At 41.0% G+C, this 144179-nt stretch overlaps 2 protein-coding genes across 6 annotated transcripts; one reads left to right on the top strand and one right to left on the bottom strand.

The window, feature by feature from the left end:
• Positions 1-47619: 47619 nt before the first annotated feature.
• LOC124144037 (protein ECT2-like) lies at positions 47620-107728 on the bottom strand. 5 transcript variants are annotated; one of them, XM_048384919.1, is made up of 25 exons: positions 107247-107728; positions 106440-106662; positions 102273-102353; positions 98327-98400; positions 95029-95211; positions 91891-91980; positions 90447-90554; positions 87218-87319; positions 73981-74080; positions 72567-72682; positions 69660-69722; positions 60264-60471; positions 59648-59787; positions 59199-59387; positions 58917-59027; positions 58440-58536; positions 57935-58016; positions 57512-57710; positions 56610-56748; positions 55558-55712; positions 54792-54874; positions 53933-54098; positions 53329-53403; positions 52670-52778; positions 47620-50186 (listed from the first exon to the last, which is right to left on the bottom strand). In XM_048384919.1, the coding sequence occupies exons 2-24, from the start codon at positions 106471-106473 to the stop codon at positions 52680-52682; spliced, it is 2694 nt and encodes an 897-aa protein (XP_048240876.1). In that variant the 5' UTR covers positions 106474-106662; positions 107247-107728; the 3' UTR covers positions 47620-50186; positions 52670-52679. The 5 variants fall into 5 exon arrangements, with proteins under 5 accessions (XP_048240876.1, XP_048240874.1, XP_048240875.1 ...); XM_048384917.1 differs by lacking the exons at positions 106440-106662; positions 107247-107728 and adding an exon at positions 104601-104697 and having other exon boundaries at positions 47620-50117; positions 50150-50186; XM_048384918.1 differs by lacking the exons at positions 106440-106662; positions 107247-107728 and adding an exon at positions 104601-104697 and having other exon boundaries at positions 47620-50086; positions 50151-50186.
• Positions 107729-116119: 8391 nt separating this feature from the next.
• Positions 116120-139897, top strand: LOC124144036 (putative lipoyltransferase 2, mitochondrial). The gene is made up of 3 exons (XM_046513251.2): positions 116120-116488; positions 118850-119319; positions 135507-139897. The coding sequence occupies exons 2-3, from the start codon at positions 118866-118868 to the stop codon at positions 135842-135844; spliced, it is 792 nt and encodes a 263-aa protein (XP_046369207.1). The 5' UTR covers positions 116120-116488; positions 118850-118865; the 3' UTR covers positions 135845-139897.
• Positions 139898-144179: the final 4282 nt, after the last annotated feature.

Below are 144179 nucleotides of genomic sequence, written 5' to 3'. Positions count from 1 at the left end.
CCAAAATGGAGTTCCTTCGAAGGTATATTGTGGTCTGTGTGAATTTGCATTTTTTCAAATCGATGTTTGAGAACCCGTGAAGTAAAGAAATGAAGTAGATTCATTTTAGAGAGTTATATGTTTCCCAGCATCCTTCAGTCAGACGGGGGTCAAAGTTCGCTTAGAGGTCACCCGACACGACCTCTTATGAATGAGTCCTCAGATCTTCATGTATCGTATCTGAATAACAGCTCTGAATTTAATGAGATTTTTAGAGTCCGATCAATAAACCTAAAAATGACAAAATTGTCGCCTCTTGTGAACAAAATACAGGAAGGACTGCGTCAAAGAGCTCCTGTCGGGCAATATGGCGGATTCCACAAGAGCTCCATGTTCACAGGAGAACATGAAACGGACTCGCTACTTCATGTAATTTGGTCAGTATTTACCGAGCACACCCAGACAGTAAGTAATTCTCGGGGTCTCTTGATCCCTGTCCGATGTTTAAATACTAACGGTTGACGCTGGTGCATGTGATGTAATAGTGAGGTGTACTTTGACTGAGTGCAATAGTACTTAATGCCCCTCTTGAGTATTATGTCTTTAAATTGTTTAGTCTGGTTTAGGGCACGGATCATGCATTACTTGTGGAATCGCCGCTTTTGTTAAAGGTCGTCATCGAGTCATGCTAAAAGGCTGGCAGACGTAATACGTAGCATGATTACATCACGACGGAATTCCATTTTGCACACGTCTGCACCGCACCTTTTTGAAAGTATCTTCCAAAACAAACGCTTCAACGTCTCAACATTTCATATTATCTAACACATGAATGTCAGATTCTGATTGGCTGAGAAGTCGATAACGTGTAATGTTCATTTCTTATGTTCCTCGGCCAATTGCCGAACTGTTGGCATTATATTTGGAACATACCATCCGCAAGTTTGTATCTCGAATTTATTATGTAAGACGCCATTTTTCGGCTATTTGCGGAATGACATAATCTAAGGGGAGTAATTCTCTGTCATCTGCTATGAATGCCTAACTGTGGTATTGTTACTTATTCGAACCCAATCATGCATGCATAAGACATACCTGCAATAAACTCATAGTGCACGCCGTTAATGAAACGACCAATCCATGGCTGCCATGGAGTGCGGCGATGTTATAAGACGTCAGTTGCTCAAAGATGACCCAAAGAATCGTACGTTAATGGAGTCGATTCTTCGGCCCAGAAACACCTCTCTGTACAGTCGGACCACAGTTCCCAAGTGTGTTAGGTGCATTGCCAGAAACAAGATCAGGAGTTCGAATCTCAGATTCGTGGTTTGTCAACACCATATCCTTGCTCGTGGCAAACCGAAGTGGTAAACATGTAAGATGTAAGATGTAAGATCGGCATCACTTTGTGATTTCCTTCCACATTAAGCTGACATATTATTATCATGTTGATATTAGGTTCAAAGTAACTTCTAGCTAAGCTCACTTACACCAAATAGGACTCTAGAAGAGGGACGGTGAGGAAAATCTAGTGGTTAAAGCGTTCGCTCGTCGCGCCAAAGACTCGGGTTCGATTCCCCAAATGGGTACAATATGTGAAGCCCATTTCTGGGCGCGCAGTAAAGGCCAGGCCCTGTTTCACAAGGCGATCGTAGCGCCACTGTCCACAAGTACGAGTTGGGTTTAAGGCCGCTTTTAACAGTATTCCAGTTATATCACGGCGTGTCAGCTTAATGCGGGAGCAAAGCCCGAAGTGATGCAGGTCTCAGACGTTTACTACTTCGGTGAAACCCACGAGCACGGGTATGGTGCTGACAAACCTAGAAACATAATCGGGGCGAACCGGGATTCGAACCCACAATCACAGGTTTCTGGCGGGTCCAAGGGACGCAACTCTGCACAGCGAATCGCGGCGGCTGAGACGACTGGGCCACCCGTGCCCCCCAAATGTACGACACCGAACACAGACTTGCAGTAGACGTAGTGCCTGGGTGTCTGGGTGAGTTAGTGGGTGAGTGAGTGAGTGGGTTTTGTGACTTTGTGAGTTAGGGGGGTGATGTTTAACGATGCGTTTGAACTGCTAACGTCGGATGTTTTTGTGTTAATGGTAGGAAATATCACAGTATCAAATATCGACTTGAGTCAGTGTAGCATGTTTCTTCATGGGAAATTATTTTAGATAACATGTTTGTTCTTCTTCTCGCCCAAACCATCTTTCAAACAAGTGAAACTATTTGTTAATATCTTACATGGGTTGATGCCAAGGGTGGCCCAGCGGTATAGGTCGCTGCAGCTTCTCGCCCAGTGTTACGTACAAAATCATGGGTTTGAATCTCAGATTCTTCCTGTTTGTTTGTTTGTTTGTTTGTTTGTTTGTTTGTTTCATGTTGTTTAACGACGCCTTCAGCAATATTCCAGGTGTATGACGGCGTTCTGTAAATAATCGAGTCTGGAACAGACAATCCAGTGATTGACATCATGAACATCGATCCATGCAATTGGGATACGATGACGTGCATCAACCAAGCAAAACTGACCACCCGATCCCGTTAGTCGCCTCTTACGACAAGCATGGGCGCCTTTTGAATATGATGGTCTGTTCGCACCATATATATCACGTGACAGACGCCAAAGACGCCATCGTGACAGTCGCCATTTTGTTATGTTCGCATTTAACTGTTCTACACTGAATTTAACTGAAGTACCATTTAGAGCGGCGTTAAACCCAATTTACTCATGTCACGAACCGCTAACTCTTCAACAGACTGCCTTGACAACTTTCAACACTTCCGGTCTCGGATTTTTAACAATTGTTCTGGCTGATCGATGTGAGATTTCTTCTGTTCGCTTCATACACTGCAAACATTTGGAATAAGCAGTACGTGTTTCCCATTCTCTTAGGAATCGTGTTTATGGCACCCACTCGCGCATATAATAGCTATCATTCCACTTACATGCTTTTCACTCTTCTGTCGAATCAGGAAATCAAGAGTCGGTTTTTTTCCAACTGAATCAATTATCTGTATGCAAGGCCTCTCCAAGCCAACAAGTTCCATTGGGTATGGGGATCGATGCGATGTGCAGAAGCGTGGGGACTGACAGGTGCTTGGGGGGAAATCCGGAGGTGTCGCTCAACACTCTATCAAGGGGACATCACGTCTTGACTTTCTCACTGTGCACACAAACTGATGACGTCATGGACGCGAAGGAGTGACAGTTTTGTCAACACTTCAACAACATGATATAACTTTCGTCGGCTTCGTTACACAACAGTTCTATGCATTCGGGTCATGTATATTCTGTCACAACTCAGTCAAGAAGGTACAGCAATTAGAGCAGGGCTTCGTCTCCAGCTTGTCGGTCTGCCATGAAGGTTAATAGCGCTCGGGATCACTGCTTCTTGTCGTCTTTAGATATTTACAATGACTAAGGTCAAGGCCGTTCTTACTAAATATAATCGTTAAGAAAGTTACACTGATTTTTTAGTTACAGATAAATATATTGACAGTGAGTTGTGAATTGATTGTGTGTGGATTTATTGCCAGTCACTCAATAGAGAGCAGCGGTTCCTTAAGCCTGCTTATTCTGACTTACTTGTCAGTTCTGTACGCCTTGGCGTCTTAATCAGACAGACAGACAGACAGACAGACAGACAGACAGATAATTTATTTAAGTCTCACCTCACAAATACAGGGTAAAAATATGCTATACAAAATACAATAAAAAGTGAGCCACCCTTTCAGGGTTACGAGAGATTATATATGAACTAAAAAAATACACAAACCATAAACCTATATACACATAAAAGTTTATCACTAAAAAACTAAGAACATAGAAAATATACCATTGAAATGTCATAAAATATACACAAAATAAAACCATTACCGATTACAATATAAAACTTGTTTCCGCTTCTGTATTAAAAGTTTGCAGGTTTTGGCGGAATAAAAAACAACATCCGGATGGGCTAAGATGAAACTAACTTTCTGTACATCTGTAAAATTATTACAACATTAGTACAACATTTATCCACCATTTACTTAAGAGGATAAAACATATCATTATAAAGGGGACAGTGTAGTAAAACATGGATTTCATCCTCAACTTCATCCTTACAGTAAAAACACGGTCTCTCCTCCACCGGTGTATTTGTGTATCGTCCAATCTCTATGTTTATTGGGACTACTCCGCTTCTGAATTTGGCTAAGGCACTTCTATTACTCCTGGGAACCGAGTTCAAAATATATGTTTCAACACAAATACCACTCTTAAAAATGTCTGTACAGTCTCAACTTGTTTCCTCCCACACTACTCCTGCTGTGAGTTCTCTGTACATCAGTTTGCCAGCTGGCTCTAAAACTCTCATGGATTTTGGCACATATTTCAGATGTGATAAAACAGGTGTGGAAATTGTTGCTAAGAGACATCACCTTGTTGTAACACTTTGTAATAAAGCCAGTACTATATTATCAATGCCGTGAGTGTGGAACTTTGGTTATACGCAATTTTACCGGGTTTATTTCAGATATTTCACAGCGTCAAAACGAATGTGGGATTCGAACCCACGATCTGCGACTGTGCAGGGGTAATGAAAACAATCATTAATCGGAAATTGGGTCAACATGCTTCCATACATTTGTATTTATTTTAAGTGAAAGACATCATGAACGATTTTGCTTCCCCAAAGGTGTTGTTGGTTTTAAGATGCCTGTCCCGTGTCCAAAAATGCCAATTTCTAAATGGGAACAATCGGCCCCACTATCTATACTTGTAGGAGTCGACTAAAAGGGTGTGTGTGTGTGTGTGTGTGTGTGTGTGTGTGTGCGTGTGCGTGCGTGCGTGCGTGCGTGCCGACTAATGCCGGGTTTATAGTGTTTGCCCACTGAGACATCATGCCGCAATTTAGCGTAGAAACACCACTTCTTTCCAAATCTTTCGGACTTTTCATTGTGCATTCATACTTTGCTTTGTCATTTTTTTGCTCAATCTACAAAGAAAAAGTATTTCCGGGACTTTTCATTGCGTATTTATACTTTTGCTTCGTCATTTTTTTCTCAATCTACAAAGAAAAAGTCTTGGTGAAATCGATATTTTACCCATAAAATATCAGGACAACATCGATTTGGTTGGGTTTTTGTTCCACATTCTACTCATCAGCCACTTCATCGCGGACATCTCATGACGTCATCAACTTATCACGACGTCATAGCATTATAGAGTGATTTCATTCATGGCTGCAATGTTAGTGTGCGAGTCGACGTAGAGAGAAAGTATTACGGGAAAATTCTCATTTTTGCAGTATTTTCAAATTATTTCGTAAAAAGACGTCGGTTCCAAAAGAGATTTCTTGGGATTAAATGGGCAGTTCGCAAACATTATGTTTATCTCTTTACTGGGTCAAGGTGACCTCTGTAGTCTGTAGACACGTAATGCACCGCAATTTACATGCGTTTTAGATAGTGTCCCTTGTTGGTAGTTAATACGTTATAACCTCGTCCCGGTAGTTAATACGTTATAACCTCGTCCCGTTAATCGGTATTTGCCTCGCCAAAGGCTCGGCAAATACCGATTAACTAAGACTCGGTTGATATTTCCCATATTAAAAAACACTCGTGATGAATCCTATATAAAACATTGTTCTATCATGACGTCATTTATCACGAGATTCGAACATACGCTCGCAACTTGATGACGTCGTAAATTGGACGACATATTTTGAGAGGGTACTGAGTTGTTCCCCAACGATGTAGCTGGGCGACGTAGATAAATACAATGGCCGAACGATCGCATCCCAAAGTGGGATAGGACAATCAGTGTAGGGAGAATAGGCACAGGTAGTCGCCGTGATAAGTGTGAAAATATTCAGGAAATACCAAACTTAACCCCCCTGTTCATAAAATGGACTTGTCCGACATTGCACACGTGTTGGTCAGTGTCCACAATCTGGATCCCCGGTCAAGAGACGTCGGTGTTCGCCAGCTGTGTGTGTCCACGACAGAGGCTGTGGAGGAGATAGGTTTTATCTGCCCCGAGGACCTGCTTAGAAACAAACAGGATGTAAACCTGAGACACACCGGTGCAAGATGAGCCTAGTGGAAGATTCTGGCGATCGGTAAACAATCTCATTACATGGATTAATTCACCTCCAGGGAATAGTACTGTTTAAAATTCTCAAGAGAACGAGGGATGAATGCGCGTCTCAAAGGGCTGACAGCCTTGAAGCGATGCATGGTGGCATCTGAACGGCCTGGTTTGTGTCTGGGCTGTTTGTTTTCTACAAATTCACCAATATTATTATCACGGTTTGAAGGCACAGTGAAAATGGCCAGACGCAGTAGTTTTAACCTTACGTCAGATCCATCTAAAAACACTACAATGCAACAAACAGACAACTTGTTCAAAACCAAACCATAACACAACAAGACCACATCTTGCACAATAAACAAAACCAAAGCCAAGAGAGCTTTAACAAAAAAACAAACCTGGGACTGCAGTTATGTCTCAGGTAATGGCTGACCAAAGTGGTACTGTTTTCACATCATTGAGGTCAACAGTTATCTACGTCGTCGAACTCAAGAACCTACCCAAATAATTCACATCGCGCTTCGTAACTCGTAAAAATATTGATAGATACAATATTATGTAAAACGTATCACGATGTAGGCCCAGATTATGCAATATATTGCAATACAAAAACACCAGACAATACATCGTTCTAAAACCTAGCCAAACCAACGTACCACGATGCAGATCCAAGTTCTAAAACCTATCCCAACCTACAACGGGTATATCAAGAGATGAGGTACCATATGCATAACATAGGTATCAGGAGTTAATTAAGTAAGTGAGTAAGGTTTTACGCCGTTTTTAGCAATATTCCAGAAATTGGCTTCAATATTGTACCTATGTTTGGAATCGAACCCGGGCCTTCTGCTTGGCAAGCGAACACTAGGCTACCCCACCGCCCCAATTAATGACGGAGTGGAATATCACTATATGTAGCTAAAATGGATAGAATTATCATTAAAAAGCCCCCCTGTTATCAGAAATTATAGCTAAAATGGATAGAATTATCATTAAACCGCCCGCACTTTATCAGAAATGAGCAGGCCACTGTAACTTGATAATGCCCTGATATTGCTTGACGACGGGCCATTATCACGCCCGTTGTTAGGTGACGTCATAGGGATAGGGATAGGTGACGTCATGTTCAATAGTGATGTCATCTGGTTTGTTCTATGACGTTTCCATATTTGTAAAAGTGGGTCAGTGACATTCGTGTTGATTGCAGTAAATGTTTCAAAATCGACATTGTTGTTTCTTTTTATTTGATAACAAATTCCATCCATTTTAGCTATAATAATGGTAACGCTATTTTTCAGGGCATTATCATTTGCAGAAGCCCCCGGTCTTTTCAACTGCCCTCCTTCGTCGGGCAGTTAATGGAAGACCTCGGGCTTCTGCAAATGATAATGCCCTGAAAAATAGCGTTACCCTTATATTATAGCTAAAATGGATAGAATTATCATTAAACCGCCCGCACTTTATCAGAAATGAGCCGGCCACTGTAACTTGATAATGCCCTCATATTGCTTGACGACGGGCCATTATCACGCCCGTTGTTAGGTGACGTCATAGGGATAGGGATAAGTGACGTCATGTTCAATAGTGACGTCATCTGGTTTGTTCTATGACGTTTCCATATTTTTTAAAATGGGTCAGTGAAATTCGTGTTGATTGCAGTAAATGTTTCAAAACCGATATTGTTGTTTATTTTTATTTTAATAACAAATTCTATCCATTTTAGCTATACCAATGGTAACGCTATTTTTCAGGGCATTATCATTATCATTTGCAGAAGCCCTCGACCTTTTCAACTGACCTCCTTTGTCGGGCAGTTAATGGAAGACCTCGGGCTTCTGCAAATGATAATGCCCTGAAAAGTAGCGTTACCCTTATATTATAGCTAAAATGGATAGAATTATCATTAAACCGCCCGCACTTTATCAGAAATGAGCCGGCCACTGTAACTTGATAATGCCCTGATATTGCTTGACGATGGGCCATTATCACGCCCGTTGTTAGGTGACGTCATAGGGATAGGGATAAGTGACGTCATGTTCAATAGTGACGTCATCTGGTTTGTTCTATGACGTTTCCATATTTTTTAAAATGGGTCAGTGAAATTCGTGTTGATTGCAGTAAATGTTTCAAAACCGATATTGTTGTTTATTTTTATTTAATAACAAATTCTATCCATTTTAGCTATACCAATGGTAACGCTACTTTTCAGGGCATTATCATTATCATTTGCAGAAGCCCTCGACCTTTTCAACTGACCTCCTTTGTCGGGCAGTTAATGGAAGACCTCGGGCTTCTGGAAATGATAATGCCCTGAAAAATAGCGTTACCCTTATAGTGTATATTACTGGATGGAAACATTGATACCTATCTCTGTTACTGTTGTGCGGTAACTGAGCGATAGGTATTCCACACAGCCTTCGTTTGGCCGTCCACACAATGGCGCGTCCGGACTGAAATGACAGTGATTATCTCTGAGACCGACATGATGGCAGATCACGACATGTCTGTACCGCATTCTGTTTAACTGATGGCAGACGACAGGCTCTGTCATCCCGGCATCGTTGGGAATAATTCCTACGCTAATCAGACGAACAGGTAAAACCGGAAATCATTACGGCGGAAAGATATTTGCTTATTGCTCATAAAGTAGTTCCCCCGTCGTCTGCGTGTAATCCAGTGTGATCAGTCTCTTCGCGACACAGTGACACTTTACAATACGCTAGTGCTGGCATGTCCAATAAGGGATGTTGGAAAGATCAACGAAATAGTGCCTCGCGGAGGTATTGGTGATATTAGGTCCGACCAAGGAAGCACGAGTCGTTATTAAATGTAATAAATCTTTTTTCACGTGTTTATTGCGTTTCGTTCATATTGAAATAGAACGAACACAACAATACTGGCACGAAAGTATCTAACCGCCCGTTCTGTTGGCAGAGATCAAAGACATTCTAAACGAGGTGTCACTTATAGTTCTGAGCACGGCGTTCGTAAACAATGTTGCCATTTGATTTTTAATCAAGAGGCACTGTGGCCAAGCGCCGCAATTCGACATGAAATGTTGCGACCCTCTTGATGTGAGGTGGTGAAATGGGGTTTAACGTCGCGTCCAAGATTATTGCACTTATAAAGCGACGTACATGCGTGCGTGCGTGCGTGCGTGCGTGCGTGAATCCTCTGATGCTAGGTTCGAATCCCAGTCTCATTAAAAACAAAATCTTTCATTTCCATACCAGATCTCTGTAGACACCTCCATAGGAGCTCGTGTCAAGTTAACTTTCTATCACCCAATCAGTGTCGCAGCTTCTGAATTATCGGTTGGGACACGGGTGGCCCAGTCGTCTAAGGCGCAGAGTTGCGTCCCTTGGGCACGCCAGAAACCTATGATTGTGGGTTCGAATCCCGGTTCGCCCCGATTATGTTTCTAGGTTTGTCAGCGCCATTCCCGTGCTCGTGGGTTTCACCGAAGTGGTAAACGTCTAAGACCTGCATCACTTCGGGCTTTCCTCCCACATTAAGCTGACACGCCGCGATATAACTGGAATACTGTTAAAAGCGACGTTAAACCCAACTCACTCACTGAATTATCGGTACAAGTAAGCGAGGCATTCAGACAATCATACGTTTTCTGGATCTCGAAATGTTTCAAAACTACAAGTTCCGAATGCTTTGTTTGTTTGTTGTTTAATGCCGCAGATAATGTAGATAAAGAAGGCCACGCTATTACAGTATTGTAACTATGTTGCACACACTGTCGTTTCTGAGCGCCATGGCATCTACACCCAAAATGGAGTTCCTTCGAAGGTATATTGTGGTCTGTGTGAATTTGCATTTTTTCAAATCGATGTTTGAGAACCCGTGAAGTAAAGAAATGAAGTAGATTCATTTTAGAGAGTTATATGTTTCCCAGCATCCTTCAGTCAGACGGGGGTCAAAGTTCGCTTAGAGGTCACCCGACACGACCTCTTATGAATGAGTCCTCAGATCTTCATGTATCGTATCTGAATAACAGCTCTGAATTTAATGAGATTTTTAGAGTCCGATCAATAAACCTAAAAATGACAAAATTGTCGCCTCTTGTGAACAAAATACAGGAAGGACTGCGTCAAAGAGCTCCTGTCGGGCAATATGGCGGATTCCACAAGAGCTCCATGTTCACAGGAGAACATGAAACGGACTCGCTACTTCATGTAATTTGGTCAGTATTTACCGAGCACACCCAGACAGTAAGTAATTCTCGGGGTCTCTTGATCCCTGTCCGATGTTTAAATACTAACGGTTGACGCTGGTGCATGTGATGTAATAGTGAGGTGTACTTTGACTGAGTGCAATAGTACTTAATGCCCCTCTTGAGTATTATGTCTTTAAATTGTTTAGTCTGGTTTAGGGCACGGATCATGCATTACTTGTGGAATCGCCGCTTTTGTTAAAGGTCGTCATCGAGTCATGCTAAAAGGCTGGCAGACGTAATACGTAGCATGATTACATCACGACGGAATTCCATTTTGCACACGTCTGCACCGCACCTTTTTGAAAGTATCTTCCAAAACAAACGCTTCAACGTCTCAACATTTCATATTATCTAACACATGAATGTCAGATTCTGATTGGCTGAGAAGTCGATAACGTGTAATGTTCATTTCTTATGTTCCTCGGCCAATTGCCGAACTGTTGGCATTATATTTGGAACATACCATCCGCAAGTTTGTATCTCGAATTTATTATGTAAGACGCCATTTTTCGGCTATTTGCGGAATGACATAATCTAAGGGGAGTAATTCTCTGTCATCTGCTATGAATGCCTAACTGTGGTATTGTTACTTATTCGAACCCAATCATGCATGCATAAGACATACCTGCAATAAACTCATAGTGCACGCCGTTAATGAAAGGACCAATCCATGGCTGCCATGGAGTGCGGCTATGTTATAAGACGTCAGTTGCTCAAAGATGACCCCAAGAATCGTACGTTAATGGAGTCGATTCTTCGGCCCAGAAACACCTCTCTGTACAGTCGGACCACAGTTCCCAAGTGTGTTAGGTGCATTGCCAGAAACAAGATCAGGAGTTCGAATCTCAGATTCGTGGTTTGTCAACACCATATCTTTGCTCGTGGCAAACCGAAGTGGTAAACATGTGAGATGTAAGATGTAAGATCGGCATCACTTTGTGATTTCCTTCCACATTAAGCTGACATGTTATTATCATGTTGATATTAGGTTCAAAGTAACTTCTAGCTAAGCTCACTTACACCAAATAGGACTCTCTAGAAGAGGGACGGTGAGGAAAATCTAGTGGTTAAAGCGTTCGCTCGTCGCGCCAAAGACTCGGGTTCGATTCCCCAAATGCGTACAATATGTGAAGCCCATTTCTGGGCGCGCAGTAAAGGCCAGGCCCTGTTTCACAAGGCGATCGTAGCGCCACTGTCCACAAGTACGAGTTGGGTTTAAGGCCGCTTTTAACAGTATTCCAGTTATATCGCGGCGTGTCAGCTTAATGTGGGAGGAAAGCTCGAAGTGATGCAGGTCTCAGACGCTTACCATTTCGGTGAAACCCACGAGCACGGGTATGGTGCTGACAAACCTAGAAACATAATCGGGGCGAACCAGGATTCGAACCCACTGTCATAGGTTTCTGGCGTGTCCAAAGGACGCAACTCTGCACAGCGAATCACGGCGGCTGAGACGACTGGGCCACCCGTGCCCCCCAAATGTACGACACCGAACACAGACTTGCAGTAGACGTAGTGCCTGGGTGTCTGGGTGAGTGAGTGAGTGAGTGAGTGAGTGAGTGAGTGAGTGAGTGGGTTTTGTGTGACTGTGTGAGTTAGTGGGTGATGTTTAACGATGCGTTCGAACTGCTAACGTCGGATGTGTTTTTCTTAATGGAAGGAAATATCGCAGTAACAATATCGAAATATCGACTTGAGTCAGTGTAGCATGTTTCTTCATGGGAAAGTATTTTAGATAACATGTTTGTTCTTCTTCTCGCCCAAACCATCTTTCAGACAAGTGAAACTATTTGTTAATATCTTACATGGGTTGATGCCAAGGGTGGCCCAGCGGTATAGGTCGCTGCATCTTCTCGCCCAGTGTTACGCACAAAATCATGGGTTTGAATCTCAGATTCTTCCTGTTTGTTTGTTTGTTTGATGTTGTTAAACGACGCCTTCTGCAATATTCCAGCTGTATGACGGCGGTATGTAAATAATCGAGTCTGGAACAGACAATCCAGTGTTTGACATCATGAACATCGATCCATGCAATTTGGATACGATGACGTGCATCAACCAAGTCAGCGAGCCTGACCACCCGATCCCGTTAGTCGCCTCTTACGACAAGCATGGTCGCTTTTTGAATATGATGGTCTGTTCGCACCATATATATCACGTGACAAACGCCAAAGACGTAAGTCATTTTGTAATGTTTGCATTTAACTGCACGACACTGAATTTAGCTGAAGTACCATTCAGAGCGGCGTTAAACCCAATTTACTCATGTCACAAACCGCTAACTCTTCAACAGACTGCCTTGACAACTTTCAACACTTCCGTTCTCGGATTTTTAACAATTGTTTCTGGCTGATCGATGTGAGATTTCTTCTGTTCGCTTCATACACTGCAAACATTTGGAATAAGCAGTACGTGTTTCCCATTCTCTTAGGAATCGTGTTTATGGCACCTGCTCGCGCATATAATAGCTATCATTCCACTTACATGCTTTTCACTCTTCTGTCGAATCAGGAAATCAAGAGTCGGTTTTTTTCCAACTGAATCAATTATCTGTATGCAAGGCCTCGTCAAACCAACAAGTTCCATTGGGTATGGGGATCGATGCGATGTGCAGAAGCGTGGGGACTGACAGGTGCTTGGGGGGAAATCCGGAGGTGTCGCTCAACACTCTATCAAGGGGACATCACGTCTTGAATTTCTCACTGTGCACACAAACTGATGACGTCATGGACGCGAAGGAGTGACAGTTTTGTCAACACTTCAACAACATGATATAACTTTCGTCGGCTTCGTTACACTACAGTTCTATGCATTCAGGTCATGCATATTCTGTCACAACTCAGTCAAGAAGGTACCGCAATTAGAGCAGGGCTTCATCTCCAGAGTGTCGGTCTGCCATGAAGGTTAATAGCGCTCGGGATCACTGCTTCTTGTCGTCTTTAGATATTTACAATGACTAAGGTCAAGGCCGTTCTTACTAAATATAATCGTTAAGAAAGTTACACTGATTTTTTAGTTACATATAAATATATTGACAGTGAGTTGTGAATTGATTGTGTGTGGATTTATTGCCAGTCACTCAATAGAGAGCAGCGGTTCCTTAAGCCTGCTTATTCTGACTTACTTGTCAGTTCTGTACGCCTTGGCGTCTTAATCAGACAGACAGACAGACAGACAGACAGACAGACAGATAATTTATTTAAGTCTCACCTCACAAATACAGGGTAAAAATATGCTATACAAAATACAATAAAAAGTGAGCCACCCTTTCAGGGTTACGAGAGATTATATATGAACTAAAAAAATACACAAACCATAAACCTATATACACATAAAAGTTTATCACTAAAAAACTAAGAACATAGAAAATATACCATTGAAATGTCATAAAATATACACAAAATAAAACCATTACCGATTACAATATAAAACTTGTTTCCGCTTCTGTATTAAAAGTTTGCAGGTTTTGGCGGAATAAAAAACAACATCCGGATGGGCTAAGATGAAACTAACTTTCTGTACATCTGTAAAATTATTACAACATTAGTACAACATTTATCCACCATTTACTTAAGAGGATAAAACATATCATTATAAAGGGGACAGTGTAGTAAAACATGGATTTCATCCTCAACTTCATCCTTACAGTAAAAACACGGTCTCTCCTCCACCGGTGTATTTGTGTATCGTCCAATCTCTATGTTTATTGGGACTACTCCGCTTCTGAATTTGGCTAAGGCACTTCTATTACTCCTGGGAACCGAGTTCAAAATATATGTTTCAACACAAATACCACTCTTAAAAATGTCTGTACAGTCTCAACTTGTTTCCTCCCACACTACTCCTGCTGTGAGTTCTCTGTACATCAGTTTGCCAGCTGGCTCTAAAACTCTCATGGATTTTGGCACATATTTCAGATGTGATAAAACAGGTGTGGAAATTGTTGCTAAGAGACATCACCTTGTTGTAACACTTTGTAATAAAGCCAGTACTATATTATCAATGCCGTGAGTGTGGAACTTTGGTTATACGCAATTTTACCGGGTTTATTTCAGATATTTCACAGCGTCAAAACGAATGTGGGATTCGAACCCACGATCTGCGACTGTGCAGGGGTAATGAAAACAATCATTAATCGGAAATTGGGTCAACATGCTTCCATACATTTGTATTTATTTTAAGTGAAAGACATCATGAACGATTTTGCTTCCCCAAAGGTGTTGTTGGTTTTAAGATGCCTGTCCCGTGTCCAAAAATGCCAATTTCTAAATGGGAACAATCGGCCCCACTATCTATACTTGTAGGAGTCGACTAAAAGTGTGTGTGTGTGTGTGTATGTGTGTGTGTGTGTGTGTGTGTGTGTGTGCGTGCGTGCGTGCGTGCGTGCGTGCCGACTAATGCCGGGTTTATAGTGTTTGCCCACTGAGATATCATGCCGCAATTTAGCGTAGAAACAGCACTAACTCTGAGATGACCAGACCTTTTTCTCCCCCCTAAATGACGAGCGCCAAGGACGATAACAAGTACCATCTTCGAACGTTTATCGATATGACACGGCCGGGCATAGAACCACCGCTCTCCAGGCAGGCGCTCTACTAGCCCGTGTTGGCCCTCTAGAACTACCGATTTTGGAGAAAAAGTTTTTGAAATAATTGTCTTGACTTGTCTGAGACCAAGAATGTCTTTCCGTGTGAGTTACAAGAATATATATCATAATTTTTTAAAGGTTTCCTTTTCTAAACTTCATCATTGGTCAATTTCAGTGACTCCAATCAATCCCTTATCACACTTCGTCCTTTCGAAATAATTACTTATGTGTTTTAATACTTTTGCATATTGTACAATGGATGGGAATGTGTGTTGCAATCTGATTGGTTGAAAAAAAGTAGTTGTGATTGGATCCCGAAAATATTTCGGACTTTTCATTGCGCATTCATACTTTGCTTCATCATTTTTTTCTCAATCTACAAAGAAAAAGTCTTGGTGAAATCGATATTTTACCAAAAAAATATCAGGACAACATTGATTTAGTTGGGTTTTTGTTCCACATTCTACTCATTCATCAGCCGCTTCATCGCGGACGTCTCATGAAGTCATCAATTTATCATGACGTCATAGCATTATAGAGTGATTTCATTCATGGCCACAATGTAAGTGTGCGAGTCGACGTAGAGAGAAAGTACTACGGGAAAATTCGCATTTTTGCAGTATTTTCAAATTATTTCGTAAATAGACGTCGGTTCCAAAATAGATTTCTTGGCATTAAATGGGCAGTTCGCAAACATTATGTTTATCTCTTTAATGGGTCAAGGTGACCTCTGTAGTCTGCAGACACGTAATGCACCGCAATTTACATGCGTTTTAGATAGTGTCCCTTGTTGGTAGTTAATACGTTATATTAAGACAGCTACACCATAAATCGCAAAGAACACTTAAGAACGAGGCGTGGTTTATTATCACGATAAAACATTGTTCTATCATGACGTCATTTATCACGAGATTCGAACATACGCTCGCAACTTGATGACGTCGTAAATTGGACGACATATTTTGAGAGGGTAGTGAGTTGTTCCCCAAAGATGTATCTGGGCAACGTAGATAAATGCAATGGCCGAACGATCGCATCCAAAAGTGGGATAGGACAATCGGTGTAGGAAGAATAGGCACAGGTAGTCGCCGTGATAAGTGTGAAAATATTCAGGAAATACCAAACTTAACCCCCCTGTTCATAAAATGGACTTGTCCGACATTGCCGACGTTGGATTGAATTCAGGGAGTAATCATTATTTAAATACGTGTAAATAATTTTCAAGCTTGTATATTTATTAACATTCTCAAAGAGGCTTATAATTACATAATGTTGATATCTCATATAAGAAATAAACGACCCGTGGTCATTGTTTATTTCACTGTATAATGCACACGTGTTGACCAGTGCTGTCCACACTCTGGATCCCCGGTCAAGAGACGTCCGTGATCGCCAGCTGTGTGTGTCCACGACAGTGGCTGTGGAGGAGATAGGTTTTATCTGCCCCGAGGACCTGCTTAGAAACAAACAGGATATAAACCGAGACACATCGGTGCAAGATGAGCCTCGTGGAAGATTCTGGCGATCGGTAAACAATCTCATTACATGGATTAATTCACCTCCAGGGAATAGTACTGTTTAAAATTCTCAAGAGAACGAGGGATGAATGCGCGTCTCAAAGGGCTGACAGCCTTGAAGCGATGCATTGTGGCATCTGAACGGCCTGGTTTGTGTCTGGGCTGTTTGTTTTCTACAAATTCACCAATATTATTATCAAGGTTTGAAGGCACAGTGAAAATGGCCAGACGCAGTAGTATTAACTCGCGTCAGATTCATCTAAAACACTACAACGCAACAAACATAACTTTTTTTAAACAAAACCATAATACTAACAAGACCACATCTTGCACAATAAACAAAACCGAAGCCAAGAGAGCTTTAACAAACAAACAAACTGGTACTGCAGTTATGTCTCAGGTAATGGCTGACCAAAGTGGTACTGTTTTCACATCATTGAGGTCAACAATTATCTACGTCGTCGAACTCAAGAACCTACCCAAATAATTCACACCGCGCTTCGTAACTCGTAAAAATATTGATAGATACAATATATTGTAAAACGTATCACGATGTAGGCCCAGATTATGCAATATATTGCAATACAAAAACACCAGACAATACATCGTTCTAAAACTTAGCCAAACCAACGTAGCACGATGCAGACCCAAGTTCTAAAACCTATCCCAACCTACAACGGGTGTATCAAGAGATGAGGTACCATATACATAACATAGGTATCAGGAGTTAATTAAGTAAGTGAGTAAGGTTTTACGCCGTTTTTAGCAATATTCCAGCAATGTCACTGCAGAGGATACGAGAAATTGGCTTCGAATATTGTACCTATGTTTGGAATCGAACCCGGGCCTTCTGCGTGGCAAGCGAACACTAGGCTACCCCACCGCCCCAGTTAATGACGGAATGGAATATCACTATATGTAGCTAAAATGGATAGAATTATCATTAAACCGCCCGCACGTTATCAGAAATGAGCAGGCCACTGTAACTTGATAATGCCCTCATATTGCTTGACGACGGGCCATTATCACGCCCGATGTTAGGTGACGTCATAGGGATAGGGATAGGTGGCGTCATGTTCAATAGTGACGTCATCTGGTTTGTTCTATGACGTTTCCATATTTGTAAAAATGGGTAGGTGAAATTCGTGTTGATTGCAGTAAATGTTTCAAAACCGATATTGTTGTTTATTTTTATTTGATATAAATTCTATCCATTTTAGCTATACTAATGGTAACGCTATTTTTCAGGGCATTATCATTATCATTTGCAGAAGCCCTCGACCTTTTCAACTGACCTCCTTTGTCGGGCAGTTAATGGAAGACCTCGGGCTTCTGGAAATGATAATGCCCTGACAAATAGTGAGTGAGTGAGTGAGTGAGTATGGTTTTACGCAGCTTTTAGCAATAATCCAGTAATATCACCCGGAGGACACCAGAAATTGGATTCACACATAGTACCCATGTCAGGAATCGAACCCGGGTCTTCAGCGTGACGAGCGAACGCTTTACCACTAGACTACCCCTCACCTAACCACCCCTGGCAAATAGCGTTACCCTTATAGTGTATATCACTGGATGGAAACATTGATACCTATCTCTGTTACTGTTGTGCGGTAACTGAGCGATAGGTATTCCACACAGCCTTCATTTGGCCGTCCACACAATGGCGCGTCCGGACTGAAATGACAGAGATTATCTCCGAGACCGACATGATGGCAGATCACGACATGTCTGTACCGCATTCTGTTTAACTGATGGCAGACGACATGCTCTGTCATCCCGGCATTGTTGGGAAGAATTCCTACGCTAATCAGACGCGCAGGTAAAACCGGAAATCATTACGGTGGAAAGATATTTGCTTAATGCTCATAAAGTAGTTCCCCGTCGTCTGCGTGTAATCCAGTGTGATCAGCCTCTTCGCGACACAGTGACACTTTACAATACGCTAGTGCTGGCATGTCCAATAAGGATGTTGGAAGATCAACGAAATGGTGCCTCGCGGAGGTATTGGTGATATTAGTCCTGACCAAGGAAGCACGAGTCGTTATTAAATGTAATAAATCTTTTTTCACGTGTTTATTGCGTTTCGTTCATATTGAAATAGAACGAACAAAACAATACTGCCACGAAAATATCTTACCGCCCGTTCTGTTGGCAGAGATCAAAGACATTCTTAAATGGGTGTCACTTTTGTTCTAAGAACGACATTCGTAAACAACGTTGCCATTTGTCTTTAAGTCTGGTGGCACAGTGTCCAATCGCCGCAATTCGACGTGAAATGTTGCGACCCTCTTGACCACACGTTTATAAATATTTGTAGTTGTGTGTACCAGAGGCGTGCGAAAATTCTCTAATGCTAGGTTCGAATCCCAATCTCATTAAAAACAAAAAGATTTATTTCCATACCAGATCTCTGAGGACACCTCCATAGGAGCTCGTGTCAAGCTACCTTTCTCATCACCCAAACAGTGTCGAAGCTTTTGAATTATCGGTACGAGTGACTGAAGCATTCCGATAAGCTTTTGTTTTCTTGATCTCGAAATCATTAAAACCACAAGTTCCGAATGTAGATAAAGAAGGCCACGCTATTACATTGTTGTAAATATTTTGCACACACTGTCGTTTCTGAGCGCCATGGCATCTACACCCAAAATGGAGTTCCATCGAAGGAATACTGTGTTCTGTGTGGATTTTCATTTGTACAAATCGAAGTTTCAGAACCCGGATGGTAAAGGATTGAAACAGATTACTTTTAGAAAGTTCGATGTTTCCCAGCATCCTTCAGTCACAAAGGGTGCTCAGGATTCACCCGACACGACATGAATGTGTCCTCAGATCGTCACGCAGAGTGGTATTGTATCAGAGTAAAGATCCGATTTTAGTGAGATTCTTAACGTCGGATCCATAAACCAAAACATATTTCAAATGTCTCGCCTAACGTGAACAAAACCCAGGATTTGAGTCCATCACAAAACACTCCTCCCTCCGAAAGGCCACCAAAACAATGTCACGACATCAATGATTGAGTGAGTGAGTGAGTGAGTGAGTGAGTTGTGTGTAACGCCGCTTTTAAAAGTATTCCAGTTATGTCACGGCGTGTCAGCTTAATGTGGGAGGAAAGCCCGAAGTGATGCAGGTCTTAGACGTTTACCACTTCGGTGAAACCCACGAGCACGGGTATGGTGCTGACAAACCTAGAAACATGATCGGGGCAAACCTCGATTCGAACCCATAATCACAAGTTTCTTGCATGCCCAAGGAACGCAACACTGCAAAGCGAATCGCGGCGCCTTAGACGACTGGGCCACCAGTGCCCCACGACATCACTGAAGTCACAGCACAGGTACCAGGTCATAACAACTTATCAAACTTGATGAAATTAATTTCAGAATGGCACAATTAAGCAAATCCTACAGGAAACACGGGCTTCACATTTCTTATACACGCGGACGTCTAATCCGTGAAATCTTGAAATTGAAAGGTCAAATCAGGTCCCTCGTGTCAAAATAGCCAATCGTCAGCAGCCTAAAAGTGGCTGCTCCAGTTCGATTGGCAATCACGTTATACCATCTGTCTCATTCCCAGTAAATGCATGTTGAACCACATCATAGACCGGGGGTGTCATCTTTTCTTCGTGTAACTTGTCTGAAGGACGAAGAATGTAAACAACAACTGTGTTTGTTTGCTTGTTTGTTGTTTAACGCCGCACTCAGCGATATGACGGCGGTACAACAACAGTGGCAGCCATTGACAGTTGTGATGTGTGAGTGACGGTGATGGAGGGGCGTTTATGTTTAATGTGTATTATTTACTTGGGGTAATGCAAACTAACTGATAAAACCTACACGTTTAAAACAAATAGTAGAATGTTAGTTCATACAGTTTGTTGGAGAAATATATTCGTTTAGCACTTTTGTAACTAATTCTACAACCTGTCACCCCTTCAATGGGAAATGGCATATTCGATTTCCAAGAAAATGACTTGACGAGTCCAAACAGTGCACAACAGGTTGCGATGAAATTAAAACATATCTATGGACTAAGTTTGGAGATTTTTTTGTCAGCTTCTTTTTGAAAATCTATGTGTTTTGAACACTTATTTTGAACTTGTCAAGGCTGTGGGTATTTCAATGTTGAACTTTAGTAATATTTGCCACATATATAACTACCTGTGACCCCTTCTTGGAATGTTCTAAGATACTTGAGCATCTTATTTGTACCCTGTGTTGTTACGCGTTGCAGAGCGCCATTTTCAAACCGTTATTACAGTCATGGTGGAATAGTGATAAACCTACTATGTTTTGAAATTTGATGTAGTGCAACTGTAGAGTAGATACATCTTATTTAAAACACGAACCCGTGAAGATCCTAGATAGAACAGGTCTTCAGCAACCCATGCTTGCCGTAAAAGGCGACTATGCTTGTCTTAAGAGGCGACTAACGGGATCGGGTGGTCAGGCTCGCTGACTTGGTTGATGCATGTCATCTTATCCAAATTGCATGGATCGATTATCATGTATCAATCACTGGATTGTCTTGTTCAGACTCGATTATATATGTAGACAGCCGTCATATAGCTGAAATATTGCTGAGAGCGGCGTTAAACAACAAAATAAAAACAAAAAAACAACAATATATTTACACACGCCAAGGTGACCTGTCAAACTGGTCATTGTTATTGAGTGTAAAATCACAATATACCTACTTTAAACATTGGTGATGAACCCATGGCTGTTATACTGGTATCCCTTGCTCAACAGGGAACTCCCAGAGCTCTTTCAGTGGCCTTGAACAAAATCCTCGACGAGGGGGAACGAGGCATGCGAGGCGAGCGATACATCACTTCCGGCTGTTTGTTTTGCTGCCACGCGGGTAAAACCTCATTTCGGTGTTTGACCTCGGGACCATGCATAAATATTAAGAGAGGTCTATTACAAGCATGACAAGTGAGGGAGGGCGAGATTTATGTGGAAAATAACTGTTTTTTGTTATGTTGAAAAACATTATGGATTTTCAGATTTTTCGGAATTTGTCGGTTCTAGACGAAATTTCCGGCATCGAATACTTAATAACACCCGCAAACACATATGTCTATCTTCTAATTGGGTCAGGGTGTCCCTTTTGATAAATAGTGTCCGATGTTGGTACTTTATACACGGGGCGGTGGGATAGCCTTGTGGTTAAAGCGTTCGCTCGTCATGTCGAATTCGATTACCCACATGGGCATAATGTATAAAGCCCATTTCTGGTGTCCCCTCTATATTATTGCTGGGATATTGCTAAAAGCGGCGTAAAACCATACTCAATCACTTAGTACACAATAAGACACGTGTTGATCAGTGTCCACACTCTGGATCCCCGGTCAAGAGACGTCCGTGTTCGCCAGCTGTGTGCGTCCACGACAGAGGCTGTGGAGGAGATAGGTTTTATCTGCCCCGAGGACCTGCTTAGAAACAAACAGGATATAAACCGAGACCCATCGGTGCAAGATGAGCCTAGTGGAAGATTCTGGCGATCGGTAAACAATCTCATTACATGGATTAATTCACCTCCAGGGAATAGTACTGTTTAAAATTCTCAAGAGAACGAGGGATTGATGCGCGTCTCAAAGCACTGACAGCCTTGAAATGATGCATGGTGGCATCTGAACGGCCTGGTTTGTATCTTGGCTGTATGTTTTCAACAATTCACGTATATTATTAGTACGAAGAGGTTGATGCGAGTCTCAAAGAATCAAGTTGAAAACTGACGTCCCTCTCTCTCCAACTTTGCACACAAATTCTCTCGCTCAGTTTGATTGGAGGCTAGCTTTAGCGACGTGGTATTCAAATAAGGTTCAGAACGAGGATATGGTAGCGGATGAATCCAAGAGAGCATCGAGATAAACTACCCTGGGTTACCGAGGGAGGGACTAAGGATATAGGTTGTCCCTTGCCCCATGTAAATGAACAATTATTGCTCACTTGGGACGTGGATAGCATTATATTTTTTTTAACAACGTTATCTTTATTGCTTAGAAGAGGCGGGAATACTATTTTGAGAAAATTTTCAACCAATTGTGAGTAGGTGAGTGAGTGAGTATGGGTTTACGCCGCTTTTAGCAATATTCCAGCAACATCACGGCGGGGGACACCAGAAATGGGCTTCACACATTGTACCCATGTCGGGAATCGAACCCGGGTCTTCGGCGTGACGAGCGAACGCATTAACCACTAGGCTACCCGACCGCCCCTCAACTAATTGTAGTTGTTGTTGTCTTCGTTCACGACAAATAATAACAATAATCAAGCACTCTCCCTTAGAAATGGGAATAAGTTCATGGCATCTTTAAAATCTGTTCACTCTAGTAAAATTACTTCAAACTGTTCCCCTACTTTTACTAACAAGCGAGCAAAGTTCAGGAGATGCCCTCAATGATCATGTTACCATTAACTCACTGATGCTCATGATATCAATCACTGGTTTGTCTGTCCCAGACTCGATTATTGACAGACCACCGTCATATAGCTGGAATATTGCTGAGTGCGGCGTTAAACAACAAACAGACAAAGATTATCGCTAAAAGCAGAGTCCAGTGTACGATTCCGACGACCTGTGTATTCATAAGTGTGCGTTCTTGCTGGTACTGGTGACCCGTGAAGATCCGGGATAGAATAGGTCTTCAGCAACCCATACTTGCCATAACAAAACGACTATGCTTGTCGTAAGAGGCGACTAACGGGATCGGGTGGTCAGGCTCGCTGACTTGGTTGATGCATGTCATCGAACCCAATCGCGTGGATTGATGCTCATGAAATCAATAAACTGGATTGTCTGGTCCAGACTCGATTATTTACAGACCGCCGTCATATAGCTGGAATATTGCTGAGTGCGGCGTTAAACAACAAACCAACCAAACAAATCTGGTACTGGTTAGGTAGGACATGGCTACTCTTTTCTCGAACAGCTGGCGTCATCACCAATTCTCAGTGATCCATTCACTTAAGTTTAACCGCTATTTCGCCTTTTACGCCCAACAGATTGATGAGAGCGCAGGTGAATTGTTGCATGATGGTGTGTGGGACAGCCCGGGGGAGGTGGTCAGTATGAAGTGGACAGAGACATTGACCAGTGATGTGGACGCAGAGCGCAGGCAGCGGAATAACGTACACGCCCAGAGTGAGACGTGGCTGGACAGGGTTGTTTGTCTCACAGTCCCTGGGCCATGTTTTTTTCTCTTCTGTCGAGCCAAAGACGTATACAGTAAACTACGTTTATAACGAACACGCTTATAACGAACTGACGGATATAACGAACTGTTTTTTGGTCCCGTCCATTTGCTGTATATATGCTGTAAATATGCTTATAACGAACTACGGTTATAACGAACTAAATTTAGTGGTCCCTTTGAGTTCGTTATAACCGTAGTTTACTGTATATACATTGGTTGAGCCCTTACTGTAATGCTATAGCCCTAAATAAAGCAAGTCTAGATTTTCCTCAGGCTCGGGTTCTGGATCTCATATATCACCGAGGCTCCTTTTCAGTTTAAAGGGAGTTGTTCGTTTCGATCAAAATCATAAACTTTCAGAGGCTAAGCGTTAGTCTGTGGACAAGGCTGCGTGTGGTTGAGGATAGAGACAGGGTGTGGGGGTCAGGGTGGGATTCAGGCGTTGCGGGGGCACTCGCCTTAAGGAGGGAAAAGGCTGGGATGCGAGGTCGGGGAGTGGGGGTTGAGTGGTATGCAGACGATAGCGGAGTATCGCCGTAGGGTGGGGTGTTTAGGTGTGGGTGGAGCGGTTAGAGACCCATTGAGGGTGAATACGCCAGATTTTGTTAGAAAGCTGTTGAGTACCAAATCAGAAACGTTTGTATATAACCATCAATCTTTTTGCGTATACATCGTTCCGGTGCATTATAGATCCAGTTAAAACAAAGTATCTAGACATCTTGTCTGACGGAGGGGTCTCGCCTTTATACTGACAGGGACACCTTTATTCGAGGGATCAACATGGCGGCAACGAAATGTCATGTATTCATTGAAATCGAAAAAAATTATAAAAAATTACGATAAAATAGTTTTTCCTAAATGTTTGATCAACACAGGCATGTTGAAAACAACATAAACAATACCGGTTTCAATTCCTTCCCTGTTGACCCGTGAAGATCCGGGGTAGAATAGGTCTTCAGCAACCCGTGCTTGCCGTAAAAGGCGACTATGCTTGTCGTAAGAGGCGACTAACGGGGTCGGGTGGTCAGGCTCGCTGTCTTGGTTGATGCATGTCATCGTATCCAAATTGCGTGGATCGATGCTCATGATGTCAATCACTGGATTGTCTGGCCCAGACTCGATTATTTACAGACCGCTGTTATATAGCTGGAATATTGCCGAGTGCGGCGTAAAACAACAAACAAACAAATCATTCCCTGTTTTACATCTTACGCCTTGTTTTGACTACTATATACGTTTACCGCCCTTACATTCTGAATTTGATCATCACGGCAATTGAGCGCAGTAATCTATTCAGGCAACATGGCCGCCGACTCAGCTGAAGTATGAAGGCTACACACAACCAAATGTTTTCCCATAGACTTTTGGAGTAACGTTTTATATATATATATTTTACATGTTACAAGTCTGCCTTTAAGGATCGATAAAAACAAACAAAAATGACAGTTTAGCCAGTCTTTTTTCCGAGTACAGGAAGCTGAACACACCAACCCCAGTTCCGCACCAAATGTCACTTGCTTTAAAATACCTGTGGTCACATTCAGCATAAGTCTTCAAGCCAGTACTAAATATAGAAAAAAAGATGATCAGTTTTAATTACTGGATAGATGTACATTTAGAAAACATAAAAATCTCATTCGTCACCACTCGCCCCTTTCCGTAACCTGCTATTCGGCTTGTTCCGGAATAACACGAGTTAAAAACCTTACACAAAATCATTCAATCACAGCATTCGTGACCAACTCGTGTTATTCCGGGACAAGCCGAATAGCGACTCGTGCCCCTCTCGTGGCCATTTTTGCGACCGGGTTCCGTCTTAGCGCAAACGGGCATACCTAAAACAATTGGCAATTCGTTGCGTAATGGTTCACATATATTTCCCCATATATCATATATATTTCAGATGCAATTTAAAGCACATCGGGACGTGCGGAATTATACAGTATGATTGAACACATTTAACTGTGTCTTGGGTATGTTTTTAGATGCAAGACATATGTAAAATCAAAAATTATTTCTGAGGGATTCTTTGACGAAGTACTTGAAATCATACGCGCATTCTGATTGGTTTGTCGTATAGGGGGATGAGTCTTCTTGCAGGTTACGGAAAGGGGCGAGTGGTGACGAATGCCAATCACAGCTGCCAGATGATTCAATTTGCACATTCGTGACCAACTCCTGTTATTCCGGGACAAGCCGAATAGCAGGTTACGGAATGGGGCGAGTGGTGACGAATGCAATTTGCACTGAAGGCTACGAAAACTGCTTGTTGAACGACTGATTCTGATTCGGTGTGTCAGAACCTGAACCAGCACGTAGCCAATGTCTTCCTCCCACTATTGCGGTTAGCTTTCTAACAAATATCATGCATTTAATGGTTAAAATGTTATATAAATATTATATAAATATATATACATTAAAATATGTTATACACTAAAACTGAACAACAAACAACAATTGACATGTTATAAACAGTTGTTTAGAAAATAGAAATGTAAGTCCTTTCTGTTCAATTACCCACAGACGTTTCAGGAAAGTAGTACAAACAGACCATGGCCGGAGTGCTTGTTTTGTAGTTTCTCAACTTTGGTTACCGTAATTAGTTCCCACCCTCGCCGCCAGGTGTAGAGGTAGAAAGCAACCCGATCCATCCTGTTTGAAACACTGTCTTCCTACCACTAACTACAGAAACGACATGTGACGAACAGGGAAGACAACCAACCGTGTGAGGTGAGGTCAATCTCATTAAAATCAGTCCTCAGTTCTCGCTACCGCTAAACAAAGGACAAACTGAGGACATCCCATTAGGGGTCACGTCAGAACGACCTTTCATCCGACCAATCAGAGCATCGCTTACCAGATTAAGAAGTGACAGTCGGAATGGGATTTCTAATCATGCAACCTCGAAAACTTTAACTCCGAACGATAGTTACGCGTTTTAACGACTGAATCCATACAATCTAGACCACCTGTTAGCCATTCCAGAATGTTCTTTTGTTCAGGTTTCATGTTTGTAATCGAGAATTTGTCAAAATATGTTTCGAAGCGTAGTCGCCAATTTGAAATAGTGCCGTAAAGCACGAGAAAGCTGCCTTCCGATTGGTTAATCCATTGGTCGGTCAAAGTTCGCGCAAGGTCGGTCTGGCGTGACCCGTAATTGGATGTCCTCAGATCTTTGTTTAGCGGTAGCGAGAACTGAGGTCTGATTTTAATGAGAATAGAGGTGAGGTGAAATTGGGTTTAACGTCGCGTCCAAGATTATTGCACTTATATAGCGACATTTCAGGGCCCCGTTCCTCAAAGCGATCTTAACGCTACGATGATCGTAAGCCTATGTTAAAGTATGGGACTTACGATCACCTTAGTGCTAAGATCGCTTTGAGGAACGGGGCCCAGGAAAGTAGTACAAACAGACCATGGCCTGAGTGCTTGTTTTGTAGTTTCTCAACTTGAAATAGTGCCGTAAAGCACGAGAAAGCTGCCTTCCGATTGGTTAATCCATTGGTCGGTCAAAGTTCGCGCAAGGTCGGTCTGGCGTGACCCGTAATGGGATGTCCTCAGATCTTTGTTTAGCGGTAGCGAGAACTGAGGTCTGATTTTAATGAGAATGGAGGTGAGGTGAGGTGAATCGGACTGATACCGATTTATAGTGCTAGCCCACTGAGATACTATGCCGCATGAATACCCCACTCAGACACAGTATACTGACTCCCAGCCGACCAGTCCTTGTTTCAGCCCCTTAATGCCGAGCGCCAGACAGACCTTCCACTCTCCGGGCGGACGCTCTACCACTAGACCACGGAGGCGGTCCCAACCGTGTGACGTTGGTTTCCTTGACTTTGAGAAAGACATTTCAGATTGTAACTGGGTTAAACACCAAAGGACTAATCTATGCTGTACTTCCACATTGTTGCCACACACGCAGACGCTGACATTTCCCACTATCGGTACAAAGTAAATATTTAAGTTATATGGGTCTAATGGCTTCCTGTTAATTGATTTGAAAGTAAAAAAAATGTCAATGACCTTCCCGCTTCGCCTTTATGTGGTTACTGTGTTCTTGTCAGTTAAAATGTCACACAATCTCATTAAAATCAGGTCTTAGTTCTCGCTACCGCTAAACAAAGATCTGAGGACACCCCATTAGGGGTCGCGTCAGACCGACCTTTCATCCGACCAATAAGAGCGTCGAAAGTGACAGTCGGAATGTGATTTCTAATCATGCAACCTCGAAAACTATATTAAATGATAATTACACCACAAGAGCCAGTAGTTGTTGAATATATCAATAAATTGCAAATGATTCCGTGCCATTTGATTGACTGACCATATTTACTACATAAACATTAGGTCTTCAACAACCCATGCTTGCCGTAAAAGGCGACTATGCTTGTCGTAAGAGGCGACTAACGGGATCGGGTCGCGAGGCTCGTTGACTTGGTTGAAGCATGTCATCGATCCCAATTCTGTGATATTAATCACTGGATTGTCTGGTCCAGACTCGATTATTTACAGACCGCCGCCATAAAGCTGGACTATTGCTGAGTGCGGCGTAAAACAACCAACCAATATAAACATTAGGCCACGCCCACTAAAGAACCACCGTTTCCTGATGCTAGAATGGGCGGGGTTTGTACTGGATTATTGCGCTGAACGATGTGACGGAGTTCGTGTTGTTCTCGACAGTTTTGTGTGTTCTAATGATTAACTAAGCAGGCTGTGAAGATATTATTTTTGAATAATTGACTTCAATATGTGCACACTTAGCGTTAATCACGTGTCAGGATATCAACCGAGTTTGACACCTAGCGGTCACTTTAACCTTGCCATGCCTAGTGTATTGACATGATGCTTTAAAAGCTCAACTTGTTGTACATATTGCGAAAGCTGTAGTGTGTTCAGTTTCAGGCGCCGTGCGCGTCATTTACAGCCGCTTCGCACAGGCGGACACAGTCCACGTTATATACTCGTATGCTGTCGGTGTTGACAGGGACGCGGTTGGACAACATAAAACGTTGTTTCCATCGGTCATGGTATGAAATGAAAACAAATAGTCGAATTTAGTGGAGTTTATTTGTGAAGTAAAAATACACTGGCTTAAGTTAACATGTTGTCTCCTCGACGGGGGCGCGTGACAGGGGCACGTGACATCGGTTGTCTGGATCCCGTCAGAGGGGCACGTGACATCTGTTGTCTGAATCCCGTCAGAGGGACACGTGACATCTGTTGTCTGGATCCCATCAGAGGTGCACGTGACATCTGTTGTCTGGATCCCATCAGAGGTGCACGTGACATCTGTTGTCTGGATCCCGTCATAGGTGCACGTGATATCTGTTGTCTGGATCCGTCAGAGGGGCACGTGACTTGTTAAATCTGAGAAATATTTACCCCTTTTAAATATTTATCCCATGTCACAAACCGATGATGACACTGGAAGGATAATAATAGGCCAGTGGAAAGTACCGTGAAAATGTGCTACGTCATGACAGTTGGGATACATTGTTCTTAGTTCTTATTCAGATACTTAACTTAATTTTTCTTCTTTAATACTGAAGAAAAATACAGAGCCTCGAGAAAAACACACGGTATGAACGCGCTACTGGATCATGACAGTTTGCGTGTGTTCGTGATGATAAATGAATTGAATAAAAAACGCAATTTGACGACATACCGCCTTTTCATCAGAGGCGTGAAGCGGACGTGTTCGGTGTCTAATCAAAGGTTGATATGTAGTGACAACCGGGCCATGAAGCACTTTATTGCGTGTAGTAACGTGCGACTAAACTAGACCAGGAGGTCAGGCTTGGTGACCTGGTACACTGCTTGTCACTATACCCCGACGGTGAGTGATGTTGCTCCAATAATAGGATGCGGCGACTCCGAGTGAGTGAGTGGATTCGACACAATCATAGGTTCCTGGCGTGCCCATGGGACGAAACTCTGCACTGTGACTTTTGGCGCCTTTGACGACCTGCCACTCTTGCCCCCTCCGATAAAGAAATAATTAAAAAAGTATTGTATTGTTTAAAATTAACAAATTATTTTCTGAGAGATGTAAACCTGATTATAATGCTACCAAAAGCAGATCAATTAATCAGTTTATACTCAATGGAGATCGGGTGGTCAGACTCACTGACTTGGTTGATGCATGTCATCGTATCCAAATTGCAGAGATCGATGCTCATGATGTCAATCACTGGATTGTCTGGTCCAGACTCGATTATTTACAGACCGCCGTAATTCAACTGGAATTGTTGAGTGCGGAAACAAACAACCAAACAAACGCCGTTCATGTAATCATGTCAAACTCCATGGTTTCTGTTAAGTAAATAAACAAAACACACACACAAGAAATGAAATGCTCTGCAATTGACTCAACTAGTGCCCTCAACATTTGAACTGGGTCAAAGCATAGTAAACAATAATATTCCAACGCCAATTAAATAGAGCAATTGTCTAATCTCACGATTGCGTGGTTTCACCTAAGAGGTCAAGGCTCCAAAGAAAAAAAATCAACCTCTACAAATGGACATTTCCGCTCCAAGAGAAATCGGCAAATTCCCCCAACGCCACAATATTTCGACGTTGCCATGGAGAGCAGCGCATCACAGAACAGGTTACCTGTAAAAAACTTCAAAGCCAAGCGGAGGTTCCTGTATTGATCTTAGCAACTTCTCTTCAACACCAATCAAAAGGATTTCGCCTCCAGCTCGAGAATCTTTCAGTTTCCAATTGTCGTCTGCTTTGCACATCTTTTGGGGTCAGACGTGAAAATGGCGGGAAAAGGCAGCCGATCAGCACGTGACCTTTATCTTGAGCGAGCAGACGAAGATTGTTCTTTGAAGTGACGGCGCCAACAAAATAGCTCTCTGGCCAGGAGATTGGAAACCGACTTGTTCTGACCACGTAATGTCAGGGATAGTTGGTTCTGTGCTTAATTTTACGTCTTTTGTTCCAAAGGATATGATTGGCGCGTGCTTACGAAGAAAGCAAGACGGAAAGCCAGTGGTTTGCGTCTCTTGAGACTCATGAAAATGTCATGTACAAATGGTGGCGGGCTCCTACCTACGGTGGCCCATAAGGGACATGGAGTCTGTTTTTCAATATTTTGATGTTTAACTTACTTTTATCTTAACCTTTTGCAAATTAACACAATCTGCCATACAAATATGCGATAAATCATGTATAAAAACATCCGAAAACATAGAAAATGTACTTTTAAGTAGCTTTTGAGTCGCTGAAATGTGAAGTGAATATGTCAAAAACTAAAATGGAAATGTCAAAAACCAAAACGAAAAGGTCAAAAACTAAAATGAAAATGTCAAAAACACAAAACGAAAATGTCAAAAACTAAAATGAATACACAGAAAACTATTTCCACCGCGGTGTAAATATTATCACGGCGGTGGAAATAGTTTTCACCTCGGTGTAAATATTATCACCGCGGTGTAAATATTATCACCGCGGTGGAAATAGTTTTCTGTATTTTCATTTTAGTTTTTGACATTTTCGTTTTGTGTTTTTGACATTTTCATTTTAGTTTTTGACATTTTCGTTTCGTTTTTCAGCGATTCAATATCTTCTTTACACATGATTTATCACATATTTGTAAGACAAATCGTGTTAATTTGCAAAAGGTTACGATAAATGTAAGTGAAATATCAAAATATGGAAAAAGAGACTCCATGTCCCTTATGGGCCACCGTACCTACCAGATATCCTTGTACGGACTAATCGTGGTAGGAGTCAATAAACTGGTTCTCTGTCGTTGTTCCGAACTCAATACAGAACCCATCGATGAAAACATATGCGTTTCAGGCTTCTTCTTTTTTTTAAACTGTCCCTTGTCTGGGTCAGTGCCATAAACTTTGGTGTCTATTCTTGCCTATACCATGACGAACGACCATGCACACTTGTATGATCATCATTTGAAGAAATGTCCGTTCCAAAATATAGATAATTTTCTTTATACCTCTATCCCCGCGTTGGTCGACTTCATATGGTGACATTATCCCCGCGTTGGTCAACTTCATATGGTGACATTTATGGCCGCCCTGACCGACTTCATATTGTGACATTTATCGCCGCCCTGGCAGACTTCATATGGTGACATTTATCGCCGCCCTGGCAGACTTCATATGGTGACATTTATCGCCGCCCTGGCCGACTTCATATGGTGACATTATCGCCGCCCTGGCAGACTTCATATGGTGACATTTATCGCCGCCCTGGCCGACTTCATATGGTGACATTTATCGCCGCCCTGGCCGACTTCATATGGTGACATTATCGCCGCCCTAGCCGACTTCATATTGTGACATTTATCGCCGCCCTGGCCGACTTCATATGGTGACATTTATCGCCGCCCTGGCCGACTTCATATTGTGACATTTATCGCCGCCTTGGCCGATTTCATATGGTGACATTTATCGCCGCGTTGGTCGACTTCATATGGTGATATGTATCGCCCGTTGGCCGACTTAATATCGGTAGCTTTACCGCCGCGCTGGTCAACTTGATATCATTAGCTTTATCGCCGCGCTGGTCAACTTGATATCTTTAGCTTTATCGCCGCGCTGGTCAACTTGATATCGTTAGCTTTAACGCCACGCTGGTCAACTTGATATCGTTACCTTTATCGCACCATCGGTCAACTTGATATCGTTAGCTTTATCGCACCATCGGTCAACTTGATATCGTTAGCTTTATCGCCGGATCGGTCAACTTGATATCGTTACCTTTATCGCACCATCGGTCAACTTGATATCGTTACCTTTATCGCACCATCGGTCAACTTGATATCGTTACCTTTATCGCACCATCGGTCAACTTGATATCGTTACCTTTATCGCACCATCGGTCAACTTGATATCGTTACCTTTACCGCCGCGCTGGTCAACTTGATATCGTTACCTTTAACGCCGCGCTGATCATCTTGCTATCGTAACCTTTATCGCACCATCGGTCAACTTGATATCGTTAGCTTTACCGCCGCGCTGGTCAACTTGATATCGTTAGCTTTACCGCCGCGCTGGTCAACTTGATATCGTTAGCTTTACCGCCGCGCTGGTCAACTTGATATCGTTAGCTTTACCGCCGCGCTGGTCAACTTGATATCGTTAGCTTTACCGCCGCGCTGGTCAACTTGATATCGTTAGCTTTACCGCCGCGTCGGTCAACTTGATATTGTTAGCTTTCCGCCGCGCTGGTCAACTTGATATCGTTAGCTTTACCGCCGCGTCGGTCAACTTGATATCGTTAGCTTTACCGCCGCGCTGGTCAACTTGATATCGTTAGCTTTATCGCCTCGCTGGTCAACTTGATATCGTTACTTTTACCGCCGCGCTGGTCAACTTGATATCTTTACTTCTATCGCACCATCGGTCAACTTGATATCGTTAGCTTTATCGCCGCGCTGGTCAACCTGATATCGTTAGCTTTATCGCCGCGCTGGTCAACTTGATATCGTTACCTTTACCGCACCATCGATCAACTTGATATCGTTAGCTTTACCGCACCATCGGTCAACCTGATATCGTTACCTTTATCGCACCATCGGTCAACTTGATATCGTTAGCTTTACCGCCGCGCTGGTCAACTTGATATCGTTAGCTTTACCGCCGCGCTGGTCAACTGGAATCCGCACTGGGAGGAAGATCACAAAGGTGTGGAAGGAAGATCATAAAGTTCTTTCATTTTGTGGAGTTGAAAGCCTCAAGATCTCTTAAGTTAGTCACGCATTAGAAGCTCCAGTAGGACCCACACATATACCTCTGGGTAAATAACAGACATGAGAGGATTTAATTATAACTCCTCGGCAGCGGTTGGGATGAAAGGCCGGGTTATTAATGGCTGCTGACAGAAGCCTCCACGTTGTCAATGTGCAAAGGTGGCATCTCAAAAACCTGTCCCTGACTTGCAAGAGTTCATTCATGGTTACCTCTGCTTTGAACGGCACCATCCGTCGTACCATGGTGTTTCTTTGTAAAAGTTTACTACTGAAGGGTGAGGTCAGGTGATTTGGTTGGTTGGTTGGTTTGTTGTTTAACGCCGCACTCAGCATTATTCCAGCTATATGACGGCGGTCTGTAAATAATCGAGCCTGGACAACTCAATCCAGTGATTGACATCATGAACATCGATCCACGCAATTGGGATACGATGACAAGCATCAACCAAGTCAGCGAGCCTGACCACCCGATCCCGTTAGTCGCCTTTTTCGACAAGCAAAGTCGCCTTTTACGGCAAGCATGGGTTCCTGAAGACCTATTCTACCCCGGATCTTAACGGGTAGAGGTCAGGTTAAATCGGGTTTGATGTCGCATCAAGAATATAAAGAATATTGCACGCTTGTGCAGACGTGCATACACGTGTGTGTATGGCTGCTTGTACTATTCCGGAATAATGCCGGTTTTAAAGTGCAAGCCTACTGAGACACAATGTCACAGTTTAACATGGATACCCTACAGAGACACAGTGTACTGACTCCGAGCCGACCAGTCCTTGTTTTATCACTGTACTATATTACTCGACCGTGAAGAGATCAAATGTGTAATACCAAAGCGCTTGTATATGTACTGCGGGAACAAGTTTCACTCACAAATGTTGGACCCGGGAAGGTCCGGGGTAGAATAGGTCTTCATCAACCCATGCTTGCCGTAAATGGCGACTATGCTTGTCGTTAGTCGCCTCTTACCACAAGCATAGTCGCCTTTTACAACAAGCATGGGTTGCTGAAGACCTACTCTACCCCGGATCTTCACGGGTCGACTGACATGGTCAATCCGGGAGACGTGCCCAGATCATCGACAGATGCGGGCGGATTGTGGGGGGAGGCGTGACGTCGGCCAAGGCCGTCGCCTCTCCAACGGCTACGTCGACGATGAAGAATCGCCGTCCGACTTCCTGCCATCCATTCGGTCCAGGTGTGCGTTCTGTGACGTTATTATCAACCTGTACCCTTTCGACTTATTTCAACCAATCAACAATAAACATGGCCGCTGTCGTTCCATCCGAAGGCAAAACGTAACCTCTTAAACAATATTTTTTACACGTTGATTTATAAAGAAACATGGCTCGTGTCGGTGGCTTGTTTTTCAGTATCCACATTTGTGTCAATATTCAATAAGGGACTTATGAAATGTTGGTGCTTGGAACAACTTTTTTTACTACTAGTGTAGACAATTAGTTTCATGGTCCTGTGTAAACGTCGCTATGTTGTTGTTGTTTGTTGTTTAACGCCGCACTCAGCAATATTCCAGCTATATGACGGCGGTCTGTAAATAACCGTGTCTGGACAACACAATCCAGTGATTGACATCATGAACATCGATCCACGCAATTGGGATACGATGACATGCATCAACCAAGTCAGCGAGCCTGACTATCGATGCCGTTAGTCGCCTACGTGTATCTGTTTAGTGTTATTTGAAACGGCAGGCTATGTGACTTTATCGCAATTCTAACGGTAAACCCGTTTTATTTACTTAAAAAAGCGAAAAGCATCAAGTACTCAATGCGTTGGACTATATGACCCACTGTGTGATATCAATTACAATCACATTAGGCTATTGAAGCAAAACCCTAACTACAACCTAACTGCCGACATTTTACTTATATCCCATTCCAAACCTTTTTTTTTGTCTACATAAAGGATAGTCCCTTTAAGAATCAAATTACAAATTTTTATGGGTCTGCCCTTTATGAAACAACAATAATGTTCTGAAACGTCTCCAATAACACTAGATTCGTTGTACAAAATGCTTAAACACCAACGCTGAAAGAAACGTTGCCATGGGATTGACAAAATCACGTTTCTGGCACGCCGGTAATAATAATGTGATTATTGATAATGCGCTAAGCAACACCCCAAAGCAGGTCCAAAAGCCTAGCATGTGACGTCAACGCATTTATTTCACTCTAATCCTTGGTACATACATAGAGGTTATCACGCGAGTGTGTTTGGGGATGGTAAATATCCTGCATTAGGAATAAACATTGTATTTAGCGAGCCTTGGCGAGCTAAATACTTAGTGTTTATTCCTAATACAGGATATTTACCATCCCCAAACACACAAGCGTGATAACCTCTTTATCATATAATGTCATTCTTTAATTCTGTGCTTTAAAATCGCTTTCCCTCTCTCACAAACATTACCGAAACATTGCGAGTTTTCCTGGAATGCGCGCATTAATATTTATTACGTCACAGGGTAAGTGATGTGTCAGTAGGACTGTGACAGTAGCCAATATAGTTCCAACTGAAATCTGTTTCATATACAGTGGCGAAGCAACTTATACGCAAAACAACAGTTGTTTTTAGTTGCCTTTCGTGGCAATCCATCGGTCTGTCCGCTAGAGTAACTGCCCTTTGTCAAAGGGAAGCTACTCTAACCCTAGTCTATGAGTCACGGCCACGGTCAGACGTTGTTGACAGTCGGTCTGTCCTTTCATAACGTTAAGAAGTGTAGTCAGATGTACACACAGCGACAAACCGAAACAAGGTAACAGTTCAAACATATTTCGGCCGAATCCAACCATTTTGATTTGTGGAGAAGGTTTCAAGCCACAGAGGTCTACAAGCACAGATATGGCTACTAATCCCGCTTGGCTAGGCCTCGTGCCCTCGCAAAATTGTTTCGAAATTTATATCTCGAAAGTTGCCAAAACTTATAAAATGCCTTAGCTACGTCACGGTTAGACACTGATTTTCAGTATATTAGACTGTTCGTTTGATAATGATAGCAATTATCCCTGTAGTTTATCCAGATTCACGATGGTTAATTCTGACTCGATCGCCGAATGACGAGGGCGACGCCATGTTTGTTTATAAACAGTGAAAGTAGTCCTACTTGACCTTTGGTATTTGCATCTCTATCCGCATATGACCCCAACGGATATCGTTTTTATCCGTTGGCTTTATCCTGCCGAGAAACCTACCCATTATATGATAAATTAAATTATTTATCCTTTAATATTTTCTTTTTGTCACTGATACAAATGGCCAACACAAGGGTTACCAGTGTCCGTCACTATTCGCCCCTTTCCGTTCATTTCCGTAGCCGTTTAGACCATTCGTCACCACTCGCCCCTTTCCGTAACCAAGAAGACTCGTCTCTCTCATTCGTCACCACTCGCCCCTTTCCGTAACCTGCATTCGGCTTGTCCCGGAATAACACGAGTTGGGTCACGAATGTCGTCTCTCTATCGACGAATGTTTTGTGCGAAAATACGACAAACCAATCAGAATGCGCGTATGACATCAGGTACTTCGATCAAAGAATCCCTCAGGAATAATTTTTGATTTTACAAATATCTTGCATCAAAAAATATACCCTAGATACAGTTAAATATGATCAGTCATACTGTTGAATGCCGTAAGTCGAGATGTGTTTTTAAACACATCTGGAATATATATGACATAGGAGAAATAAACGTGAATCATTACGCAACGAGTTCACAATTCTTTTAACTATGCCTATTTGCGCTTAGACGGAACCCAGTCGCAAAAATGGCCACGAGAGGGGCACGAGTCGCTATTCGGCTTGTCCTGGAATAATAGTTTAGACATGACTAGCAATGGGGACGTATTTTAGTCCCGAGTTCGAGTCCAATATTCTGGTTGCTCATCTCGATCGGTGCCACGTGGCATCATCGAGCGTCCCCAAGAGTAGTTGTGGTGCTCAACTCTAAGGGGCGGTCGGGTAGCCTAGTGGTTAAAGCGTTCACTCGTCACGCCGAAGACCCGGGTTTGATTCCCGACATGGGTACAATGTGTGAAGCCCATTTCTGGTGTCCCCCGCCGTGATATTGCTGGAATATTGCTAAAAGCGGCGTCAAACCATACTCACTCACTCACTCAACTCTAATGGTGCTCCCAAACATACACAAACCACAATAGTTGTGTGTTGTTGTTTGTTGTTTAACGCTGCACTCAGCAATATTCCAGCTATATGATTGCGGGCTGTAAATAATCGAGTCTGCACCAGACAATCTAGTGATTAATATCATGAGCATCGATCCACGCAATTGGGATCGATGACCGTGCATCAACCAAATCAGCGAGCCTGACCACCCGATCCCGTTAGTTTTCTCTTACGGCAAGCATAGTCGCCTTTTACGGCAAGCATGGGTTGCTGAAGACCTATTCTATCCCGCAAACTACAACAGCATGGTACTTTACATAAACAAGGTTAGACTGGCCGGTTGCCAGGACGACGTCACACGACTACGTCTTTTGCGGCTAAGATGTAAACCACCATCCTCTGAAACAGCCATGTCATGGTTGTGAAGGACATCTGACCAGACAGGATGGAACCGCGTTCGAGTTCGTGGAGGTGGCCTAGCTTTGCATGTTTACCGGTGGCCTATAGCCCGTGTTTTAAACTGTATGAATAATACTGTTATGCCCAGATATGTGTCGGGGGCACGGGTGGCCCAGTCGTCTAAGGCGCCGCGATTCGCTGTGCAGAGTTGCGTTCCTTGGGCACGCCAGAAACCTATGATTGTGGGTTGGAATTCCAGTTCGCCCCGATTATGTTTGTAGGTTTGTCAGCACCATACCCGTGCTCGTGGGTTTCACCGAAGTGGTAAACGTCTGAGACCTGCATCACTTCGGGCTTTCCTCCCACATTAAGCTGACACGCGGTGATATAACTGGAATACTGTTAAAAGCGGCGTTAAACCCAACTCACTCACTCACCCAAATATGTTTCACAAATTTGTTTTTAAATATAACTGTGTTTTCATGACTCACTTATATATATTCTCGTCGCTATATATGTCGATGCATCATTACAATTGAACTCACTCACTCTTCGGGCAGGTCTTATATATGTTGACACAACAACGTCGTCAGCTTCGATGTCAATGGCGTCAAGCACGAAGAGTACGGCCTCGGCAAGATTTATGTCGCAGTATACTCACGACATCTTTCAGCACGAGACTAACGGTATATAAATAAATTGGAAGTGATTCCGTGACATTTGATTGGCTAGCCAAGCAGTTTGTTTTACATTAATGTTTCCATAAAACCTGCAATAATTTAAGCCACGCCAACCAACGGACACCTGTTTCCTGATTGGCTGATTAATAGATTTAAAGGGCTTTGCATTATTGTGATGAACGAAACGATGTCACTGATTTTAATTGATGCTACATTTTTGTGTCAATGATGAATTATAAGTCTGAGAATTTATTATTGTTGACTTATTAATTCATAATAAATTAACTTAAATTTGCCATTGCGCTTATGGAGGTACAAATAAAAAATCCTTTGTGCACACTGCGTAAATCCGCGAAGCAAAAGGTATTGGAGTAGATTCTTAATTACATCCTGTGTTCATCACTCTGACGCGCACTTGCATCCCGGCACTTACCCGCCATCTTGTCAGCATCACACTCGCAAACTGAGGTGAGTTGGAATATGTTAATGTCTCCTTTATTCCACAATGATGAATAATAACAAACTATCAATTTTACCAGTCAAGGATCTCCATGAATAAAAGCTGAGAAAAGCCACACTTCTCTAGGGTCCGAATTTCGTGATATCTGCAACACAAATGAGTGAGTTGGGTTTAACGCTGCGTTAAACAGTATTACAGTTATATCATGGCGTGTTGATGTGGGAGGAAAGCCTGAAGTGATGTAGGTCTGAGAAATTTACTACTTTGGTGAAACCCACGAGTATGGGTATGGTGCTGACAAACCTGGAATAGAGTCGGGGCGAACAGGGATTCGAACCCACAATCATAGACCAGTGACGCGATAGCACATTAACTGTTTTTGTTAAAACTAAGAAGTGTATGCCCAGCGAACACACGACGTTGTCACAACGTTGTGGATTGGTAACTTCGTGATACAGCGTTGTCACAACGTTATTATAACGTCAACGTGCAACGTTATTTCACAACGTTATAACAGCGTTGCACATTTACGTTGTGAAAACGTTGTGCATCGGACGTCACACAACGTAAAGGGTATCTCGAATCATACACATTCACGTGACTAAAGCATATTCTAAACCATTTCCGGAACATGTTTTTTAGATGTTTTCACAACATATTTGTGGGAAATGGTCATGACGTCTTTCATCCTTGTAACACAAAGTTAGTTCACGTCGTTGTGACAACGTCCATGGTAGTACACAGAATAACGTTGTAGAGACGCAATATTATAACACTGCCAAAACGTAAAATAAAACATTACCACAACGTTAAATACAACGTTCCCACAACGTAACATACAACGTTATCACAACGTCGTGACGACGTGAATACGACGTAACACAGCGTTAGGCCATGACGTTGTGACAACATAAATAGGAGTCCACAGAATGACGTTATATGGACGTAATACCCCCAACGTTACCACAACGTAAACGCAACGTTATCACAACGTTGTCACAACGTGAAATTGTTAGCTGGGTGTTAATCTTATATTACACCTGCTGTGTACAAGTGCTGGGATTTTGTTGCTTATAAGTAAAGAAAAAACGCTTAAGAAATATTTAAACAGAAGGTAAGTTTTAATATCTGGGACCCAAAACTTCTTTTGTAGTTGACTCAGCATAAATGTCTTGAAAACCCGGATTAGAATTGGTTTTAAGCAACACGTGCTTGTCGAAAGAGGCGACTAACGGAATCAGGTCGTCAGGCTCGCTGACTTGGTTGATGCATGTCATCGTATCACAATTACATTGATCGATGCTCGTGATATCAATCAATGGATTGTCTGGTCCATACTCGATTATTTACAGACCGCCGCCATAGCTGGAATATTGATGAGTTAAACAACAAACAAAAAGACAATAAATATAAAACGCCAACGCTGGAAATATTCAGACTCGATGAAACAGATTCCTTAAATGTGATACAACGCACTGTGGCTGGCTTACTGATGTAGTTCTTAACATACCTTTCTCATATAGGGATGATGTTATCTGATTCTATTTGTTGTAACCAAACTACAAACGAGCAATTTGGGTACACATGCTTAAAATTAGCTACTAAATGAAATGGTCTCAGGTGTTAGGTGTTCACAAAAAGGTTAGCTTATCCTGCCCCACTGGTGGCGTCCGTCACAAACACATGCAAAGGCAGGTAAATTGTTCACCTGCAAAAACATGGCACAAGTGAAAATAAGAAATTGCATCGGACATCCTTTTTATCTAAAATCAAAAGTTGTGAAATGTAAACTCTGAAGCCCGGAATATTGCTCCACATAAAAGCAAAAAAGGAAACTTGATTTTGATTTTAACTTTGGAGCAAGGAGGAGATTGGTGTCTTCTTGTTAACTAAATGTCCTGTCCCATAATTTTACATCGATGCTCCCTGTGAGGATTTCACATTTCACTAATTATTTTCAGTAAACTGCAGATGTCATTTAATTTTATCTTTTACAAATGGCCCTGAACCCTTGAATATAGAGATATTACTATATATAATTGAGTGAGTGAGTGAGTGAGTTGGGTTTAACGCTGCTTTTTTAACAGTATTCCAGTTATATCACGGCGTGTCAGCTTCATGTGGGAGGAAAGCCCGAAGTGATGCGGGTCTCAGACGTTTTATCACTTCGGTGAAACCCACGAGCACGGGTATGGTACTGACAAGCCTAGAAACATAATGGGGGCGAACCGGGGTTCCAACCCACAATCCTAGGTTTCTGGCGTGCCCAAGGGACACAACTCTGCGCAGCGAATAGCGGCGCCTTAGACGACTGGGCCACCCGTGCCCCCTTACTATATATAAACTGTAACTTATATGCATTAATATTTCATATGCCACTTATACCCAGTCCTTTGGTCCAATAATTAATGTAGTGATGCTTACATATAATAGTAAAGTTATTTGTGGCCTTGTCACTGGAAAGAGAACAAGCCTTTCATGTAGAGCAGCTAGACTTTGGATTTGTTCCAATTCCTCTTTTTCAGTTTCGGCATTATATCAATGACGACATTGACACACTGAGTTAATCAACCCACTCCGAAAGACGTTGAACAGGTTTATCTTCTCTGTTTACTGATTCGACCCGTGGGGATCCGGGGTAGAATACGTCTTCAGCAACCCATGCTTGTTGTAAAAGGTGACTATGCTTGTCGTAAAAGGCGACAAACGGGATCGGGTGGTCAGGCTCGCTGACTTGGTTGATGCCTGTCATTGATCCCAAGTGCGTGGATCGATGCTCATGATGTCAATCACTGGATTGTCTGGTCCAGACAGGATTATTTACAGACCGCCGTCATATAGCTGGAGTATTGCTGAGTGTGGCGTTAAACAACAAACAAACATATACTTGTTAGAACACTTATGACTTGCTTCTTATAAACATCACAACATTTATTTTCCAAAAATATCACATGATTTCTAAGTGTGCCATACTGATTTTAACCATGATACAAGGAATTTTGTACCCTGACCTAGGGGGCCACGGGTGGCCCAGTCGTCTAAGGCGCCGCGATTCGCTGTGCAGACTTGCGTCCCTTGGGCATGCCAGAAACCTATGATTGTGGGTTCTAATCCTGGTTCGCCCCGATTATGTTTCTAGGTTTGTCAGCACCATACCCGTGCTCATAGGTTTCACCGAAGTGGTAAACATCTGAGACCTGCATCACTTCGGGCTTTCCTCCCACATATAGCTGACACCCCGTGCTATAACTGTTAAAAGCGGTGTTAAACCCAACTCACTCACTCACTCACCCTGACCAAAGCATGAGGCACTAGAGGCGTGGGGTAGCCAAGTGGTTAAAGCGTTCACTGGTTAATCCGCCCCTGTCAAACTGAATGATTGATAATGGTTTTAAATGGTATCTACGGCGTTAAACAACAAACCAACCAGCCAACCAGATGCTGATATGTTATTACGCCACAATATACGGAACAATGCCTGCTTCTATAAACACACCTTTTATATACTTTAATCATAGTACTTATCCGTGATTAAGTGTCTAGGGTGGGGTGCATGTGAATGATGGAGTGGTTGTGTGTGGGTGTCTGTGATATGGTGGGAGCAATGTATAGTAAGACGGGGGTATTTAGGGGGAGAGGGCTCTACACTACCGACTACGGTGGCCCATAAGGGACATGGAATCCGATTTTCAATATTTTGATGTTTCACTTACTTTTATCGTAACCTTTTGCAAATTAACACAATTTGTCATACAAATATGTGATAAATCATGCATTAAAACAACCGAAAATGTACTTTCAAGTAACTATTGAGTCGCTGAAATGTGAAGCGAAAATGTCAAAAAACTAAAATGGAATTGTCAAAAACCAAGACGAAAATGTAAAAAACTAAAATGAAAATGTCAAAAACAAAAACGAAAATGTCAAAAATAAAAGCGAAAATGTCAAAAACTAAAATAAAACCACAGAAAACATTATCACCGCGGCGGAAATAGTTTTCTGTATTTTCATTTTAGTTTTTAACATTTTCGTTTCACTTTTCAGCGATTCAATATCTTCTTTACACATGCTTTATCACATATTTGTAAGACAAATCGTGTTAATTTGCAAAAGGTTACGATAAAAGTAAGTGAAACATCAAAATGTGGAAAAACAGACTCCATGTCCCTTATGGGCAACCGTAACTGACGCCTCTGATTAAAATGACGTGCAGTAAGTTGTTGGATGACACGTGGACGTCGTGCAAGCAAATGTCATCTGTGCAGACGATTTCGCATCGACTATGCATGTACCCTTACTCGAGTTGCCTGCTGCAACCGGTCCCACATCTGAGTGGCAGTTTGCAACCGATTTCTGTATGCATCGTTCTGACTAATCTAACCTGGGCCCTGAGTTGTTGCCATGGGGCGTCCAGAGCGGCGTCGATCATCGACGTTATGTGTTTGGTGACATTGGGCCCACAATCTGCTGATGGCAGATTTAGAAACATGCAGCGTTTGGGCAACAATATTCTGACGTGTGCCCGTCTGCAACATGTCAACGTTCAGCGCGTTGCAAACGTCGCATGATCAATGCTGTTGCTTCCTATATGACTACATGTGTTTAATAAAGAGTCTTTGAGTCTTTAGTTCCAAGGAAACAATATGCGCCTGCTCAGAACCGAGACTGAGTGACAAGGTTAAATCTGGTATACCACCCTCACACGTGCTGTCCTAGGTCACGTGCTGTCCGAGGTCACGTGTTTCATGACTGTCTCATTGTGTTTGAGAATTTGATTTCTTCGAACATTCTTTTGCCACATAGAACATTTAGTTTCATTGCTAGACATTGTTGTATTTCCATGTAGTTTCACCTCAAAAACAAAATATCCCCACTTTTGTGCATAGTATATATACTTTCTGCGACAAAGACATTGACTGGCTGTAAAAGTCCAGTTTCCACCCCTGCCGACCGAGGATGGAAGTTCTGGGGTCGATCGTAGCGCCAGCAGTGGCTATGACAGGTTATGTCCCTTCTATGTCCCTCCTACTGACCAATCAGATTCCACCTCTCATATCGCTTGCATTTGCTTCAAACAAAATGGCGGCGCCCAGTCAAGACTATCTGATCGATAATCAATATCTATGTTGTAATAAACCGGGTCTTACTTCGCGAAGCGCATCAAATCACGTAAGCACCTTGATTAAAGACATGGAAAGATTTGGAAAATATTTGTTGACGCACATGCTTTGATAAATCCTGCAATCAACCGAAAGCTGCACGTATGTCGATTTCGTTCCCTTACCGTGTGTGTGTGTGTGTGTGTGTGTGTGTGTGTGTGTGTGTGTGTGTGTGTGTGTGTGTCTCTCTCTCTCTCGACCTGTTCTACTTCCTACAGTAATAAATTGACGAATTTCTTCCTCTCGAAAAGGCCGTCTTGTGGTCTAGTGGTAGAGCGTCCGCCCAGGGAGCAGAAGGTCCGGTGTTCGATTCATGGCCGCGTCATACAAAAAAGACGTTAAAAGATGGTACTTGTGCTTACCCTGTCTGGTGCTAGGCATTAAGGGGCTAAAATAAGGACTGGTCGGCTCGGAGTCAGTATACTGTGTGGGATATTCATGTTAAACTGCGGCATGGTATCTCAGTGTGCTAGCACTATAAATCGGCATCAGTCCGGACTAGTACGAGCACACACACACACACACACACACACACACACACACGCACGTGCATGCACGTCGCTATATACGTTCAACAATTTTGGACGCGACGTAAAACCCCATTTCACCTCACCTCTTTTCGAAATGCGTCACCAAACGGTTGAAATGAAAATGTAAAACATCTGGCACGTTTATCAATCTGAATTGTTGCTGAAACTCCCTCTTATACCGGTCAAATATCGATATTTGTTTGGTATTAAATTTACTGATTTTCACCCTTCAATTCACACTTTACATTTGGAATGGTTCTAGCATTTGGCGGAGATCATTTAAATCCGATGCCAAGAGGACAGGCAACTGAACATCTATTGCCAAACTATTGATTTTCTATAGCTCTCGAGAGAAAACAACAAATCGCCCATCAACTTACTTTCTCGTTACATCACTGTAATGATAATTGCGTTCAAGCGTCAGGCAACTTATCCTGAATTGAAAGTAAATGTTGATATACATCTGCCACCTGTCTGCTATAAATAAGGTAGGTTAATTCTCATAGTGATCTTCAAGGGACGTGATTATTTAGTGCTTTGTAAATACAATTGGCTCTTCGCTAACTGCTGTTAAGACGATAAATTACAGTTTGACGTGCTAAAAGTGGCCCAGCCCACTACCAGTGTTGTCAATTAACGTCAGATTAACAAACACATTTGACAACTAATCGCGGCCAGTTCACAAACATGCTGACTGACGTACAATGTCCTCGATAATTTAGGCCGCTGTTATTATTTTTATGTTACGTTTTTACTTTTCAAAAAGAATATTGTGTTTGTGATCAAAACCAATGAAGAACACATTACAGTTTTCATTTAATTGACGTAATACCATGAATTTGGAAAGAATCCATTCAGGTTTGACATTAAGAGGTTTCAAATTTCAATAATTACCTCTAACGAAAGAGGCAAATTTGCGGGTGCTGTGCGTTTGCTGTTTGAGCCCGGGGTGATGCTGATGGGGAGAAAGATGTAAAGACAGATTCAGAGATAACAAATGGACATGGATTCTGGTCAATGCAGTTTTTTTTACAATTAAACTTTTAATCATAAGCAGAAAGAAATGGAAGTTCAAAATCGCTTTCGTATTACAGCTTTCAGTCTCAAAGTACCCTAGACTATTTTTTTAGCCATTGATTACTTAGTCACACGTTATCCATCTTCCCGAGGCAAGGGTGTTAACTGACTATATAAGTCCAGTTTCCACCCTGGCCGAACTTGGTTGGAATTTCCAGGCTCGATCCTAGCGCCACCAGAGGCTATTACGAGTTATGTCCCTTCTATGTCCCGAATTGTTTGATAGGCATTACTTAGAAGTTGACGGATGACAAAGTAGATACAGTTTATGGATAACAGTATTAAAAAAGTTGTTATTCATACATTGTGTCTACTTTGTCTTCTATGTCCCTCCTATTGACTAATAAGATTCCATCTCTCATATCGCTTGCATTTGCTTTAAACAAAATGACGGCGCCCACTCAAGACGATCTAATCGATAATCAAGCTCTGTATTGTAATTAAATGGGTTTTACCCCACGAAGAGCATCAAATCCTTTGAGCACTTTGATTAAAAACATGAAATTATTTGCAAAATATCTATCGAAGCCATGTTGGCGGTACACATGCTTTGCAAATCCTGTAGTCGACTGAAATCTGCACGTTGAAATCCATGTTGTTTACAAACCGGATGTCTAGTACGTTACGCGATTTTGATTGGACGATGCATAGACTCGTTAATCCAGCCAAATAGTGACTCCGGAATTCCAGTCTAGTTCGGCAAGGGTGGAAACATTCAGTCAGTTTACGCCCTTGCCTTGGGAAGATGAACGCTATCATTCACAGTGGGCAATGAGAGATCTTCCACATATTTTTATTTTCTTGGGTCCTGTCTATTGGGTTTTGTAAACTGATGAGATGACCTTTCTTAAATATCATTTTACTTCTATGGTGTACTTCGAAGTAGCATGTTTCTGTGCTGTCCCAAATCAGTCCCAGACGAATTCTGAGATTCCGCGATCACGGAGAATGTAACTTTCCACAGAATTGCAGAAAAATCGAGGAATTGCCCTTTTATATCAATCAATCCACAAATTTTCATTATTTTCAAGGGGTTTTTTGTCGAAATTTGAACTCGAATGATGCCCAAAGATATCACACATTTCAAATATACAAAATATGAATCCTACAAAAAAACAAAACTTGAAATATATCATTCTCACTGTATTATGTTCGTGTGGTATTACGACACCATAAACTGTTTACATCTACCATAGCCGTCATATAGCTGGAATATTGCTGAGTGCAGCTTAAACAACAAACAAACAAACAAACATCTACCATAAATAAATATCAGACACTAAGCATATGTATTTGCATAAGTTTATGTCTTGAAATGTCTTAATGCAAGACGACTATGCTTGTCGTAAAAGGCGACTAACGGGATCAGGTGGTCAGGCTAGCCGACTTGGTTGATGCATGTCATCGATCCCAACTGTGTGGATCGATGCTCATGATATCAATCACTGGATTGTCTGGTCCAGACTCGATTATTTACAGACCGCCATCATATAGCTGGAATATTGCTGAGTGCGCCGTAAAACAACAAACCAACTAACTAACTTAATGCAAGAGATTAAAAACTTGAAATGAGTTAATGTATTAATGTTTGTGTGGAAAACGGTCATGCTTTTTCTGCACAATTTTGTAATTAATAGCCACAGAATTTTGTAATATTAGCAGCAGAATTTTGATAATTTTACTGCAGAACTTGTCAGGGACTGCCAAGTGGTCACATACACTCATCACAGTGATTAATTGGGTTAGGGTAATGAGTTCATGTATTTTACACAAATATGCAGCTTATCTGAGGCTCTGTAAACATGCATATTACTGAAGCCAAACAAATAACACACAGAAATAATAGATTGTAAAACTCAACATTTATTCTGTATACCATACAGAACCGGAGAAATGGTCTCCATGACAACTCTCCATTCCAACAGCACCATGGACACACAGTGAATACAGGCATACGTGGCCTCCCAGTCAGCACAGTGAATGAGGACCATGCAATGACACAAACACTTGTTTACAACACTGGTAGGGACACTAGCACACACTGGGTTATGTGGAGATATAATGATTATACACTTGGTGTTAACACAAGTACACACTGGTTCTAGAAAGATATATGACGTTCATAACATGGTGCTAACACAATTATACACAGGCTATAATACATATTATACCAACACTTCACTCAAGCGTTCTAGGTGTGGCTATTTAACTGTGAAGATGATACTGCTATCTACAGTACTGCATGGCTATTTGGATATAAGGTACTACACTTATAAGGAACCAGTTCACCGAGGTCTGGATAATTCTTTCATTTCGTCATTTTTGTTCTATATATACCCCACACAAAAAGTTAAGAGCCACCAATTCCTTCATATTTCTATAGTTAATGGCATGGCATAACTTTTGAGGTAAGGAAACTATTTCATTTTACTTTATTTATATGTTTAATATACACTGGACAAAAAGGTTGGATTTTTCTAAACGTTTAGTGACGTCAAATATGCATATTATTTTAAGACATCAAACTGAGATAGTAAAGCTAGAATGTTGATCAGAATGTGGAACATTTAGTGACACAGGTCAAACATTTTTATGAAATAACATTCCTGTTTAAAATTACAAGGAGCTGTGCATCGGTGAACTGGTTCAGCCTTAGCTAAACTGTCAACTCGGCACTTTTCCGAGCTTTCAGTGATGGTGCAATGATTCTGCTATAATAAATAATGGTGATGAGGAAGTATTCACTGATATTATGCGACAAGTTTGATCAGTGTGATGGATGTGATGACGCAGCTGGGATATGTACCTCTATGCAGCACTATTGGGTTGTATAGCGGGACCCACTATCTCATACTCTGTACATATAATACACTCCGCTAATATTTACACACACACTCTTACATTCTCACACACCATACAAAAATATATATACTCTGTTCAGCTCAAATAAACCCCCAATCACAGACTCAATGTTTGGAAGTTTGTACAATCTACATTTGATTTGACATCTCAAATTTTAAAATCAATGAAATATGAGATATGAAATATTATGTGTGCCAATTATTTAGTAATGTATTTTGGTATTTGGAGAGAAAAAACAGGTAACGGTTGGCAGATATGGAACACACTCGATTACAATAAATACACAAGCAGGTTAACTCTTTCAGATGGTCTAGCGGATCAGCGTGATCTTTTTTTGTAATCACATCAGGAACTCCAATCCTGAATAAGCCAAGAAATCAGGATGGCATCAGGAATCGATGCTGTCAATGGACACCTTGGTAAGTGAGTGGACCAGCTGATCGGGGATTTCTTGATTTGACACATCATCTGTATCAAGATCTGCTGGTGACTTGACACACCTGTACCAAGATCTGCTGGACACTTGACACATCGGGACCAAGATCTACTGGACACTTGACACATCGGGACCAAGATCTGCTGGACACTTGACACATCGGGACCAAGATCTGCTGGACACTTGACACATCAGGACCAAGATCTACTGGACACTTGACACATCGGGACCAAGATCTGCTGGACACTTGACACATCGGGACCAAGATCTACTGGACACTTGACACACCGGGACCAAGATCTGCTGGACACTTGACACATTGGGACCAAGATCTGCTGGACACTTGACACATCTGGACCAAGATCTGCTGGACACTTGACACATCGGGACCAAGATCTGCTGGACACTTGACACATCGGGACCAAGATCTACTGGACACTTGACACATCGGGACCAAGATCTGCTGGACACTTGACACATCAGGACCAAGATCTACTGGACACTTGACACATCGGGACCAAGATCTGCTGGACACTTGACACATCGGGACCAAGATCTACTGGACACTTGACACACCGGGACCAAGATCTGCTGGACACTTGACACATTGGGACCAAGATCTGCTGGACACTTGACACATCGGGACCAAGATCTGCTGGACACTTGACACACGGGGACCAAGATCTGCTGGTGACTTGACACATCGGGACCAAGATCTGCTGGACACTTGACACATCTGGACCAAGATCTGCTGGACACTTGACACACCGGGACCAAGATCTGCTGGACACTTGACACACCGGGACCAAGATCTGCTGGACACTTGACACATCTGGACCAAGATCTGCTGGACACTTGACACATCTGGACCAAGATCTGCTGGACACTTGACACATCTGGACCAAGATCTGCTGGACACTTGACACATCTGGACCAAGATCTGCTGGACACTTGACACATCGGGACCAAGATCTGCTGGACACTTGACACATCGGGACCAAGATCTGCTGGACACTTGACACACCGGGACCAAGATCTGCTGGGCACTTGACACATCTGGACCAAGATCTGCTGAAGATTTGATTACTGCTACAACATGTGACAGGTCTTGTCTGAAACAAAGATGGAGAAACTATAGAACGTTGTTATTAAGTTAGGGAAGCCAGGATTCACAGGAAGCCACAGCTAAATCCTACTGTCAGAGTCAGACAGGTGTCTGCATCTCTGCCTTGTGCAGACCAGTCTAACCATGTTACAGAAAACCAAGACTTAGTGGCTCAACTGCTGGCAATGATATCCTTAATAAAGTTATGATTATCAATTACATCATGTAATCTAATAAGGAAACATCAATAAGAAATTAAAAAAATAATCAAACAAAAGGTTGAATTAGTACCATGGTGTGCCACTTTGGTGAATGCAAGCAAAATGAGAGAGTGAAAGGCAAAGAGATGGTTCAGCCTTGTCCAGACGCAATGTAGGTACGATATTTCTTCTCCACACAAACACCCCACAACAAAGGGAGACAATGACAAGGTGATATTCCCATAATGAACCAACACCAACTTTTCGGACCAACCACAGAAATTACCATGGGCAATTGGGACCACGAGAGTTCTCAAATCTCCGAATGAAATCAGTATTTTCTTGTGAAGTGGCCTACTTAAGCCCAGGAGTCAGGTCAGCTCGTTACGGAACGACAGTTCAATCAAGAAGCGTCTCCCCCGAGCCCAAGGACCCAGTAATGTCTGACGAGGGCTGGTGACATAGATGTGTTAATTGCATGACTGTTGGACATTCATCAGCTGGGAGCAGCGCCAGCGCCCCTACAGGGAGGGCCTGTAATTGACCGTGGCACAGATATGATCCTGTGTTGTGCACAGGCATACTTCAACTGTAGGCAGATGAAGCTTTTCAACGTCAAACCTAAAATATGTGATCTAATACTTAATCTGAAATTCCTTTGAGACTGAGAGGACTGAGACTTAGTTATTGATGGGTTTTTTTGCTAATACCATTTAAGATCAAAGCATTATGTAAAAAAATTTTTTGAAATTTTAAACATCCTATATGAATTTTCAATGTATGAAATAAAAATCAATACCCAGAAGATCAAAATTTCAAAAAATGTAAATTAAGGGAGCAGTTTTTCTTAAAGGTGCATTCCCTGAATTTTGTAAAAAAAAACATAAATATATTTTAAAAAATATAAATTTCAAACCCCTAATGGATACTGCTCTTGTTTAATTTTCACACAAAACAGGTATTTTTAAAATATTAACTGAATTCCCATGTGATAAGTATGGTTCAAATTTCTTTCTGCAGTTGACCCTAAGTAAATAAATGATTATATGATCTCATTATTTGAAAGAAATCATAAATAAACTTGGAGTTCATGAATCAATTAGAATAAAGTTAAACAAGTTTAATGAATTCTTAAAATCGAGTCGCATGATCAAATTCATGAGAATCCATCTCGTCCATCACGCGGGGACAACGTGATGATGGTGTAGACAACGTCCCACGCTGTGCAGAAACATGCATCATCAAGTGATCCCGCTTCAACTGCCTTTGATACGAATTAATTATTGGCTTCTTCTGTTTTGACTTCCTTTTACAGTTTAGTTCTTTTAGTTGAGTGTTAGTTGATGTTTCAGTTGAAGCATCACGGTGCCTCTGGACAGGATAATGGTGGCAAGGACTGCATGGAAACTTTTGAAATCCAGCTCTATGTTTTGTGAAGTGAATCAAGCTGCCAACATCAAAGCTGTATCAGATGGGAACGTCATATTATCCTGTCACCAAGAGTCATTTATCCCCTCTAACCTGGCCCTGCCATCTGTCTTTACTTTCACAAAGAGGTTGTTTGTTGTAACGCCGCACTCAGCAATATACCAGCGGTCTGTCAATAATGTGGACCACACAATCCAGTGATTGATATCAAGAGCAAGAATCAGGGTATGATGACATGCAATCAACCAGCCCAGGTCTGACCACCAGATATATTTAGTCACCTCGTACCATTGGCTGCTGGCGGCCATTTCTAACCCGGAATCCCCACAGGGACATACAGAGTGAGTTGGTTTTCACATTATGAATCAAAGAACGTTCATGAGTCTATTTATCTACCCTGGGCCATATATCCCAGACCCTAATGTTCCTTAGTGAGTGAGTGTGTGAATATGGCTTCACGGATATTTTAGCAATATTTCGGCAATATCACAACAGGGAACACCGGAAAAGGGCCTACACTGTACCCATGGGGAGTCAAACCCTGGGCTACCAGTTTCTGAAGTACCTACTTATAAAACAAGAAGTCCCCAAATGGGCACCACAACGCCATGTGAGAAATCAGAGCCCGGACTTGCATGACAAGAGAACACACCACCCAAAGGACCAACCATGGTTGCCACAAGTTAGGAGTATTCTTGTATACTCCCCATGGAGTTGAGAATGAAATTTGATTGCACACTGATCCAAAGTCTGTTGTAATAACATTGTTTCACAATAAGCACTCACACTGAATGGAATCTGGCGCTTCATAAATGGCTATATTATTTACTTAGTATTGTTATACAGATAGACAAATACATACCTGTGATTAATTATAGGTATTTCTTTGCTGAACTGGACCCTAACGTTGTATATTTCGTCAGTCGCTTCGATGATGGTGTGGAGGGGAAGTGTATGGGGGAGCTCTCCTCCTGAAACAATTAAACAACGTTAGTATGGTCAGAGAACTTATAAACAGAAAACTGCCAAAACTTTTCTCGTGTCTAATAATTTCCAACTGGTCTCAACAGGGCTACAGATACGCAGCGTATTTGCGTAAAATACCCCCCAAAAATATTCCAAACCCAATTACTTTCTATTACCTTGCGTACATAAACACATGTATTAAATGAAAAACTCAAATGTATAAAAACAGAATGCGTAAATACCCAATGAAGCTTTTACAGCATGCGTACAAAGGAGCTAATTTCCGAAACACAATTATGAGCCAATTTATGTTCTGAGTCAACCCTATATATTTAGAACAGTTATATACATCTAACACATTATTTCACTTTTTTTAAATCTTAAAATGTTCACTAATTTGGGGAAAAACCCAATAGAGTGATGAATAGATGTTGGTTACCCAATGAAAAATGTAATAACCCAATTAAACTAGAAACCCTACAGTAAGATCTCAATTGCTCAAAAAGTTATCTGGAGCTCTGTGTAGGACAGAATCAACACTGATGATGTTCTTACCTGGAGAGAGAAAGCTCCCAGACTTATCGAATCACTGTTGTCTATGTGTGACATTGTCGTTAGAGGCGAGGACTCCTGAAGCAGACAATTCATTGATGAGTTCAACAAACAGAAACAAATACAAACAGCAATATCGTAAAACTTTGACACTGATGGAAATCCTATCCATACTGTTACTGTAAACCTGTCGATGACAGAAAGGGAAGATGAGGTGAGGTGAGGTGAAATTGGGTTTAACGTCGCGTCCAAGATTATTGCACTTATATAGCGACGTGCATGCATGTGTATGTGTGTGTGTGGCTGCTTGTACTAGTCCGGACTGATGCCGATTTATAGTGCTAGCTCACTGAGATACCATGCCGCAGTTTAACATGAATACCCCACTCAGACACAGTATACTGACTCCGAGCCGACCAGTCCTTGTTTTAGCTCCTTAATGCCGAGCGCCAGACAGGGTAACAACAAGTACAATCTTTTAACGTCTTTTTGTATGACGCGGCCCGGGATCGAACCCTGGACCTTCCGCTCTCCGGGCGGACGCTCTACCACAAGACCACGGAGGCGGTCGAAAGGGAAGATGAACAAAGATGGACATCACACTTACTGTTAAATCAAACGTGCTTGCTAAACGCCGACCACTCAACTCTCCCGGACCATAGCTGTCCCGCACGAAAGGACTGCTGAAACCATGGGCCACACTAGAGATGGCACGCTTTAACTTGCTGGGCGTCTTGTTGAAAGAAAACGCTCGACTGACACGCTTTCCAAACCTGAAATCCAATAGGTAACTGAATGTTAAACACTGATAAAGTTCCAACATCCTTAAATAGAGCTCCAACATCCTTAAATAGAGTCGCAACATCCTTAAATAGAGTTGCAACATCCTTAAATAGAGCTCCAACATCCTTAAATAGAGTCGCAACATCCTTAAATAGAGTTGCAACATCCTTAAATAGAGTTGGGACATCCTCAAATAGAGTTGGGACATCCTTAAATAGAGTTGCAACATCCTTAAATAGAGTTGCAACATCCTTAAATAGAGTTGGGACATCCTTGAATAGAGTTGGGACATCCTTAAATAGAGTTGCGACATCCTTAAATAGAGTTGGGACATCCTTAAATAGAGTTGGGACATCCTTAAATAGACTTGGGACATCCTCAAATAGATTTGCAACATCCTTAAATAGAGTTGCAACATCATTCTGTACAGAGGAGATGTTGAACATCTCGTCAGATGGGGAATTATTGTATGGTAACATATCAAATAAATTTGGCCATAAGAGATCGTCTTGTATCAGTTTGTGTGTGAAAAATTCTGTAATCAGATGTCAAAACCAATGATGTTGATGAAAGGGTAATGTGTAGGTAAGAATCGAACAACTTGATCTCAATAACTTCGTAAAGGAAATGATACAAATCGGCCCTGGACTGTTTCCGATTCGGTGATGAAGCGATGTACTTACTTGAAAGCTTTACTGATGCGACTGTTCAGATCTTTGGTGTTTATACAGTGCTCATCTCCTTTGACCACGGCCAACAGGTTTTCCTGGAAAATCAAATATTGAAATAAGAGGCTTGAACAGTCTTACAAATGGTTAAAATGAATATACTAATAACAGGCAACTGCTACAAACACAAGTGTAAATTTATATTTTTGGTTCATCAGAATTACAGGTATCGCATCCCATAATTATTTACTCCCATCACACACCGCCACGTCATTTTATATGTGAGAGTTACCTCCCTTCTAAATGTTCTCTACCAATTTGTGTTTGTTTGGCTCTTAAAGTAAGTGAGTGAGTGAGTATGGTTTTACGCCGCTTTTAGCAATATTCCAGCAATATCACGGCGGGGGACACCAGAAATGGGCTTCACACATTGTACCCATGTCGAGAATCGAACCGGGGTCTTCGGCGTGACGAGCGAACGCTTTAACCACTAGGCTACCCGACCGCTCCTTGGCTCTTAAAAGCCCAAATAAGCAATATTTCAGCTAAATGATGGCGGTCTGTAAATAATCAAGCCTGAACCAGACAATCCAGTGATCGATATTGCGAGCATCGTTCCATGCTGTCAGCGTAGGATAACACGCAAATCATCGAACCCGACCACCTGATCCATTTGGTCGACTCTTACGAGGCATAGACAGGTGGTGACCAGTTATAAGCAGTTATAAGCAGTTATAACCCAGAATCCCCATGGGGTGTCCCTACGTTAACCTCTACTTACATGATCTGTGCGGCAAAGGATGTTGGCGAGACTCTTGCACATCACTGTGAGGATGTCGGTTTTGGAGACGTCCTCCGTGTCTAACATGAAGCTGTACAGCTTCTCCTTGAACTCCTTGTTGTTCCGACAGATGAGCCCGAAAGCTCCTTGACAATCTGTACAAGGCAAACAAACATTCAACAGCTGCTCAACTATAGCTCAGTATAATACTGGACCAGGGGATATATCAAAATGAGGCTTAGAAAATTTGCCTGCTAGTTTGAACCATTTTTAACAACCAGCGTTAGAAATTGGCACTAGTCCTATAGTCCTTGCCAAACTGCCCAATAGTTAAGGTATCCTAGGGACTAGTAGAAATTTGTCCTTTTTAAGGGTTTTGCTATATGTTATCATAATAAGGACTAGTAGGCTTAAAGTGTTAGTTTCGCTGACAACTATATGGACAGTAGAATTTCTATTAATTTTACATAGCTTCCTTGCATTTATTTGGGATAATTTGCATTCCAGATTAAATCCTCTCCCAAAGATGATCTTGTGATGCCCACTCCAAAATTTGTACTGTTGTAAGTCAGATTAATTGCAGTCATTCAGATCGATAATCTAACAATCACACTTCAAATAGCAGTATCATAGTTGAATAATAATCAACCCTCTAAAAAAATTACAAAGACTAAAAGAAATAATAGTCTTGGTTCTCAGGCAAACCCGCATCATCATAAAGTTGCATGTTTCGTTTTTATTTCCATTTTTTTTTTAAAAACTAAAAATCGTTAATAATTCCAAAAGGTAGTCAAATACTGTATTCCAGTATTTTACTCACCAAGGAATACATTTATGTAGGGAGGCCCTTTCCCAGGTTGATTGTACACAATTGTTTATTTGGTTATAGACTAGTCAGAACAACCAAAAGAAGAAAAAAAAGACAGCGCCCTCCACACTATATTTTCAAAAACCATTGCCTGAGGACCAAATCTTTTATTTTTTTAAGCCAAATATAATTACTGATATTTGGATCAATAACTGTTGTTTCTTAATGTTTGTTTTGTGCCTACCCTCGGACTCGGCGACATCTAGCACTCGTTTGATGCTGCACAATGGAATCATCTCCAGATGCTTGTAGGCTTTCTGGGGGGTCTTATGTACAGCTGGGCTTTTGGAGGAGTTTAGCACTTTGGTTCTCCTTTTACAGATCTGCGAACACAGAAAAAATACAATGAAGACAAGAAATCAAAGTGAGTGTTCAAAACCAAGGTCTTTTGACCTTTGAGGTTTGCTTCAATAGTACAGTCAAGTCCTGTTAATGCGACATGATTGGTTGCATATGATTATGTCGGATTAACGAGTATGTCGGATAAACGAAATTAAGTAGTATCAACGTTCGTGATCGAAAATCGGACAACTACACGATAGGTAGTGATACAAACACTAATTGTTCATTAATTGTATATTGTTAAACAAGTTTATCTCTGCAGCCGTTGTAATATGCAGCTACCAGCCGACTCGTCTCGCATCAAAACAAGGGCTGTGTACTCGTGGGCCGATGACTACGGAGTACGCTGATCACTGTGTCGGATTAACGAGACTGATTAATAAGTGATATCGGTAAATCGTTGCAAATTTGGTGTGTCAGAGTCGGAGTGCGAGACTGTTGGATTAACGGGTCTAAATAGCACTGATTTAATCGGTTCCCATCATTAGTGTCGAATAAAGCCAATTTTCGTAATATGTGTCGGATTAACGAGACTTGACTGTATTCGAATATGGACCCCAAAATCACTGAGGAAACAAATAACTTTAAACATTGATGTTATGACAAGGACCCATGACCTTTAGGATTAATTTAAAACCACTGTAAATATTACAAATGTTATAACCTGTTTAACAATATTTCTGTAGCATCAGACTGAATCCCTAGATTACACAATAGATACTCCTATAGGCGAAGGACACCTACCTCAATGCTGTCTGTAAAAAGGAATATCGAGAGAGGGTCGCTGCGACCTGACAGCGTGTCGGACAGTTCCAGCACGTCGATCTTGTCGACGAAGCTGCGATGAGAGGAGAGGAGAGTGGCGGGGCAGTTGTCGATGTCCTTCATAATGTCAAACATTGCCACCTGGTTCTCGGTCTTGCGCTTGTCTTCATTGATATGCCTACAAACCAAAACGTCAAACGGTTATGTATTGTAAATATGCTAAAAAGAACATAATAAAATAGACAAAGGCGTGATTCCAACTATTGGTAATTATACTGAACCAATTGAATTATTGTGGGACAGAAGTCATCTTTAAAACTGTTTTTTATAAACATTTGGGTTTTATTTCTGTTATTGAATAGAAATAAGAGAGAGAAAAAAAACTAATCTTGCCCCGCTTACGTCAATATGCCTTTCACTTTGCCGATCGCCTCCTCCAGTTTCCGGTAGTCAGGACTCCTGGGAAGAGTGTTCTTCATGATGTCTGCAAAACCAAGGAGGCCATTGACTCAATATGTTCGATCAAACCTGACAGACGGACCACTTCAGAATATTATCGACACAGGCGTGAGTGAGTATATTACACTGCTTTTAGAATATTCCACTAATATCACATCAGGGACACCAGAAATGGGCCGACATTGTACCGTGGGGAAATCGAACCCGGGCCTTCCGTCCGTGACAAGCAAAAACTTGAACCACTAGGCTACCGCACAACCCTCATCAGCACAAGGAATGAGTGAGAGAATGTTATTTTATGTCAGTCATCGATATTCCAGCTGTATTCCTGAAGCCTGGCAAAACATAGCCTGAACCTGGCAAAACATTGGTGATTGGGTCAGACTACGACGACGCACATCACGACGACACAGCCCCCAGCCTCTACAAGCAGTGTGAGGAGTCTTACCATTGAGGAGGAGGATGACGCTTGGCAGCCTCTGGACCGGTCTGATGAGCAGTTCCTGCAGAGTCTGCCTCCCACACTCTGGCCGCGTCAGGCACACCTACAACACAAGCAGGTGCTTGTTGAACAACACGGGACAAACACCAGCTACTATGTTACTTACAATGGATGGATGGATGGATGGATGGATGGATGGATGGATGGATGGATGTTATTTGATGGTGAACCCAGCTATATTGCAGCTATATGACAATGTCAGTAAATAATCAAGTCTAGACAAGACAATCCAGTGACTGACATCATGAGTATCGATCTCATCAACCAACTGAACCCGTTAGTCGCCTCTTATGACAAGCATGGTCGCCTTTTATGGCAAGCATGGGTTGCTGAAGACCTATTCTACCCCAAATCTTCCTGGCAGTCAGCTGTTAAGATAAGCAAGAATCCAGGGTTTAAGTTGGGACACAGAACGACTTGTACCTTGAGGAAGGCGTGGAACCTGGGGTTGTTCTTGTCACATTTGATGATTGTCTGCTTGGTGTCCTCAAAGAAGTTGACATACGGAGGGTATGCCTTTGTGAGAGCATCAGCCTGAAGCAAGATCACAAGGATTTAATATTAAAATAAATATGTGAAAGAAGCAGTCATACAATGTCAGTAAAACAAACTGGAACATTAACACAATTTCTTCATGGACTTATAACAAGTAAGCGAATCAGTGGTAAAATCTATGTACTAGCCCTGCAGTAGCTGTGAACTTACATAGTCCAGGATTACATCGCCCACGTACACATCCTCCGTCCAGTTTTCCACGATCTCTTGGAGCCTGGCTCTCATCTTGCAGTGAGCATCGTAGATTGGAGGGATGTTGCCGAAGATTATCTTGATCTCCTGTGGTGACAGCAGAGGTCCATTGTACTGGTCAGGCTTCTCGATCTGCGTCTTGAACGTCTGCAACATGGAGGTGGATGAGGTAAGTCATACAAAGATAAATGATAATACGTTACGCTACGCCACTGAGGCCAATGCAACCATACATTTTGCAACCATACATTTACAAACTGATATCTTGGTTTCTTTGTCCTCGAGGTGTGACACTTGACTTTGGAGAAATATTTTCATATTTTACAAGATTTTGTTGAAACAATGAATTAAACAATATTTTAATGTATTAATGGTTTGGTACAGGGGAGACAACTCTGTCAACTCACATTAATAATCGTGGACAGGATTCCAACATAGTTGCTTTCTGTCTGGAAAAGTTCTCTTGCCACCTGTTGCCGTGGTGATGGCTTGCTGGAACCTGTTGACAGGAGCAATCGGTTCTCACCGTTTTCTACAGCACTATGATCTGAAAACAACAACGATCATCATAAAACATGACAAGACCGAGTTCCTACAGACAAAAGACACTTGAAAGTAACCTAGAGTTGCGATATATCCTCTTGTTATAGGCATCTGTTATTAGGAATCCAATCATGAAGAACAAACAGCAGGAACAAAATCCATCAACACGAATTAGCACAGATCAGGGTTTAAGAACAGCACAGCTGAGTGACACCCACATACATATTTAAGTCTTGAGAATTGCTGACTTCATTAATGAGATGGGATATTTTCAGGTATTTTTAAAAATGAGTGAGTATGGTTTTACGCTACTTTGAGCAATATTCAAGCAATCTCACGGCGGGACACAGAAATGGGCTTCACACACTGTACAAGTCAGGAACCAAACCCGGGTCTTTGACGTGACAAGGGAACGCTTTAACCACTAGACTACCCCACCACCCTTTTTAAGAATTAACAAACTTAGCAATGGATATGTACCTGAAATGAGATCAGATTTGTCGGGTGTGTGGGAGGCGTCCAGGAAAGAGTTAGGGCTCATGGACACCCCACCAAGATCGCTGGAGCGGCGCTTCTGTGCCAGGAACTCCACCTCCCCCTCATCGGCCAGCTGCTTCAGCCTCTTCCTCTTCCCCAGCTTGGTGCTGCCGAGGCTGCTGTTGGACGTGTGCTTGTTGTGGGACAGCGTCTGAAACACGAGCATCCCGTCTTAGTGGGGACACACTTACAACTACCTGGTCTGGTTCTACACTGCATAAAACAATACTCAAGCAATATGGTCAGCGTTAGAAATTGGCACTAGTCCTGTAGTTCTTCCCAAACTGCCCAATAGTAAGGTATCACAGCGTTAGAAATTGGCACTAGTCCTGTAGTCCTTGCCAAACTGCCCAATAGTAAGGTATCACAGCGTTAGAAATTGGCACTAGTCCTGTAGTCCTTGCCAAACTGCCCAATAGTAAGGTATCACAGCGTTAGAAATTGGCACTAGTCCTGTAGTTCTTCCCAAACTGCCCAATAGTTAAGGTATCACAGAGTTAGAAATTGGCACTAGTCCTATAGTCCTTGCCAAACTGTCCAATAGTTAAGGTATCCTAAGGACTAGTAGAAATTACCCTTTTTAAGAGTTTTGCTAAATGTTATCATTATAAGGAATTGTGGGCTAAACGGTTAGTTTCTCTCGCTGTATAATAAGGACTAGTAGAAATTTGCCATTTAAAGGGTTTTGATATATGTTATCATCAAAAGGACTGGTGGACTAAAATGTTAGTTTCTTCTGTTGATGATTTGACCAATTTTCTGGACAACTTCTATAATTTGAAAGTTTAAGAATTTACAAAAAGTTCCTATACTTGACAAAGATTAGAAAAAGATTAAAGTTACTAGTTGCATGTACATGTTTAGGGGAGCGCCGATCCAAAGTCAACTCCGAATAGGAGATCGACCTGGCGATGTAAACCCTCATGATGACTTCCACAGGTAAATTTAATCACAGTTGTATCTAGACAGGTGTGTGGATGTGCCTCCCTACTACACCTTCATCACCTGTTCAGGTAAACTAAATTTCAGGTGTATCTAGACAGGTGTGTGGATGTGCCTCCCTACTTCACCTGTACAGGTAAAACGATCAAAAGTAACAGGTGTTTTAGAGCAGGCACAATATAGAGAAAATGTGACAAAATGTACACAAGATTTCACACATCCATTCTCATGAGCTTAACACAGTTCTTCATATAATCGACTTCTGACGTCTCTAAGTTTCCATACAGGTGCAACTATTAAGAACAGCACAGTTCTTCACACATCCAACTTCCTGGGTCGATCAATAGGTGATTCTACACAGACGAGTTCTCTACAGGTGAGTTCTACACAGGTAATTCTGACAGGTGTAACTCTTGAGACTTCTACATTTCTATCTATACAGGATAACAGCACAGTTCTTCACACATCCAACTTCCTGGGTCCATCAACAGGTGATTCTACAAAGACGAGTCCCTCTTCAGGTAAGTTCCATACAGGTAAGTCTGACAGGTGTAACTCTTGAGACTTCTACAGTTCTATCTATACAGGATAACAACACAGTTCTTCACACATCCAACTTCCTGGGTCCATCAACAGGTGATTCTCTATACAGGTAAGTCTTTGCACAGGTGAATTTCTATACAGGTAAGTCTATGCACAGGTGAGTCTCTATACAGGTAAGGCTATGCACAGGTGAGTTTCCCAACAGGTAGGTCTCTGTACAGGTGTGTCTAGCACCAAGCTGCTACAGTGGAGGACTAACGATCCAGCTGATCTGCCTCCAGGGTAGGTAGCTCCTAAGTAATACTCTCCATGCTCCACCGACTTTGGTGTCACTGACGACATACACAATCCTACATGGCCATAAAGTAGCTCTTGCTTCCCCAGATATTCACAGGACAGACTCCAGACACTGTCCAGACACTGTCCAGACTCTCCGATCAAGGACAAGGCCTACAGAGCAACTACTGGTTCTTTTGGCCAGCCAGTCATGTGTAGATATTGGTAGGCGGGAAAATGTAAGTAATAATAAAATTTATTTAGACCAGGAAAAATATAATAAATAATTTGAAGCAACTGAGGATTACATTTCAAAATCTGTTCCACAATGGTAAACCTTGTACTATTCTTAGTGTTGAAGAAAATAATTTTAAAAAATAGAAACGCATCTTCATAACTAATTTCTATGTGCTACAATTTCTATATTGTAAATGTGTTTGTTATTAGGTCAGGGTTTGTAGTTCTTGCACCAGGATGAACATTTCCTTCTTGTTCTGGAAATACACCTTGCTACACTTTGTATAAAGTACAAAAATAGAAAATACATTAATTTAATGTTGGAATTATGCCAAAATATGCCAAGTTTGAACATCTTCCTGATTGTATTTGTATCTTCAAGACAAGCATTCTTAAAGGAATTAACCTCAAATGAACCTGTCAACATTTTAATCTTTTTTTAATTTTGCTTCCTGAAAACTGACTTAAATATAAACATAACATAAATAAAAAATTAATTAGGTCTGACCTGATATAAGTTTGAAAATACAAAGTGTAAGATGTCATGAGAAATGTATGTAACTTGTGGTTGATCGATAAAATGTATGTGAAGAAACAAAGTAATGCATTTTCATTCATGACATTACGATGAAATTAAACTTCAATTAAACTGAGAAAACTATTTAAAACTTCAGTTAAACAATTATAAGATCAGAGTTCTATACCATAAAGAAATATCCTTTTTCTGAGATGTCAGAATAAATTACACCCCTCCGCATGGCAGTTCTCTATTACAGAGAAACACTGAGAAAACAACAATGTTTTCAATAGATATGATCTCATCAACAAACAGGAACTATCCTCAATACAGCTATGAAGCCAGCTCGTGAGAAAGTACCTACGACTACGTACAAATACAGGCACAGCTTATTAGAACGGTAAGCAAGGTCTGATTCATGACTGATATCAACATATTCTCGGAAATGAGTTGCCAATAGAATGATCTCAATGACAGGATATGACAAAGCAGAGAAGAAGAACGAGCCTAACATAGACTTGTACCTCACAATAAACAAATAAAGTTTTTCCTACAATATTCACAAAATCCCATTTTAATAATAACAACAACTTATGTAGCACTTAATATCCAACTTTTAGCTGTTCAGTGGAGCTGATATATTAATGTACAGATTAGTAATATCAAACTTAATATTTTTGGGTCTGTATGAAAAAGATGTAATTAAAACTATTCAATGACAGCCCACGAAATAATTTATGATTTGCAAGTTTTCTCAATCAGCACCAATCAACAATGTACTCACAGCAACAAGCAATAAACAGGACGGGGGAAATATCCAACAAGTACATCAGTCCAAACAGCCACTGACACACTCAAGGTGATCAAATCAATTAGCACTCTGAGATTCTCAACTCCAGTGATGAGATGGGGAGATACTGTCAGAGGTGGTTTGATTGACAGGTGGAAATGACACAATCAACAAGCACCTGCTTGTGTATTGGCGCAGGAGATGCACAGGCTGACAAGTGTCAATCACTGGCTGCAATACACAACTGTCAGTGTGCAATATGAAGATTCACACAATTATTTCCCTACAGTAAGCTACTAAACAAGGAAGTGACTTCCATCATATGAAGTTCTGAGGAAACTCACATGACGTACACTTGCAAGACTTGTCATCTACGACTTTCCTTAAATCTAAGACCTGGTTTCGTTTTCTGGTAGTGTAACAGAAAGGTTATTAAGATCAACACTGATAACATAGATTATTATTTTTCTGACAGTGATAGAAGTTGCTTTGAGTCCCTAGATTTTCTGCCATAAGAATTTAACCCTTAGAACCCTTAAATCATTTATAACATGTGGGTTATGACAAGAGTATTCAAATTAGTGTGTGAAATAATATTTCAACAGCACGAGCCATCTGGGCTCTCTAATGTTTTACCAGCCAATTTCAAATTTAATTAGCCTTTTTTTAACCCTAAAAAAATACAGGGAGAAATCTGGAAGCAGAGAAAAATTATTTCAAGTTTCAACAAGATTAGATCTGAGTCAATATCAATTAATTTCGAAGAGAGATAGCCGCTGGAAACGCACGCACTTACAACAATATGATGCTTTCGGGCACAGCTCGAGAGTTATCTTGTGTTAGTGAGGTGTGACAGCTGTATAACAAGTCATATTGTTTTTCAGAAATCCTTTTCAAGTGACCATTTCTTTCTGAGTTGGGGGAGGAAGGTTTAATATTAAAGGTAACTAGATAGAATATAAGGGTAGCCAATCGGACTACCTTGATATTTTCACTAGCCAGAGAAAACAGACGACTGAGCAAGCACTTATTTCACAAACTGGTTGAAATTAAGGAAAAATTCAATGGTCACGCTAAGGTAAACAAGCCTATTGTTAAAAATAGAAGACTTAGGGGGTCCCTAGGTTCAAGTGTTATAGCAAAAGGACATCCTAATTTCACACAGTATCAAGGACCCTCTGTCATCCTCAACTTCAAAAACTGTCAAAGATGAAGACATTGAAACAAAAAGATGAAATCAATGTCAATTTTAACTGTCTTCATTGTAACAGTATTTTAAACATCACTTAAAAATACTGTCTAGGATGCAGAATAATAAAAGATGAAATCAATGTCAATTATAACTGTCTTCATTGTAACAGTATTTTAAACATCACTTAAAAATACTGTCTAGGATGCATAGTAATAAGTTTAGAAGACTAAAATTGTCAAGTAAACAAGGGTAAATCATATAAACATATAAAAACTACTCAATATCGGCTACAAGGATATTTACCTGGTTGAAGTATACACACGGGCTGCATGCCAGGAGAATCATGATTGACTATAGCACTTATAAATATCTACACGAGGAACAGCACTAGGTGTAGTATATACACTCATATACACCGGGGAAATCCAAATGGTTGTAGACTACACACTACTCAAGCACTTATAATCCAGGGAGCTATGTACAGAATGGCAAGACAAGCATCTATGTACAGATAATGTGTAGGACTTGAGACAAGGGGTTAGACTGACCACAGCTGGTAGCCCTGGAGGTTTTGTGGCCTCTCCCCAGGGAGGGGGACAATGGGGACAAAAATACTCTGTACAATCCCTGATCCCTTCCTTACACCAACATCAATGTTGGCACCTATGTTAATGTGGCCAGTGTTTACTAAATCTGGGGGTAAGTGGTGTTTTCCGAAGTGATTTGTTGAAACAGCCATCCACTCTCGTCAACAAACCAACTCGTTAGGCTGTCAGACTCTCAAGCTTGGCCACAATCTGTTGCAGTCAGGGCGGGTTAACGAGGGACAACGAGGATTAATTTATTAAACAAACAACATCAAAGATAAAAAATTAAAAATCTGTGAAAAGCGTTATCATCTTGTTTAAAGGGTCAAATCTTTATGAAAATTATTTTTTCTAATTGCAATTATGGGCCCTGATTTGAGAAATTGACCAGGTTTGGTGGCCGGAATGATTAATCTTGTTTACAATTAAACAACCCACATTGACATTAAACAAGAATATTTGCATACAGTGACGAGAAGATTGTGATTATGCGAAACTTTCTGTAGAATCATCAAACGTGAATAGCTAGTGTGCAGACATGCAATACATAGGATGACTTGTTGCTTTGTACTGATGTAGACGTGAAACAGTTTGTGTAAATAATTAGGTTGGACATGCTAAACAATGTGGTTACAATGAGACCTGGTTTGATCTCTGGTCCTGACCATCAGTGGTTGACCACCCACAGAGTTCTGACCACAGGAAGCTGTGTCTGTTCTGTCTCAACTAACAGTGTTTAGTCCTAGCCAGTGATCACTATCTATTTTGAAACGTGACAGCAACGTAGAAGATACACTATAACTTGTAGACCAACAGTGTTCAGTGATCACTATCTATATTGAAACGTGACAGCAACGTAGATGATACACTATAGCTTGTAGACCAACAGTGTTCAGTGATAACTCTATATTGAAACGTGACTGCAACGTAGATGATACACTATAGCTTGTAGACCAACAGTGTTCAGTGATAACTCTATATTGAAACGTGACAGCAACGTAGATGATACACTATAGCTTGTAGACCAACAGTGTTCAGTGAAACCTCTATATTGAAACGTGACAGCAACGTAGAAGATACACTATAGCTTGTAGACCAACAATGTTCAGTGATAACTCTATATTGAAACGTGACAGCAACGTAGATGATACACTATAGCTTGTAGACCAACAGTGTTCAGTGATAACTATCTATATTGAAACGTGACAGCAACGTAGATGATACACTATAGCTTGTAGACCAACAGTGTTCAGTGATAACTATCTATATTGAAACGTGACAGCAACGTAGATGATACACTATAGCTTGTAGACCAACAGTGTTCAGTGATAACTCTATATTGAAACGTGACAGCAACGTAGATGATACACTATAGCTTGTAGACCAACAGTGTTCAGTGATAACTATCTATATTGAAACGTGACAGCAACGTAGATGATACACTATAGCTTGTAGACCAACAGTGTTCAGTGATAACTATCTATATTGAAACGTGACAGCAACGTAGATGATACACTATAGCTTGTAGACCAACAGTGTTCAGTGATAAATATCTATATTGAAACGTGACTGCAACGTAGATGATACACTATAGCTTGTAGACCAACAGTGTTCAGTGATAACTCTATATTGAAACGTGACAGCAACGTAGATGATACACTATAGCTTGTAGACCAACAGTGTTCAGTGATAACTCTATATTGAAACATGACAGCAACGTAGATGATACACTATAGCTTGTAGACCAACAGTGTTCAGTGATAACTCTATATTGAAACGTGACAGCAACGTAGATGATACACTATAGCTTGTAGACCAACAGTGTTCAGTGATAACTCTATATTGAAACATGACAGCAACGTAGATGATACACTATAGCTTGTAGACCAACAGTGTTCAGTGATAACTATCTATATTGAAACGTGACAGCAACGTAGATGATACACTATAGCTTGTAGACCAACAGTGTTCAGTGATAACTCTATATTGAAACGTGACAGCAACGTAGATGATACACTATAGCTTGTAGACCAACAGTGTTCAGTGATAACTATCTATATTGAAACGTGACTGCAACGTAGATGATACACTATAGCTTGTAGACCAACAGTGTTCAGTGATAACTCTATATTGAAACGTGACAGCAACGTAGATGATACACTATAGCTTGTAGACCAACAGTGTTCAGTGATAACTCTATATTGAAACGTGACAGCAACGTAGATGATACACTATAGCTTGTAGACCAACAGTGTTCAGTGATAACTCTATATTGAAACGTGACAGCAACGTAGATGATACACTATAGCTTGTAGACCAACAGTGTTCAGTGATAACTATCTATATTGAAACGTGACAGCAACGTAGATGATACACTATAGCTTGTAGACCAACAGTGTTCAATGATAACTCTATATTGAAACGTGACAGCAACGTAGATGATACACTATAGCTTGTAGACCAACAGTGTTCAGTGATAACTATCTATATTGAAACGTGACTGCAACGTAGATGATACACTATAGCTTGTAGACCAACAGTGTTCAGTGATAACTCTATATTGAAACGTGACAGCAACGTAGATGATACACTATAGCTTGTAGACCAACAGTGTTCAGTGATAACTCTATATTGAAACGTGACAGCAAAGTAGACGATTGTCCTTGTTCCCCACTTAATGTTAAAGCATAGCTTATGGGAGTCTCTGCGATCAAATGTCCTAACAAACCCAAGTAAATTCTAACACTGAAAAAAATTGTTTAGGTTCTACACCAGAAAAAAACATATTTATTTTTGTGATTGTTATTTGATAGATTGTGAAAAAAAAAGATACAGTTACAAATCATACAAAAAGTAATTGAACATAACAGTGAGTGAGAGAGTGAGTTGGGTTTAGCGCCGCTTTTAACAGTATTACAGCTATATAATGGAGTGTCAGCTTAATGTGGGGGGAAAGTCCGAAGTGATGCAGGTTTCAGACATTTACCACTTCGGTGAAACCTACGAGCACGGGTATGGTGCTGACAAACCTAGAAACATAATTGGGGCGAACCAGGATTTGAACGGTTTCTGGCATGCCCAAGGGACGCAACTCTGCACAGTGAATTGTGGTGCCTTAGACGACTGGGCCACCCGTGTCCCCATCCTGTGTTTGAGGTGCAAGAAGGTATAATGTTGCATTCAAGATTATTGTACTTGTATGGTGATGTGAATGTGTACCGTGAAGATTCCGGGTTAGAATAGGTCTTCAGCAACCCATGCTTGTCGTAAGATACGACTTATGGGATCGGGTGGTCAGGCTCGCTGACTTGGTTGATGCACGTCATCGCATCCCAATTGTGCAGATCGAAGCTCACGATGTCAATCACTGGATTGCCTGGTCCAGATTCGATTTTTTACAGACCGCCGTCATATTGCTGTAATATTGCTGAGCGCGGTGTTAAACAACAAACAAACAAACAAACGAAGAAACGGTGTGTATTCACTAACTAGTGTGTCTGATTGTACTAGTCCAGAGTTATGCCAGTTTTACAGTGCAAGTGTCAACGATGATCAGTTCCACCTGGACTTAGTTCTACCCAGAACAAATACTGCCAGTATAAATGGACTGTGAAAAAATATCCCCAGTAAAAACTGTTCCATTGGAATAATTACTATGGAATAAAATAGTACTGAGGAACAATGCCACCACGGGAACAGACACTCTTTGACACCAGTCTACTGAGATACCACTCAGGCACAATATACTGACCCCGAGCTGACAAGTCTTTGTTAAACTTGTTTTATCCCCTTGATGCCAAGCACCAGGCAGGGTAACAACAAGTATCATCCAGGGTTCACTCTAGGAATTTTCTGACATGGGCCATTAATGTGAAAATTTCAAATATTCCAGAGGTACACCCACACTTGCCCATACAGCACAATGTTAAAATGCCCCATTGTATTTGAAAATGTAGGCCTTTTTTTCAAAATATTCCAGCAAAATGGAAAAAAATAAAATACAGGCGAGGGTTCATTTGAAGTCAGTTTTCTATTAAAAATACATTCTGGGACAACTCACAAAGCATGATCGTAGCATGTTTCTGATATAGTCGCATATATATATAAATAAAGACATGTAAGCTTACACAATGATGAGATAGTGTCATGAGTTGTCGTGTGGTGATCTTCACGAGACAAGGGGCACCTAGATATGGCCCAAGTAGAATGATGTGAAGGACATGACTAAGCAGGGAAGTGAGAGCAAGGATATTACCTTGTGGAAAGTGTAGATGTCCTCGTCCGCACACGCCTCCATCTGGATGCACCCCCAAAACCACTGAAACATAGAGTGAGTGAGTGAGTGAATAAGTGGGTGGGTGAGTGAGTGGGTTTGTGGGTGAGTGGGTGGGTTTGTGGGTGAGTGAGTGGGTTTGTTTGTGGGTGGGTGGGTTTGTGAGTGAGTGAGAGTGAAAGAGTGAGTGAGTGAGTGAGTGGGGTTGTGGGTGAGTGAATGAGTGGCAGAGTGAGTGAGTGGGTTTGTGGGTGAGTGAGTGAGTGAGTAAGTGAGACGGCGGGTGGCAGATTGAGTGAGTGGCAAAGTGAGTGAGTGGATTGGTGTGTGGGGGTGGTTGAGTGTGTGAGTGACTGTGAGAGTGAGTGACCAAATTTAAAGTCACATCAGGAGTAGACATCGTTTTTCATATCTGACTGGTCCCTCAAGATTTTCACTTGTCTTGGACTAACATACCAGTAGCCGTGTCTATCCTTGCACAACAACTTTATTTTAGCCATGTGGTGACTGGGACAAGTTATACATTAATAATACAGTCAAACACCATTGTGTCGAGGTCAAAGGGACCTAAATAAAAACTTCGAGTTATCCGAGGTTTTAACACAACCAAAGATCATGAACTACAAAGGAATACCCAGAGACCAAGCTTTTCCTTCGAGACGAGGTTCAACACATCAAAGTTTGACACAACAGTGTTTGACTGTATACACATTTAGACTATCTAGATGAAACCTGTCAACAATGGACAGGAACTGGATATCACAGAGTTGTATTTAAAACAAGTATGTAACCATAAATATGAGTGAGTTGGGTTTAACGCCGCTTTTAACAGTATTCCAGTTATATCACAGCGTGTCAGCTTAATGTGGGGGAAAAGCCCGAAAAGATGCAGGTCTCAGGTGTTTACCACTTCGGTGAAACCCACGAGCACAGGTATGGTGCTGACAAACCTAGAAACATAATCGGGGTGAACCGGGATTCGAACCCACAATCATAGGTTTCTGGCGTGCCCAAGGAATGCAACTCTGCACGGCGAATCGCAGCGCCTCATCTGACTGGGCCACCTGTGCCCCCACTATACATAAGATATGACTATACATAACAATACACAATAACAACAGATCACCAGGAACAAAGTTACACCACCATACCAGGGACTATGGATCAGACAACACCTAGCCACAGATTGGCACAACCACAATATAGTCTGTGTTTCAGTGTTACAGTGACACAGTTACGTCAGTAGTAGTACAGTAGTGTCTCTGTTAAAGGGTTATTGTTACAGCTGTACAGTGAGTGAAAGTTTGGTTTAACGCAATCTCATTAAAATCAGATCTTAGTTCTCGCTATCGCTAAACAAAGATCTGAGGACATCCCATTACGGATCACGTCAGAACGACCTTTCAACCGACCAATCAAAGCATTGCTTACCAGATCGGGAAAGTGACAGTTGGAATGTGTTTTCTAATCATGCATCCTCGAAAAGGTTAACACGGGTTATTCCGAACAACAGTTACGGCCCGTACGACTGATTCCGTCAAAATTATCGTCTATCTCTCGCTTCCGTGGGAAAAATATTTGAATGGAGGAGGCGTTTTACAGTACGCGGGAAGCACTGCCATACAATCGCAACCATATATTAGACATTCCGGAATGTTCGTTTGTTCAGTTTTCAAAATTTTAATGGAGAACTGTGTCAACAAATTTTTCAAGCGTCGTCTGAAATGGAAGTCACCAGGTTGAAACGAGTGCCGTAAAGCTCAAGATAGCTGCTTTCTAATTAAATTTTCTAATTAGCTGATGTCGACTTCTTGTTAGTCATTTCAGTGGTCGGTCAAAGTTCGCGAAAGGTCGTTCTGACGTGAGCCGTAATGGGATGTCCTCAGGTCTTTGTTCAGCGGCAGCGAGAACTTAGGTCTGATCTTAATGAGATTGGGTTTAACGCCGCTCTGAACAGTTAAAATGGTGTGTTAGCTTGATGCAGGAGGAAAGCCCAAAGTGCCGCAGATTCTTTGGTGAAACCCACAAGCACTGGTAAGGTACTGACAAAAACATAGCAATAAAGGCAAGTCTGGGATTCGAACCCACGTTCATAGGTTTCTGGCACGTCTAAGGGAAGTAACTCTGCACAGCAAACTGCAGTGCCTAAGAAATATCATTAAAATCTGATCCTAGTTCTTGCTACTGCTAAACAAAGGTTTGAGGACATCCTATTATGGGTCACATCAAACGACCTTTCATGCGACCAATCAGAGCATTGCTTACCAGATCGGGAAAGTGACAGTCGGAATGTGTTTTCTGATCATGCATTCTCAAAAAGGTTAACACGGGGTATTCCAAACAACAGTTACATGCTCATCAACTGATTCCGTCAAAATCATCGTTAAACACTCACTTCAATGGTATAAGCAATCGAAATGGAAGATATTTTCCATAGCCCATGGGAAGTACTGCCATACAATATCAGCCATCTTTTAGACATACCAGAATTTTCTTTTGTTGAGGTTTCAAATTTTGAATAAATCTTTTTCAAAACATAGTCCAGACTGGAGGTCGTGAGTTTGAAACTGGTGCTGTAAAGCTTGAGAAAGCTGCTTTCTGACTGGCTGATGCCAATTTCTTGTTCGTCATGTCATTGGTCGGTCAAAGTTTGCGAAAAGTTGTTCTGACGTGACCTGTCATGGGATGTCATCTGCTTTGTTTAGATGGGCAGTTTTTGGTAGACGGGGAGGAAGAGGAGAAGGAATCAAATGTATTATTTTGTTGGCAGTAAAATTATCTGAGAGAGGATTTTGATGTTTTGGATCCCTCCCTTGGAACTAATGTATCTTCATTCACAGCAGGTAAGCAACTGTATTTCAGACAACACAACGGACAATGCCAGCTTACCTCCCCTCTGACAATATGTAGAGGTAGCGTGACATCCATGGGGACTTCCTTGACGGCATGGTCGTCCACAACCAGGTGTGTGGCTTCATCACTGCCCAGCGCTGCATATGTGCCCCCTGCAAAACAAAGTTCCACTGTGAAATAGAGGCGACATTCGGGACAGTTTATCTGTTTTGTACTGCAATAGCTAAAAATACCATGGAGAAATTGGTACAACTATGAACTGACGTGGACCGTGCGACCTGCACCCAGTAAACTGCAGTCTTGACTTTATGTTCACTGCCTTCAGAATAACAGCACCACGCCTACACATGTTCACTGCCTTCAGAATCACAGCACCACGCCTACAGCTGTTCACTGCCTTCAGAATAACAGCACCATGCCTACACCTGTTCACTGGCTTCAGAATCACAGTGCCATGCCTACACCTGTTCATTACCTTCAGAATCACAGTGTCATGCCTACACCTGTTCACTGCCTTCAGAATCACAGTGTCATGCCTTCAGAATCACAGTGTCATGCCTACACCTGTTCACTGCCTTCAGAATCACAGTGTCATGCCTACACCTGTTCCTTCCTTCAGAATCACAGCACCATGCCTACACCTGTTCACTACCTTCAGATTCACAGCACTATGCCTACACATGTTCACTGGCTTCAGATTCACAGCACCATGCCTACACATGTTCACTGGCTTCAGATTCACAGCACTATGCCTACACATGTTCACTACCTTCAGATTCACAGCACTATGCCTACACATGTTCACTGGCTTCAGATTCACAGCACCATGCCTACACCTGCCTTTAGATTCACAGTGCCACACTGACAACAGGTCACTGCACTGCCCTTGAAGTCCATGGCAGACCACAGCCTCACGCCTATAACTGGACAGATTTCGAAATCCATGGCAAACCACAACATCCCACCTTCAATGCCTTCGACATATATGGAAAACCTCAGTGCAATGCCTACAACTGTCCCCTCTCCATTGAATAGCCCCATACCACAGCCATTCACTACTACTGTTTACTGTCCTCAGAAATCCAGTGTCAGGCATCTGTTGACCGAGACATCCGTCATAAACAACACCTTCTTCCAGACCAACCAATCACTCCATTATTGAAACAGATATTGATCGGATCTTTTCAGTGTAGTTACCTTTCAATACACATAAAAACCTCAACACATAAACCATCCTTTGCAATCATAAACATCCCGATGGATATCCCCCAAATGGTCCTACTGAGAGCAGGGAGATACAACAGTCTACACTGTTCCCAAGAACACCACCATCAACCACGAACCATCCTGCCTCACCGGCCTCACTGACTTGACATCCAGTGTTTCAGTACATCGGGTGTTTTTAATTCAAACTTGACCGTGTCCCTACGTTCTGTGACATTCAACCTACCATTCTCTATGGTCAGTTCTTCCATGTGCTTCTGCTCCTCCTTAGAGAATCCCAGAAAGCTGAGGCAACACTCGTAGAACGGCTTCACTCTGTACAACATCTGAAACAGTCACACAGAACCCGTCAGAGCGGTGCTGTAACACTCCTAAAACTGTGTCACCCAGACCAGGATGGAGATACTCATCCTCTGTACCGGGCCTGCCAAATACAAGTCATCTTGACCAAGTCACCAGGCTAATTATAACCATATCAACATGAATTGGGGCATTTTTCATTTCAATTTGCAAATTTTTTACTACCATTTGCTGAAAACTTCAGAGCTCAAGATAAGCTTTTGGTGTTGTGGGTATTTTATCCATGCATTTTAAAATCATTGGGTATCAGTAATTCTATCTGGGTATTCAAATTTCTGTTACCCACAAGTTTTTACACATGTGGGTATTTAAGTTAAATATTTAAAAACACTATACATCTAGTCCCTGCAAACTGGTGTCGTGTGGGTTCTTCGTAAATTTTGTGGTTTATGCTGACAGCCTGAAATGTTTATATACGACATATATATTATTCCAGGATTTAATTGCCCATAATTGATTGTGCATATGACACACAAGTGCGTATTATACACGAAAAAATAAGTCTTGTGTACATTGATCAATCGGAAGGGGTGCTAATTGAGATTGCTCACTAGCCAATATATTAGCAAATATCGCCGTGGGCGCTTATTAGAGCAGGGCGCTTATTACATTGAATACGGAATACTACGGTTATAACAAACTCAAAGGGACTGCTAATTTTAGTTCTTTATAACCAAAGTTCGTTATAAGCACATATACAGCAAATGTCCAGGACATAAAAAACTGATATATCCGTCAGTTCGTTATAAGCTTGTTTGTTATAAACATACTGTACTGTATATGACAGTGCCTGTAAATAATTGAATCTGGACCAGTACGAACAATCAAGTGATCGATATTGTAAGCAGCAATCCACACCGTTCGGTTCGGATACCACCCAATCAACCAAGACCACCCGATCCTTAAGTCGCCTCTTAAGACCAGCATTGGTTTCTGGGAACAAATCAAACCCAGAATCCTATGTGTTTCAGTGTAATTAGTTCCATCATTATAACAGTCATATTTATATCCAGCTGGACTCACAATTGAAAATTTTTGCATCCATTCTTAAATTTGTTTTAGCATAGATGCAATATCCTGCATCCACTAAAACCTTGTGTCGACCATAATATTTATCTTTTTTTAAAAAGGCATTTATAAAATCAGATGATTGAAATTAATTTTCCCCATTTAAAAATGATGATGGAGGGGTTGTGCATCATGTTGAGTTAGGCACACTTATTAATGACCATGCCATTTCACACTTTACTACTGAAGCACACAAGGACATCTCTCAACATGTGATAAGTTTTGCATGAAAATATTACTCAAAGTACTTATTTGTTTGTTTGTTGATTAACGCCGTGCTCAGCCATATTTCAGCTATGACGGCGGTCTGTAAATAATCTGGACCAGACAACCTAGTGATTGACATCATGAACATCGATCCATGCATTTGGGATACAATGACATGCATCAACCAAGTCGGCGAGACTGACCACCCAACCCCGTTAGTCGCCTCTTACGACAAGCATAGTTGTCTTTAACGGCAAGCATGGGTTGCTGAAGACCTAGTCTACCCCGAACCTTCACGGGTCCTCAAAGTACTTAGCTTTTAAAATACTCTAACCACAAAATCTCCATCACCATGCCATCGAGGTACTTAAGTCAAATAGGACTCTTTTCAATGCCATTTATTTTGGAAATGTTGTTTCATGAGTATAGACTCAACATGCAAACTAAGGAGTTCCTTGCAGTATTTTCCTTCGGACTCTTGGGACCTCTAGATTCTTAAGTTTAAATACCAGCTTTATCAGGGTTCACTGAACTTCACTGTAGGACTCCTGTTGACTTGACATACATGTGAAGGGTTATGATGTAGTTGTTCCTAGTGTGAATTCAGTGGTTTGAGTGTCGGATGTTTTCCGTTATGGTGGGGATGTGACCAAGCAGGAAGTGAGATGCAATCCAGTCAGGAAATTTGTCAGGAAGCCATGAACACTTTCACCCAGATTCACAGCTGCTGCCTGTCATCAACAGTCTTCACCATGGAGCAGGGAGATACAACAGTCTACACCATGGAGCAGGGAGATACAACAGTCTACACCATGGAGCAGGGAGATACAACAGTCTACACCATGATGGAGTAGGGAGATACAACAGTCTACACCATGGAGCAGGGAGATACAACAGTCTACACCATGGAGCAGGGAGATACAACAGTTTACACCATGGAGCAGGGAGATACAACAGTCTACACCATGGAGTAGGGAGATACAACAGTCTACACCATGGAGTAGGGAGATACAACAGTCTTCACCATGGAGCAGGGAGATACAACAGTCTACACCATGGAGCAGGGAGATACAACAGTCTACACAATGGAGTAGGGAGATACAACAGTCTACACCATGGAGCAGGGAGATACAACAGTCTACACCATGGAGTAGGGAGATACAACAGTCTACACCATGGAGCAGGGAGATACAACAGTCTACACCATGGAGCAGGGAGATACAACAGTCTACACCATGGAGTAGAGAGATACAACAGTCTACACCATGGAGTAGGGAGATACAACAATCTACACCATGGAGTAGGGAGATACAACAGTCTACACCATGGAATAGGGAGATACAACAGTCTACACCATGGAGCAGGGAGATACAACAGTCTACACCATGGAGCAGGGAGATACAACAGTCTACACCATGGAGCAGGGAGATACCACAGTCTACACCATGGAGTAGGGAGATACAACAGTCTACACCATGGAATAGGGAGATACAACAGTCTACACCATGGAGCAGGGAGATACAACAGTCTACACCATGGAGCAGGGAGATACAACAGTCTACACAATGGAGTAGGGAGATACAACAGTCTACACCATGGAGCAGGGAGATACAACAGTCTACACCATGGAGTAGGGAGATACAACAGTCTACACCATGGAGCAGGGAGATACAACAGTCTACACCATGGAGCAGGGAGATACAACAGTCTACACCATGGAGTAGAGAGATACAACAGTCTACACCATGGAGTAGGGAGATACAACAGTCTACACCATGGAGTAGGGAGATACAACAGTCTACACCATGGAGCAGGGAGATACAACAGTCTACACCATGGAGCAGGGAGATACAACAGTCTACACCATGGAGTAGAGAGATACAACAGTCTACACCATGGAGCAGGGAGATACAACAGTCTACACCATGGAGTAGAGAGATACAACAGTCTACACCATGGAATAGGGAGATACAACAGTCTACACCATGGAGCAGGGAGATACAACAGTCTACACCATGGAATAGGGAGATACAACATTCTACACCATGGAGCAGGGAGATACAACAGTCTACACCATGGAGTAGAGAGATACAACAGTCTACACCATGGAGTAGGGAGATACAACAGTCTACACCATGGAGTAGGGAGATACAACAGTCTACACCATGGAACAGGGAGATACAACAGTCTACACCATGGAGCAGGGAGATACAACAGTCTACACCATGGAGTAGGGAGATACAACAGTCTACACCATGGAGCAGGGAGATACAACAGTCTACACCATGGAGCAGGGAGATACAACAGTCTACACCATGATGGAGCAGGGAGATACAACAGTCTACACCATGGAGCAGGAAGATACAACAGTCTACACCATGGAGCAGGGAGATACAACAGTCTACAACATGGAGTAGGGAGATACAACAATCTACACCATGGAGCAGGGAGATACAACAATCTACACCATGGAGTAGGGAGATACAACAGTCTACACCATGGAGCAGGGAGATACAACAATCTACACCATGATGGAGCAGGGAGATACAACAGTCTACACCATGGAGCAGGGAGATACAACAGTCTACACCATGGAGCAGGGAGATACAACAGTCTACACCATGGAGCAGGGAGATACAACAGTCTACACCATGGAGCAGGGAGATACAACAGTCTACACCATGGAGTAGGGAGATACAACAGTCTACACCATGGAGTAGGGAGAAACAACAGTCTACACCATGATGGAGTAGAGAGATACAACAATCTACACCATGATGGAGCAGGGAGATACAACAGTCTACACCATGGAGTAGGGAGAAACAACAGTCTACCCCATGGAGTAGGGAGATACAACAGTCTACACCATGGAGTAGGGAGATACAACAGTCTACACCATGGAGCAGGGAGATACAACAGTCTACACCATGGAGCAGGGAGATACAACAGTCTACACCATGGAGTAGGGAGATACAACAGTCTACACCATGGAGCAGGGAGATACAACAGTCTACACCATGGAGCAGGGAGATACAACAGTCTACACCATGGAGTAGAGAGATACAACAGTCTACACCATGGAGTAGGGAGATACAACAGTCTACACCATGGAGTAGGGAGATACAACAGTCTACACCATGGAATAGGGAGATACAACAGTCTACACCATGGAGCAGGGAGATACAACAGTCTACACCATGGAGTAGAGAGATACAACAGTCTACACCATGGAGTAGGGAGATACAACAGTCTACACCATGGAGCAGGGAGATACAACAGTCTACACCATGGAACAGGGAGATACAACAGTCTACACCATGGAGCAGGGAGATACAACAGTCTACACCATGGAGTAGGGAGATACAACACTCTACACCATGGAGCAGGGAGATACAACAGTCTACACCATGGAGCAGGGAGATACAACAGTCTACACCATGATGGAGCAGGGAGATACAACAGTCTACACCATGGAGTAGGGAGAAACAACAGTCTACCCCATGGAGTAGGGAGATACAACAGTCTACACCATGGAGTAGGGAGATACAACAGTCTACACCATGGAGCAGGGAGATACAACAGTCTACACCATGGAGTAGGGAGATACAACAGTCTACACCATGGAGTAGGGAGATACAACAGTCTACACCATGATGGAGTAGGGAGATACAACAGTCTACACCATGGAGTAGGGAGATACAACAATCTACACCATGATGGAGTAGGGAGATACAACAGTCTACACCATGGAGTAGGGAGATACAACAGTCTACACCATGGAGTAGGGAGATACAACAGTCTACACCATGGAGCAGGGAGATACAACAGTCTACACCATGGAGTAGGGAGATACAACAGTCTACACCATGGAGCAGGGAGATACAACAGTCTTCACCATGGAGCAGGGAGATACAACAGTCTACACCATGGAGCAGGGAGATACAACAGTCTACGCCATGGAGCAGGGAGATACAACAGTCTTCACCATGGAGCAGGGAGATACAACAGTCTACACCATGGAGCAGGGAGATACAACAGTCTACGCCATGGAGCAGGGAGATACAACAGTCTACACCATGGAACAGGGAGATACAACAGTCTACACCATGGAGTAGGGCGATACAACAGTCTACACCATGGAGCAGGGAGATACAACAGTCTACACCATGGAGCAGGGAGATACAACAGTCTACACCATGGAGCAGGGAGATACAACAGTCTACAACATGGAGTAGGGAGATACAACAATCTACACCATGGAGTAGGGAGATACAACAGTCTACACCATGGAGTAGGGAGATACAACAGTCTTCACCATGGAGCAGGGAGATACAACAGTCTACACCATGGAGTAGAGAGATACAACAGTCTACACCATGGAGTAGAGAGATACAACAGTCTACACCATGGAGTAGAGAGATACAACAATCTACACCATGGAGCAGGGAGATACAACAGTCTACACCATGGAGTAGAGAGATACAACAGTCTACACCATGGAGTAGAGAGATACAACAGTCTACACCATGGAGTAGGGAGATACAACAGTCTACACCATGGAGTAGAGAGATACAACAGTCTACACAATGGAGTAGGGAGATACAACAGTCTACACCATGGAGCAGGGAGATACAACAGTCTTCACCATGGAGTAGGGCGATACAACAGTCTACACAATGGAGTAGGGAGATACAACAGTCTTCACCATGGAGTAGAGAGATACAACAGTCTACACAATGGAGTAGGGAGATACAACAGTCTACACCATGGAGTAGGGAGATACAACAGTCTACACCATGGAGTAGGGAGATACAACAGTCTTCACCATGGAGTAGAGAGATACAACAGTCTACACAATGGAGTAGGGAGATACAACAGTCTACACCATGGAGTAGGGAGATACAACAGTCTACACCATGGAGTAGAGAGATACAACAGTCTTCACAATGGAGTAGGGAGATACAACAGTCTACACCATGGAGCAGGGAGATACAACAGTCTACACCATCATGGAGCAGGGAGATACAACAGTCTACACCATGGAGCAGGGAGATACAACAGTCTACACAATGGAGTAGGGAGATACAACAGTCTACACCATGGAGTAGGGAGATACAACAGTCTACACCATGATGGAGTAGGGAGATACAACAGTCTACACCATGGAGCAGGGAGATACAACAGTCTACACCATGGAGTAGGGAGATACAACAGTCTACACCATGATGGAGTAGGGAGATACAACAGTCTACACCATGGAGCAGGGAGATACAACAGTCAACACCATGGAGTAGGGAGATACAACAGTCTACACCATGATGGAGCAGGGAGATACAACAGTCTACACCATGATGGAGTAGGGAGATACAACAGTTTACACCATGGAGTAGGGAGATACAACAGTCTACACCATGGAGCAGGGAGATACAACAGTCTACACCATGGAGTAGAGAGATACAACAGTCTACACCATGGAGTAGGGAGATACAACAGTCTACACCATGATGGAGTAGGGAGATACAACAGTCTACACCATGGAGCAGGGAGATACAACAGTCTACACCATGGAGTAGAGAGATACAACAGTCTACACCATGGAGTAGGGAGATACAACAGTCCACACCATGGAGTAGGGAGATACAACAGTCTACACCATGATGGAGTAGGGAGATACAACAGTCTACACTATGGAGCAGGGAGATACAACAGTCTACACCATGGAGTAGGGAGATACAACAGTCTACACCATGGAGCAGGGAGATACAACAGTCTACACCATGGAGTAGGGAGATACAACAGTCTACACCATGGAGTAGGGAGATACAACAGTCTACACCATGGAGTAGGGAGATACAACAGTCTACACCATGGAGTAGGGAGATACAACAGTCTACACCATGATGGAGTAGGGAGATACAACAGTCTACACCATGGAGCAGGGAGATACAACAGTCTACACCATGGAGTAGGGAGATACAACAGTCTACACCATGGAGCAGGGAGATACAACAGTCTACACCATGGAGTAGGGAGATACAACAGTCTACACCATGGAGTAGGGAGATACAACAATCTTCTCCATGGAGTAGGGAGATACAGTCTACACAATGATGGAGCAGGGAGATACAACAGTCTACACCATGGAGCAGGGAGATACAACAGTCTACACCATGGAGCAGGGAGATACAACAGTCTACACCATGGAGTAGGGAGATACAACAGTCTACACCATGATGGAGTAGGGAGATACAACAGTCTACACCATGATGGAGCAGGGAGATACAACAATCTACACCATGATGGAGCAGGGAGATACAACAGTCTACACCATGGAGCAGGGAGATACAACAGTCTACACCATGGAGCAGGGAGATACAACAGTCTACACCATGGAGCAGGGAGATACAACAGTCTACACCATGGAGCAGGGAGATACAACAGTCTACACCATGGAGTAGAGAGATACAACAGTCTACACCATGGAGTAGGGAGATACAACAGTCTACACCATGATGGAGTAGGGAGATACAACAGTCTACACCATGGAGCAGGGAGATACAACAGTCTACACCATGGAGTAGGGAGATACAACAGTCTACACCATGGAGCAGGGAGATACAACAGTCTTCACCATGGAGCAGGGAGACACAACAGTCTACACCATGATGGAGCAGGGAGATACAACAGTCTACACCATGATGGAGCAGGGAGATACAACAGTCTACACCATGGAGCAGGGAGATACAACAGTCTACACCATGGAGCAGGGAGATACAACAGTCTACACCATGGAGCAGGGAGATACAACAGTCTACACCACGGAGTAGGGAGATACAACAGTCTACACCATGGAGCAGGGAGATACAACAGTCTACACTACGGAGTAGGGAGATACAACAGTCTACACCATGGAGCAGGGAGATACAACAGTCTACACCACGGAGTAGGGAGATACAACAGTCTACACCATGGAGTAGGGAGATACAACAGTCTACACCACGGAGTAGGGAGATACAACAGTCTACACCATGGAGCAGGGAGATACAACAGTCTACACCATGGAGTAGGGAGATACAACAGTCTACACCATGGAGTAGGGAGATACAACAGTCTACACCATGGAGCAGGGAGATACAACAGTCTACACCATCATGGAGCAGGGAGATACAACAGTCTACACCATGGAGTAGGGAGATACAACAGTCTACACCATGGAGTAGGGAGATACAACAGTCTACACCATGGAGCAGGGAGATACAACAGTCTACACCATGGAGTAGGGAGATACAACAGTCTACACCATGGAGCAGGGAGATACAACAGTCTACACCATGGAGCAGGGAGATACAACAGTCTACACCATGGAGTAGGGAGATACAACAGTCTACACAATGATGGAGCAGGGAGATACAACAGTCTACACTATTTGGGGAAAACCCAATAGAGTGATGAATAGATGAGTGAAAAAATATTGGTTACCCAATGAAAAATGTAATAACTCAATTAAGATCAAACCCTAGAGTAAAAACTCATTTGCTCAAAAAGTTATCTGGAGCTCTGCGTACAGTTACCGGTAGTGTCAATCACTGTAAGACACTTTGCCTCCCAATATATCACAATGCGTATCATAATACAAATACCCGTATCAAAATTTACTGCAATACAATTTGTTGCTAATACAAAGCCCAAGCAACTGTATGGAGCACAAGGCTGATGTCTCCAATCCTAACCCTCATCAGAAACAATGTCATGTGCCCTAACAGGAGGATGACGACGTTGTCAATCCCACTATTGTGGGAAGTGTACTGCTTGCTAAGCACAACCTGTCCTGTCTATATACACCGATGACTACACCTCGAGTCAACAAACGTCAACAACAACTGGTATTGGGGACTGCATCCAAGAAAACAATCAGGTCCTCTTTATCAGACCTAAGTCAGTTAATGTGTGAGTGTGTGAGTGAGTGAGTTGGGTTTAACGCCGCTTTTAACACTATTCCAGTTATATCACGGCATGTCAGCTTAATGTGGGAGGAAAGCCCGAAGTGATGCAGGTCTCAGACGTTTACCACTTCGGTGAAACCCACGAGCACAAGTATGGTGCTGACAAACCTAGAAACATAATCGGGGCGAACCGGGATTCGTACCCACAATCATAGGTTTCTGGCGTTCCCAAGGAACGCAACTCTGCACAGCGAATCGCGGCACCTTAGACGACTGGGCCACCCGTGCCCCCGGTCAGTTAATGGGCTTACTTAGGGCTCGATTTAAGGAACTTGATTTAACTTGCCCTAGGTGCATGTTGACCTAGTTGCACAAACAAACAAAAACAGGTTGCACCTGGGCCCCGTTCCACAAACCGATCTTAGCGCTAAGACGACCGTAACTCCCATACTTTGACATAGACGATGTAAGTCGTGGCGCTACTTTGAGGAACGGAGCCCTGGTCCCAAAAAATATATCAAGGTAGATGAAGAGATTAATCAAGTTGTCAAAATACAAAAATCACAGATCTCCGATGACTGTCATGATTTTAAACAAATTAATTTCATTTTGCTGTAAAACGTAAAAGGAACGTGCATATGATCTTCAAGTACCCACAGTTTGAAGTCAAGAAACATGACAAGTCACATGTAACAGGGACTAGTGATGCAGTATGGTACATTAAGCTTTGAGGTATTGAGCCGATGCACTTGGTGCATGTAGACATAAATATAAGGTTGCACTTTTCACTGGTGGATGTTGTACGTTAACGATAAAGCAGGACTCCGAGGTTACGGTTGAGGAAGTCAGACCAAGGCAAGAGGGTATCGTCAATGTAAGATTGAGGAGCGAAGCTCTGACATCTTACATTGCTGATACTCAACTGCCGAGGAGGAGTAACCGAGGAGTAACCGGGGAGGAATGCTTTATCTCACACATAAACCGTCTAAATGCAAGAAATACCAGCAAAGATAAGAAAACATCGAGATACCTTATAGTGAAACAATACAGTGTGTCGCGGTATAAAAGGAATTTGCGAGACAAAAGCCATGTGCAGCATGGGCCAACTGGATTCATGACGTAAAATTGAACAACTTTTCATCACCTGACCCAGTGGTTTAGTGGAGTGAGTTGTGTTTAACAGTATTCCAGTTATATCGTGGCTTGTCAGCTTAATGTGGGAGGAAAGCCCGAAGTGATGCAGGTCTCAGACGTTTACCACTTCGGTGAACCGTACAGTGGAAAAACAGTGGGTTAGAAAACTAAACACGGTATGTGGGGTGGGGTGGGGTGGGATCGGTTGGTGGGGCTCGTGTGACAAGCATGAACTTCAGAGGCTGCGTATTAATACTAATAGGCCATTCCACATCACTCCAACTTGTAACACCTGTCTGGGTATATACTGGGTCAGAGATGGCAGATTAACTTCTACAGAGCTCCAGGTAACTTTTTGAGCAATTGAATTTTTACTCTAGGGTTTCTTATTTAATTAGGTTATTACATTTTTCATTGGGTAACCAATATTTTTTCACTCATCCATCATTACTGTATTGGGTTTTTCCCAAAATTAGTGACCATTTTAAAATTTAAAAAAAATGAAATAATGTTTAAGATGTATATACCTGTTCTAAACATATAGGCTTGTTTAAATTAGCTCGTAATTGTGTTTCACAAATTAGCTTCTTTGCACGCATGCTGGAAAAGCTTCATTTGGTATTTACACATGCTGCTTTTACAATTTGAATTTTTCATTTAATGCAAGCGTTTCTGTACACAAGTTAATTGAAAGTAATTAAGTTTTGAATATTTTTGGGGGGTATTTTACACAAATAGGCTGCTTGTTTGTAGCTGTGCTTCTAAACATGATTGGTCACTAAGTTAATTCCAACAAGTACACTCTTTCAGACTACTGTGTTGTATGCAACACAACAACATTTGCAGTGATTTTGCTGGAGACAAAAAATGTTTTTTTTATTTTAGCAACTTTGGAAAAGAATATGAATTTGACATTTTGGATGACAATTAATCGATGTCCAAGAACACAAAGCAATCTGGAGGACTATTGAGTGAGTGAGTGAGTGAGTATGGTTTTACGCCCCTTTTAGCAATATTCCAGCAATATCACGGCGGGGGACACCAGAAATGGGCTTCACACACTGTACCCATGTCGGGAATCGAACCCGGGTCTTCGGCGTGATGATCGCACGCTTTAACCACTAGGCTACCCGACCGCCCCGGAGGACTTTTGAGGAAAAGAACTGAACCTCACAGATTTGGATCAGTCTCAGTCTCCAAACTAATTAGGGGATGTGTGTAAGAATTGGCCATTATCACTGAATAAATTAATTCCAAGTGATTCCATGGCATATGAAAGGCTAACCAAGCTTTCTTTTTGCATTCATGTTTCCATGATTCGACTAACTAACTGACAACTGTGTCCTGATTGGCTGATAATAAAATAGGTGGGGCTTGTGTTGAATTAATGCTCTGAATGATGTCACTGATTTGGTTCTGTTGTCTACAGTGTATGTGTAAAGTTTGTTTGTTTGTTGTTTAACGCCGCACTCAGCAATATTTCAGCTATATGACGGCAGTCTGTAAATGATCAAGTCTGGACCAGACAATCCAGTGATTAATATCATGAGCATCGATCCACGCAATTGGGATCGATAACATGCATCAACCAAGTCAGCGAGCCTGACCACCCGATCCCGTTAGTCGACTCTTATGACAAGCATGGTCGCCATTTACAGCAAGCATGGGTTGCTGAAGACCACGGATCTTTTTAGTGTAAAGGCTTTAATAAGCAGTTGGTGTATTTATTTCTCGCATGCACATATATTTATACCTCCATAAATGCATAAAAATATTGAAGTCAATTCTTAATTACAAGTCACCTCATTTTAGTTTACCGTATTCGACGTAATAAGCGCCCCGTTCTAATAAGCGCCCACGGAGATTTTTGCTAATATATTGGCTAGTGAACAATCCCAATTAGCACCCCTTCCGATTGATCAATGTACACAAGACTTATTTATTCGTGTATAATACGCACTCGTGTGTTATATGCACCCTTAATTATGGGCAATTAAATTCTGGGAAAATATATCTGTCGTTCATAAACATTTCAGGCTGTCAGCATACACCACAAAAATTATCTTTCAACTCTGTTTTTTTTCACCAAAATAATATTCTAAAAAGAGCCCCCTATTTCTAATTTTGAGAGCGCCCTGGGTGCTTATTACGTCGAATACGGTATTAAGAATTAACGTCCAATATGTGCGTTCATTGGAGCAGAAGCCTTTATAAAGTGAGGGTCAAACTGTATAAACTGAATTTTAAACATCAGAGGCTCTGATACAGATTCAACCAAGTACACTAACATGCCATGTCTTCAAACAGTCTTTTAATGATTTTCAGTAAATCAGAATCTGCACATTTAAACTTTTACTAGCTGAGCTTATAAAACCAGAAGCCATTTGTCATTGAGAGTGAATCATGTAATGTTGCAGCCGTTCATGGATAGACTAAACCCACAGGAATGAGAACACAGCATCACACATGAAAGTCAATGGACCGATCCTTTAATAACCCTCGTGTTAAAAGTTACAGATTTAGTGGGTCTTTTGATTCACAGCTGATATTATTTACACTAATTTTGAAACTTTTATTTCCATTTTGGGAAGTTAACTGTCATTTGCTGCAGACCCAGGCCGAATATCAGCCTCTGAGCAAGTCTAGATAAATCCCTATGAATATCTTGTTTAAAAAGCCACTCAACAACCAATTACATCAAGGTGAAGTAAAGTGTGAAACCAACACAATCATCAACAGCTCACTACTCACCATTTTCTTGCAGTCGGCCTTCAGGTCGGTGTTCTCTCGCTCCGCCCACGCCCGGTGTACCCAGTCCTCGCTCATGATGGGGATCCCGACGCTCACCGCGAACTGAAACACACGAGATGACGACGTGTTGACCCAGCTCTGACACACAGACTCATTGCCCACTCAACCGTAGGTCAACAAACATCAGCACACTGTTTGTCTGGCGTGTTTGTGGTTAGATCAACACAGGGATCACACCAGTCACAATAGATGATGACGAGAAGCTGGCCTCAGTCACACCTTAGTGTTAGAAATACGAAGGGGATCCTAGAGAGATCCCAGTAAAATCCTAGTGAGATTCTAGTGAGATCCTAGTGATATCTTAGTGAGGTCTAAGTGATATCTTAGTGATATCTTACTGAGATCCTACAGAGATCCCAGTAGAATCCTAGTGAGATTCTAGTGATATCTTAGTGAGATCTTAGTGAGATCCTACTGAGATCTTACTGGGATCATTAGCTGCTTTTCACTCATAATTTCTAGCACTGGCTCATAGTGACATTGGGAACACAACAAAAGGTAGGAACTGTGTCATTGTCGTGTTGGTTGGGTGTCATACAAATATATAAATCTCACTGTGAAATCTAGCAGTCCAAATACTTCACATACATGAAGACAAACAGGTTTGAAGTTTAGCCCATAGTCAAAGCCTTATCATCAGACAAACTGGCTTGGCTAGTAGGCTGGAGTGAGAGGTTTTTTATTTTTCATATTTTCCTCATAAAAATAATTATGATCTCACAATCTCATTACTTCAGATCTTTTCCTCCAGTTCAAAAGAGGATGAGTAGGTTCTTGAGCCAATCAGATGTCAGCTTTCTTAAACAACTTGGCTTCATTTTACCTCAATTTGAAAATTTCGATTTTAGCAAAACTTAACTGACACAACTGAAATATTTTATAGTACACCCTTTTGGCTCCAAATACCATGGCGCTCACAGACAAGATGCATAAAACATTCACAAGAACATAATAGCACAGCTTTACTTGCTTGCATTCAGAACTGCCTGTTCATATTTGTTTTCGAGAGACAGAAATCAGTTATTCTTATCTGAATGCTTTGCTCACTTATACCTAGAACATAGAAACCTCAATGTTGTTTGGGTGATTAGAAAGTTCACCTGCGTAAATTTAGTCCTCTTCACAACGGTATCCTATTGGATTACAAAACCTAATTTTTGAAGATTTTTGATTTTTTGCAATAACCTGACCTGATTACGTCTCTAGCATTTCTGCATATCACAAAATACTGATGGCAGTACAAAATGAACCAGTTATGTAAGTCTTGTTTGTTTGTTTGTTGTTTAACTCTGCACTCAGCATTATTCCAACTATATGACGGCGGTCTGTCAATAATAGTCTGGACCAGACAATCCAGTGATTGACATCATGAGCATCGATCCACACAATTGGGATACGATGACATGCATCAACCAAGTCAGTGGGCCCAACCTTCCAATCCTGTTAGTCGCCTCTTACGGTTAGCATGGGTGGGTGAAGACCAATTCTCTACCCCGGATATTCACGAGTCAGTTATGTAAACTAAACATAGACTGTTTGAAAGCAACAACCTGTTGGCGGGGCCACATGAAACATTTAGAATTTCACATGAAAATGGCGCCAAGAAAGAACTGTGCTGACTATGAGGTTACCAAAGAGCCAAAAGCAGATTCCACATCAATACAATAATGGTAAGTGGTTCCAACAAAAGGAGACATCGGAGTGGTTTAAGCAGTGATTGGGAAGGGAAATGTTTTTTTCATGGGCGTTTGATCTCATGTTTTAGGAAATTGTAGGCCAGTTTTGGCAAGACTAAAAAATTTCACTCCATGGGCCACTGACACTTGAAATGGGCCAAAAATTCAAAATAAATTCAAAACAATTGCAGTTGAATAAAACACTTTATTCAGCAATAACTTGTCAAATGCATATGCCAGTTGCAAGGTGGCACCTCAGTCAAAGCATGTGGTGATCAAGTTCTTGATGTAACCAGTTCAAATCATACGTTATCAGAATATTTCGGTAGGATTTAAAAAATGAACAATTTCGAATGAATGAGTACTGGCCACAGACCATTTCTCTGTGTAATTTCTGAAATATTACGAGCATAAAGTTTACTGTACCAAAACCTTTAATTTTTTCTGAAAGAATTACATACATATGTTGAATGACATATGACCTCTACTAGGCCTAGACTAAAGTTGGAAACTTCTCATTATCATAAATATTATTATGGTGACTCTGGTATTGAGATGTGTGTGATACATGAGGTAGGTGTCTCACAAAACCCCCTCCCACAGCCCTCTAAGTAGCAACCGTTTTGGTGGCCAAATGCATCTTCAATCTATGCCTGGCGACCTAATTTTATCAATTGGCTACCTAAGAGAAAACATAACTGACACATCTGTTGGCTCCTAAAAACTTAGGTTTGGCTCCTAAAATATTCATGTTAGGAGCCATTTGTCTCTGAAACTAAAACACGAACTTAGCTTACCAAGCTATATCTCTCCCTATTGAGTACAAGAATTGTTCCTTCTCATTAAAATCAGATTTTAGTTCTTGCTACCGCTAAACAAAGATCTGAGGACATCCCATTACGGGTCATGTCAGAACGACCTTTCATCTGACCAATCAAAGCGTCACTTACCTGATCATGAAAGTGACAGTTGGAATGTCTTTTCTAATCATGCAACCTCCGAAACATTAACAAGGGTATTCCGAACGACAGTTATGGCCCATATGACTAATTCCGTCAAAATTATCGTCTATCTCTCGCTTCCGTGGGATAAACATTTGAATGGAGGAGGCGTTGTTGCACAGAACGTGGGAAGCATTGCCCTACAATCCCAACCATATATTAGACGTTCCGGAATGTTTGTTTATTCAGTTTTCAAAATTTTAATCGAGAACTGTGTCAACATATTTGTCAAGCGTAGTCTGAAATGGAAGTCGCCAGGTTGAAACGAGTGCTGTAAAGCTCGAGAAAGCTGCTTTCTTATTGGTTGATGTCAACTTCTTGTTAGTAATTTCAGTGGTCGGTCAAAGTTCGCAAAAGGTCATTCTGGCGTGACCCATAATGGGATGTCCTCAGATCTTTGTTAGGCGGTAGGGACAACTTAGAAATGATATTAATGAGATTGAAGAATTGTTCTGCACCGTGTGGCGATACGGAGTACAACAAGCTACTCACCCGGTACTTCTGACTGCCTCCACAGTTGGCCACCAGGTGGGTGACCTTCGTGTTGATGTCCTTCCTCACGCTGCCCGCCATGTGGTGAACCAGATCCACCAGGTGGCACTGTCAACAACAGAGAGACTGGGTGTTGAGTGGAGCCAAGTAACAAATATACCAAGGTACAAGGGAGACAACTCTTAGCAGTATTCCGATTCAGGAGGGTCATGGGGTCCTTTAGGCACTTAAACCTGGGGACTACCTTCGTCTCTGTATCATGACTGACGTGGTTAACACAAGGGAGACAACTCTTAGCAGTATTTCTATCAAGGGGGGGATTGGATCCCAAGACTTAGAGGCATTTTTTAGACCAAAATCACAAATGTCACTTAAAAAATATCGGCTGAGTTCCATGGATCTTGTGAAAATCTTGAATGTGGAAGACAGTAGGGACACACCTCGAGTTGTGTCATTCTAGGATCAGTCATCTAGTGACCATTCCCTTTCAAAAAGCAAGTATCCTACTGGATAGCATTCTAGCAATTTATGAACAATTCTATTCCAATAAATGACCAGTCCCAACATAATGTTCAAAATGTTATTAGAAAAAAGAGAAATGTGTTTTCATGCCTCCCCACAAAAAGAATTGCATACACCCTTCTTTTGATGCATCACTTCATGACATCCCCTTAATTTCAGCCAACAAACACACACCCACACCCCAGCCCAAATTGCAATACATGGCCAGTATTATTATAAACCAACATGAATGCATGTGTGTGGCGACTTGTTCTCATCCAGGCTTTTGCTGTTATAGTGCTCTCCAAATGAGATACCATGCCACGGTTTAACATGGATACCCCACTCAGACACAGTACACTGACTAAGAGCCGATCCGTGGTAGAATAGGTTTCTAGCATCCCATGCTTGCTGTTAAAGGCGACTATGCTTGTCGTAAGAGGCGACTAACGGGACCGGATGGTCAGACTCGCTGACTTGGTTAATGCATGTCCTCGATCCCAATTGCGTGGATCGATGCTCATGATGTCAATCACTGGATTGACTGGTCCAGACTCGATTATTTACAGATCGCCATTATATAGCTGGAATATTGCTGAGTACGGTGTTAAACAACAAACAAATTAACAAACCAGTCCTTAATGCCAGGCAGGGTAACAATAATTACCACCTTATTGTAATACATTGTGAAACAACAATACATTGTGTAATTACCATTGTGACTTCAATAAACTTTAACAATTTAAATCACTAATGCTGTCTGTATTATGTGAACAATTATCTTTCCGATACACCAAGGACGTAAACATTATTACATTTGGTCTTTGTAATGATTTATATAAACTTGCTTATTTTGAGGGGGTGAGCGAGCATTTCACATCGCAACATCAATATTTCAGCCATCAATAATTTTGCACCATTAGATAATAATCTGGTCTCTCACCACTTGGTCCCGCACTTTGAATCCAGTGAAGCACACAATCACCCCCTTCATGGAGGGGCAGAACTGGGGTCGGCTGGAGTAAGGGAGGGCCTGCAATAAACACAATAAACACAATAAACACAAGGAATAATATGGGGGTCGAGGGTTGATATGGGGTATGAAAACTTCCATATAACATTTTCATCATAAACCAGAACATAAAATTGTAAAGTGTATCTATTTGGAAGAGAATGCAAAACATTTTCTCCTTGTTTGGGACACGTAAAGATCCGGGGTAGAATAGGTTTTCAGCAACCCATGCTTCCCGTAAAAGGCGACTATGCTTGTCGTAAGAGGCGACTAACGAGATCGGGTGATCAGGCTCGCTGACTTGGTTGATGCATGTCATCGTATCCCAATTGCGTGGATCAATGCTCATCATGTCAATCACTGGAGTGTCCAGTCCAGACTCGATTATTTACAGACTGCTGTCCTATAGCTGGAATACTGCTGAGTGCGGTGTTTAACAACAAACAAACAAACAAACACCAAGCCACTGTCACCACGGTCACAGGAAAGCTAGCTGATGCAGATAAGCCAATGATGCACTAAGGGACGTAACTCTAACTTCCTACCACCCAGGCTCATATCAGTCGCTCATTCAAAATACATGACAAGCCATATCAGACCGGCAGGGGGTGTAATACTGGTCTGGTTATTACACCCCTGTGATATGACTGTGTCCATCTTAGCTCTATCGCACATGCAAAATTCCTATCATTGATAGGTATATACCGTATTCGACGTAATAAGCGCCGAGAGCTCTCAAAATTAGAATATTATTTTGGTGGAAAAAAGATGAGTTGAAAGATAAATGTCGCGGTTTATGCTGACAGCCTGAAATCTTTATGTACGACAGATATATTTTTCCCGAATTTAATTGCCCATAATTAAGTGTGCAAATAACGAGTGCGTATATTATGCGAATAAATAAGTCTTGTGTACATTAATCAATCGGAAGGGGTGTTTCACTAGCCAATATATTAGCAAATATCGCCGTGGGCGTTTATTAGAGCAGGGCGTTTATTACGTCGAATACGGTAATAAACATAGCAACAAATAGAATATGGTAAGCGTGAGAAATAAACAGAATAAGGTGATGGTGGTAGTATCACCTTGGTATTTGATATGTAAACAGTAAATCTTAAAATTAACGCGAGCGTAAATTAAATGCAAAAACATGAAAAATGCGAGTGGTCTTTTTATTTATGTTTCCAAACGACTATCAACAATAAGACGGCCTCGCTGCACACTTTGGATAGAGGAAATACACAAAAACACGGTTTATTGAGCAGCAGTTGTAACAAGTATCTAACAATGTCATTCAAAGAATAGGAATTACACAATGGGCATCCGGTGAGTTTTCACTGCTGGGGTCAAGAGTTCTACCCACTCGTGACAAGCTTGTTGACACCTTCTCCGCATACTAATCAGTGAACTGTTGTTGGTACAATTATTTTATTACCTTTGAACTTCCTTAATGCCAGTCAACAGAGTAAACATATATAAACTGTATGTTGTTTTCAGGAAAACACTGTTTATTGTTTTTACGGAAGTACTCTACTCAGCGCTAATAAGCAGTGTTATTTGCTGTTTGATTGGATTAAGGTAAAGATGTATCATTGGTATGGGGTGGGGGAGTCGCATTGATATTGAGTCACATTTTTGGCTAGGTGTCAGCAGTCGTATTAATTTGGAGACGCATTAATTTCCAGATTTACAGTACCGTATATGACCGCGGATAAGCCGACCCCGTAGATAAGCCGAGGTGTTAACTTGACCATTGAAATACGAAAGAAAATGGTATGACCCGCAGATAAGCCGAACCAGGAATTGAAAGGCAAAAAACACTGTGAAGTCGGACTGCAAGACATGTGCCGGTACTCGCAGATATTCAAAAATATAAGATAAAAACGTTGTAATTATATTGAAAAAGTCATTATTATTTCTAATAAAGATTTAACAAACCAGTCATACACTTTCATAATGTGGGAAGCTTTTTCTCGTGTTTTTTTTTAATATCATAATGATCGTTATATGTTGCCATCAACAACGAAGCGCCATTTTGTGAATCGGTGTATATAGAATTATGAACCCGTGAGAAAATATATCTGCTAGAGCGAAGACTCGCAGTTTGAATTCAGCATCGTAAGCATGGCGTTTTCGTTTCAAACTCATGATGAGAATGTCAGTCAGTAAAAATATACCAACTTTTATAACCCCCTTTACACCACTATTGTATGTTAATCCATTTGAATTAAATAAACTATCATACTATGAACAATTGAATGACCATCACTTACTCACAGGCTTTTCCAGTTTATTAAACTAATCTCTCGAAAACAAAGGAATTAAGCCCCTACTCCCAACACGATCGCTAAGCACCCACAACTTGAAAATGTTTGTGTAAACAACATGACAATACCAATCGGCCCGTTATTATCAATGCTCATTTCCTTGTGTACCGTGTTGCTTTAAACAACAGGAAGCAATCACAGTGGTCACCGTTTGTGACGTCACAGGAAACAGCTGATCACATGTTTTTGCAAATGGCGAACGGAATAACTCGCCGATACAGTTGTTTATTTGCCTCTTTCAATAAAGGTAGACACTTGTTCACTATCAATTTATGAACTTTGCAAAACGTACGTAATAGCTATTGGCGATTTCATCTGGGGATTATATATTATAGCTGTGAATTACATATATTGTTACATGTAAAGATTGTGGAGTTTACGAAGAACGATAAACTTTGAACATTCAATTGAAAACTTATTATCGGAAGTAGTAACATGCATAACATTTTTTTAATAATGACAACATTGGTGTTTAATAATTACTTTATTGATAATTTATAACAATAACGGCTCTAGTCGTGGCAACTTCCAAACTTTCGGGGAGTTGTGATCTAACGGACCGTCATTCAGGCGATGTTTTTGACAGATCACGATCTGAAAAATACTATCATGAAAGTGTATCCCTTGGATAAGCCGACCCCTTTCTACAGAATCTTTTTTCTGGTCCTCAAAATTCGGCTTATACGCGGTCGTATACGGTATCTATTATCTAAACAAACTTCAGTAAACACAAGCCACGTACCTCATTTGCTGTGACAGCTCTGATGATTGCCGGAGGTCCCAGTATCCTCGCCTCGGCCTTGTGTAGCTTGTTGTAGACGTCCCCCTCGAAACACGACAACACAAACACTGTGTCATACTCTCCAGCATCCGGCACAAACTCCAGGCCGGTCGGGGAGCTCACCACCTCAGCTTCCTCCACTGTCTGCAACACAGCAACCATCATGTACGTGTTGTTGGCGCCCCTTTCACATTGGATTGGGCAAAATGGCAATGTATCATCAGCGATAGAAATTAACAAGGGTAAAATATGTGTTCCGTGACCATAGGTGAGGTGAAATGGGGTTTAACGTCGCGTCCAAGATTATTGCACTTATATAGCGACGTGCATGCACGTGTGTGTGTGTGGCTGCTTGTACTAGTCCGGACTGATGCTGATTTATAGTGCTAGCTCACTGAGATACCATGCCGCAGTTTAACATGAATACCCCACTCAGACACAGTATACTGACTCCGAGCAGACCAGTCCTTGTTTTAGCCCCTTAATGCCGAGCGCCAGACAGGGTAAAAACAAGTACCATCTTTTAACGTCTTTTGGTATGACGCGGCCGGGGATCGAACTCCGGACCTTTCACTCTCCGGGCGGGCGCACTACCACTAGACCACGGAGACGGTCTCCGTGACCATAAGACATTGACTTCCTGTAGGTTTTGAGTGGTGGGGTAGCCTAGTGGTCAAAGCGTTTGCTCGTAACGCCGAAGACCTGGGTTCGATTCCCACATGCCCATGATGGGTACAATGTGAAGCCCATTTCTGGTGTCCCTCGCCATGATATTGCTGGAATATTGCCCAAAGTGGTGTAAAACCATACTCACTCACTCACTCCACAGAGCTCCAGATAAGTTTTTACTCGAAGGTTTCTATTTTATTTGGGTTTTTTCATTTTTCATTGGGTAACCAATATTATTCACTCATTTATTCAGCATTCTATTGGGTTTTTCCCCAAATGAGCTAAAACACTGTGAGAGTTCAAAAAAAATAATAATATTTTTTTAGATGTATATAAGGGTTCTAACTAAAGGCTTGACTTTGAAAGAAAATTAGCTCGTAATTGTGTTTCGGAAATTAGCTCCTTTGTACGCATGCTAAAAAAATCTTTATTGGGTATTTACGTATGCGTGCTGTTTTTATACATTTGAGTTTTTCATTTAATGCATGCCTTTCTGTATGCAAGATAATTGAAATTAATTGGGTTTTTAATATTTTTCAGAGGTATTTGACACAAATACGCTGCTTATCTGTATCTCTGATTCCAGTAGGTTACCTTGGTCAACCACTATTATACACATGTCAAGCGAGTCACTAAAAACAAATTGTGTAATAATCGAGCCCCTCTTCCCGTACACTCTGAATTTCACCGGCTAAGGGGAGTTTAGATTCATAAGTGGAACTACTGAATTCAAAAAGACTCATATAAGTTGGTTCTCAATACAACATACAACATTTAGTTGTAAACATTAAAAAACAACAAGACAACAACCATATTTTTTGTGTGTACTAGAAAATAATACACCTGTGACAGGTGTACCGCCTGACAAGATATCAAAACATTTTGCTCCTGGGCCCACTTGCACAAAGCGATCTTAGCGCTACAACTATTGTAAGGCTATGTTAAAGTATGGGAGTTACGATCATCTTAGCACTAAGATTGCTTTGTGCAAGTGGGCCCTGGTGAAATGCCAGATTTAATTTCTCCCAATCATTGCATTCAAAATCATACGAGTTATTATGTTTGTGAACATGCCTCCCAAAGTATAGGTTGGTACGCCGCTATTAGCAATATTCCAGCAATATCATGGCGGGGGACACCAGAAATGGGCTTCACACATTGTACCCATGTCGGGAATGAAACACAGGTTTTCTGTGTGACGAGTGAACGCTTTAACCACTAGGCTACCTCACGGCCCCCACAAACAAACAAAAGGATCTTTATGACTCTGCAAATCTGTAAACGGTTCAGCCAATTGTTATGCAACTGGATTAACTTGAGGTAAGGATCATGTGCTTCTCCTACAAGCACTGGTCACAAGCACATCGTTTAACCAACCCTGTCTTCAGTAACAGCCAAGATGGAAGTGCGAGAGAGGTGCTTTTATCAATTGTACATATGAAAGTACAGATCGTGACAGCGAGTCATTTTCTTGCAATAGAGAAAAATTATGTTAGTGGTGATTGCTTTTATTGAACACACTCAGAGGGAGACACCTCATTGCCAGCACACAAAGCCAGCGATCTAACCCTTCCACAAAATGAAAGTCTTTGGAATATGTTACCAGAAAACCTAACGGGGGCAGAGACCGTTACACAATTTAAGAATTTGGTTCACGTAAAGGGAGATAATGGTATACACTGGGATTTAAATTATGGAAGCAGATTCTGCCAAATCATTCACAGTCGCCTCAGGCTTGGCTACAGCGATCTTAACGCAGATCAGTATAATAGACATATCTTTGATACAAAACTTGTTCCTGTGGATATCACACCGAGGATGCTCTACACTTCTTTTTTGTGTGTACAAATTTCTATGCTCTTCGAAATGAAATGTATTTTTACCAACATGGTTATTCTTGACAAACAGTGTTATGTGGAAATTCGGATTTGAGTAAGGAAGAGCAAATGCTAATATTAGATTCTATTCAACACTTTATATTAAAAACTGGCAGATTTTCTATTAAATGATTGTTTAAAATAAACTGCAAATAGATGTATTATATGTACACATCTAGCTTGGCATGTACAGTTCATTTGTTACATCTAACCTTCATTAGTGTATTCATTGTATCATATCTTATGTGTAATGGAGTGGTATTAACATAAGCGCTTTGATTGTTTACCAATCCATTTTCACACTTTTGTGAAAATAAATATGTTGAAACCAAATGAAAGTCCGATAACTGGTAGTCTAGCTGCCATACTTTGAGCAAATCATGGAGCACAATTTCAACTTTGTTTGAGAAAATTTGTCCCCATTTAGAAACGGAAGGTCGGACAGACGAACAAAGTTCCTATACCCCCCGCCCTGGCGAGAATAATAATGATATTGACATATAATGTTAAAGTCCCCCCCACCCATCCCCCCCCCTCCAAAAAAAAATCATAAGAACTTTACAAACCTTTTGTCCTCTAACATTGTGTCTAAAATTATAAGAACTGCCTTGGAAAAATTGGATCAGTGAATCCTGGTTCAGCAAAGGGGCATAACTCATAGGGAGGTACTCCTCCCAGGATTGGCTGAAGGAGATCCAGAGCCATGTCCTCACCTGTAATGCTTTCCTGAGGTCCTCGTTGTGCTGGCACTCACTCCCCACAAGGACGAACCGCAGCGATTTGCCATCTGCAACAACCACGATCAACATGTCATGGACACGCCCACATCTTCAAGGACACATCCATATATAAGAGCAAGAGAACAATTGTAACTAAAACCAATTCCCAACCATAATTACCAACTATTAGTCGCTAATGTTGCAGTTGTGCGTATAGACTAGAAGCAGTTAGTACTATTTAGTATTAGCCAAAACAGTAACAAAGTGTAAGCAACATCTGTCAATACAACCATGTTTCCATGGTTACTTGAATAAGCTGACTGTACAGAAATGAATAACTAAGCTATCGTCAGTATATATTGACAAGAAACTTAAAACTTTACAAAGTTAGCATGATAATGAAAGCTGATAACATTACATATGCAATAAGCGAGGTTAGTAAATTGACAAAAAAAAATGAAAACCATAAACTATATAGGCAACAGGTTGCAGCATTGGATTGGGTTGCTTGGTTGGTTTGTTGTTTAACACCGCACTCAGCTATATGACAGCTGTCTGTAAAATAATCGAGTCGGGACCAGACAATCCTGTGATTGATATCATGAGCATCGAACCACACAATTGGGATCGATGACATGCATCAACCAAGTCAGCGAGACTGACCACCCGATCTCGTTAGTCGCCTGTTACGACAAGCATAGTCGCCTGTTACGGCAAGCATGGGTTGCTGAAGACCTATTCTACCCCGGATCTTCATGGGTCTGCAGCATTGGAACAATGAGTGAGTAAGTATGGTTTTACGCCGCTTTTAGCAATATTCCAGCAATATCACGGCAGGGGGCACCAGAAATGGGCTTCACACATTGTACCCATGTCGGGAATCGAACCCGGATCTTCGGTGTGACGAGCGAATGCTTTAACCACTAGGCTACCCGACCGCCCCCATTGGAACAATGATATACATGCCTGTCATGACGATACACTAATGTAAATGAAGGTCATGTTTACAATTGTTGCATTGTGGCAAGAAGACACTGAAGATGTGATAATCATGTTTGTTTGTTTGTTGTTTAAATCCACACTCAGCAATATTCCAGCTTTTTGACAGCGGTCTGTAAATAGTCGAGTCTGGACAAGACAATCAATTGACATCATGAGCATCGATCCACGCAATTGGGATACGATGACATGAATCAAACAAGCACATAATAGCACAGCTTTATTTGTTTGCATTCAGAACTACCTGATCATATTTGTTTTCAAGATAGAGAAATAAGATATGCTTGTCTGAATGCTTTGCTCACTTGTACCTAGAACATAGAAACCTCAATGTTGATTGGTTGATTAGAAAGGTCACCTGGGGAAGTGTCCTCTTCACACAGTATCCTCGGATTACAAAATCTGATTTTGAAATCTTTCAATAACTTGACAACTTTCTATAGCCTATCACAAAATACATGCTAAATCAGATCACAGAACACTTTTTAAATGAACCAAATTAACCAGTTATGTAAGTTTTGTTTGTTTGTTTCTTGTTTAACGCCGCACTCAGCATTATTCCATAGTTGCCTTTTGGGGCAAGCATGGGTTGCTGAAGACTACTCTAACCTGGATCTTCACGGGTATGATTATCAGATAATGGTAGGGCTGTGATTAGGAGTGACGACTATTGATCTGGAAATCACTATTGCGATAACTATTGATATTGAAAGAAACTATTGCGATAACTACCGATATTGCAACCAACTATTGCGATAAATATCGATAGTTTTCAGTATCATTTCAGATGGATTTTAGAGTTGATTTAAACCTTGAAACTGAAGTTTCCTTTGAATGTGATAACCATTACAACAAATAAAAAGTAAAGTTTGAGATATGACTGATTTGTTTTTTCTATACCTACATAATTTAAGAAAAAGAAACTTCCAAATTACCATGTGTAAATTACTTCCACTCATGATCAAAAGAAAAACAAATTTGAATAGCATTTGAATCTAAACTATCGATATTCCTAACTGAAATCGATACTATTGATCGGAAACTGATTTATGATTGAGTTTGGTATAACGCCGCTTTTAACATTATTCCAGTTATATCACAGCGTGTCAGCTTAAAGTGGGAGGAAAGCCCGAAGTGATGCAGGTCTCAGGCGTTTACCACTTCGGTGAAACCCACGAGCACGGGTATGGTGCTGACAAACCTAGAAACATAATCGGGGCGAACCGGGATTGGAACCCACAATCATAGGTTTCTGGCGTGCCAAAGGGACGCAACTCTGCACAGCAAATCGCGGCGCCTCAGACGACTGGGACACCCGTGCCCCCGGAAACTGATTTAACAATCGATATATTGACTTTAGGTGCTTACCAATAGCAATATATCGATATTTTGATTTATCATGACACCCCTAGTTGTGTCGTCTCAGGGGCATGCTGGGAAGGGAAGTATCTGTACAGTAGCCAATATGTTTGTTGTTTTACGGTGCAGTCAGCAATATTCCCGCTCTAGCATATGACATAAATATTATCAACTCAGCAGCGGTAGAAACTAACAGGTTTCATCCACTAGTCCTTATAATGATAACACATAGCAACACCCTTAAAAGAGCAAATTTTTACTAGTCCTTATGATACCTTTACTATTGGGCAGTTTGGCAAGGACTACAGGACCAGTGCCAGTTTCTAACGGGGAGGTGAACTTGGGTTTAACATCGCGTCCAAGAATATTGCACTTATATAGCGATTTGCATGCACGTGCGTGTGTGTGTTTGTACTAGTCCGGACTGATGCCGATTTATAGTGCTAGCTCACTGAGATACCATGCCGCAGTTTAACATGAATACCCACTCAGACACAGTATACTGACTTTGAGCCGACCAGTCCTTGCTTTAGCCCCTTAATGCTGAGCCTCAGACAGGGTAACAACAAGTACCATCTTGTAACATCTTTTGGTATGACGCGGCCAGGGATTAAACTCCGGACCTTCCGCTCTCTTGCTGACTTGTTATTGTATTTGTGAGTTAATATTCGTATTCATTACCCATATTCGTGATACGAATTGTATTCGCTGCATAGTGTATTTGTTGCAGCCCTAGTATATATTTATCCAGTAACGAATGGTATTGCACTGATTTGTTGTTATGGTTCGGTGTTTTTAAACTTTCACACTCACTGACTTTTTAGTACATTTCTCAGGTCCAAGTCATTGACCTATACAATTTTTGGTGTCAAAATCACTGCACATATTACATATCACGTGGAAACGCCTTGACCACATATATTTCAGAGTAGGTTAGAAAGGAAAAGCTAGCTGCAGACATATCTTCCAAGAGGCTATTTTTAGTAGTGGACTTAAAAAGCTAGGGGTGAAAAAATCTAATTAAAACTGATATTTTTTCATTTCCTCTCCAATTTTTTTCAGTATTTTGGGTCAGCAGATCCCTAAACCAAACCCTAAACCGTCTGGACGCTGCCATTTTGTTTAAAGAAAATGCAGGTGAAAGAGAGGTGAAATCTGATTGGTCAAAAGAAGGGACATAGAAGGGACAGAACTCATATCTTCCACTGGTGGCGCCACGATCGAGCTACGAAATTCCAGCCTAGTTCGGCAAGGATGGAAACTGGACTTTTATAGCCAGTTAACTCCCTTGCCTCAGGAAGCTGCTCTCTTAGTTTTATCAATGAACATTATAAAGGGCAGTTAACAAACAAACAAAATAAACCATTAATAAACAATGAATTATGACTTCTCTACAGCTTCCTAACTTCAGCATTTAACTTTGTGAGCTCTATGCAAAAATAAAACATTATCCAAAGTGGACATGTCACATACAAAGCCAAAACAATGAACACGGATGAAGCATGTGAACAGAATGTTACAGATGGATGATTGAGCAATGAAGAGCTAGATTAGACTTCGGAGGTAAACATGGTAAACATACCACTATATCTAACAGAACTCGTCTGCTCACGTATGTTGCACCGAGACTGTATAATGTGTTGTTGGCCACGTTTAATATAAACTGAAACAAACAAAAGTGTGCAACTCAAATAAAACGGACATGTGCATGCCAACTACATAATACATCCTAACTAGGACTATGAACTCAGGGATGGAAATTAACCAAGAACATCTAATCTTCAAACCCAATAGTGATAATATACAGCAATACCCCCAACATTTTTTTAAATTCCACTTCCCCTTAGGATACCATTAACATTGACTGACTGAGTATGGCTTTACGTCGCTTTTAGCAATATTCCAGCAATATCATGGCGGGGGACACCAGAAATGGGCTTCACACATTGTACCCATGTCGGGAATCGAACCCAGGTCCTCGGCGTGATGAGCAAACGCTTTAACCACTAGGCTACCCGACCGCCCCCACCATTAACATTGACAAAACTGATCCAGGCTAGCAGGCAGAGCTCCAGATAACGTTTTGAGCAAATGAGTTTTTACTCTAGGGTTTCGATTTTAATTGGGTTATTACATTTTTCATCGGGTAACCAATATTTTTTCATTCATCTATTCATCACTCTATTGGTTTCTTCCAAAAATTAGTGAACATTTTAACATTTTAAAAAAATGAAATAATGTTTAAGATGTACTTAGCTGTTCTAAATACATAGGCTTGACTCCGAAAGTAAATTAGCTCGTAATTGTGTTTCGGAAATTAGCTCCTTTGTTCGCGTGATGAAAAGCTTCATTGGGTATTTATGCAAACTGTTTTTATAATTTGAGTTTTTCATTTAATGCATGCGTTTCTGTATGCAAGTTAATTGAAAATATTGGGTTTTGAATATTTGGGGGGGTATTTTACGCAAATACGCAGCTTATCTGTAGCTCTGCTAGCAGGCTATTGCCAATTTCCATCCCTGATGAACTAAAGAAAAAAGCAAAGAAAACCAACAGCACTGTAAACAAGAACCAGTAACCATGGTAATGTGTGATAAAGAAACGTTGTAAACATGGTCCATAAATGGAATATCAGTGTTGATACAACATGTATATTTGACAGATTATAAACTAATGGAAAGAAATAATATAACAGCCACAAACATGATAAAGGCAAGACGAATGTATTTCGTATATAATTCTGTGGGTAACCTTAACATAACCAGAGAATACTCTGTAGTAGTCATCATGGTAAACACACCAAGTTAGCATATTCACGAATAATTACAGGGATAGAATGTAAATTCATGGTCCCTATGTTTCAATGACATATTAAATTATATATCTTCTTTGGTAATGATGGTTATTGATCAACATGATCAATTCAGGGATAGTTTTGCCTGCTGGTGAGAATTGGGCATTGTCCCTCAGACTGTTCAAGACATATTTCATGGGAGATAAAATATCACCTTATAAACATGAAAATCCCCGGGTCAAATCATTGTCTATCATGTTTTACGTGCATATATGTTAGTACAGCAATAAGTAAATTAATCAAATGTTATTCTACTATGATTATTTTGATTAATAAACTTATTATAGAATTTCCTATGAACAACAGTAGCAGTTACACAATGGAAAACAATCAATTATTAGGCTTTAAACTCAAAGTAGACATTTTTCTATTGTCTTGAGCGAGTTAAAATATATATGCCACATCAATAATAAAAGGTCAAAGAATCGGGTTGGAAAATCTGAACATATCAACATCCAGGTTGATGTACTGTTTCTGTTTTTCATTTATAGTCTATTATATAGTCTACATCAGAACGAGTTGAAATATGCTTGCCAAATGTTTCATATAATTTATACGTTGTGTGTATGTACATATCAGGGATCGACAAAAGTTGTCTCTAAACTACTCAGACCATTTAAGATTCAGCAAATACGACAGACTACTTGAAAATCTCCCCTGGGAATGAAAGGCCACGCCTGCCACATGTTGCGGAGTTGTGGCTTCGGTCACGCCTGATCACCTGTCATATATATCCACAAAACTTAAGAGAACACTTCACGATCGAGCTCCTTTTTGAGGTTTTAATCTAAACGATCCTGACAAAAAACATAAGGTAGTATATCAATGCTTGAATTTGAAGAATATCACGTGTTTAACGTGTATTCAACAGGCGACCCTTTCATAATCGGTCCATCACCGAAAATGTAAACACAAGGTCGACACCTGTTTGAATGGGTGAAAACAAAATGCGACATCGGGCCAGTCGCTATCTGCTAGGAACAAATGTATCACAAAATGTTACATTTCATAGATTGGCATGATAGTATAAATTTGAACCATTCGATCGCGACATACCATCCTCTTTCACAACCTGAAGTACTCTTCCATCCGCCATTGTTTTGGGCCGACATGAAACTTTGAATTTGGCGGTGGTAAGTTAAAAGCCCACACCTGATTGGTCGTTTTTAACTTCCGGTATAATATTTCCACGAATAGGATATAAGTTAACATAAATTTGGTACATAACATTACCTTACAACTTATTAGACACTGTATACTAATGGACTTGGTTTCGAACCGAAATAAATATCAAACGACCGTCCTGTTGCGGAAGGGGACATTGTGAAGAAGAATTATCGTTTACGAAAGCCGCCTATCACTTTGTCATTTAATATTATCACACATTACATATTCAGTGACGCATGATTTGTTTGTATCGTCCCTGTGGACGAATATTTCATCAAGCCGATATATACGGCCTATTGTAATCAAATTGCCAAAGGTAAGAGACCGCTGATTTATTATTGGGATTGGTGGGTTAGAGTGAATCAGGGGAGGTTTATAAAAGAATGACAGTCTCTTGGGGAGGGTCGTTAGCAAAACAATACACATATTTATTTATTTATTTATTTATTTATTTATTTATTTATTTATTTATTTATTTATTTATTTATTTATTTATTTATTTATGGGGGGAGGGGGTAATAAAAAATGGACAAAATATACATTGATTTACATGTTGTCTTTTAGGGATAACAACGACATTGGGAGGGTAATAAAAAATGTGAAAAGCCGTGGGAAGGTTCATTTTTTTCAGTACGTCTGCTCCAATTATATCTAAAAATGTAACTACCAACTTAAAATTCAGAACGGTTTGTTTACACCGATCCACGTTGTATTATAGCCGTTTATTGGTATCGTCGTTTAAAATACTGTCAGACATTAATTTAATTTTGTTAAATGAATAGGAAATTGGTAAAGTCTACCTTTATATGAGTACTGCTGACCTCTCCTATTTATCAGAATGTTAATATATGAGTAATTTAAGTACTGCATGTTTAACTAGGAAATTATTTTGCTATATGAAGAAGTTTAATTATTCAAGAAATGTGGGGATTACACACATGGTTTGAAAGCATTCTAACTGTACATTGATCAGAGGGAGACATCAGCTCGTTGAATTTACGAGGTGCTCAAGCACATAAAGTTTGACAAATAATTTTTGACCTAACAGCATCTAAGCATTTCATGTCATGAAAAAAGGTAACTCATCTGGGGGGGGGGGGGGGGGGGGGGGGGGTCATGTTATAACATTTTATTTAAAAAAAAACAACATATTGTCATATATGTCAAGCATATAGCGACCTGTATTCTGACCCGAAATCCGGGTGTCTCCTTAGACTTGCACAAGTCTCTAATGCAATACTTATTAGTTTAAATCATAATTTCCAGATTATGTAAATAATAAGAACAAGTTGTCCCTAAAAGAGACTGGGGTCCTTAGACTGTCCACATATCTAGACTTGCCTATCAGGAGATATAGTTACGGCATACCCATGGACCTAGACTAACATTTAGTCTCTGAAATCTTATATTACACAATATCCTTCTTGACTCTAAAAATAAAAATAAAATTCCCTATGCTGATTTCAGAATAGAGCTAGCTTGAGCTGGCTAGACTTGCTTTTGTATGCATTTCTAGATTATTATTTTTTCATAAAATAAATATATTCCACGGTCATGGTGCAGGACTACCATGGACCTTTCTTTAGTTCAGCCTTGGAGCAAGGCAAGACTTAGTGACTCTCTCTGTTATGCGTTACCCTATAAACTATATTTAGCCCAGCCGTCCGACCGAGGATGTTTCATCGCGACAGCCTCTTTACTGTTGGCGGTTTTAAGAGATTAACGTACTGTTTTGTTCAAATTTTTGGCCGTGTTTGCTCATCCGTGTTACATAAGGTTATCCTCCTGGACGATGTCAGTCAAGCGTGTACTGTCTGCTTGTACAGTGAAACACCTCTGAACTAACAGTTTACAGTGCGGGGCGGTTACGTAAGCTGACGTGTGACGGCCGGGGCATTGTAGATTTCAACAGGGAGTCTTGACCAGCACTACGACTGTTGAACGACTGCATCTAATTAAGCCAAATAAAAGCAACAATTATCATTATAAATATATCATGTATATGCTAAAATCAGAGCAGGGCCGAAACTACCATTGTAGCAGAAAAACAGTTGCAAAAAAGTAATATTATCAATTCGTTTTAATGTTCAAATCTCATTTGTCATCATATTTGTTTTTTGAATGAAAGTCGAAAAGGTGTTGGTGAAACGCTTATATATATTACAAATAAAAAGTTACAATGAAACATCACCAATATTTGTTACAAATAAAATCTAACATAAACGGCCCCAAAATGCAGGAAATAGCGTTTAAGAGCATTTAATATTCTCAAATTTCTGGGTAAGCATACCCCCAAATCCTAATAGCTCTTCAGCAACCAATGCTTGCCGTAAAAGGCGACTATGCTTGTCGTAAGATTCGACTAACGGGATCGGGTGGTCAGGCTCGCTGACTTGGTTAATGCATGTCGTCGATCACAATCGATGCTCATGATATTAATCACTTGATTGTCTGGTCCAGACTCGATTATTTACAGACCGCCGTCTTATAGCTTGAATATTGCTGAGTGCGGCGTTAAACAACAAACAAACAAACCCTTGTAATCCATGAAACAAGTTGGAGCAGTGAGGTTGACCAGAGGCTGTCAAGACTTAAAGACCATTTCCAAGCTGGACTGAAGACAGTTTTGACGTGTTACGAGGTACTTAGTCATGATGGACGAGTTCTTTTTTTGACCGAGACTCTGTGATTTTATGTCTGAAATGTCCAATGAATAAGAAAAAATACCAAACATCTATTACCACTTTAGACTAATAATATTGACATGCAGAACTATACCACCTTTTTCAAGGTGGAAGGTAGTAATTTGTTTATTTAACACCGTGGGCATTGGTAGACTCCATCCCCGTGGCCCCCTCACAAACACATGCAAAGGCAAGTCAATTGTTCACCTGAACAAACACGGAAACATATGATACAAGTCGAAATAGAAAATAATTTTGGTCACTGGTCCGTCAAAACCAATTCACATTATGAAAATAGGCAAGTCTCTAGCTAGATATAATATAGAATAGAAACATCTCGTGTAACACACTGACATGGGAGTTTACAGAAGTTCCAGTGCGAAATCGGAACTACAGGAAGCGCTAGTAAAATATCAAACATTGCCCTGGGCATCAACCCTGATTTCAGTAAATTTGTTCTACGTCCCTATATTGCCCACATTGAAACAACTCAACACGGATGAATGTATCTCAAATTCTCGCCTCTTACACGACAAATTGAGTGAGTGAGTGAGTTGGGTTTAACGCCGCTTTTAACAATATTCCAGTTATATCGCCGCGTGTCAGCTTCATGTGGGAGGAAAGCCCCAAGTGATGCAGGTCTCAGACGTTTACCACTTCGGTGAAACCCACGAGCACGGGTATGGTGCTGACAAACCAAGAAACATAATCGGGGCGAACCGGGATTCGAACTCACAATCGTAGGTTTCTGGCGTGCCCAAGGGACGCAACTCTGCACAGCGAATCGCGGCGCCTTAGACGACTGGGCCACCCGTGCCCCCTTATTTTGGACTAGACAACACACAATTCAACTTTATTGGTATCAAAGCTTTGAAGAAAACATAGCTCTCCACATCATGTGAAGTTGTATATATAAAAAAACATATTAAAAAGCAGAATGATGGAATACATATAGAATGATTTTCTCTGTTGTGACAAAACGTCACAGTTGCACTAAAGAAACACCAAACCATCTGCCCGTGTGTTAAGTTCTGAAACACACTCACTCCAAAATAACGTCTGGTTTTTAATTTGATGGACCAGCGTGCGTGCAATCACATAAAAAAATAGTCATACCAGAGTCCACAGCTGACACGTACACGATGAGTGTCCCTACTACGCACTGAGGTTTTCAACTTTCCGGAGTCACGGGATTATTGTCATCAGCTGATTGAAATGAAATTCAAGTAGGTTATATATACAAACAAATGTCATCACATGTGATTATCATTCTGTACATATTTCCTATTACTATGCTTGCTATACGAGGTTTGCAAGTTGTAAATGCGTCTCGTGTAGATTGCCTGTTTATCAATTAGTCCCTGACATCCCAACTGGTGAATCTTTTCCCAAGTTATATTCACACACAGTGTTAACTGGTTGATCAAAATCCTGCAATGTGTTGGAATAGTCAAACTACTTCAACCGATAACATAATTGTTGTGTTATGAAGTTAATATGACCTCCATATATGTTAACTCATTTCAGTTTCAGCCGACAATTTACAGGTGTCTATAGATCTTATTACGATAGTATCCACTGTGCGTCTGGTCAAAGGTAGTTAGTTGGTTGGTTTGTTGTTTAACGCCACACTCAGCAATGTTCCAGCTATATGACGGCGGTCTGTAAATAATCGAGTCTGGACCAGACAATCCAGTGACTGACACCATGAGCATCGATCTACGCAATTGGGATACGATGACATGCATCAACCAAGTCAGCGAGCCTGACCACCCGATCCTGTTAGTCGCCTCTTACGACATCCATAGTCGCCTTCTACGGCAAGCATGGGTTGCTGGAGACCTATTCTACCCCGGATCTTCACGGGTCTGGTCAAAGGTAATGGTCAAAGGTAACTTATAATAATACGAGTGTCAGTTTGTAACGCCAACGACTCGCATTTGGGTTCACCCTCAGTTTAACTAACTTTTTGTTAACACAGATTTTAGTGCTAATGCAATGTTTGTTACATGACTCAGTAGATCGTAACGAAATTAAAGTTTCTGTTTTGTGAACATCATCGTTTGAAACCAGTTTTGTATAATAAACCTCAGTTCAGGGGCGTATCAAGATGGAGTGAAAAAACATCATCTATAATATAACAAGGGCAAAAGTGAGCGTGGCTCACTAATACCCCCGACCCGCCTTGTGTGTCAGTGGTTTCAAATTAAATAGCTTAAAAATAGTGCCACGCGTGGCCCTGTAGCTCACCTGGAAATACCAAGTTTCAGTGAGATAACTGAAAAAGAGAAAAAGTGAAAAAGTAAGCAGAGCTTACTAATACCCCCAACTTTTTAGTGTCAACTCTGCTTGAGTCATGCAAGCTATTTTCACAGTACTAATATAAATTAGTAAAAATGTAACCAGATCGAGCCTACAAATACCCCTGATTGTTAAACTTTTATACGTTGACCATGTTATTGTAAAAAATAGTACCACAATATAGGGTTAGGGTTTGAAAAAATCATAAAAAATGGAAAATTAATAAAAACTTTTTTTTCTTTTGATAGCACCCCTCCGTATGACACAGATTATATGTACTAAGTTTGATATGAATTCACTGAATAGTTTAAGAGAAATCGCGCGGACAAAGTTTTCGGACGGACAGACGGAAGGACGGACGGAACCTTGGTATAACTATATACCCCCGATCCCGATAATAAAAACAAACTGATGACACTGCACCATGGCACCTTGTGCATGCATCTTGCCCTTGTTTCGCCAGTACCAGCCGATCTTCGCAGTTTTCACTGTACTGTACGACTGTTGCAGGATTTCACACTGACCTTGCCGTCGTTATGTAAAAAAACTGTTGACTCCAGTAAAGAAGCCTTCAATTAAAAGGGAGAGGGCACTCCGGGTAAAATAAAACTTCAATTTAAAACACTTTTCATAATTAAATAAAATCACAAAGACCTGGGCCCACTTGCACAAAGCGATCTTAGCGCTAAGATGATCGTAACTCCCATACGTTAACATAGGCTTACAATAGTCGTAGCGCTAAGATCGCTTTGGGCAAGTGGGCCCTGGTCTTCAGTAAACTTTTACTGGGGACCCAAACAGGTAATTTTGTGCAAGTATCAGGTTAATGAGTGAGTGAGTATGGTTTTTACGCCGTTTTTAGCAATATTCCAGCAATATCACGGCGGGGGACACCAGAAATGGGCTTCACACATTGTACCCATGTCGGGAATCGAACCCGGGTCTTTGGCGTGACGAGCGAACGCTTTAACCACTAGGCTACCCGACCGCCCCTAACAGGTGAATGAACAAACACGGTCATATTCTATATAATCAGATACGTTAACGTTACTTGGTAACTCTGATTCTCTGTAGGTTCTTTTTTTGCCAGAAATGTCTCAAAATGGCCAATAAATGTACCAAGACAACAACGTTCCTCACTCAACTTAACACGATTAATTGTATGTATCATGATTTCTGAAAATCTCATGATGCGAATTTCATCATGACACTGTTTACTTGTGTCAAACATTTTTATATTTGTTCTGAATTTAATTACTACATTAAATGTACACCTGAAGATCAATTTGATAATAAAGATTTCGTCAAAAAGAGAAAATATTGAGTTTTAGCAGAAAGCTAACAAAGAACAGAGTTTGAAACCACTGGTCGTCGTTAATGTATCTGATGCTCTGGGTGTTTTTTTTTTAAACTTCATAAATAATTTTTTTTTTAAACTCACAAACGTTACAGTATGTTTCCATCAAAACCATCGACCTAACAGTTATATCATAGATATAATACTTTTTAGCAACATATGTTTTAGAAACAGGCTGATGAACATATAAATCAGATACGTTAAATTATCATCAGATACGTTAAATTATCATCAGATACGTTAAAGTATTATCAGATACGTTACCTGCAAGATTCAGTGTTTGTGGTACACATACGCTCGTAATAATACAATATATGATCCGTTCATAATCTTAAATTTTTAAAACCTATATTACCATCAATATTGTCACGTCGAGTTTAAAATATTACTTACCGAACAAAATGGAATATTTATAGGATTTGTTTAAGAAATTGTGCTCAAAGACAAGTGCTCAGAATGGAAGTGGCATGACTCTTTACACTTTGAACAATGAACAGGTTTTCATAATGAAAATCTGAATAAAATGTATACAGTTCACGTATTGATGAACACGTATCTGATGCCACAAATAAACAAAAGAGCGACATACATTGCCCTTTAATCCACTACACATCTCCTGGACATACACCACACCCTTATCTCGCTGTTCATTCTGTCAGAGGGCGGTCGGGTAGCCTAGTGGTTAAAGCGTTAGCTCGTCACGCCGAAGACCCGGGTTCGATTCCCGACATGGGTACAATGTGTGAAGCCCATTTCTGGTGTCCCCCGCCGTGATATTGCTGCAATATTGCTAAAAGCGGCGTAAAACCTCACTCACTCACTCACTCATTCTGTCAGAAAGTATCAAATCGGTAACTGGTTTAGTGGTTTCACAATCCGTATTTGTGTGTTTAACGTATCTGCATGATGAAAAACGAATGTAACAAAGATAAAAAAAATAAGTTTTAATTGTAGCATGCTTGCTTGAATACACATGTCAAAGCTGTAGTTTGCTGTTTCACAATCAGTTAATACACGTGTTTATGCATTATTCAACTGTGTAATGAGTTCAATTCAAATATTATAACTACGATTTCAAAAGGGTTTAACGTGTCTCATGATAACTTTTGGGACAGATTCATAAATGTTCTCAGTCAAAGACAACTGGCAATACTGATGTAATGTTGTTCAAATACAGTGAGTGCGTGAGTGAGTGAGTGAGTTGGGTTTAACGCCGCTTTTAACAGTATTACAGTTATATCGCGGCGTGTCAGCTTAATGTGGGAGGAAAGCCCGAGGTGATGCAGGTCTCAGACGTTTACCACTTCGGTGAAACCCACGAGCACAGGTATGGTGCTGACAAACCTCGAAACATAATCGGGGCGAACCGGGATTCGAACCCACAATCATAGGTTTCTGGCGTGCCCAAGGGACGCAACTCTGCACAGCGAATCGCGGCGCCCTAGACGAATGAATCACCCGTACCCCCTGTTCAATTACAGTTTCTTTGTCAATTTTATTCACAAATAACACAGAACATTATATGCGTATTGGGAAAATGTGAAATATAGTTTCAAAGTTCTGATGTATGTAGGCGAGGGACAAGAGTAAAAATGCAGTTATAATATATAAAACAATGTTTTCATGAATATTCTGATTTAACCACATCTGGTATATACATATCGAAATTTGTACTTGTCCATAAAAAAAACAATGATGACTGAGGGGCGTCAAAATCCACTTAATGGAGAATGAATGTTAAATTCACTGAAGGTGGAGGTACATCAATGTATAGTAAATGGGGATTCAGTTTTCTCGCAAAAATAATTCTTTTATGTCGGTTAAGAACTTAAAAACGTAAAATTTATAACATAAATTCTGTTCCTAGACTTGGCGACCAACGTTTTACGAAAACTAATATTCCTTTTGAAAAAGTCACCAGTATTTCATTTTCTTAACATTTGGATTCATTCATGAGATATGAAAACAATGTAAAATGTCTAAAATCTCTCAGTACTGCAGAAATGAGTTTTGTTTAACCATAGTATTCATATAAGTCACTGAAGCAGATATAACAAATAAATAAATAGATTGTTCAGAGCCTTGTCTGATAAACCAAACAAACGCAGTTTCTTAGCAACCGGTTAAAATGTACTGCACAGTCACTGGCGCGCGGCGTTAAAATAGTGTTAAAACCAAAAAAGCAATTATAAAAATATCTTTTATGAGAGACCCGTGTCAGTGTAGCTCGCACTCGCCCGTCTTCTACATAGGAATAAAGATCGGACACCTCGTGACACCTCCGCGGTAAGCTCACTTGAGACCTGCTGAGATGTTTCAAAGTGTAATTTGCAATACCCAGAACAGCTTTAAAAATATGCTTTGGAAGTCCATTGATGCACATAGGATAGACAACACGGTCGACGGACAAATTAATATGTATACATGCAATTTCATTTAACAACGCGGTTAAGAAATGATTCATATAAAATCTTAGTCTTCCCCGCAGTCGGTAGAATGGTGAAATGACTGCCACCTTAGATCATAGTGATCTAATAATGAGATTATAATTCATCACCATTAATGTTGCCTTTACTCTTATGGAGAAGACGGCGAGTGCGAGCTAGACTGGCACTGGTCTCATATAAAATATTTTTTTAACTACATCTTTGTTGTTGTTGTTGTTGTTGTTTAAACACTATTTTAAGACGCGCGCCTTTGTGGACAAACTCCCAGACACCGCAGTGGTAATGGTTGTTTTAACAAAACAATCTGTACTTTTTCTTTGAGCAGAAAATGCTGATCAAATAGGAAAGTCTTCATCCTACAACAGTGAGTGAGTGAGTGAGTTGGGTTTAACGCCGCTTTTAACAGTATTACAGTTATATCGCGGCGTGTCAGCTTAATGTGGGAGGAAAGCCCGAAGTGATGCAGGTCTCAGACGTTTACCACTTCGGTGAAACCCACGAGCAGGGGTATGGTGCTGACAAACCTAGAAACATAATCGGGGCGAACCGGGATTCGAACCCACAATCATAGGTTTCTGGCGTGTCCAAGGGACGCAACTCTGCACAGCAAATCGCGGCGCCTTAGACGACTGGGCCACCCGTCCCCCTCCTCATACTAAAGGTGTTCTTTACTGTCAACAATAATAGATAACAACTGTCAAAGGTTATCACGCAATGCCAAACCAAACAGCATTTAACACTGCAAACTCAAAGTTTTCTTTGAATTCGCTGTATTCATCGTAGGTAACAGGCAATTTTTAAATGCAGCTGCAGGTATTGGCCGTTGGATATCTAGATATCATGTCTGGTGAATCTGGCAGAAACTCAAGTCATGGGTTTGTATCAAATCCACAATGTGGTATGGATTCAGATCCAGTGGCGAACATCAATATGTCGGAGAACTGCAGCCTTGATTCCCCCTCTGAAACATGGCGAATAACACCCATAAAACAGGCATAGTGTATTATTTTTTAGTTTAAAACCACAGTTTTGCATTTGTGCCTGCACTGTGCTAAATGTACAAACACAAGATCAATTGCAGATTAAAATGTAATGCCTCCCTTCAGGGATATCAAATCATATATTACCTCTAAAACCTAAAGAAAATGCATTATAAGTCTCATTTGTATGTTCCCCATCAAAATCTTCATGAAAAATACCAAGTTTCATTTCATTTGAATACCGTTCACGTCACTCAGGTAGTCATTCCAATGCGCCAATGTGGACACTTCCTTTCGTCTTCTGTTTGTACCTTCAGGGTTCAGAACATGCTTAAAAAGTGCTGTGACGGTGTCGCATGCCAAGATTATCCACGGATTTGCAGAACAGATCACTACAGGAGTGAGTGAGTGAGGTTTTACGCCGCTTTTAGCAACATTCCAGCAATATCACGGCGGGGGACACCAGAAATGGGCTTCACACATTGTACCCATGTCGGGAATCGAACCCGGGTCTTCGGCGTGACGAGCGAACCCTTTAACCACTAGGCTACCCGACCGCCCATCACTACAGGAAAAAGGCTGTTTTCTCACTGTCTCACTGAACATATATACCTGAAAATCTTGTGCATATATATATATATATATATATATATATATATATATATATATATATATATATTATGCAGTTATTAACTTTCCTGTTTAAGCTACTCTGTACAACCTTGATTCTGGAAATAAAGAATATTTAAAACATAGTTTAAAATGTTTCTATGATGTCGCGTAAAACAACGTTAAGTTCAGTGTGGTCGGCTTTCAGAGAGATTGGCGTCAAAATCCGCCGTCAGCGGTTGGAAGGGGTGCAAGAGAAGCTGACAGCTCCGTATGGACAGGTATCACAACCAGTCAGTCCCAGGTCTTGTAGATAATCATGGAACGATTGGGAATCGTTTCATCTTCCGATGTTCAATAAGTGGTATTTGTTTGAAGAGCTGGGTTGTTGCTGAATGCAGCGTAAAACAACAAACAAGCACGCACTGTATGTTCATGGGAGTTTGATAGCTCACTATTTACGTGAAATTTGTGAAGTGTTTGAAAAGTGAAAAATAAGAGTAGAACCACACGTAAAATCACATATGGGGACAAATTGTGTAACCACAGGCGTTATCGTGTATGACAAGGAAGCAATAAAATAGATATTGTTAGCTCTTATTTTACCGCCTCCGTCTATAGAATGAAAAAATCGGACAGGCACAACTGATAAACAGTCGGATATAATTGTTTCGTACGTGACAAGCATCACAATCGCCTCTCGCCCACCGATCCATTATCAAGAAGAAATGACTGTCAGGCCCCACTACTGATACCGCGCAGTGTTGTTAGGACAAGGAACATAGAGAGACTTAGTACTGTCAACACACATACTCACCCAAACAGGTTTAATCAAGTACAATCCAATCATTCCAGCGATACGTACAATTTTAGGTCATTGTAGACAGCAGACGTCTACGGTACTATTTTCTATATTATAAGTTGTTATCTAGTAGCATGCGTTAATCGCATGGGTAGCATTCCTTTAGAGGGCGTTCATTGGTTTAAATTTCGGCTTTATCTGCGACATGGACCAATCGACGTCGCCGACACTGAACGCGACACTTATCACGACGATGTAAACAACTCTAAAATGTGTGTATATCTTGTCACCACGCATTGAGATTGTGATCAGATTTTGTGACAGATCCTGTTTGTGAACAGTTGCAAGCTTGGCTGCCGCACACTCGCTCAGTTAACAGGTTGTGGCGTATATATTTTCCAATATATCCGACGGGTCACATGTGCATGTGTACGCGCTGATTGTCACGTACACATTTTGACAGTGCCTCGTGCAATCACTGCTGCTGCACTCTGCACGGGCTAGTCCTTTGTCATAGTATCAGCATAGTCTCTGCGTACGTCTTCGTCGAGTGAGTTTCACACTACGTTGCCCTCATCATTCATTTAGCGGCTCAAAGTAAGTACAACATTGCACCTTTTATATTTTACCATGACGTTTTTATGCGTGAAATATAATTAGACTAGATTTACGTAGAATGTCTTTCTTCAAATTTGAGTAATGGTGTATTTTGACATTTAAATTGTTTAATCGGACAGAAAGTGGAGGTTATGAAACCTTTTCAGATGAAGAAGGATCTAAATCATCTTGAACTAACGAACAGCTGAAAAATATTAATGTGATGAACTTTCTGTTTAGTTTTATTCTAGAAGAAAAATCTCTTATATTTAATTTACTATAAACAAATATTGTGTACCATTCAACTGTCAGGAAATGAGAATAAGAAAATGAAAAAAATGTATCCGAGATTATTATGTCAAAAATTGTATAATAATGATTGAATTATTCTAATCCCCCTTGATTTATTCAACATGTAGCCTGCAACCTTGGGGTATCGTTGTACTTGTTATGTACTCTAAATGGAACAAAATGCACTCACTATATCAGATGTCATTTATTTTATCTGAATATGCATATATTACTGATAAAAGATAATTAATTACGTTAGTCATACAGAGTGAAAGTCAGTTTGACAAGGGAGTGAATTCATTTGTATCATGGTACAGGGAAAAATTGTGTATGTAGGTCTGAATTGGACAAAAACAAAAAGGATATAATTCTACCTACCACTAAGTATGATGATGCCAGACTTCAGTGATTTGTCCAGAAAAGACAGCACAAGTAAAATTCTGAATTCTGAATGCATAATTTCCGAAAAGTAAGAAAAAATATTTTTTAAAATCAACAAAATATCAGAAAAGATATTTTACAATTTTTTTGTTTAAAAAACAATGGGATGAAAATAGTTTGTCAAAAAAATGGAAAAATGTTAAAAGTTATCAATATATATATATATATAAAAAGCACTCCTAGTACCATATTTGACGTAATAAGCGCCCCACTCCAATAAGCGCCCACGGCGATATTTGTTAATATATATTGGCAAGTGAACAATCCAAATTAGCACCCCTTCCGACTGATCAATGTACACACAAGACTTATTTATTCGTGTAAAATACACACTCGTGTGTAAAATACACACTCGTGTGTTATATGCACCTTTAATTATGGGCAGTTAAATTCTGGAAAATATATCTGTCGTGTATAAATCTGTTTTTTCTCACTAAAATTATATTCTAATAAGAGCCCCCTATTTCTAATTTTGAGAGCGCCATGTATTACGTCGAATGTGGTATGTATTCATCATTTGGTTGCTAGTGAAAAACATATTTCTAAGTATGACATTATGGCCCTTATGATTTCCTATAGATTCTGGCCACAGAGTGGGGGAAAAAATGTGTTTCCGTTACCTTGTGCTTCCGATAATCTCGTTCAGGTTGCTAGAGAAAGTTTCCCTGGGGAACTGTGGGTTTTACCGTTGTCCATTGATAGATTGGGGTAAGGCAATATTAAAAAGATCCCAGAAGTAAGTATCAATGCGTTAATAAATCCTTACTTACAGCAGACGCAACATTCCATGGAAATTGAAATTGTTTAGAAGCAAGAATTTCCCGGTTGCTGATTTGCATAAATAGACATCTGATCAGAGGCGTGTCCTGCGTTATCAACTGGAAATCACAAATGCCGCGATACGATGAATGCCACAGTACCACAGGGTTGAAGTATATTCGGTCATGCGTAAGAATTGTATTGAAGCAAAGAAAGACCAATAATGATAGGAGGAAAAAGAGACTTGCCTTTAAATATTAATGTAAAAATCTTGTATCATATCCATTATTTGGTCGGATTGTTTAAAGACAATTAAGCTGGTTTTGCACATCCAAGTTTTATAACACTGACTAAAGGTGAGCTTCAGTACCTCTGGCATGCTGCAAGCATGCAGCTTCTATAATAGGGGGCTCATTCTGCCCACGGATGTAAAAGTTTGCTTCCATACCTAGCATTCACTGACATGTTTTTGTATGTTAGTCTCGCTCCGACTTCATCACTTTGGGGCGACTATTTGATGTTCTTGGGGGACCTGGGATATTTTTTGTTCCCAAAAGTGTTGGTTATACATAGTTAGTCCTCTGGTTTTGCCCCCTAAAGGAAATATTCCAATTACTCTGAATATGCTGGATGTTGTTAAAAAAATTGTTGGGTTTCCCAAAAATCGTTTGGCTCCAACAGTTATTCCCTGCAGCACTGACTGAAAATATATTTGTCCGAAACAAAAATCCAAAACATTATGAGGTCAGTCCATTTGTCCTTTGGATGGGGGCATGACTGAATTTTACCCAAACACTGTTGAGATGTTTCAGCAACAACCTGTCAGTTTAAACTATCACAGTTTACTTACTACGTATTTGTTATTTGCAGCAGCAAGTTAAGAGCCATGTCCATTGCAAAGCGAGTCGTCCAGGTGATCAACCTAGGACGCATGGGCTTCATGGCCGCTTCAGACGTCCAGCAGCGCTATGCTCGGCAACATTTTGATGAACTTGCTGGAAAATCAGTTGGAAGTGACACTATTCTTCTTGTAGAGCACAATCCAGTTTACACAACCGGAATCAGAACGTCGGGGTACGATGCCGATGATGAAAAAAAATTGAAAACTCTCGGGGCGGAATTTTTCCGAACCAATCGTGGAGGGTTGATCACGTTCCATGGACCAGGTCAGCTGGTCGCGTATCCCATCTTGAATCTGAAGCATTTTGAACCAAGCATGAAGTGGTACATTGCCAGTTTGGAAAAAACAATGATCGGAATGTGCAAGCATTTTGGTGTGTCAGCGAAAACAACACAGGACACTGGTGTGTGGGTGAATGATCGCAAGATTGGTGCTATTGGTGAGTCCTTCAATCTCAGATTATACACACACATGGTTATAGTATAGGGTAACGCTATTTTTCAGGGCATTATCATTTGCAGAAGCCCATGGTCTTCCATTAACTGCCCGGCGAAGGACAGCAGTTAAAAAGACTCATTTGGTGCTAGTGCCTCAAACTTGCAAAGTCTAAATCCCATTCATATGGACATTGTCAAGTTTGGGAATTTTTTAAATTATGAAAATCTAGGGGAACAAAGCATGTCCATATCCTACCTCATCCTTGTATATATATAGCATTGCCGGACTAAGAGCATATGATGTTTAAGTGAAGTGCATGGAGCTATTGCGCACATTTGCTATCATTATTCGAGTTATTACTTGGTCTGTTCTCGGTCCAGAGCTCCAGATAAGCTGCGTATCTGCGTAAAATATGCATCAGAAATGCAGAAATACGCAGTAAAATAAAATCCAAGTGTATCAAATACGCAACGAACATTACAGATACGCTACAAAAATACAACTTGTGCGTATCATCAAAATATTGTGAAGTAACCCTGCGCATTCGATTAGCAAATCAGCAACTTATTTTGAAATTATAAACGGGCATCCCGTCAACCTTGCCAAACTCCACGACGACAGTTACATCATGATCATTTGCCATCACACTTTCTTGTGGAAGTATCGTGGTATTTTTGAGTCCTATAAAGCTCTCGAACCTACACGACACCAGTTTGCAGGGACTAGATGAACAGTGTTTTTAAATATTTAACTTAAATACCCACATGTGTAAAAACTAGTGGGTAACAGAAATTTGAATACCCAGATAGAATTACTGATACCCAGTGATTTTAAAATGCATGGGTAAAATACCCACAACACCAAAAGCTTATCTGGAGCTTTGTCGGTCTCTTCACTTCTGTTAAGTGTTTCAATATGGCCCCTAAGGGATCAACCATTTGCTATCTGGGGGTGGGGAGGTAAGTATAATATGGCCGTGTGCATTGCAAAATATTTCAATACACTTTAAACCTCCAATAGCCATCCCTACTTACTTCACAGACACATCCCTACTGTGTGTAGAACCATCATATTAATTTGTTCATGGCATGGAATTGAAAAATTTCATAAAAGCTGTGGAAGATGTTGTTGCATATTCCTGTACGTGTAGGCTATATAGATATCCTATTATTATATTTTCCAGCATTAGAAATTGGCACTAAAGTACTCACGGAAATGAAAAAAACCTGTTTTTCTCAATTTAAAAATCGACACAAAGTGTTACATAGCTGTAAATACAAAATACCAAAACAACTCGAAAAGTACTAGTCTGGATTTGCTAGTTTGATCTCAGTGAACAATACAAAATGTACTTTGCAGGAGGTAATTTGTTGGCACTTTCAACATTCAAAAATAAAAGTAAGTCCAAATTGACATAGCAGAAACCGACTAAAGGCATTATGCACCTGTTCTCACCTGTCGTCAAGGTGTCATAGGTCACCTTGATCTACTTACACCTGGTTATGCCCTGTTTCACAATAGTCTGTTTTATTCACATTTATACACACTTTTACGTGTAAAAAGGCATAAAAACATTTGATACGCTGTATTTGTGCCACGGCCCAATTAGTACTAATTTAGTTGTTTGAATATTTACATATTTTGTATATTAACTGCATTTATTTAAGATCTGAGGTCGAAAAAACAGTTATTTTTCATTTCCGTGAGTACTTTAGTCCTGTAGTCCTTGCCAAACTGCCCAATGGTTAAGGTATCATAAGGACAAGTAGAAATTTGACATTCTTAAGGGTTTTGCTTTATGTTATCATTTTAAGGACTAGTGTTATAATGTTAGTTTCTACCACTGTTTTCAAAAACCTAAAGGCTGAAATTTGTCTTGGATTCAGATTTAGTCATATAGCTCTGGACAGTCATCCATTAGAGTTAAAACTCTTCAAGACTCAGATTTTTAAACTTTCATGGACTTTGTTGATGTATTTGATATCAAAGATCACTCGGGTGAACTTCTCTATTTGTTTGCTATGTCTGTGTTATGACATTTTCTAGGGCTGGGACGGGTAACTCGGGTACTCGGGTCGGGTGGGTACTGAGCAGGACCCGGGTACCCACAGGACTACCCGGACCCGTGGTTAGTCATGTGATATATTGTTTAATGACAAAACTTATCTAAAACTCTATGGTCACAATAAAAGTCACTAATGTTCCCATTTCTATCTGACTATGCACCCATTCCTTCTGACTTTGATATGTTTGAATAAAGATAAAACATTCAACAAACCTCAGTGTATGAATGACCAGATCATTTTATAGGTGCATCTAAATACATTTTGCCAGGGCTACGGTCAAACATTTCCCAATCGGACAGTTTGTACCAATCTCTTGAGACCTACAGCAGGTACCCGGGTAGGGTAGGGTCGGGTAATAGGGGGATCGGTACCCAGGTAGTAAATTTGGACTCATCTCAGCCCTAACACATTCTAGTCGTCTAGTTTGCAGACATTAGTAGTTGTTAGTTTGGTTGTTTGTTGTTTAACGCCGCACTCAGCAATATTCCAGTGATTGACGTCATGCACATCGATCCATGCAATTGGGATCGATGACATGCATCTACCAAGTCAGTGAGTCCGACCAACTGATCCCGTTGGTCGCCTCTTGCGACAAGCATAGTCGAAATGGGTTGCTGAAGATCTATTCACCCCGGATCTTCACGGGTCTGTACATATGTATGCTACATCAGTGAGCTATATAGCGGGGTTGTTTAAGTTTTCATGCATATAATGTTATCCAATATTCTGCATGCATGATGAAATGGCTTTCAGAGTATGAATAGCAATAACTTGTCGAGCGTATAGTTGACAGATGTCATGTTTTATTGACGAAGCAATCAATGTCTGACAATATGATTTATTTGCACATTTTTGGTGCGAGACACACCTGTTGCTGACTGGAAGAAAAGAGGTCTAATGTCTCAGATTTCTCTAAGAAAATAGCTGGAGATAAGTTGCGTATTTGCATAAAAACTGAAATATGCATACAAATCAAATCCAAGCGTATCAAATATGCAACCAAAACTATAAAACACACTATTATGAAGTTAATGGATATATTACAACCATTAGATTAAAGGAATATGTATGTTACAACTGTTAGATAATATGACTGTGTAGCAGCCGATCGCAAAATTAACTTACCGACAGTTACATTAGGAAGAGCTTGTTTGACAAACGTACTGATAGATGCCATTTGAAAAGCACATTGTGCCTAGTCAATGTACATATTGTTTCTTGAACAGTCGCTGATTGGTGATGAAAAAAATAGCACCTTTATTACAAATTAAGTTTTTCAAACAAAAATGGCTTCCCAGAAAGAGAGCAGCGTGCAGACGGGTATACTTCTACATGTACATTGAGGATTGTTACGAAACAGGTTTTCAAGTTAAAATACCCTAATGTCAAGAAACAAATGGGTAAAAAAATACCCTCTAAAAATTCTGGATGTCCAGTCAAACACCAAGTTAAAATACTAAAATAACCGAAAGCTTATCTGCAGCTCTGAGAAAAAGACAATATGTCGATTGTGTGGTGTATTACTGTGTGTTGCCTTGTTTCTTTACATGACGAGATACCATTCATACCAGTTCTCCCAAACACGGCTACACCCATGCTTCACTTCCCTTAGGGGGCTGTCGGGTAGCCTAGTGGTTAAAGCGTTCACTCGTCACGCCGAAGACCCGGGTTCAATTCCTGACAAGGGTACAGTGTGTGAAGCCCATTTCTGGTGTTCCCTGCCCTGATATTGCTGAAATATTGCTAAAAGCAGTGTGAAAAAACATACACATTCGTTTCCCTAAGGCACCAAATTGCTGTGCAGAGTTGTGTCCCTTTGGCACACCAGAAACCTATTATTGTGGGTTCGAATTCCAGTTTGACCTGATTATGCATCTAGGTTTGTCAGCACCATATCCGTTGTCATGGGTTTTACCAAAACGTCTGAGACCTGTTTTTTATTCAGACTTCCTTCCTACATTAAGCTGACACGTCGTGATATAAGGGAAATACTGTTCAAAGCAGCATTCAGCGTTAGAAGTTGGCACTAGTCCTTTAGTCCTTGCCAATCTGCCCAATAGTTGAGGTATCCTAAGGACTAGTTTAGATTAGCCCTTTATAAAGGTTTTGCTGTATGTTGTTATAAGGACTAGTGGGCTAAACTGTTAGTTTCTATTTGGCATTAGGACCAAATCACTCACTCATTTCCATCTTAGCATTTTAGCAACCCATGCTTGTTGCAAGAACAGTATCAGGTGTCCCGGCTCACTGACTTCTGGTTGATGCATGTCATCATATCCCAATTGTGTAGATTGATGCTCATGATGTCAAATGATGGAATGTCTGGCCCTGACTTGATTATTTGCAATAGACGTCAAATAGTTGGAATATTGTTGAGTGCGGCTTAAACAACAACAACAAACAAACAAACATGCCTTTTTTTAGCTCATCTGACAGCAGGTCCCCAGTACCCCATGCTTGTTTCACTGTTGCCTGTGAGTGTGTCCTCGTTTTGAACACTGCAATCAGCAATATTCTAGCCATATTGAATCAGTTTGTAAGTAGTTTCCAAACCAGTGATTGATACAATGAGCACAATCCAGTGCCACTGTAGTACGATGATACTCAATAAACAAGGACACCGTTCCTTTAAGCAACCATAGAGCTAAGACGATCGTAACTCCTACACTTTAACATAGACTTACGGCAGACGAGCGCTAAGACGATCGTAACTCCTACACTTTAACATAGACTTACGGCAGACGAGCAACAAGACGATCGTAACTCCTACACTTTAACATAGACTTACGGCAGACGAGCGCTAAGCCGATCGTAACTCCTTCACTTTTAACATCGGCTTACGGCAGTTGTAGCGCTAAGGCGATCATATTTCCTACACTTTAACATCGACTTACGGCAGTCGTAGTGCTAAGATTGATTTTGGTGTGTGGCCCTGGTCACTGAGCCTCAGACCATCTAGTCCTTTTTGTCACCTTACGCCTTCCCAACCCAAATCCAACGTCAATCCTTCCCGCAGTTATAGATCCATCTTCCTGAGGCTAGGGAGTTAACTGACTACAAAAGTCCCGTTTCCACCCTTGCCGAACTAGGCTGGTATTATGGAGTTACATTTTGGCTGGACTAATGAGTCTATGCATAGTCAAATCAAAATTGCGCACCGAAATTGAAATCCGGTTCGTAAACTGTCGTGCAGATTTCGGTCGATTGCAGGATTTGCAAAGCATGTGCACCGCTAACTCGATGTCAGCAGATATTTTCCAAATCTTTTCATGTTTTTAATCAAGGTGCTCATGTGATTTGATGCCTTTTTGCGATGTAAGACCCGTTTTATCACAATATAGATATTGATTATCGATCAGATCGCCCTGACTGGGCGCCACCATTTTGGGTGAAGCAAACGCAAGTGATACGAGAGACGGAGTCTCGTTGGTCCATAGGAGAGGCTTAGAGGGGACATAACTGGTAATAGCCACTGGTGGCGCTACGATCGAGCCCAGTAATTCAAGCCAAGTTCGGCAAGGGTGGAAACTGGACTTTTAAAGTCAGTTAACTCTCTTGCTTCGGGAAGATGTTATAGATCTGAAATGTTGCAGTTGGCAATGCAATAAAACACACATGCTACAGCACTCACAAATCAACAATTTCCCAGCAGACATTTTCTAGTCCACGTAGGTTGAAAAATGTAATTAATTTAGGTTGTACCATACATTAGCACAGATAAGTGAAGTACGCACGCCCATCACACTATCACTGACGGACATCTGTGGGGGCTGGGTAGGACTTTGACATGGGACAGACTCAGTGTGTCATTAGTGGTGTGAGTCAGGGCCAGGCTGCAATTAGACGACACCTGATTATATATAACTAAAGTACCAGAGCTACAGATAAGCTGCGTATTTGCGTAAACTACCCCCCCAAAACTATTCATAATCCAATGCCTATTTGCTTAGAATACCCCTCAAATTTATTCAAAATCCAACGCTTATTTGCGTAAAAAAACAAAAAACAATCCAAAATCAAATGCGTATTTGCGTAAAGTACCCCCCTAAACTATTCAAAATCATATGCGTATTTGCGTAAAATACCCCCCCCCCCCAAAAAAAAAAACAACAACCAAAAAACAACTATTCAAAATCTAATGCCTATTTGCGTAAAATACCCCCCAAACTATTTAAAATCCATTGCGTATTTGAGTAAAATACCCCCCAAAAATATTCAAAATCCAATCACTTTCAATTAACTTGCATACAGAAATGCATGCATTCAATGACAAACTCATTTGTTTGAAATCAGCATGCGTAAATACATGTACCCAGTAAAGCTTTTTTAGCATGCAAATTGCATACAACAGATCTAATTTCAGAAACACAATTACGAGCTAATTTACTTTCCGAGTCTAGCTTATATTTAGAACCGTGGTATATGTATCTAAAACATTATTTCATTTTTTTTTAATTTAAAAATGTGATGAATAGACGAGTGATTGGTTACACAATGAAAAATTTAATAACCCAATTAAAATAGAATCCTTCGAGTGAAAACTCATTTGCTCAAAAAGTACAATAAATTTGAACTAAACGCAACACTGAATACATTTTCCAGCATATTGCAATCGTATCAGGGAGAACAAACTTCTCGTCTATAACAATCAGGATAACTTCCTTCTCTGTGATGAATGGATAAGAATTAAACACAGCAATAGAAACTACATGTCAGTCTACTAGTCCTCATAATAACAGATCCGGGGTAGAATAGGTCTTCAGCAACCCATTCTTGCTGTAAAAGGCGACTATGCTTGTCGTAAGAGGCGACTAACGGGATCGGGTGGTCAGACTTGCTGACTTGGTTGATGCTTGTCATCGATCCCAATTGCGTGGATTGATGCTCATGATATCAATCACTGGACTATCTGTCCAGACTCGATTATTTACAGACCGCCATCATATAGCTGGAATATTGCTGAGTGCGGCGTTAAACAACAAAACAACCAACAACAAATTTGGCATATTGATCATGTTGATCATAAAAACCAGAACAAGAAATATAGTTGACCCAGCAGTAAACAATTGTGTTCCTAAGGAACTAATCCAGTTTCGCAACACTGGACTTCGATCCTGCACATTGCTCGACCAGCTTATCTCCCCATCATGACTGTCTGACTGACATATATAGTGATATATACTGGGTTCTGTCGACAGTCCAGAGTTTGCCTGTGTACCTGTTGTAAAACACGTATCACCCTCTCTACGTGCCGGACAGGTGGTGTGGACTTTGGCCTGCACCCCACCTGTAATTAGTCATGACCCATGACTTCCTTTTGTCGACTTGCTTGACCAGCCAGTCTCATTTTCTGTGTCAAGGCGTCTTCAGGTTGAAGGATGTCTTTTGCTGAGATTAATACCAATTTAGGATAGCAATGCTTATTGTTGTCAGGGCAATATCATTTTCCCGGAGAAAGTATTTGTTTCTTGAAATATGTGTGGAAAGATGTTTGCCAACTTTGATGAGCTGTATGTGAAGAATTTATGTGCAGATTAAATCGAACACATGCTGCTTTATCAAATTTTTCGGTGAAGTACTTTCTTCTCATTCAACTTTGGTTGGAAAACAACCTGTGTTGTGTTGAAAGTTGTGAACAGACTGACGAATAGGTGTGCCTTACACAATTTACATACTTTATTTACACACCTAAGTTGATTGTCATGCGAATGCTTTGTAAATTTACATATATGCACGTATGTATAGTTACACATGTATAAAATTACTTAAGTTTGTAGGGGACATGGGTGGCCCAGTCGTCTAAAGCGCCGCGATTCGCTGTGCAGAGTTGCGCCCCTTGGGCACGCCAGAAACCTATGATTGTGGGTTCGAATCCCGGTTCGCCCCGATTATGTTTCTAGGTTTGTCAGCACCATACCCGTGCTCGTGGGTTTCATCAAAGCGGTAAACGTCTGAGACCTGCAATACTTCGGGCTTTCCACCCACATTAAGCTGACACGCTGTGACATAACTGGAATACTGTTAAAAGTGGCGTTAAACCCAACTCACTCACTTACATAAGTAAATAATATGCTTGTGAACAGGGTATAATAAGACATCTATACTTCTTTACTTTCTGAGCTTAAGACATCAATACTTATTTGGGGTCTGGATTGACGTTTGGACGATGTTGTCGACGGCTCACTTGAGCTGCCTGTGCCTTGTCACTGCAACAAGCACTTTGACACTGACCTGAGAACTAGACTAGTAATATCGAGTTCAGTGAAATCAAACAGTGGGATGGTTGTCATGCACTGACCCAGTGCTGGAAGTCGATGCTCACGTGTCACCTGACATTGAACTGATTACAAGTCAGGTAGTGACAGGTGCACACCGCTGTGACCTTGACCCTGCATACTGACCAACACCAGATAGATCTGGAGCCAGACAGGAAGTAACCAGCTCCTCATATATAGGCCAGCTGATATTTTTGTAATTTTGTGAAAAATTCTTTTTTCTTTGATGTTGATGAAGATTATATTTTGAAGTGCTTTTGCGGTGGTGTCATCCTGTCTATATTGGCTGTGACTTGATATAACTGGCTAGCTTGACATGTCGATGAGAGATTTACTGTCCTGATAAAGCCATCATTAAAGTTTGTATTTTTGTTTATTTGTTGTTTATCTACGCACTCGGCAGTATTCCAGCTATATGACTTCAGTCTGTAAATAATATAGTGTGGACCAGACAATCCAGTGATTGACATCATGAGCAGTGATCCACACCATTGGGATCGATGACATGCATCAACCAAGTCAGCGAGCCACACCACCCGATCCCGTTAATCGCCTCTTACGACAAGCATGGGTTGCTGACCTATTCCCCGACATGGGTACAATGTGTGAAGCCCATTTCTGGTGTCTCCGCCATGATATTGCTGGAATATTGCTAAAAGCGGCGTTAAACCCTACTCACTCACTGTAGACCTATTCTACCCCAAACTCTTTTTGAGGTTTATGGATTTGCAGCCTGAAAAATTAGGTCAGTTGATCAATTAGTAGATCAATAAAAAAAATTATGATTCCATTTTCAAATTTATTTATTTTCTAAACATGTTAGTAGTTATTTAAACAAAAGTAGGGGCCTGGATACGTTTTATTTATGGCCTTTTAAAGAATATATCTTCATAGCAACATTAAATGATTGCATTTTTTTACATTTTGATTATTTCTGGTCAGCAGAATTTAAGAAAAAAAACTGCCAGAGCTCGAGATAACTTTTTGAGCAACTGAGTTTTTACTCTAGGGTTTCTATTTTATTTGGGATATTACATTTTTCATTGGGTAACTAATATGTTTTCACTCATCTATTCATCACTCTATTAGGTTTTTCCCAAAATTAGTGAACATTTTAAGATTTTAAAAAAGCGAAATAATGTTTTAGATGTACATAACTATGATAACTGTTTTAAATATATAGGCTTGAAAGTAAATAAGCTCGTAATTGTGTTTTGGAAATTAGCTCCTTTGTACGCATGCTGAAAAAGCTTCATTGGGTATTTACGCATGCAGTTTTTTATACATTTGCCTTTTTCATACATTTGCCTTTTTCATGTAATTCATGCGTTTCTGTATGCAAGTTATTTGAAAGTAATTGGGTTTTGAATATTTGGGGGGGGGGGGGGGGGGTATTTTATGCAAATATGCTGCTTATCTGTAGCTCTGAACTGCTTTTCAAGTTTTTGGTTTTTTTCACTAATCAATTAATGGGGGCCAACCGTGAACCTGGGGCCAACCGTGAACCCGGGGCCAACCGTGAACCTTGATTTGAAAAAGGCCTGACTGAATAAGAAAATTATGCATCTTGACAAATCAGTCTTTGATTCTATGACACAAGTTGCCATTGAAAGAATTTTGAATTAAAAAGAGAAAAAAATCAAGAGCTTTTTTACTCAAATCTTCGGAGAGAATATTGGCATACTATTTTGCAAGATGAAGCTATAATCCATAAAAACAAAATTTCATAATTTTCAAATGTTTTCTTTTTGCATAAGAGCATGTTAAAGGTTTATGAATAATGTATAAAACGTTTCGTAAGAGAATCTTTTGACCTGAAAAAACAAGGACTGAAATAGAATGATTTTTCACAGTGGCAACATGAGTGATTATTTCAGTAGATGGAGTTGTTTCACATTTCAAGGGCAGTATGTCAAGGTCGTTGAAGACGAATCTAAGCTTGCACGTGTCAGCTAGACTGGTGAGATATCCCTTACAATTGTCTGGGAAATGTTTTGTGTGTGTGTCTACAAAGGTTTGAGTTGAATGGGTTGAGGACGACACTTAGTTTACCTAAGTGTTTACGGCCCTGTTAAGATGTCTGTCATTGATAGTGTAAGAGGTTGAAAAAATAGGGGTCACTGTATAAGATGATAGAAGGGTGAGTGAGTGAGTCATGGTACGATGGGTAGGCTTGTTGGGTTTACGTAATGTAGAAAAGTTCTAAAAAGGCTCAATGTTTATGTAGCCCTTGAGTATTTAACCCCCCAAGTTATCATTAGCGTATATTCAATACAGTTTTCCTCCCATGGGTCTAGTCTATTGGGTATATACAGTAATGAGGTTTTTTTTAATAATTTTAAGAATTTACTATGACTATCCAGGGATTTATCTTGACCTGCTCAGAGGCCCCAAATCTGCAGCAAATGTCAGTAAATATTCAGATTGGAATAAAAATGTCAAAATTCATTTAATATTGTATAACTAATGTGCTGGCTTTGTAGATCACTGATAAGACCAGGGCCCACGTGCACAAAGTGATCTTAGCGCTAGGACTATCATAAGTCAATGTTAGAGTACGGAGTTATGATTGTTGTAGTGCTAAGATCGCTTTGTGCAAGTGGGCCCAGTATAGAGGAAGAGGCTTTAATGTTAAGTTTATTTTTTATTATTGCACCGAGTGCAATTTTAAAAACCTCCGAATTTAGGAAATTTAGGACGGAGTAAAAAGAAGATATTTTCCCAGTTTGCATGTCAGGGTCACTTAGTTTAGAATCCTAGATAAGAATCTGGTCATTATTTGTCCATTGTCCCCTCCCTCCGTCCATTATTGTCCACTTATCCCCTTCTTGACCGCCAGCTGACCACAGTATTAACAATAGAACACACAAGCATGTGTCAGTTGTCACACTGGTTGGGCCATATTTAGAAATTACACATAGTTCCGAATACCTTTGCATTTTTGAAATGCATAGAGATTTTTATCTGAATGTGTTAAAGTAAACCAAAATTCTTTTTATAAAGACTCTTTCAGTATTGCAACACACAGCCATTCAACTGTGACTATTCCTAAACTTGTTTTGAGTAGCATATATACTGAACAGCAAACAAAATGTAAGTCTGACATTCTTTTAATGCCTTTCTATTATTGAAATTATGTTTGAGCATTATCAATAATGTGAGGAATATAAAGTCTGAATATGTTTGCGCATTATCGATATATGTGAGGAATATAAAGTCTGAATATGTTTGCGCATTATCAATATATGTTAGGAATATATAGTCTGAATATGTGTCCGTATTATCAATAATGTGAGGAATATAAAGTCTGAATATGTTTTTGCATTATCGATATATGTTAGGAATATAAAGTCTGAATATGTTTCCGCATTATTGATATTTGTGAAGAATATACAGTCTGAATATGTTTGCGCATTATCGCATATACACGCAATTGAGATGCAATGACATGCATCAACCAAGTCAGTGAGCCTGACCACCCGATCCCGTTTGTCGCCTCTCAGGACAAGCATAGTTGCCTTTTATGGCAATCTTGAGTTGCTGAAGACCTATCCTACCCTGGATCTTCACAGGGGAGACAAGCATGGGTTGCTGAAGACCTATCCTACCCTGGATCTTCACGGGGGAGACAAGCATGGGTTGCTGAAGACCTATTCTACCCCGGATCTTCACGGGTCTGGCATATGTATATGTAGTGAGACCCTGGCTGTTTGCGGTTGATACATGACATCGTCCTGAACATTATTTGGCATATAAGCTGGTAGATACAATTTCACGTAATGGTTTCATATTATATATTTTCATGACACTATCATGTCTATCACTCCAATTGTCAATGAATAAATATGAAGTACCATTTATTAACTATGTACTCAGATAGGACACATGACATTTGATGTAATGTTGTGCAAGTCTGGGCCCACTTGCACAAAGCGATCTTAGCGCTAAGATGATTGTAACTCCCATACTTTAACATAGGTGTACAATAGTCTTAGCGCTAAGATCACTTTGTGCAAGTGGGCCCTGGTCTGATCTTGATCAGTGTCATTCCATGCATCCGTGCATTATGTACAATTTAATACAATTGTATACAAGATGCAACAAACAATTATACAAAAACAGAACTATGTAATACAGTGCCAATTAGGTCTACAAGCCCACCCATCCAAGAAAACTTGGTCTAGCAGGTTCAGATTTGAGGGATAAATTTGAATTTTTTTAACTGCAATTTCTTTAAGTTTTTGAGCATATGTCTAGTGAGTAATGCACTGTTTATTTCTTTGTTGTTTAACGCCGCACTCAGCAATATTCCAGCTATATTTCGACAGTCTGTAAATCATCAGGTCTGGACCAGACAGTCCTGTGATTGAAATGAGCATCGATGTACGCAATTGGGATCGATGACATGCATCAACCAAGTCAGCGAGCCTGACCACCCGATCCTGTTAGTCGCCTCTTACGACAAGCATAGTCGCCTTTAATGGCAAGCATGGGTTGCTGAAGACCCCCTGATCCTGTTTGTCGTCTCTTGCAACAAGCATGGGTTGCTGAAGACCCCCTGATCCTGTTTGTCGTCTCTTGCAACAAGCATGGGTTGCTGAAGACCCCCTGATCCTGTTTGTCGTCTCTTGCAACAAGCATGGGTTGCTGAAGACCCCCTGATCCTGTTTGTCGTCTCTTACAACAAGCATGGGTTGCTGAAGACCCCCCGATCCTGTTTGTCGTCTCTTACAACAAGCATGGGTTGCTGAAGACCCCCTGATCCTGTTTGTCGTTTGGGAGATAACCCAGTCCTCACTATTTTCCAGGATTCCGTTGTTGGAAAATAATATGCAGAAAAGCCCTTTCTTGCAGAAAATCACTTTTGGTGCGGAAATAGTGCAGAAATTTGCATTTTTCTGCCACAGAATTCAACAAATTCCTTGAAGAATTTTTAACTTGTAAGCTGATTTTAAACATGTTACGATTGCATAGTAACTGAAACTAAAAAGACAATATAATTTACAAATGATCTTTGAAATTATACGTTTTGATAAATGGCTAAGTGAATCCATTTAATTTTGCAGTCTAGTTGTATTATTGCTTACCAAAACTGTACATTTGTATGTTTACACTGGTGATTGTCAGATTCACTTCAGCTATTCTAGCCATGGATAATTGCCCCATGAAGATCCGGGGTAGAATAGGTCTTCAGCAACCCATGCTTGCTGTAAAAGGCGACTATGCTTGTTGTAAGAGGCGACTTATGGGATCAGGTGGTCAGGCTCACTGACTTGGTCGATACATGTCATCATATCCCAAATGCGTGGATCGATGCTCATGATGTCAATCAGTGGGTTGTCTGGTCCAGACTCGATTATTTACAGACCGCCGTCATATAGCTGGAATATTGCCGAGTGTTACGTTAGACAACAAACAAACAAACAAAAAAATGGATAAGTTTATCAGAAAAATGTGTACTAGTCAAACAGATGCAATAGACAAAATACACGAAAATTAAGCTCAAAAGTTTTGCAGAAATGTGTGCAGAATTATCAGTTTGGTTGCATAATTGACCACAGAACATAATCGGCCGTGGAATACTGCAAGGACTGATAACCAACCTGAATGATAAAAGAATGTGTCATGGATAGCAGGGTTGAAACTAGAGATTTTGTATTGGATCTATTTGGTATGAAATCATCAAGTGTGACACCAAACAAAGAAGTCGGCTGCTTATATCATCGTCCTTGACAATGACCTGTTGACCTTGCCATCTACCGGGGTTGATGGACAGGAGAAATATGTCGTGAGACTATATCAGTTTCTCTTCGTTGTTAAGAGATATCAAGGGCCATCTTTTGTTCGACTTATTTAAACATGACCTTCACGGAATGTCTGTTTGGCCCTCATATATCTGAAGTATTCAAAACCAGTTTTTTTAGGTCACTTCTAACCACCTAAAAACTCTTTGTCATTGATTGACATCATCTGGAGCCCTGTGTACAAGATATGTTGCATCGTACCAGGTAGACCTTGCAATCTTGTTTTTAACCTACTGTATTCTACGTAATAAGTGCCCCGCTCTAATAAGCGCCCAGGGCGATATTTGCTAATATATTGGCTAGTGAACAATCCCAATTAGCACCCCTTCCGATTGATCAATGTACACAGACTTATTTATGCACCCTTAATTTTGGCAATTAAATTCTGGAAAAATACATCGGTCATATAAACATTTCAGGCTGTCAGGATAAACCACGAAACTCATTTTTTTCACCAAAATAATATTTTGATAAGAGCCCTCTATTTCTAATGTTGAGAGCGCTCTGGGCGCTTATTACCTCGAATACGGTATATTAGTTTTCATGGACACCCAAACAGCCGTATTTTTCAGACTCATCAAGTGTAGCTTTGTTGTAGAAACCCTCCAAATTCAAACAAAGAAAGTTCCAACTGAAATGTGATGTTTAATATTTTGAATTAAAGTCTAATCTATAGAATTTCAAGTAACATAGAACACACTCATCAGCTTCTGTTGTTAAACTAGGGGCACGGTTGGCCCAGTCGTCTAAGGCACAGTGATTCGCTTTGCAGAGTTGCGTCCCTTGGGCACGCTAGAAGTTCAAATCCCGCTTCGCCCCGATTATATTTCTAGGTTGTCAGCACCATACCCGTGCTCGTGGGTTTCCCGAAGTGGTAAACATCTGAGACCTGCATCACTTCAGGCTTTCCTCCCACATTAAGCTGACACGCGGTGATATAACTGGAATACTGTTAAAAGCGGCGTTGAGCCCAACGCCCTCAATCTCATTCAAAGATCCTGAATAATTATTTTGTCAACAATAATTGAACAACAATAAGCGACCACACATAAAAAGAATCCAAACATGAAAGTATTCAATTCAATTCAGTTTATTTCATAAATGTAGGCCATGATGACATTTGAATACAGTTGATGTACATAAAAGTAATTGATTATATGCTTTTGTTGAAAAAATGATTTGGTTTTGGCTAAGGTCAATGCTGTTTCAATGCAGAATCAGATCATGCTGATGATTGCAAATGAATGTGCTGATATGTCGGCTGGAACTACCATCTGTTGTTTTGATATCTAAATCAATCAGAACTTGTCTCTCAGTGGACCGGAAACAATTAACATCATGTTTGTGTGCACCGGTAACGTTTAGTTTTATTCTTTTGAATACACCTACACAGCATTTATGCAAGCTTTGCAATCTCATTAAAATCAATCCTTAGTTCTCACTACCGCTAAACAAAGATCTGAAGACATCCCATTAGGGGTCACGTCAGAACGACCTTTCATTCGACCAATCAGTGCGTCGCTTACCAGATTATGAAAGTGACAGTCGGAATGTGATTTCTAGTCATGCAATCTCGAAAACTTTAACATGGTGTATTCCGAAGGATAGTTACGGGTTTAACGACTGAATCCATACAATGTAGACCATCTTTTAGCGATTCCAGAATGTTATTTTGTTCAGGGGTCAAATTTGTAATCGAGAATTTGTCAAAATATGTTTCGAAGCGTAGTCGCCAATTTGAAATTTGTGTCGGAAAGCACAAGAAAGCTGCCTTCTGATTGGTCATTCCATTGGTTGGTCAAAGTTCGCGCAAGGTCGTCCTGATGTGACCCGTAATGGGATGTCCTCAGATCTTTGTTTAGCGGTAGCGAGAACTGAGGTCTGATTTTAATGAGACTGAGCAAAACTGAACTTGTTTTGTGTCAGCACATAAGGGCTTGTCACGTGATTGGAGTCACAAGATGGCTGCAATTGCTTTGTATGAGATTTCATGTTTGTAGTTCAACATGCGTAATGATCTATTTTGATGTATGTCTGTTGCAGGTGTGCATGGTAGTCGCTACGTGACAACCCACGGAATTTCTGTCAATTGTGACACAGACTTGGACTGGTATAAACACATAGTCCCGTGTGGAATCGAAGGCAAAGAAGTCACATCCCTATCCACGGAACTGAGAAAGACAATCAAAATATCCGACGCAATCTATCCATTCCTGAAATCCTTCGAGCACACATTTGACTGCCAGATTGAGTATTCCCTCCTCGAGGCGTCGGACCTTCACGGGATGTACACCCAGTCAGTGCAGCCTGCGCAGCAGGTGCAGGCGGTCAGGCAGATGTCCACGTTGGTGCCCAGAGCCAAGTCCAACCCGATGTGGTAAAGGCTTGGAGTGAGTGAGGATGTGAGATTATGAACAAGGTGTTGAAACACTGAGTATTGATGTGAAGACACCACATACGACCTTGACCTTTATTTTCATGTGACCTTCATTGTCTTGACCTTGACATGACATTTCTTGAACGTTGTACAAGAATTGGTATTGGGATAGGTTCCGATGCTTAGTATCTGATGAACACAACATGTGTGACCTTGAACTTGTGCTGACCCTTGGTGTCTAGTAACCTTTAAGGTTTATTCTACACTATGTGCTGCAAGGTAGGAAGATCTTTGGCTGATCTGCAGATTAAGACTCAGATGAGTGAAAAAACCCGAAAAAGGCAATATATGGCCGATTAAAAAGGGGTAAACGGCCTTTAAGGCACCTCGTATTGGTGCTGAAGTCGAAATGCTTCCTTCTCATCTCCCATTGTAGATAATGTAATGTTTCTCTGCCTTGAGTGCAATGTCATGTAGATTTATGATAAACTGTATAACATGTTAGTGATATGTGTGACTGTGTGGATCAGTGTCACATAATGAGAATCGTTGAAGGTAACCATGATTGACGGGTGTAATTCTGATCACATTTTGTAATGTGATAATAACAATAAATTGTGTTTCAAGCTTATAAATCAAAGGTGGTCTCAATAGGGATGGCTAGGATGTTTGTAATATCAGAAAATGTGACACCTAGAGAGTTCTTTTGTTGTTGTTTTTTTACAGGTAAAATAAAGAAATAGAAGTTTTTCATGAAACTAAGGGCCGGGGTGGCCCAGATGTCTAAGGCGCCGTGATTCGCTGTGCAGAGTTGCATCCCTGGGCACGCCAGAAACCTATGATCGTGGGTTCGAATCCCGGTTCACCCCGATTATGTTTCTAGGTTTGTCGGCACCATACCCGTGCTCGTGGGTTTCACCGAAGCGGTAAACGTCTGAGACCTGCATCACTTCGGGCTTTCCTCCCAAATTAAGCTGACATGCTGCGATATAACTGGAATACTGTTAAAAGCGGGGTTAAACCCAACTCACTCACTCTTGAAACTATGCACTTTGATCATAAGTTAATGAGATCTTGTTAAAGAAAGATAATAAAAAAAGTAGTGTGCACTTGGTATGAAATCAGACAACCATCTTGCAAAATGTGTCCTGAGATGTCGGGTAGCCTATTGGTTAATGTGTTTGCCTGTCACACCCAGCTCGGGTGGGCTAAAGATAGTATGAACCATACTCCGTCTCTTGCTCTGACTTCGATGTAGGCATGTGACTTCGATGTAGGCATGTGACTTCGATGTAGGCATGTGACTTAGGTGTAGGCATGTCGTAGGAAGAGAAGTGTGGACTTGAGTAGTGTGAAGCTTCATTGGATGAAACGATACAACAGTGCATCGTGAGTTTTCATGCGACGATACAATACGCAATACGTTTTTTTCTGTATCGATACAATACACTTGCTAAATTAAATTACATACTACTTGTTCAATGCCCCTGCCCCCAGCGTTTTTTGGCAGTCAAATATTACAAAATGTGCTGTAATTAGCATTTCAAGTTTACTAATCCCAATACCCACTACGAACATATGTCTACATGTGTTTCTTTTGAACCTGCTCCGAAATATTGAAAGTCAAGTTTCCACGTGATTGTGATGTAAATATGGGTTTTGCGATATGTATCGTATCGTGACCTACCTATCGCAATACATATCGTACCTTGACCTTACTATATCGTTTTATCTCTAGAAGCCTCTTGTGCCTCGGGGATTACCAGAAGCGAAATCCTGCGACGCATAAATATTGCAAATAGACGCGAGAGAAATAGGAGTACATTCAGTGAGAGGCAGAAAATTTGTGTGCATGTTTAGGAATTTACTTGTGGTAGAGTCCTGTCTCTGTACCTCTTGGGGGAGATGCCTGGTTGAAAGGTCCAGGGGCCGTTTCACAAAGCGATCGTAGCGCTACGACATCCATAACTCCCATACTTTTAACATAGTCTTACGACCGTCTTAGCGCTAAGATCTCTTTGTGAAGCGGGTCCCAGGTGGTTAAAACGTTTACAGTGAGGTGATAGATGTGTTTGTATTTGGACAAAAATAGGCCTCTGAAAACCAAAACAAGACTACCTAGTTTGTATAAATATTATAATTCAGCCCAGCTTTGGGATATGGATAATTGGGCCTCAATCCTACCAAATCTGGAAAAAATATTTTAGATCTGGAAAATGAGAACTTGACATCAGTTGTGTGCCATTAGGTCTGATTGATAATTTGAATATGAACACGTATTGATTAATGAACTGAGACCTGATTGGCTTGTCAAACGCCTTCACATTGCCTACTTATAATACTAAAAATAAGCAAAGGATCACCCGATTCATTCATATTGCGATTGTTCCATCTGACAGATTACTAGAGTAATATGAAAGAATTAGGGGTCCTTAACTTATTTTGAGTAGTATAGTGTCAATCTTTGTGTTTGTTGAATATTATACAATATGGGATTCTTAATTGTAGGGTAATGGTTCTGTTTGTGTTTGTTATGTTACTATTACAGTTTTTGTTTTATTCACCATGTTTTTTACCAGCACATGGGATATGCTTTTGTTGAGTTGAATTTGAATTTGAGCTTGAGTATTTGAGTGGGAGAAAAGAGATGTCCAATCACAGGTCCAAGCTGTAATGAAAATGTGAAGCATGAAAATGTGAAGCATGTATGGAACAACATTAAGGCCATAATTTCCATCTAAGGGCCTGGGAGTTTTGTTGTGATATATTTTTTTCTCGAACCTGCATACGAGCACACACATGTGACACACACAGGCATACAACATAGGACACACACAAATATGCAACTTAACATACCTTTTCAATTATTATCTTCCTGGATGGGTTCAAGTTGATTTGTCATGTACTATCTCACCTTATACATTGTTTCAACATTGGCATTATTTGAATATAGGTAATTATGGTTGTTCATGGACACATTAATCTTTGTGTAGGACACTATGCTTGTAAACTGGCCAACATATATGCATATTGAACAGGTATTTTCCATGTTTGTCAGTTTCCACACAGAGCTAGTAATCCCCATTTCATGACCTGGGTAGACTATAGCATGCACACTGCTGACTTGCATGTCAGTACCTGAAGCCATTCATATATTGTAAGGGACTGACGATTTTATTTTGAGGGGGGTGGGGGGGGCCTGAATATTCTTTCTGGAAAAACACCTGGTGGGGGGGGGGAGGGAGTGAAGTTTTTTGTGGCAGACAGTCTGAAACATAATTATTTTGTTCCAAGAATTTTCTGGGACAAATGTTTTTAGAGGGGATAATATCCCCCCAACCCCCTACCACCCACAGAATATATGGTCGGTCCCTAAATAGATTATTTCTCCGCATCAATACTATATCCATGTTTCACCATATATATTTTTAACTGTGAGCTATCTGAAGCTCTGAAAATAAACAGAAAACAGTTCAATTCAAATGTAAAATTAGTTCTATGTGGGAGTTTTCCTCCTTCACAATCCTGATTTAAGTAGCTGTATGTGACAGTTGCTTGACAATTTCTGAAACAATATTTTCCTGAGGTCACTTATGGCCACTTAGCAGGTTTCATTTCAAGCAATTAAACCAATTAATGTTTGTGTATATTACAACTAACTTTCAGTCAGCTGTTGTATTATGTTACATAACACTATACTACTCATTATTTGATAGAGACAGATATTTCATACTATGCTACTCAAAAGAAGTTAAGGAACACCCCACTATATTTAATGTTATCACATGACAAGAAAACAATATGGTGTTCTTTAACTTTTTTTTAGTGGTATATATGGATCTGTGTGTCCTAAGTAATCAGTTGGGTGTATTTGGAATATCCCTACCAAACGTTGAGCAGTTTATTCCCGGTGTTCCGAGAGCAGTATTATGGGGTCAATGGTGCTCAACATTACACTACGCAGGCCAGCCAGCATGTTACTAAAACGTGTATGTACATTTACACTGTGTAACCATGAATTATGGAAAAGTTTAATAAAACCATTTTAAGACCAAAATGCCTTTGTTTATGATGTGATGGGTTTTTTAATCAGTTCTTACTCATTCTGGGATACAGTGGCCCAATCGTTGATGGCGCTGCAATTCGATGTGCAGAGATGCGTCCCTTGGGCAGAGAGCTACGATCGTGGTTCAAATCTAGCTCGCCCACTTCGTGGCAGACCGCCTCCGTGGTCTTGTGGTAGAGCGGAAGGTCCGGGGTTCGATCCCCGGCCCCGTCATACACTAAGACGTTAAAAGATTGTACTTGTTGTTACCCTGTCTGGCGCTCGGCATTTAGGGGGCTAAAACAAGGACTGGTCGTCTCGGAGTCAGTATACTGTGTCTGAGTGGGGTATTCATGTTAAACTGCTGCATGGTATCTCAGTGAGCTAACACTATAAATTGGCATCAGTCCGGACTAGTACAAGCAGCCACGCACACAAACATGCACGTCGCTATATAAGTGCAATAATCTTGGACGCGACGTTAAACCCAATTTCACCTCACCTCACTTCGTGGCAGGGGGATGCAGGAATGGGTGCCGTCTTTCCATCCGTCCATCCATAAATCCGTCAGATTTCGTTTCCGGAGCAGAACACAAAAAACGTATGAGATATCTTAACCAAACTTGGCACAAAGATAGGTCTACTGGTGAACTGGTGCCTTTTGATTGTTCGGGATTTTAAAAAAAATTATTTTTCGAGTTTCCATGGCAACGACTTTGACTTAGACTGAAAATGGTGGTAGTCCTCGTTTCCGGAGCAGATCTTGAAAAACGTACAATATTTCTTCACCAAACTTGGCACCTAAGTAGGTCTCTTGGAAAACTGGTGCCTTTTGATACTTAGGGATTTGTGAAAAAAAATATTTTTCGAGTTTCCATGGCAACGACTTTCACTCAAACTGAAAATCACCAAATGTGGCACAGATCATGAAAACCGTACAATATTTCTTCACCTAACTTGGCATATAAATAGGTCTAGTGGTAAACTGGTGCCTTATAAAAGTTTGGGAGTTTTTACAAATGTTTCCTTAGCAAGCACTTAACTCTGAAACCGTTTACACATTCTACAAAAACATGTACGCAGGGTTGTCCGAGAACCATTACCATAATTACCTAATTGAGATGTATACCACTTTACAAAGGAACTTGGATAAGGTGTATGGTGAATTATTGTGAAAACACATTTACACGTGGCACCCGAAACAGCACACTTGAACATCGCAGTGCAAATAAAACTGAAACTGGAAGATTTCTTTAATGTGCGGAAAATGACTCAATTCATTCACTGTCAAACTCCCTGTCTTGGAGCTACACTGGACTTTATGTTTACTGATCATGCCAGTGCTGTAGCATTCAAGACTCCAGTCTACTACTCCGATCATCAGATGATTGGTGCTGTACTTCTCAGTACACCTCATGATAATCCCTGCTCTCATTGATCTCTAAGTAAAGCAAGAACTCCCTTTCTTCTCTGATTATTGTTTAAGTAATAACACAACTCATTACAAATACAGTTATGTATTCTATCATCAATTGCAGACGGCAAAACAACACCAGTAATAAATTTTTAGTGCTGCAATTAGGCCATTTACAAAAAGGTCCAGTGAACATACTTCACAGGAGCTAATGCATTGCACACAACCGGACATGTCATATTGGCGGGGGATGAGTATTTCATGCTTGTTTTTCTCGGTTTGTTAGCCCCATACCCATACGTTTCAGCAAAGTGGTCAACGTCACTTCGGCCTTTCCAGCCACATTAAGGTGACAAGCCGAGATACAACTGAAATATTGTTCAAAGCGGCCTTTGACCCAACTCGCTCATTCACTGACAACGCAACTCGCTCGCGCTGTCGCCATTCCAAATTCTACCGTGTTCTAATTAGCCCCCAGCAAAAAATGATGGTTGTACGAGTTAATTCTATAGATCGGTTGGTCATGCTTGGTGACATCCTTCCCCTATATCGTAGGAGGTTGCTCAAAATATCAATCATAGGTGTGTCTCGTTCAGACTTCTTATTTACAGCCGGGGTAGAATAGGTCTTCTGCAACCCATACTTGCCGTAAAAGGCGATTATGCTTGTCGTAAGAGGCGACTAACGGGATCGGGGGGTCAGGCTCGCTGACTTTGTTAATGCATGTCATCGTATCAAAATTGCATGGATCGATGCTCATGATGTCAATCACTGGATTGTCTTGTCCAGACTCAATTATTTACAGACCGCCGTCATATAGCTTGAATAGTGGTGAGGGCGGCGTTAAAAAACATACAAACAAACACTGTTATATACAGACCATCGTCATTCAGCTGGAATATTGCTGAGTTTGCTGTTAAACAAAGCATTGTCTGATGTTTGCATCGACAGACGAATAAACTTCAGTTTAATCACATTTTGTGATGCATGCAACGTTCAGCAAAACGGGCAATACAAATATTTATATTCATGTTTGTGTTTTCAGCTGTAATATTAATTATAGAAGCACGCACCAAAATAGACGTACCGAGAGCGTCATTATAAACCTGCCACTTTTGCCAATATCTTATGTTGGTACCTTGATTTCACATCGTAACCAAGATCCGGGATAGAATAGGTCAGTAATATTCCAATATTCTAGCCATATGACGGCGGTCTGTAAAATATTCGATTCTGGACCAGACAATCCATTGTTTCACATCATGAGCATCGATCCACGCAATTGGGATCGATGACATGCATCAACCAAGTCAGCGATTCTGACCACCCGATCCCGTTTGTCGCCTCTTAGGACAAGCATAGTCGCCTTTTACGGCAAGCATGGGTTGCTGAAGACCTATTTTACCCCGGATCTTCACGGGTCCTAGTCCGTTATAGCTAACGGAACATGGGACTTGTCATTCACGTACGGGGGCACGGGTGGCCCAGTCGTCTAATGCGCCGCGATTCGCTTTGCAGAGTTGCGTCCCTTGGGCACGCCAGAAACCTATAATTGAGGGTTCGAATCCCGGTTCGCCCCAATTATGTTTCTAGGTTTGTAAGCACCATACCCGTGCTCGTGGGCTTCACCGAAGTGGTAAACGTCTGAGACCTGCATCACTTCGGGCTTTCCTCCCACATTAAGCTGACATGCTGCGATATAACTGGAATATTGTTAAAAGCGGCGTTAAACCTAACTCACTCACTCAATCATTCACGTACAGTTTCTTTGTCAGAGCAGGTCCCCAGTAGCCTGTGCCTTTAATGGCGGACTAAACTTTTTCCAGGCTCTGTCCATTTGTTGATTGGGTGGCACCGAACCTGCTAGAGTTTTACGTTGATCATGCTATCAACCACTGGTTTGTTTTGCCAGACTCAATTATTTGCAGACCGCTGTGGTATAGCTGAATATTGTCGACAAACACCCTATGTGATAAACACGTAGACTAACAGTTGGATCCAGAAAACAAGTTCTCATTTAAAAACATATATCCACAAAATAAAAAGTAAACTTCAAATGGGCCTGAACAATCTAGACTTGCCAAATCATTCTACACTTGAGTCGGATTCCTTTTTTAAAAAATATTCTCTAGGGCCCCCCTAGACATAAACACGGTATGTGGCGAGACGATATGAATGGCCTCTATCCTTGTCACGTGACCTCCTTTTGACGGACTGACCCTACTTCCGACATCGCCCTTTCAATGGCCCCACTTCCGGTCTGCGTGCTTCGTGTACACTTAGACATGGAATGTGTTATATAAACGTGAAGATTCACGGTTCACACGTGGTTGAGAGTTGACCCGCCCCTGCAAGTCTTCATATGAGAACAACCATCAGCTTCCTTCCCTGAATATACATGCAGGGGTTGGCAAGTGCACTTCGTCCATCCCATCCTTTTCATATAACACATGTTTGTTTGTTTGTTTGTTTGTTGTTTAACGCCGCACTCAGCAATATTCCAGCTATATGACGGCGGTCTGGAAATAATCGAGTCTGGACCAGACAATCCAGTGATTAATATCATGAGCATCGATCCACGCAATTGGGATCAATTACATGCATCAGCCAAGTCAGCGAGCCTGACAACCCGATCCCGTTAGTCGCCTTTTACGGCAAGCATGGGTTGCTGAAGACCTATTCTACCCCGGATCTTCACGGGTCCATATAACACATGAGTTACATTGTTTGATAGGCATTACCTAAAAGTTGACGGATTACAAAGTAGACACAATTTATGTATGCCAACTTATTTAGTTACTGTAAAGGTGATTTGTCGGTAATATAGGTGAGGTGAGGTGAGGTGAAATTGGGTTTAACGTCGCGTCCAAGACTATTGCA

This window comes from Haliotis rufescens, unplaced genomic scaffold (genome assembly GCF_023055435.1).
Source record: "Haliotis rufescens isolate VD_foot unplaced genomic scaffold, xgHalRufe1.0.p SCAF_52, whole genome shotgun sequence".
In the NCBI taxonomy this organism is placed as follows: Eukaryota; Metazoa; Mollusca; class Gastropoda; order Lepetellida; family Haliotidae; genus Haliotis; species Haliotis rufescens.
Note: the sequence above shows the minus strand (reverse complement) of the source record. Positions and strands in the feature narration are given on the sequence as shown.

Excerpts from the sequence above, each read along its gene's own strand:
- LOC124144037 (XM_046513253.2), bottom strand. The coding sequence starts at position 104,640 with ATGGCGGATGGAAGAGTACTTCAGGTTGTGAAAGAGGATG. Across the intron at positions 72,683-73,980 it reads AGAACTGACCATAGAGAATG|GGGGCACATATGCAGCGCTG; the intron begins GTAGGTTGAATG and ends TTTGTTTTGCAG. Across the intron at positions 59,028-59,198 it reads GCGATGTAATCCTGGACTAT|GCTGATGCTCTCACAAAGGC; the intron begins GTAAGTTCACAG and ends ATCTTGCTTCAG.
- LOC124144036 (XM_046513251.2), top strand. The coding sequence starts at position 118,866 with ATGTCCATTGCAAAGCGAGTCGTCCAGGTGATCAACCTAGGACGCATG. Across the intron at positions 119,320-135,506 it reads TCGCAAGATTGGTGCTATTG|GTGTGCATGGTAGTCGCTAC; the intron begins GTGAGTCCTTCA and ends TGTCTGTTGCAG.